General features: G+C 38.3%; 4 protein-coding genes across 8 annotated transcripts; 3 read left to right on the top strand and 1 right to left on the bottom strand.

Moving 5' to 3' along the window:
• Nucleotides 1–5,299: 5,299 nt before the first annotated feature.
• LOC139692230 (sodium channel modifier 1-like) lies at nucleotides 5,300–13,427 on the bottom strand. 2 transcript variants are annotated; one of them, XM_071590296.1, is made up of 8 exons: nucleotides 13,318–13,421; nucleotides 13,156–13,226; nucleotides 12,984–13,072; nucleotides 12,801–12,906; nucleotides 12,540–12,730; nucleotides 9,771–9,920; nucleotides 6,439–6,586; nucleotides 5,300–5,480 (listed from the first exon to the last, which is right to left on the bottom strand). In XM_071590296.1, the coding sequence occupies exons 1-8, from the start codon at nucleotides 13,366–13,368 to the stop codon at nucleotides 5,378–5,380; spliced, it is 909 nt and encodes a 302-aa protein (XP_071446397.1). In that variant the 5' UTR covers nucleotides 13,369–13,421; the 3' UTR covers nucleotides 5,300–5,377. The 2 variants fall into 2 exon arrangements, with proteins under 2 accessions (XP_071446397.1, XP_071446398.1); XM_071590297.1 differs by having other exon boundaries at nucleotides 5,301–5,480; nucleotides 13,160–13,226; nucleotides 13,318–13,427.
• A 6,222-nt stretch (nucleotides 13,428–19,649) lies between these two features.
• Fbxl4 (F box and leucine-rich-repeat gene 4) lies at nucleotides 19,650–35,918 on the top strand. The gene is made up of 12 exons (XM_071590426.1): nucleotides 19,650–20,161; nucleotides 20,249–20,342; nucleotides 20,431–20,626; nucleotides 23,902–24,076; nucleotides 25,805–25,930; nucleotides 27,327–27,452; nucleotides 27,663–27,787; nucleotides 30,770–30,879; nucleotides 31,997–32,158; nucleotides 35,013–35,178; nucleotides 35,266–35,457; nucleotides 35,675–35,918. The coding sequence occupies exons 1-12, from the start codon at nucleotides 19,967–19,969 to the stop codon at nucleotides 35,823–35,825; spliced, it is 1,818 nt and encodes a 605-aa protein (XP_071446527.1). The 5' UTR covers nucleotides 19,650–19,966; the 3' UTR covers nucleotides 35,826–35,918.
• Nucleotides 35,919–36,221: 303 nt separating this feature from the next.
• Nucleotides 36,222–62,871, top strand: LOC139692250 (uncharacterized). Of its 4 annotated transcripts, none has more exons than XM_071590324.1 (9): nucleotides 36,222–36,630; nucleotides 36,804–36,919; nucleotides 37,731–37,973; nucleotides 39,046–39,159; nucleotides 39,238–39,371; nucleotides 39,533–39,649; nucleotides 41,969–42,205; nucleotides 43,564–43,867; nucleotides 59,763–62,871. In XM_071590324.1, exons 1-9 carry the CDS (start codon nucleotides 36,549–36,551, stop codon nucleotides 62,469–62,471), a joined length of 4,056 nt encoding a protein of 1,351 aa, XP_071446425.1. In that variant the 5' UTR covers nucleotides 36,222–36,548; the 3' UTR covers nucleotides 62,472–62,871. The 4 variants fall into 4 exon arrangements, with proteins under 4 accessions (XP_071446425.1, XP_071446423.1, XP_071446427.1 ...); XM_071590322.1 differs by having other exon boundaries at nucleotides 39,452–39,649; XM_071590326.1 differs by lacking the exons at nucleotides 36,222–36,630; nucleotides 36,804–36,919; nucleotides 37,731–37,973; nucleotides 39,046–39,159 and having other exon boundaries at nucleotides 39,304–39,371; nucleotides 41,941–42,205.
• A 211-nt stretch (nucleotides 62,872–63,082) lies between these two features.
• On the top strand, nucleotides 63,083–105,447 carry LOC139692050 (protein FAM117B-like). The gene is made up of 9 exons (XM_071590068.1): nucleotides 63,083–63,476; nucleotides 64,214–64,434; nucleotides 64,756–64,850; nucleotides 74,295–74,532; nucleotides 83,267–83,515; nucleotides 98,186–98,282; nucleotides 98,385–98,489; nucleotides 102,631–102,772; nucleotides 105,186–105,447. The coding sequence occupies exons 1-9, from the start codon at nucleotides 63,176–63,178 to the stop codon at nucleotides 105,445–105,447; spliced, it is 1,710 nt and encodes a 569-aa protein (XP_071446169.1). The 5' UTR covers nucleotides 63,083–63,175.
• Nucleotides 105,448–140,946: the final 35,499 nt, after the last annotated feature.

Here is a 140,946-nt window from a genome sequence, read left to right as displayed (position 1 = left end):
TAAAGGGGGAAAATGAAGATTCTCTGAGTATTAGGGAGTTCGCATTGTAACGATTAGTATGGAGCACCTGCTGTCAACCAATTTTTGTATCTAAATACTGATGACAAGATGTTATGATTGAAATATTCCTTTAGAAAGACCATTATGGTGAGATGATCTTCATCTAGCATATCCAAATGTCACAACATATCAAAATAAGGGGTTAAAACTGTTTACACATTATTGCCACGAAAAACACTTCATGGCTCGTGGGTGATGTTGGGGTTTTGTAATAATAATCTTTATTATTCAAAGAGCAGCACTTGCCACTATTTATGATATCAAAAGGAAAACCATATAAATACATGTATTCATTATCATGGTGAAGAGATAGTATATAGGTAGTTGCCTCTCAGTAGTAATTTCACTCCTGAGAAGTCCAGTTCAAAATATTCACTCAATGAACTCAAGGGTTTGAAATCAACCAATCCTCAATTAAATTTTGGAAAACTTATGACTATTCAGTCTTGCAGTATGGGGAAGTTTGATATAGAATTTTAAGGCAAGGCTATCCAATGACTGGTTGAAGGTTCTGGGCAAACTGCATTGAGTAATGTTTAACACATATCTTGACCTTATATCATGGCTGTAAATATTACCTCTTAATACATAGTTATCTATATGATCTTTTACATGAATTAAGCTAGGGTAAATGTACAAGTATATGTTAAATACTGTCATCACTCTTAGCCTGACAAATAGTGGACAAGAGTGATCATGATGGCCAGAGCTTGTTATACTCCTAACTACTTTCTTTTGTTACATAAGCAGAGCTTTTGTGTCCCTTGCATGTCTCCAAAGCCTTAGCTCATAACTTAGATGACTTTGGAAAAAGGCAAAATAGGCAAGTCTCAAATGTTCTTCAGGAACACAGCTTTCAAGTCTACTGATGAGGAAAAAATTCTTGGATATTGTTTTGGAGATTGTAGTTACATGACTTTTCCAGGAAAGACCATTCAATAAAAACGCTAGGAGCTGAACAGAGCTTTGAGCTTTTCCAGCACTTCTAAGGTTACATATAAGATATGGTGTGTTTTCATAATTTAAAAATAGTTAATTAGCTGAGAACCAGTCACTAGCTTGTTATTGCATGTCTTTCAGTTCATCATGTACCTGTTCAGGATTTTTACATTCCTTTATAAAAGTAGCATCATCAGCATATGTTAAATCATTAATCATCAGCAGAAATAATAGACGACCAAATATAGACCCCTGAAGCACACCATTTGTTAGTCACAAAATTTTTGACTTACCGCCATATACTTTTACCATTTGTTTATGGTTTTTAAAGTATGAGGTCATGAATTTTAGTTCAAAGCACTGGACCTCATAATACTGCAGTTTTTTAATGAGGATCTACATCTACATCAATATCCTGTGACAGGGGGTGCAGCACCAGGAGGAAAGGGTAAGGGGTGAGGGGGTTAGGGTTTTTCAAATGGATGGGGAAAGGTGGGGGGAACCTGCAAAAGAACATATAAATATACTATAATAACCATGCGGAGTCCCTAACTTGCATGTTAATACTTATTGTGTCGAGCCGACTCCTGGGGGATTTTGATTACAAGCATTCTGGTCTCTTATTGTTCTTGGAAAAAATAACATTTTAACCTGTCAGTCTCGCAGTCAATCTCTCTAATCTTATATTTGTGATCCCCCTGCTCGTAATACATTGGGATTTGTATTATGTTCTTGATGTTATCGGAAAAGGACCCATCTTTAAATGTTTCAACAAGCTTAATCTAAATTGTAAACACCACTGTTTAAGGGAATCCCAGCCTAAATTTTCTAACAAAGTAGTTACACTTCTGCGTTGGTCATAACAATTTTTGACAAATCTTGCCCCCCTCCGCCGAACTTGATCCAATTCCGAAATCAAATTTATCTCTTGAGGATCCCATATACTGGCAGCATACTCTAGGTGGGGCCTGACTAGGACAAGAAAACATCGTTCCTTCACTTTTTCATCACATTTATCCAGCACTCTTTTTATAAATCCCAATTTTTATTAGCACGACCGCATATTTCTCGTATGTGCTTTCCCCAGGAGAGATCATGAGTAATTGTTACACCCAAGTATTTAAAGGAATCTACCCTCGCGATTTCTGTTTGTTTCACTTTGTAACTAAATGGTAAGGAATTACTCCTTTCCCAAAAATGTATTACTACACATTTTTTCAAATTTAATTCCAATTGCCATATATCACACCAAGTCTGAATTGCATTTAGGTCGTTAGCTAACGTGACCTCAAATGTCCCCATAAATCATTGCATCGTCAGCAAAAAGACAGAACCTGTTATTCACCATGGTACTGAGGTCATTTATGTAAATAAGGAACAAGAGGAGACCTATGACACTTCCCTGTGGTACACCCGACGTGATCTTGACAGTATCGGATGATACACCGTCCGGGACGACTGTTTGAATGCGATTTTTTAAAAATTGTCTTATCCAGCATATAACACTCCCATGTATTCCATAAGTTTCCAACTTAGTGAGTAACTTGCAATGAGAGACTTTATCAAAAGCTTTTTTAAAATCTAGGAATATCGCATCAACTGGAATATTACTTTCACCGGAATGCATTATATCATGAACAAAGAGTGCGAGTTGAGTTTCGCAGGATCTACCTTTACGGAAACCATGTTGGTTATAAATCAATAAATCTTGGCTATTCAGGTACCTCATTATGGAACTAACAATGATGTGCTCAAGAGTCTTACAGGAGATGGAGGTGAGTGATATTGGCCTATAATTACTGGGGTCCTCCCTGTCTTCGTTTTTGAATAGGGCGTTACAGAAGCTATCTTCCAGCCGCTTGGCACGCTTTCTTCTGCTAATGATTTCTTAAATATTATTTCAAGGTAAGGAGCAATTTCAGACGACAGTTCTTAGTACACACGAGCTGGTATCTTACCAGATCCCGGTGATTTGTTGGGGGTCAATGTTTTTAAGGAGTCACTCTATTCTGCGGGTGGAAAAGTCGATAGCTTGCGTTGGCTGCAGAAATGTTTTCAGAAGGTTATCTGGTATATTCTGGTAGCATGTATTGAAAACGATTATCACGCTGTAACGAAAAACAAGCAGGATTTGGTGGTATACACAATGGAATGCTGAAGGGAGGTCAAGCAATAAGAGAGATAATCACAGCCTATCTTCAAAAGTACACAGTATTTGTTTGAAGACATATTCAACTGCTTCCTCTGCAGAATTTCCACGTCCAAACTCAAATTGTGAGGTACTGAGTAAGTTCTTTCTAGATCTTCAGGTATTTGGGCTCTACCCTTAACCCTCTACCCACCTCAATGACTTTGCCAATCACAGGAATGATGGAGATGGGGCAGTAATTTTTTGGATTGTTTTCATCACCTCGCTTATAAATTGGTATTACCGGAAAGTATTTTATGATATTAGAAAAGTGTCCAGACCAGAAAGAGGAATTGAAGACCGCAGACAGTGAAAAAGGAAATTTAATGAACAATGGCCTTAATAATATCATTAGAGAGACCATCATTCTCTCTAGTTTTTGATCTTTTAAATTTAGCAACCTCTTTCACTATTTCAGATGGAGTGACCCACTTCCAGCGATAAGTTTCAGTAGGAGCAGGAGATCTATTGTCGCAATCTTAAAAATCCAAATCATAATTAAAAATTGTACAAAGAATATTGTCTCAGTAACTTGTGAAGAAGTTAAATTCAGAGGGATGTACTGTGGTATCTTTTGTTACATGAGTTGGACTTATTTTCCTGATGATTGACCGGGTGGCTTTACATTAATTTTGGGAGCAGTCAATAAAATAAATATTCTATTGGAATTGCATTTAACCAATGTTAGCTTTCTATGATAATCCCTTTTGAGCAAATTGCACATTTTAATTAAGGTTAGCATCACTTGACTTTCTTATACCATCATAATACTTCCACAGCAGATTTTCTCTTAACAGTAGACGTTCAGGTGTAAACCAGTTATTTTGTTCATTAATTGGCTTAAGCTAAATTTTGCAAGGACACCTCATCTATTTTGGCGAGAAGATGTTTGAACTTCATCAAATGGCTTGGAGTAATTGAAGTCTCAAGCAAACAGCCCCCGCTTCAACTGCCAGAAAGCCTTTTCTTCCCTGGTTATATATATTTTGTCTTGCTCTTTCACTATGCAGATAATGATGCTACAGCGCAGAGAAATGTCACACAACAACACAAATGTGTAGACAACTGTGAAGTTTTCTTTCACAATGGCTATACATTACTTCCACGGAGTAATTTTTGACCTTGTTACTCTTATTTAAATAGAACCTGTATGAATATGTTATAACTGGTGATGGTTATTCTTAATTAAATGAAGAATACAATGCATCTTTCCGCTGTCCTTAATTCACATACAACTAGTTTCAACGCGCAAGCGTCATCATCAGGTATAAATTAATCAAGTCACAGTCCAGTTATATACCATTCATGAGGGAGAGGAGTGGTGGGTGAGAGAGGGGGGAGAAGGAGGGGAAAGAAAATGGGGTTGCGATCGGCATTGGTGGGGAGGGGGGAGTTAAGCATCAGGAAAGGTGATTGGTTAGTTTACAGTGGGGTGGGGGGTTTGCTGGGTCTATCTGTGAAGGAAAGGGATATTTCCAGGATTGGGAAGAGGTATTCAAAGAATAAATCGTTCACCAAATGACCCGTTTTTAAATTCTTCCTGATTTGGAGCTCTTCCCACTTGTCCATCCTCATTCCTTTTTCCATCTGGTGTTAGAGTTCCAGGTTGAAATCGCTCCCATGATTTTCTTCCCATAGATGCTTGGCGTAGTGTGATTGCTTGAGGTCACAAGCGATCTCAAGCGACCTTCTTCATTTTATTAACATGAATTTCCACAAAGTTAAGCTGGGAACAATTGTATATGGTTATTCTTGTTTTATAGTCCGCACATTAAGAACCACCATCTATCAATTAAGACAGGGATTAACAAGCTTGTATAATGGAGCAGCGTATTCAACCAAAATTGGAGAGAATCCTTTTCTATGAAAGTTCATTTTTTCTTGTCTTCAGCATAAGTATAGCCTAGACATGAATACCAATGGTGGGAGTCTTGCACGAGGTAATTACAAAATAACACTATATTTAGGTAATTTAGAGAAATATCATCACATTGTAACATCAATCAGATAATGTGAATCCAATGGCTGATAGACAAATGTGAGATTATAACAATTAATGGGTAACAAAAATATTAGTAGAAATAAAAACATCTAAAAAATTGTTTTATGATAATAGTTTACTAAAAATATATTAATACAAATGGTTTTTACAATGAACACAATATGAAGAAAAAATTATTCATTGAGCTGTCATTCCATAGGAGGAGGTTCATCTTCATCTGAATCAAATTCAACATTTGGATCTTTGACCCATTTTCCACCTTCAACATCTTTGTCCCAAATCCAACCAGACCTAAGTGAACACAACAAAAGAGGATAAAAATGAATATAAATATAATAAAATATATTCCTGACTATATTTAAAAATGCCTGTTAAAAATCTGTAATACATTTAAAAATATCGATTCACTAGAAAATTTCAAATTTTCCACAGTTAGTTTCAGATAAGTAAAATTTCAATACTGATAGCTCCTTTGAATATTGCAACACTGTGAAAAAATGAATAAGATGTGGATCAAGAAGGACAGATGCAGGAGGGGGAGGAGGAAGAATAAGAGACCTGGGTTACTTCGAGAATAATGTTTGATTAAACAATATACTCCCACTGAAATAGCTCCTTCTCTGTTATCTACTAAATATATCACAGACTTGACACTACACAAGAGATGACCTCAAGGACTGTGAATACCAATTAAACTACAGGACTATGATCAGACAAGTGATGCATTAAATTATGCAGCATGAAACTAGATGACTCAACTTATGAAGAAACACAAGGTATATCTTATATTGTACATATACTAGAACCGGTTCATTCGGTACAGATTTTGTGAGAATATACAAGACGCTTAAATATGGACAAAAATGCATTTCCTTGAATGAGATTTCCTCTTCCGGTTCGCGAAACCTTCCCCAGACTTCTCCGAAGCATTATACTTAGCCACAATATCGTAAAGAGTTGATCTGGGGTACCAGAAGAATTGAACTATTTTGAAATATGAACGCCCAATTCGAACACTCTCGATAATAGCACCTCTTCAATTGTACTCAGCGCTTGTATGTAACATCTCGGCCATTTTGAGGTTATGACTGTTTACTAGATGCCTATAGGTTTTGAGAACAACAATGGCGACACACAGTGGAACTACGATATGGCAGGAAATAAAAATTGAAATTTGTCCGGATTTAAGTGCTGCACCCTGTACATAGTATATAAAGAATACCCATACAGAGAAAGAGACAAAACTCACATTGATAGTTTCAAATTATGTTCCATTAGAGCAGACTGGAGCATTTTCTCTTGATTTGGTTTGACATCACTTCCGGAGAGAGTAACCTTCAATCCTGATGAGGATTCTGCCATAGTGTCCCTGCTTTCCTCTGCACATGAGCTGGATGCTTTAAAAACAAGAACAGTATGATGCAAATAATTTAAATGGCCAAAATACATTAAGCAAACAATTGAAACTATAGACGATATTATGAAACTTATCAAATTTCACTATAATAAGAACCATGTCACAGAGTTATTAATTATGTGATACAACATCAGTTAACCATATTTTCTTGAATTTCAGGCATAAAAATGTACCTACTCATAAAATAAGCAGTTACCCTGTCAGAGCATAGTAATACAGGTGATAAGTAATGCTTTCACATTACTATAGTTTCAATATCAATCATTGATTTCATGAATAATGTGAATTACCTGTATTGCTATGTAGAATCTTGAATCACAAATATTAAGTAATATTCTTTCATTCTACTGGAAGAAACTTAACCTTTTTAATAAGAAAAAAATTGTTTTTACTTAATCAGGTCTGCTAGGTTTTTTGAAAGATATATTTAATGCTGAGCTTTGGTTTTCGGTTGAAAAAAGTGAGTAGGGAGAATGGGTAAAACCCTTGTGACTCATGCATGTAGCCTGGCGTAGGCCCAGTGAGTTCTCAACTAAGCCCCATAGAATTTTTACATTCCTATAATTCCACCAAGTCAACTAAATAGGCCCTGATAGTAAACCCCCTCTTTCAATACATTGCCTTAAGTTCAACATGGAAGCTGAATAATAAGATGGATTTCCTAATATTGAATGAAAATGAAGCCAGTTTCATGAAAAACGAAAAAGATAATAAAGTTGAGGCATTGAAGCTACTTGGAATATCAAGTTATTTCAAACATCAACTAAACTAGTAAATGTCGTCTGAAGGCGATTAGAACTAGTACTAAAACCAAAATGAAATTCTCAAAATTAGTGACCAGCGATTCACTAATTCTTCTTCAAATTGAATTTCAAATCAAATAAGCAGTCTTGATTGGAATGGAATCGAACATACATGATTATGCCCTAATAAGCAAATGCTCAGATAAAAGGCAAATTTATTATAAGCAAAATTTTTATTTTCTTGTTTATTTAAATAGCAGTTATCCTCAGTTATCTTATATGATATTATAAATGTAGAAAAGATGGTTCTAACGCGACACAAATTGACAAAAAGCAATTAAAAAATATATATATATATACTGTAAGAAAATAAATTTAATCAGTAAAAATGAATTTACAAATTTTGGTAACTTAAGAATGTAAATTCATGTAAATACATTATCACTTTTTAATAGAATACATAAAGGTTTTGGAAACCTATTGAAAATATAACCTATCCTTTTTAAGCATGTATTATAACAACAAATTATTATTCTTTTGAGCCAAAATCAAATTCTGCAACACATGTATGGCTGGAAATATTAAAGTTGGTCGGGTACACTCTCAACAATGAACAGCTTGTAGCTTGGATAACAAGTAAATCAATCCCCAAACTTGGATAATCTTGGTTATAAATATGAACAGAAACCTGAATGACATTTTAACAAGAATGGAAAACAATGCATCCCAGAGAATGAAATTCCCATAAATATCTAATTGGAATCAATTTTCAACTTTTGAAGTACTAGACTCAAATTCTTAGTCTAGAATTGAGGAACCAGACTTCATAAGTATCAATCAAGATTCAATTATTACATCAAGACTTAAAAAATAGGTCATTCCATGCAAAAATGGCTGAAAGGACACCATTTTTGGCATCCCTGAAAGTACCACCACATTTAAACAAATCAAAATGAATTGCTATCCTTTTCCCCAACACATTTAACTTTTGGTTATGCACTTACATTAGTTTCTATGTTTGTAGATGCCCACAGAATGTACTGTAGCACACATTTCAATGATGATATAATTATGGTCTTACACTTTTTACAAGGGAATTCCGTGCATTACGTTGGCTGCTTTTAGGCAACCTGTACATTATCCTCACCACCTTTCTATTAAAAAGGCATAGCTACTTTATATTCTCTTTTACACAAGAAAAATTGAGCAAATCTTGGCCAGGAGGAGAACTATGCCATTTGAGAGATAAAAAAGTTATATGGAGGCTGAAATTAGAAGTTTAAAACTTTTTACGGCAACATTATATAAATGTGCTTTTTGGAAAAAAATTATTTTTTGTTGTTTCACCCCCTTAACCAAAATTTTCCTTTCAATGCCTTCCAAGCAAATGTTTGCCAGGACACTATAGTACTAACTGAAAATGCCCAATGTTGTCTTCATACCAGAAATTATATTATTTATATTGTTAATTAACTAAATTTCTAAAGAAAAAAAATCGCACTTTTCAAAAATATGTAAATTTAAGACTTGTATTTATTGAAAAATATAATGGAAATGAACACCTAATACAAATGTGTAGCCATGGCCTTTCAAGAATTACTGAGCTAATCTCGAATGGGGTTACTTGAATCCCTCAAATCCCGGCGGTGTTGAATATTTTTCAGAGGTATCTCGATCCCTACTTGAGGTGCTTTGTGGAGGGCACTTTGAGTGAGTACGCCGTCCGTCGGATGGGACGTTAAACTGCGGACCCCTTGGCGCCTTTCGTAAAGAGTAGGCTAATGCCGACGCCGGGTTTCTCTCCACCCTTCATCCTTTCCTGTCCATCCCCTATGGCGCAAATGACCTTAGCTGTCGGTCGCCTCCCCTAAAAACTACTACTACTACTACCGGATGATATAAATAACTCTTCATCCACAACAACATTTAAGAGAGCACTCCACAAGTTCACTTTCCTCAGGTACATAACTTAACCAGTACACCCTCATTCTACCTATGTGTATTTATGTGTACACATGAATGTAACTGTAAGTTTAATGCCTAATATAATATGTACATGATGATGGGTGAAATGGAATAAGGAACCATTAGGTCTCAATTTTGCCCAAATAAATACCTCTATCTAGCTATCTATGTATAGGACACCAAGCAATAGCGTTGACAATACAAATGGATAATATTTTTGATCATATCTACCTACCACCTGTAATCAATTCAGAATGTCCATAAAGTCATCACGTTGACAACATAATTGTACTTAAAGGTATGCGCCCTTAACATCAACACATTAGAGAGTTTGAAATGCTCAACCCTCAATATCACTCTGTAAGATGATACTCAAGTCATCATACTCCCCAAACTCTGTACCAATAAATTACAGACTTTACACTTAACACCCAAAATTTTATCTAAGTCACAAACCTTGTTCACTGTGAGGTAGGCTATATCCCTCTTTCATTTTCTCTACCACTTTACTGAATGGCTTTTTTCTTTGAAGTCCTTTAAGGTACCTCCTAACTTCAGAATGAGCAGAAGGAGTTGGAGAAGCTTCACTATTTTCAATTACCAATGCTGCAACAAAACATTAAAATTGCATTTGTCATACATAATATGCTCAAAACATCAAGTTTCAATTGAGTTAAACCAATTTCACACACAAATAATCCATGTCACATTTTATCTGACACCTGTCAAGTATTCTCTCACCTCCAACATGTTTTACTGAAAAATGCTGACCTTCCAAAATTATAATTATATAAAACGAGGGTAGGAGGAACAGCTCCTTTCCCCATCTTTTCTTAAAAGACCTACTTGGTACCTGGAAAATTACTCAGCCAAGGTGTAGCTGAGAGTGCCTATGGGCATCACTGGGAAAAGCAGGAGGAAGATTCTTCCAGTAAGTCACATCTATTTTTATAAAATAGATTGACTCAGCTATGGAGCATGTTAATCCAGTGGGTAGAATCCTTGACTACCGACCAGGAAGCCAGAACCAAGGGCCACCTCTCAGCTTCACCCAAGTGGCATGATTTTTTGGGCACCAGATCTTCCTGGGAAACAATAGGCGAAACATAGAAGGAACTGCTATCCCTAACCTGAGAGAATTTCACACACCATTGATCTTAGTGCTAGATTAGCTAGCCTCATTGATGAAACCAATCTTAAGGTTGTGGAAGGTGGCTTTTGCATCCATCGATTTTTTATTTGCATGGTTGTTCCTTGATTCCGGTAGAGGCCGGGGATTATTCTTCCCTGAATGAATTCCAAGTGTTTCTAGAATCTATGCATCTTGTTCCATTAGACATTATCAAAGGCTTTCCCCAAGTCCACAAATGTCTCATATAATGGCTTGTTCATGGGTATCATTTCTTTGGTCAGGACCTTAATTCTCAGTATTGATTCTCTTGCTCATCAGCTTTTCCTGAATCTGAATTGAGTTTCTGTGAGGCTTCCTTCTTCTATTCTTCCACTAATTTTGGGAGTAACTATTTTTGATTAATGAGGCATCAGGCTCAATGTTTGGTGTTCTTCACATTTATCAGCTCTGAGTTCCTTGGGTATTGCAATCATTACACTCCTCTCAGAGTCCTCACACATGTTTCCACTGTTTCAATTTTCTCAGCTTCAAATTTTAATTTTCAGCAATTTTCATAACAGCTGAAAAAGGTTATTTTATTATTAGTCGGTACACTAAAAATATTTTTATTGGAAACTACCCTAGTACTGATGGAGTACTAAAGTCATTTCCCCAAATCTATACATCCAGACAGGACCACCAATTAGGAATTTGATTTGTTCTTTGAGTCTCTACTCTCTATTATTAATTCGAAATTAGTCGGTTCAGACAACATGATATCTAATTTCAATGAGCTATAATATCATGTCATCCGCAGACACCTCTGTTCAAGGTACCCGAGTATGACGCCGATGCATCAAAACTAGTTGTACCAAATAAACATTTAGTGGAAAGGTACATTGTTTTTTTTTTACTTAAGCAATAATGGATTTCCACTTAGTTAAGCCTAAAAACATCGAATATGAGTCAGAATTTTTTGACCTGTGTTAATTAATTTCTTTCTGAAAATAGCACCTTATTTTTTAATTAAAATAGTGTGAGTAGTGCCCTTACTGGCCTAACTAATGCACAGATTGAGTTGAAATTGCTGAAGGCATAGACCTTGTTTTACACATAGGTGTATTATATTTTTAACTGGTGGCCCAGGTTTGAACCCAAAACATACATGTTTTTTGATGGATTTTAATAAGAAAAAATCTTCCAGGCACAACAATTTTACTTCAATCATTTAATGTGTAATAATTCAGCTGCAAGCATGGCTCTTGAATGAAAATGCAGCAAAAAGAATACGCTTTTATTATTCTGTTGATAAATTCTTCACCACCCTCAAATGTTTGAAAATATTTCATTTAAACTCGAATTGTTTCCAATTTTCATCCACTTTCTTGAGATTAATATCAATTGATATGCATTTGTTCCCACTATTATCAAACTTGCCCATAATGAATTGGAATGATGTTGAGTTACTTTAAATGATTGATAAAGAGACTCTTCAAAGCTCCATAAGGTTTTTGATATATTTTGGCAGGAATCCACGCATGGTTTCATTAGGACGTTCTTACCCAATTACCATCCTCCTTTGGGATAGTATAATACTTCCAGATGGGCTAAGGTTCTAGAGGGCACATTTACATTAGATATAAAATTCTACTGTGCTGCAGGGTAAACGGATATGATACCATTTGGTATAGGGTTGGCCCATTGTTATAGGTGATGGGAAAAATGGGTGAGGTCAAAATTATTTATTATATTTATTTATTCAGGTCCGAAAACAGCACATTTTGGCCTTTACATCGAACTATTAACAACGATAACAATGATCACGTTTTACAAACACCCAAGCCCTAGGTAGAGAAAAACTCACCCAGGCGGGAATCGAACCCGCGACCCTTGGAATAGCAGACGAGGACGTTACCCCGCCTCCACCGGGGTCGGCATTATGGCTTACATGGGAATCCTGCATTGTGTATGAGTAGTTCATATAGCATATATCTGTTTCACCCATACTAATATGAAGAATTCTACTATCTTGATTAGGTGAATGAACTTGAAAGCATGTACATGACCTTGGGTTGTCTGTTGTACCGTAAATGCATCCCTTATCGATTAATTACCTGAGCTCAGTGGAGGGAACTTTGGTGACTCCAAAATCATCCGTCTCTGCATGGCTAGTGGGATCTTCTGCTTTCTTTTTTTCGAGCAGCTTGAATATGGGGATGATGTGAGCAGAGGGTGATACTTATGACTTCCTTTGTCTAATGATGTGGTAGCATCTCTTTCACCCACAACAGTAACCATTTCGTTTCTGATTGAATTCAACAATGTTTTACCAAAATGTTACTGAACATAGGGTATAAATAAAGTCAAATACTTACATGTTAACAGCTGACTTTCTAGAGGATGCCTTTAATTCCAGCAATTGTGATGACTTTTGCATTTTTAACTGTAATTCACGCTTATGAAGTAAGTATTTGCTCAATTCTAAGGGAAAAGTAGTAACAAAAGAACTTCAGTCGCTCTCAAGAATCACAAGCAACAAAAATTAGCGTACAACGTACCTGCTATGTGACGCCTTCCTTTACGGTGTATAGCCAGCATATTGATATTGTCGAAAATCGGTCGGTGAACACAAACGACGCAAGTAAGCCTGAAAATACACATGAATAATAACGTAATGTTTACAAATTTAAGTTATCTCAACGAGTTTAATATTTCAAAATTACTATTCACCTGCCATTGCTCAGCAAACGAGCCTCGTCTTCAGGAATTTGTTGGGCTAAAATATCGCTTACGCGCCTGAACTATAATGTAATTTCATTTGCAACATTAGGAATAGTCACTACTGTTATTATGCAGTGCTAATAACCGCGGCAAATTACGCAAAAAGTGCACCTTGAGATTTCTCAGCAAAGACGTATCCATTGTGTCTCTTTTGAACGACATTTTTGTTTCAGGTAAAGGGAAAGCAAACAGTTGACTGAACTTGGCCCACGGAGAACTAGGCCACGCCTATCAACCGGAAGTTGAAGCTCTGGATTTTTCAGTCATACCAACGTACATATTTTTGCACGAAGAAACAAAGTAGTATATATGTTGGTATGGCTGAAAAATCCAGAGCTTCACGTCTGGTAGATAGTCGTGGGCTAGCTCTCCGTGGGCCAATTTCAGTTAAGCTGTTTTCCGTCGCAATGCAAAAGTAATCATACACAAGACGGCATTTTTTATGGAATCTCGTGATGGATCATAAACGGTAGTTTGTTAATTTTATTTTTTTAAACATATTTTCTCTCGAAACAGACAATTTGATTTCCCCATTTGCGTTCATTTCTGTTTCTAATAACTTGCAATTTTCCGCGCGGGCGCTATACTTTTTTGGTTTAAAATAGAAAGTCGAATTTGGCAATTCTTACATAGTTGACCCGACACAACCCAACCCAACCTTGCCGGTTGATCTTAATGCGTTGTCAGAGTGACTTAAGTAGAAATGGTTGCAAAAATTCTTTAAGCAATATTTCAGCGCCAGTGCTAGATGATCAGTGGGATCCCTTTTCTTCGTGGGAAATTTGCACCTTAGTTCTATCTGTTCTACGTTTAATCTCTCTGATGCAATTTACTTGATCTTTTCTACCGTAGTACGATGACATAATAAAACATTTTCAACATATTCCTTGAAGAGACGTCATTTCAATTCCTGCGAGCGATTTAATCTGTAATTTAACTCCCTTCCGTGAGTGATTCCGAGCTTAGCAGCTGTAATAATTTTGATGCTCTACTCGGTTTGTCATAACAATGTCTTAGAAATCTAATTCCTATCCACGCTGCACGCGATCCAAGTCGAAAAACAATCCAACCTCGTGTGGATCCCATATACTTGCAGCATTTTTTAAATGAGACCTAACCAGCGAAAGATCACATTTCTCTTTCACCTTTTCATCGCATTAACCGAGGTCTCCTCTATTAAATTCCAATTTTTTTGTCAGCTTTCCACATATCCCTCGTTAATGTTTCACCCAGGAAACGAAGGACATTAATTCCGTAGTTAATTGGCCGATGATGTTTTGGTTTACAGAGATATCCGTAACCCTGAGGATAAAGCAGCTTAACGCCCACGGAAGCGTTTGCATTCCTAGAAAATCCATTTAAAGTAAGCTAGCAACTTACAAACATCTAACAAAAATAACCATTACATGGAAATAATACTTATCGTATTTTTTAATGTCATTTTTCCCACGGACGATAAACGATCAGAATAACGTGAGTAGTCACCACCTGTACCACACCCTAGCGGTGCCTTGCAGGGTATAATGTAACCTATCATTATTATAAATGAGTAATAGCATTGTCAATCGAAAGACCCAATTAGATTTGCCAACGTCTGCTCTTCTTTCTAAAATGACAACATATCTCACTTTGCCACTGGTTTCCGAAAGGAATTGTTACCCTATTAAGCGGTGGCTTTATCCTCAAAAGGTAAACAACTATGCGCTAGCACAAAAACCTTGGCAAATGACAAAGACATATCAAACTTAAGCAAGAAAGGGTTATGAGGAAATCCCTGAGAGAGGAGCCTGCAAAATGTGATAACCATAACGAAAACTGTCATGAATATTGGGAAATAGGGCAGTTTCATTTCTCCCGTCAGGAGTGGGAGGAAATATTTTTTCAAGGAAAATTTGTTAAAGGGAATTGGACTAATATGCTAAGTAGAAAGTTCTTTGCGATTAATTCGCGGTGTGTTCTTCTTGTCCGAGACTATCGCGTCCGAGGAGGCAATGGTAGTATTGTGATTAGGGCGTATTTTAAGCATAATGAGTGCAAGGTCTTTAATAAACGCGTTCTTTATTGCGCAGGAGTTGTTAATATAGGAAATGTAATTGTTCCCATTTTGGAGCTAATTAGCGATAGGCACAATGTCAATGTGATAGCCAACTTTCTATTTCAGTTCCGTCATTTCGCTAGCTCCGTCACAAAAGTAAATTCACCTCTATTTAATGGCATCGTGTGTGATTTCAGTTTTGCCATTATTAATTCTGTAACTTTGGTTTGGTCACGTTGCACCCTCTCCCAGTATTTGTATGATTGTTATGATATGTTGATTGTTAAGACGGATGCCAAAATTGAAGTTCCCGTATTCCTCTGTTGCGTTCATTTTATGCATTTGGTGGCGCGACATCTTGCTATATCCCAAAAAAATCAGTAAATTCTTGGCAGCTGTAATTGGCTTGATGGTTACGTCAAATTCCATGAGCGTCTTGGAAAATATTTTTAAAAATTTCTCCATTATATTGAAATGCGAGAGGCGTGGCGAGGCGGTGGATGCAGCTGTGTCTGAAATCCAAGAGATGGTTACGCAGAGCTCAGTGATTCCTTCAACCGTTATCAGGAAAGATTTTTCCGTAAAAGCAGCCTTTATAAGAGTAGTCCTTTTTATCTCCTTTTCACTGTCATTGCGGAAAATGCGAACGTTGAGTGCTGTGGGGATCCAAATCCCTTTTTCAGTCCTAAATTTTCATCTACTTTTTTGAAGCATTTCTTACCGTTTGTACCTCTTTGGTCGAACATTTTGAAGGGCAGAGATGAATTATCTTCATTTAGACCACAATATAGTAAAGCAAGCGTGGAAAGGTGGTTCGGAATCATGAAAAACACGATTCTGGATTATAATTTACATTTGCCGTGCGGTAGATTTTTGAGGGCAATCAAACCCATGTCTTTTCTCGAGCAAAGGAAATTTTTAACAAATCCCCCCCGCAAGTAAACGCCGCAAGGCCAGTAAATTTGGAAGTCTCGATAATTTTATGGCGGAGGAGCCTTGGGGAAAACGGAAACGAAGAACAGAAAAATTAAGGGTAACTTCTTTTACTGGAGAAGGGATCACTGATTTCAAAGTGTTAGACCGTGAAGCAGCCCGAAATCTTTGTAGATCAAGGGGGACCAATGGAGGAGGCAAGTGATTCCAGTTATTGGGTTAAGAACGGTGACAAGGTAGCCATAAATCATCGGCCTCTTACTTTCCACGAAAATGGCATAGTTTCCGATAATGGTTACTTCGATAACTGTTCGGTATTAGGAAGGTCATACGTTTTAGGATACGTTGGCAAAGATACCCGCGTGTACTTGGAAGACTTCCTTTCGCTGCCCCCAAAACAATGGCTTTGTAATATCATTATAGATATCTTCGCCACCGTAGTTCTTGAAAAAACAAAAGGGACATTATTTATATCCCTTGCGAAAATTCCAGTTATGCCCTACGAGGGAACTTCACGTCCGAGGGTTTAGTCGCCAAGCTTAAGTTCAAAGAGAAAATTATATTAATGCCGTTCAATAAAGATCAAAATCACTGGTGCCTATTCGTCGTAAACTTCCGGGAGTTTTTATTCAGTTATTTCGATCCATTGGGCAGCACGGATATGGATTATGCCAGGCATTACAATTTATTCACGACTTTCTTAAAGAAGCGGAATACGTTAAGTAAGGAAAAAATACGTCCCAGTAAACTTAGAGCAATAAGGGTGCCCTTCGGCAAACAGAGAGATAGCTATAACTCTGGGGTGCATACGTGTTTTTTCATAAATCAGATAGCGAAAAATATGGGAACTGAACAAAAGTTTAATGCCGACGAGTACCGGAACAAAATTAAAACAAATATATTACAGTCCCTCCGTAAAGTTAACGAAATATGCCCCTTGTGCTATCGGGGAAGTACAACGTCGGTCGCGTACGATGTGTTCCCGATGGTATCATCTTTCTTGCGTAGATAAAACTGCCACAGCTTCCGATTACGAAAATATGGCTTGGTCGTGTATACTGTGCACTAAATGGATAACATTAGATATTCAATTACTAGATATGGTAGACAGCTGATTAATTGGCCTTGTGGCTATCCCTTGGTTGTACATCGTTTTAGCTTTGAACGCACATTATAAGTTGACAGGCGATTATATTTTGTTGAATTTCCTCGAATACAAAGGTTAACCAACAGCATATACGTTAACCTATTATCACAGGCACTGAGGTGCTTTCCGTCTATCTGAAGAAGCGGGGGACGGAAAGCCTCGGAAGAGATAGCATAGGAACAATTTAAAATAGGAAAAGGGAGGCGGCAATGATGATATAGGATCTGCGGTACATTCCGTCTATCTGAAGAAGCGGGGGACGGAATGACTTGGGAAGATTAAATATGCTTATTTACATAAAGACAATTTCATGCTACTTTAATATCAACGGATTTGATAAGGGTAAAAACTAAAAACAAATGTTGAAAAAATTCCTCTATTTTACGTTTTCGGTACGGTTTCGGGAGATGCTCCCTTTTTAATTAAGGGAAAGGGCGAGCGGTTTCTCATATGCCTCCCGGGGATCTTCTTTTCGCTCGTTTCTTCTCCCAGCACAAAGAGAAACGCATCGAACGAGTAACCTCTTCGGGTGATGTGGAATAACTTGCTGATAACTAAAACCGTGATGTATTAATGAATACTACTAATAATACAAAAAAAGTTATCCATACATACCTCCTAAAAACTTTTCATCAAATCCCATCTTCGCAGCTCAAGACACCAGAGAAAGAAAATGGAGAGAAGTGAAGAATCAGGGGGAACTGCGAAAATGAGGAATCCGTGGCCGGAAAATGGTGCAAAAATGAAAAAAACACCTGTAAGTAAAAAAATCAAGAAACAGATTGCTGAAATGGTGTGTTTTTCATGAAAAATTGGTCTACTATGTGACACTGAGGAAGAAAAAAACGGTCGTATTAGAGAGAATATCGAGTACATAAAAGAACAAACTTGAAAAAACCTATCTCCATGGTCCAAGTTCAGTGTCGTGTTGTAGTCACTTTTGTGGGCCCTGGGCCCTAAACTAGGCCATGAGCATGGGGTAAGCGAAAGACTGCCGAAAGTATATGTGGTGCCTAGTGTGTATTGTAAAATTTAGAGAAAAAATGTACTGGTTTAGGAGATATTGTGAAGTACTTTGTGTTTTTTCGTGTGAGAGGACGATCGTGGTGACTTTATTGGGCCGTGGTTACTAAACTATGCCATGAGCGTGGGGTAAGCGAAAGGCAGCAGATAGAGAGTATAGTGAGTTTAATGCCAAAATGTGTTTATGCCAAATTTTTGAAAAAAATATGTTTTAGTTCAGGAGATATGGTGAAGTACTCTGTTTTTTTTTTCGTGTGAAAAGACGACGCTGGTGACGATAGTGGGCCCTGGGTCCTAAACTAGGCCATGAGCATGGGGTAAGCGAAAGGCTGAATATAGAGGAAAGAGGGGTTAGTGTTTGTGCCAAATTTGAGCAAATAATGTGTTCTGGTTTAGGAGATTTTGTGAAGTACTTTGTTTTTTGTCGTATTAATGGACGACTCTGGTGACGATTGTGGGCCCTGGGTCCTAAACTAGGCCATGAGCATGGAGTAAGCGAAAGGTTGCTGATAGAGGAAAGATGATTTAGTGTTTTTTGCAATATTTTAGAAAAAAATGTTCTAGTTTAGGAGATATTGTCAAGTACTTATTTTTTGTGTGAAAGAGCGACTCTGGTGACTGCACTGGTTCCTGGATGCTAAATTAGGCTATGGATGTGGGTTTTATGCCTACGCCGTGATAGAGTAGGGAGTACAGAGTGTTTTTGGTGATTTTTTAACAAAAGTACTTTTCTAGTTGAGCAGATATTGTCGAAAACGTTTTCGTTACGACCTCTTAGTTTTCGCTATCAAAGACGACCTCCCGCTTGGGCTAACTTCAGTGTAATGTCTTTCTAGGGCCGTATACCATATACTACATAACTCATCCCGGTCTTACAATTGCAAGTGATGACAGGGAGTATCACTGAGTATAATATGTCCGTTGTAGTGAGATTACTACAATGGTTTAGGGGATTTACTTAGTTACTTCGTGCAAAAATATTTACGCTGGTGTGACTGAAAAATTCAGAGCTCCAACGGCCGGTAGAAAGTTGTGGGCTAGTTCTTCGTGGGCCAAGTTCAGTTAACTAAAGCAATCGGCTGATATATTATCAAAATATCTGGCGTAAAACTTTTGCTCGCATTACGAACTCAGACAGCTTTCAGTAAGGTTTCTGCATGATCATCGAATAAATATGCTCCCGAATTGCTTCAAAACAACCGGCATATATAAAAATTTTCTAATAGCTACAAATTTTCTTATCGACCAAGACTACAATTGTGGATAGTATATATCTTTGTTAGTGCAATATCCCCTTCCGCGCTACCATGAAGTTATCATAAAAACAAGTGGTGGTGACATTTAAGTTTTTCATAGCGACCGTGGTCGCTCGAAAATTACGAAAAACGAAAATATGGCTACTGCTAGTACTTAGTTCAAAACGTGACACAAAGTTGCATTCTCCAACGTCGTGCTTATTTAATACAAGATTTTATTACATTTGTCAATGTCGCGATTACAGGGCCAATATCTATGGAATGGCATACGGGATTCCCATAAAAGATATTTGCAAAACTTAATTAGTTAATCAAATTAAGGATTTCGATGGGCTTCACCCAAACTGCTCATTTTGTTGCAATACAATGGCATATTCCAGTTTTGTGAATGTCAGGACTCCAGATGCTTGTGTCAGGTTTTTGGAGCAGTATGCTGACAAAGTTCTTGATTTTAGTTCACACTATGGGAGTGAGAAAAGTGTATCTTATACAGCTTATAATCTGACAGGGAAACCAAGCAAGTATCCCGATTATGGAGACTTCCCCCAAACTTTTGTGATGGTAAATATTGCAAAAATTATTTTTGGTCCGAATTGATAATATAATTAGCAGGATGAAATGTCAAATAAAATGATTGTTGTTAACCAGAGGACATATGGCCGCTGGTGGGACGAGGCACCATCGGGAACCAAGAAATTTATGCCCCAGACATATGGAAAAATCGATGGCCGTGACTTTGTTGGTATGCTTACTCTGTAAAATTTCATTTACAAAGTCACCATCTAGGATGCCGTGTATTACATTTTTACACAAATCTTGGTCAATTGCAGATCTGTTCTTCGAAGAGCCTGTATATCCATGGAATGTCCATATTTTTGAGACTTATAATCCGGGCTCTGTAGTTAGGATATGGGCTCTATCAACAGTTGGTTCTTGGCATATTTTATGGGAAGGAGAACCACAAATAGTTGGGCATACACCAAGAATATTTTCACCAATAGAAAAGGCATTTAACTTTATGACCAAGTAAGTGGTGGTTGTCTTTTATTTTCAAGTGAACTATACTGTCAGGTTTATAGTAACATTACAGAAAATGGCATATTTGACGATGCTCAGTGCATGAACAATTTCGTGTAGGGAAATATTTTCCTTTGCCCCGAACTGATGTGCATTAGTTTTGAAGTGATTACTAATTGCATTGACACAAAATTAGTGCAAATGCCCTTTTCTGTCACTTTCTATCCGGCTATGTTACAATGTTTATGCTAATTTTGTTAATAATGCTGACTTATGTACTTAGATGGATACTCATTTACTCATGATAATCAATGATTACATGTAGTTTAAAAATCAGAATTAGTTTTCATTGGACCAAAAAATATGAATGAACTCTTAAGGACACAGAATGTACATGTATGATAGACCATGGGATGAATAAATTAATAATAGCAATATCACTCGAATAACATTAATTCAGGCGATAAAATGGCACATTTAACAACCATTATAATATGGCGAAAAAGTTATTGCTTTGTTCTTAGAAGAACAAGGCTGTTTGATTTTCGGAATACCCTTGGATTAAGAAGGATATTTGGTATTGGTAATAATGATTGTAGGGGGGCAGGACACCTGCACATGCAATAAAGCTACAGTGACCTGCTTGGCTTAATTCCATTATAGTTGCATGTCAAAGTAGGGTGTACACATTTAGGATAAGAGGAATCAAATATTGACACCAAAGTAATGGTACTTTTGATTGGGAGGGGATAGTTGTAATAAGTTAAGCACTGATGGCAAAGGGAAGATGGAGAATGTTACTATGCACACTGATGGTGAGGGACTCAATATGCTAACTGCTTATAACTGAGTGGCTTAGAATGATTTTTAATGCCAACTTTCCATTCAAACAATCAAAATATCCCCATCCTCTCCCTCCCTCTGTTCAGGATTAAAAAAAAACTTTTACTTGTTTTAGCTAAGGATATGATAAAGCCTTTGTATTCCATGTAGCAAACAAATGACTGTCCAAGGAAGGAACTGGTTCACTCCCTTCTTGCTGCATTGGTATTTTATGTTATGATAAGGCTTACATTGTAATAGTACAAGGGTGAGTCAAATGATAAACTTAATATTTAATACATTTTTAACTCTTAATTTAAAGTACCCAAAAGGTTCTGGCACATCATTTTTGCGTGTATTCTCCTTGTCATTCAATTGAAGCATTTCAGTATTTTCAAACTGCACGGATACCTCTGGGAACACCAAGGATTCAACTGCTGCAAAGGTTTCTCATGTCATTACTTGGTGTGCGTGACCTGGTCAAGGAGAGTCTGTTTTAGAGGATTAATGCTTTTGAGGAGCTTTCCAGTCTTTGTACCACTTTTGGAGTGGCAAATATGGCTCACCATACTGAACTTTAATTTGTTGATGAATTTTTATTTTTCACTCACCAACTACTCAATAAACAAATGAAAGAACATTTTTCCTCTGTGGTGCATGTTGAAAGTGGAGCTGCCATGTTTAAACCACTGTTTTGGCACATTATTGCATTCTGGCATTGTACTGCCAACTGTGGGACACTCTTCAAGCTCTGGCCATCACCGCTGTGAAATAACAGGATAGTTGAACGTTGTTTTGGAATTTTGGGTACTTTTTAAGTTTTTCACTTGACTCTCCCTCCTCTGGGCGGCTGGAATGGGAGGGGAGCACATGGGATGTTCAATAACTCAAGTTTTATTCTCTCCATCTTGGGCCCTTGCTAAAACTTAAAACTTGCTAACTTATCAAAACTGTTTAATTTGTTGAAAATAGGTATTTATAGACACCATTGTAGATTCAACTAAACAATTGGTAATCGTCTCCAAATGGGGTCATTGATTGTACTTTAGGACAAGATTGCATTAAAAGGGTAAAGTATTAGACCGGCCATATTAAAAAAATGAGAGAGAAGTGCAAGTGTTGAAAGTTGAATTAAGAAATTGAATATTATTAGAATAGCTATTGAAAATCATGCCTCTTTCTGCCAACGACATAATACCATATATCAGGACAGTTGGTCACGGTAGTCCAGGGGTAGAGTGTTGAACTACTAACCAGAGGGCCTGGGTTCGATCCCCGGGCAAGCCTCTGGGCACCTGCAGCTCCACCCAAGCTATGTGATTTTTCGGGTACCAGATCTTCCTGGGAAACCATAGCCGGCACAGGGAAAGGAACTGGCGCCCCTACCCTGATGCGTGAATTTCACACGCTGGCTAGGGCTTAGTACTGGGTGAACTCTAATCCTCACCTACCAAACCGAGCTTCAGGTTGATTACTTTGTTTATGGTTTTATATCTGGACAATGTAAATCGCAGAATTATGCATTGTATTGAATAAAATGGCAAAATGCTGATTGCATGATTAGTTGTGCAGGGTTCTTAGCATCAAAAATAAACTGAAAAGAGCCATAAGGAAAGCACACAACATAATACGCATGTGATTAGTTAGGAACATACTAGTAGTAGAAGAGAAAATCTTTGAATGATCCCATGAGGATGGGAGGCAGGAGACATCCTGGACATGTGAAGATGACTATAAGAGAGAATGGAGGGTTGTAGTCAACCAATATTCTGAAATGAGACGGTCTCATCAGAAAGACCATTCATGAGAGCTGGCAATTAGAATGTGTATTCTTAGAACAAGTAAGTGTTCTCCCAAGTAGGGTTGGGAACAAATTAAAAACCAAAGGAATGTATGAAGTGGATGTGATTCTTTTAATATTTATGAACTATACCAAATGTCAAGGAATTGTGCCATGCTACATGGTTGTTGAGTGGCAAACCATATTGCTGCTTTTCCTACGTCATCTCTTTCATTAGAGTACAGAACTCTTCTTTAGCATTAGTAACATGTCTTTGATGTGAGTTTGTTGGTGGAACGGAGATTGTTAGAATGAGGCTGATGGGAAGGATTGTGCATTAAATGAGAAATGAAATGGTTGTAGGGAAAGAAAGAGGGTTACAAAGCTCACTGATGACATGGTGGAAGGGTAAGTAGGATGAAGAAAAGAGCGATCCAGGCGTGATGTTCTTGTGGCAAGGGGTGTGTGGGTTGAGGAGGATAACAATCAATGAATTTTTTGAGATCTGGGTTTAAATATGCTTTACGTGAGCCACCTCACCCTGTTTGGTTGAAATTATGTGCCTGAAAGTGTCACCTATGTAAATGCATATTTTATGAAATATACTGTCATCATTTTTTATTATTTCATGTGCAATCACTCTCCTTTATTTATATTGGTGTCTTTTGTTGAATATTTTTAGGATCATCAAATTGGAGTTTGATCAATCACATCATGACTATTATCCTGAAATTGATGCTGTCCTCTTAGTTGGAACAAGAGAACTTTTGGCACTTAGTGATGGAGTGGATGAGCTTAGTACTGGCAAGTCCCTTATGCATAAGATACTGAATTTGAAGATGAATGAGATTCCTCAGGTAAATATGATCATCCTACATCATTTTTGTGAACATGGGACAATTTTCTGAAATTTATTTAAAAGAATGAACTTTTTATTATGCGCGTGACTAATGTAAGCTATACTTATGAATTTAAAATAATAGAACCATGGGCTTTGAAAATGGCTTACTCTAGCTAGCCAAAGTTATGTACTGATTCTGAAAGTTCCTTGCATGTATTTATGAGCATTCAAATTGAATGGGAGAGAGCTTGAAGTCTGTCTTTATGAATCTGTTCTCCATTAATTGCAGTCAAACATACCTGATTCTGTTCTCGTAGCTTTTATGAAGCTAGTTGGAAGGGCACAATTTTTGGCATGATGCAGAAAAGTCTAAAACAACTAAAAAATAAAGTTCTTTTAACCCTTATAAGTCGTTTTATCTGCCATTAATTATTTGAATATGTAAAGTTTTGTAGCAAAACTATGTGCTGTGACCTGAATGTTTAGAACAAATCAATGTTTTTGAAGAAATTTATATTTTTTTATCATCCAACCACTTAACAATAAATGGATAGCCTCCTTTGTTTGTTGTGAAATATATGCCAATCTCAGTATGAAATTTTTTAATTAAAGTTTGGCAAAACACATTTCACCTTGTTTTTGGCCTCTTTGTATAATTTTATCTTGTTAAAAGTCACTGAAGTAAAATTTAAATTAATAATTTGATGCCTCATAATTATTCCATTCATTAAGTTTTAATAGACTGTATAATATGTACTTGGCTTAATGGCTGAAGGAACCAGAGAAAATCAATTTCAACTTCAGCGAGTCAACTATGTGAACCTGACTGTAATATTGGTATTAAAAACCATAAACACAGTAATCAACCTGAAAGTTGGTTTCATGGGTAATGGTAGAGTTCACCCAGTACTAAGCCCTATAGGCATGTGAAATGAACACATCAGGGTGGGGGGGGCCAGTTCCCTTCCCTGTTAAGGTTTCCCGGGAAGATCTGGTGCCCGAAAAATCACATAGCTTGGGTGGAGATGAGAGTGCCCAGAGAGGCTAGCCCAGGAATCAAACCTGTGCCCTCCAGTCAGCAGTCCAACACTCTACCCCTGGACTACTGTGATCCACAATGCATTACAAATAACAAAGACATTGTATTAAAAAGCCGTAATCATAAGTTAGCAGGCTTGTCTCATGAGTAACATGCCCACATGGAAACCTGACGGATTCAGGTCTTGTGCTATCTGTGGTGGTTAAACACCCGGGAAATCTGATGACTGGCTAAAATGGCTTATTAGTATCCTAGAGGTGAATGAGTCACCAAGGGAATTTGAGTGAATATATATTTTATTTTGCATTAGTTCGAAAACAGCAATTCGACCTTTACATTTAACTTTGGACATCAATATAACAATTTGACATTTACATACACCCAAGCCCTGGGTGAAGGGAAACATTACCTAGGTGGGATTCGAACCCGCAACCTCTGGGTTGGCAGAAGAGGACATTACCCTGCCGCCACGGAGGAATGTTTTACTATCATAGGGTTAAATCAGTGGCATTGTCATATTCATACTGTGATGTTTACTCTGATTCCTGAGACCTTTTTGAAGAATAACTAATTTTCAGGATGAGGAGTTGCAACAAAGTTACTCCCGACTTGATGATGTAAAAGACTTAATATTACGGGCTAATTTAGGGATATTACTGAAAAATTGAAATTATTAACCTAATTGTGTGAAATTTATTGCATTAGGGTGATCTGTCTTCCAACTTCTCCAGTTTTCTTCAAGATGATTTCCCCAAGATTCTTAAGGATTCTGAAGAATCTTTTTCAACCTCAAGGGTTCACATGGCAGATGATGCTTTTAGAGCTCTTCCGGTAATGTACTCGTTCTAGCATATAATGAGGCTTAATTAAAAAATAGCATGTAAGCATTTAGAATGAAGTTTTTTATTTTTATACTAAAAGCTTAAAAAATAATGATTAAGAGAATTAAAACCATTTGAACTGATCCCTTCCAGACTCAGAAATGGGACAGATGTATCCAAATGTGTTGTAATGTTTAAAGCTGCATGAAGGGAGGCAAAATGCCACCACTGATGTTAAAAATTTAAAACCCATTTGAGATTCTAGTCAAGAAGCATTTTTCTTTTTACTACAGGAAGGCATGGGAAAAGGGAGAAATTTCTATGTAAGATCAATTTCTTTCACTTAGTAAAATATGAAGGGATCGAATTACAGGTAATCACAGTTGAACCAAAATTTGAATAGAGAGGCATATTTTGTTGTTGTACTTGTCAGTTATTTCGTATAATTCAAATTGAAAGCTTTATTTTAAACGAGCACTCCGATGGGTTTATCGCCTTAATCAGTTAAGTCCTTTTTTTGGAGTGTGAAAATGTACAGAGGGGAGACTTGGGCACTCAGAAAGAGGAATGAAAAAAGTTTAGGGCCTTGGAGAGGTAAACAAAGTGATTCTCACCAGATTTCATTGGAAGGTTATGGCAATCACTGGTGACATTCACAATCACTAATTAATTCGCTTAGGTGTTTGAAAAATGATACAATTCACAGAAAATTCTGGATAATCAGTTGAAGTGTACAATAAATTGATATTTAACTTGCCAAGTTTTACAGTGAAACAAATCTTTCAATTTTTTATGTTATTTTGCTAAATAGGTACTCCGATTTTCAGACTTCATAAGCCTGTTCTTCTCACATCTACCACAGCATGTGGTGAAACATTCAATCATACTAACCAATCTTTTTTATAGGTATGCTTGTTTCAATGAATCATGGACTTAAATGTTTAACATTGTCATGTCAAAACTATAATGTAAGTCTTGTTGAGTGTCGAACAGTCTTCAGGATGGTAGTTTTTAGTTACCATCTTGTTTTGTTGTATTATGAGATATGCTTGATGACTCTCTTGTAACTGCTGTAATAAAAATAACACTTGTACAATAAGACATGAGTAGTAATTCCAATTTATTTTTTTACCATCCCTAAGAGTATTTTAAGCATTTAATAGTAATCCTATGCAATTTCACATGGTTCTGTTCAAAGAAACTGCATATTAAATATCTACAATGAATAATAATAAGTTTGATTTCAATGCCAAATTATTTGGACTAAGATTTTCATTATAATTTTTGAGAATATTTTGGTAATTTCACATGTGGTAATTTACAATAATTTTAATGCAACATGCCCCTTGAAATTGGTTTGCTATGAAGGTATTCTACAAATAAATTCTATGTAATTTCATTTTCAGCATGAAACAATGCTTAAAATATTTGGATACCTGGATTTGAAGTCATTGTGCAGATGCTCTCAAGTGAGCACCCATTTCCATAATGCTTCAATGGATCCATTTTTGTACATTGAGATAAGTTTTAAGGTAAGTGAAATTACAGTTTCAAAAAACTGTGGGAGATGCCACGACCGTAACTTTTGGACGGAGTCATCTCCTAAATGTGCATTACAATGCAGCCATTTCAGAGGGTAGAAAGGCAAATGATTTTTACACTCTGGAATTATTGCATTGAAATTAGTCTTTATCAGGTTAGGATGTATTTCTGAGTTATTAATTACTTAATTTTTATTTCAGCCGTATTGGAATTGTGTAACTGATAAAGCACTAAAATCACTCGAGAGTCGATTCCATTTGATTCAAAAATTGGACATGTCTTGGTGTGGAAATTATATGAAGATCAGTCCTGATGCATTTGTAGAGTAAGTATGGTTTTGAATGATGTGCAATGATCTTGATGTTGCAGTAAAAAATATTTTAAAAATTCATCTCATCTGAAAAGAACTCATTCAATTCTGCAAAGCATCTTCTAAAAAGTAAATTATTGCTTAGTCTAATTGAAATTTCATTGGCTATGAGTTCTGCTGTTAATAAGAATATGTAGTTCCAATAGAAATCCTTTGGGTCGATAGAATAGCTACTTATCATTATGTGTATGACATCCTATAGGTGTACCATATAATCACATATAATAATTAATTATTGACATCAGCAGTGATAGTGATAATTGAGGGTCTAATACATAATTGGAGTGAATTGTGGTTCTCAATTGTGGAAAGTGAAGCACTTTGTTACTGTTGCCATCACTTCCCTGTCCTTCAAAGCTCCCATTATGTGGCTCTGAAGTGTATCTATGTCTTCTTTGAGCTCATGAGTTTGATGCCCTAGCAGTTCAGGGTACTTGCAGTAAGAATCAGGATGCACTGTAGTGCATCCTGATTGGTTACCATAGAGGAATACTTTCATCACTGATAGATTTAATAATCAGAAATATTTTAGGTTTTCCAATTAATTTCATCTCATCTGTTATTCCTGATCCCAAAAGTTGAAGCTTTGACTAATAAAAGTATGTTCATGGATTTAGAGTTTAATACAATTTAGATAGAAGTGGTTATAATAATTTATAAGTCATAATTATTATTATTATTACTTTTTATTTGCCCAGAGATCACAATACAAAAATACCAGGTGGGTGGTGTATGTACATGATATAAGGCACGTCAATGAGGAGCAAAGACTCAGGCTCAGTTAAGATACATAAAAGAAATGATGCTCATAGTTACATAAGTGTTTGGTACAAACCCATGAACATTGGCTGTAACATGCTCATACAATATCAAATTCAGAAAAATCATTGATCACAAACATGAATCAGATCATGACCATTGCTAGAAACTAAAAGTATGAACTTACTGGTTGGGAATATTGTTGAGATATTCATCAACCGAGTAAAACATATTGCGCTGTAGATATCTTTGTAATTTATGCCTGAATGCAGCACTACCCTTTGTATCCTTGATACTTTTGGGTAGTTTGTTATATAATCTGATGCCCATTTCATTGGGTTCATAATAAGAATTTGTTGGACCAATTTTTGCTTATATACCTTTGCATTAGAATTTGTTGGATATTTGTCATGTTCTTAAAAACCATTGCCTTGGTAAAGGTAAATATCAATTGACCACAATGATAGCAGTTGCTGTATGCTATTACTACTATTTCATCTTGATTTTTTCTGTAATGGTTTATCAAAAGTTGGCATGAAAGCCAACCTTATATTTACAGTCTTGTATATAAGCCAAAGGGAAGATATCAGCTGTAATGCTACGTTACCACTGTAAAATAACAAGATGAAATAATAAAAAAATGTTGGAGGAGCAATGTCAATATGAAGTGCAATGGTAATATCGAAAAAAGGCATTCTTGCTTTTCTGATGCTATTCAACTTCAAAAGGTCTGAATACTAAAAAACAGGGTGTCTGCTAGTCCTGAGGACATCATTAGTAGGAGAAATACTAGACTGTGAATTAGAAGGGTATCTGCTCAAATCCAAGAGAACTCCTAGTGAAATGTTTTTTGCTGCTAATGTCAAACTCTACTGTTTTCCTGGGGAGCAAAAATAGTGACACCAGAAGGCACTGGTGGCACAGATTGTGAAATCTTGTCCAGCACCAAATACCTCAGCTGTTGGTGAGGGTAAAATTAATGAAGTTGGTCATAGTACTGTGACATAGGAAGGCGATAGAAAACACCAAATTATAATCAGCAGAAGATGGGCCTTGTATTTTCAAGTATGACTTCATTTCATTCTCTAGATTAAAGAATCTTTGAATAAAAAGCTCCTTGATCAGAAATTGAGCCCACTGGAAAGAGAGCCTCTGCCATAGTGGATAAATGTAGGATATGGAGGAGCATGAGATCATTGGGAGTGTGTAATTGGGGGGTTGGAAAATAAGAAAGAGATGATTTGGGATTTAGGATTAGGGAAGTGAGCCAGGGCAGTCCTTCTGGGGTGATAAATACTGAGTAATTACTATTATTTGGTAGTCTACTGTTCAACGTAAGTTTTGGATGGACACAAATTTGACACCCTTACTTTTCTTAGCCTTGCTTTGCAAGACATGACCCATAACCCCATAATAAGTTAAATCCTTCAATTCTGCCTGTGTTCTACCTTCCTTCATTCTTTTCAACGTGGCTATCCTTTCTGTCCCCCTTCCTCACTTGCCTAAGTTCTCCCCTCTTTCACAGTCTTTAATATCCCATTGTCAATCAATAATGCTCTACACCCATCCTTCACTCATCAATCACTCTCCTACCCCACTCTCCTAGGACTTTCTTGTTTGATTTTCTTTTCTGCTCATTTCACTCATTCAATATTTCTCCGCATCCCTATCTCAAAAGCCTCCAATTAATGCTTATCATCTTGCGCCAACAAACAAGTTTCCATACCATGCAAAGCCACACACTATTTCAAAGTTTTTACTAATCTTAACGTCCTTACTCAATGTCCCTGTCATCAACTGCCTCCACCTCTTGAAAGCTTTGTTTGAGAGATAGGTAGGACCGATACTTTGTGGAAATCCATTGTAAACAAAGGAAGAATCAAAAAGACTTAGTTTTAGTGTAGCACTGTTTATTAAAATTTGTCACTGGTAAAATTTTATTCTATTATGAATGTAACATGCAATACATAATTGATTGCATTTGAGCTATCAGTATTCTTCTGAGCATTGCTTAATTTATATGTAGATATGTTACCATAACATCTTCTCCATAGAGTTCATCCTTGATATTAATTACAGAATTTTTGTGGCATGTAATTAGTAACAACTGGGTACAAAGGAAATTGTTATTCATTCATGACTTGGAAATGCATGTAATTCTGGGACTTCTTTCATTAGGTTCATTGGAAATTGTGGAAGAAACTTAACTTGTCTGCGGTTAAATTGTTGCAAATTTGTCAACAATTTATGTCTGAAAAAAACTTCTGAAGTGTGTAAAAACTTAAGAGGTAAGTTTATCTTCATTTAAATAATTTATTTTCACATTTTGTTGAAATTTAATATTTTCGTGATGTAATCAGAATAGCACTGACTTTTTTGACAGATGGCAGTGACTTTTAGTAGCAAGTATGTGAATGGGCTTGACAAAAATAATGGTATAAGAAAGCAGTATAGTAATTTCATTTAAAAATATCCTGTGATAATCTTGGAAACTCATATTCATTTAATTTATAAATGCATTTGGAACTTTCAAATGTAAATTCAAGCAGTTGAAACAGTCTCGATGTAAATTTTCATTTCACTGTAAAATCAAACTTTTTGTGGGCTATTCAATAAAGATTAATCATAAAATTGGAATTGGATCAAGTTGGAGCATGTAAGTGTGCCTTTTGCAACAATGGAGATAACACTCGACAAACATTAAGTTGCATTGAAAATTTTGTTTCATCTCTGAACCAGCTGTAAACTGAGGTCTATGTTATGTTACATGAGGCTTATGGTGAGCTTGTTCTTTTCTATAGTACAGCCAGAAGAGGGATTAAATTTTTTAAATTGGGAAAACAATCAGTATCAAAGAAAGGTGGACCTGGAGCTCCAGTCATTTCTGTTTCAAATGTAAGCATTCACAACACTGCTACCTTAGTGAGAACAGAAGATAGTCGAATAGTGTTAAGAGCACTGTCAGGAAAATCAAAGTTCATTGGGTACTACCCATAATTTGGTAGCATACTAATTTCACACGAGACATGCTTCTGTGCGATGGGTTCTAAGGTTACTCATTACAAGATTGCATACTCATTGCAAGAGAATCTTTGCATGCAGGTGTGTTCTCAGGATATATTACTGGAAGATGAGGACTTTTGTTTGAAGGTTATTGCTAATATTGATATTGTACAACCATGAATTTATTTTCTCTAACTTTGTGGAGACATGGAAAACATCAACTTGAACAATGGAGAGGAATGAAATGCGTCCCTGTATTACAATTTACATTCAGTAGTTCTCGACTGGTGTCATTAACTTCTGTAATTTTTTATACTTCACTTTCAGATTCTCATTCAGTTATTAAAGTATTTGTCTCTGTCATTTAAATATATATTGACTTAATCATTTTATTCCCTGCAGAACTCAGCTTGCGGAATTGTGTTGGGATTGATGACAAGGGATTTTCTCATTTGGCATCTCTTTCAACTCTCAGCCATCTTGACTTCTATCGAAGCCCTATTCAGTTGATACCTCTGGTTGAAATCCTGAAGGCCTCTCCTCATCTGAAGCATTTGAATTTAGGTATGATTTTACATCCTTCACTTCAATCTTATACAGTGATGCTTACATTTTGTTTCAGATTGTGTAAGACATACTCTCCTTATTCCTCTCAAGTAAATTCTCAAATTTTTCACCGCCACATACCTGTATTTACATTTCACTGGAGTGGTTTTGGGAATTTGCTAAGATTAATGAATATGGTGGTCATCAGAAAGCTAAAATGCAGCAATGAAAAATGAGATAGCTGAGACCTTAAACTTGATTGGCACTAGGTTTGTCAAGAGGGGGAGGTAAAGACAAAGTTACAAGTAAGGGGAAAGATAGGGAACACACACTAGGTCACTAGGTTGTGTTTGGGAACCAATGACCCTGGTGTACCTCAATCAGACACAAAAAAGAACAATTAATAAATAATAAAATAAACTTACAACCACTCGATCACTAGGGTGTGCTAAAGGATAACAGCCACTCCCATGAATCGCATTCACACACACTCTCAGGGTTTGCAAGGATATTACCTTTGCCAGGGACCTGTTGTACTCCCACTGGAATGAAAAACAATTGAAATCAAAACGAAAAGGCCCAAGTTTACATTTGCAATCACTCAGGCATGTTAGACCTCGGCAAATCACTCTCACTCACTTGTTCAGGGTTTACAAGGATTCCTCCAATGCCATTGACCCATCAATCAAACAGATGAATGCAAAATTATAAAACGGATGTAGACATGGATTCTTTCTACTTATCTCCATGTTTTTTGTTTCTATTTGTGTGATTGATGGGTCCCTGGCATGGAACACACCCGAGTAATTGAGTGAATGAGCGAGAACTTGTTTCCATCCATTTATTTGTTTTTGTGTGATAGAGGGGTCCCTGGCATAGGCGGAATCCTTGTAAACCCTCAACAAGTGAGTGAGTGTAATTCACAAAGGTCTAACACACCTGAGTAATTGCAAATGTGAACGAGGGCCTTATCGTTTTGATTTCAATGGTTTTTCATTCTGGTGGGAGTACCACAGGTCCCTGGCATAGGTAATATCCTTGCAAATCCTGAGAGTGTGTGTGAATGCGATTCACAGGAGTGGCTGTTATCCCTTAGCACACCCTAGTGATCAAGTGGTTGTAAGTCTGTATTCTTATTTATTAATTTTTCTTTTTTGTGTGTGATTGAGTTATATGCGGGTCATTGTTTCCCAAACACACCCAAGTGACCTTGTGTGTGTTCCCTATCTTTCCCCTTGCTTGTAGCTTTGTTTTTCCATCCCCCCTTTACAAACCTAGTGCCAACCAAGTTTATGGTCTCGGCTATTTCATTTCTTCACGACGGCAGGTACATTCATTTTATAGTTACAAATGCAGTAATGTTAGGCTGATTGAAGTAGTGAGAACCTTGTTTGCCAGAGAATTCAGACAAAATGTGCAGGAACTCCGAGGAATTCTGTACTTAATGAAGTGGATGACGATTTAAAATTTCTGGATATTTCTATATATTTTTCCTAATACACCATATAATTTGAAAAGCAACAGATGAGAGAGTGCATTCAGATTGTTTTGAGATGGGGATATTGACAATGATTTTGACAGCAAATGAATTAATGAAAACTGCACAAATTGGAGGACAGTTTGCCCTTTAATATCATAATTATACCGTGAACAAAACCCAGTAAAATAATTACATGAGTGATCTCTTTTGACACCCAAAATTGTCTCGGCATAAAATTTGTAAGGCTTACTTTTATTATAAAAATCAGTAAAAGTTCAAGAAATGTTTTCCAATCATTGAAAACCAGCGATGATTTAAACATCCTTTAAATGTAAATGGATGCAGGTCTGATAAGATATTTCAGATCACTTTACTGCATTTACTGTGGCTCCTGTATATTCTCTGTACTGTTCCTTTGTAGGAAGTGTTCCTTTGTTAGTGCATTGATTGTTTAAGGTCCTGAATATCAAGTCAACTTAATTTCCTATTTCTTCAGCTTCCTTGAAACTGAAGTTGGTCTCATATTATCTAATTTTGATTTAGATATTATATTATTTACGATAAGTTTATGCACTTATATGGCAATGTCTTTCCAATTGCATTTAATAGAACCAATAAAAGTCATAAATATTTGGTCAGTGATGAATTTTTTAAGTGTTCTATCCACTTTTAATAATTTGCTTCTCATCAGATCAAGAAAGGATGACTCCCTCAAATCTGACTTTAGACTTGGAAATTCAATTACTGCAGTGAGGTTCAGTTCAATGAATGAAGTGAGGCACTGCTCCTCTCCATTCAGTAGGGAAATCACTAAAATATAAATATTAAGAAATAACATATCACATGATTTCAGGACTAATAATTAACAGTAATCCAATGCTTAATGCTACATTCTGATGAAAATTCTCTGCAGACAGATCTACTTGGGGTGACAGCAGCTATTAGGACATCAACTACTGTAGCAGAAAACTTGAATTATTTTGTTCCCATGGGGAGCATATAGTTAAGCTCCTCTTCTTCATACAATCAGTGATTCCCTCCACCAGGAAGTTTATCTGTTATCTATAAATCACTAAGGTATCCCACTCCATAAGAAGAAAAGATACATCATACTGTAATTAGCATAGAGAGTTAATTTTTTAAACTGTGTGACTATAAATTCCACAGATGTCCAATTGTAGTTTTCATCATTTCAAGTCTGCTGCTTCAGTGGCATTGAAATAATAGACTGGTACTTTTCCCTTTAGCAAGGGATTAGAAATATTTTAATGTAGTGCAGTACTTGACATGTTTTCAAATCGTGTGTGATTCGTGGGTTCCATAGGAATCCCAAAAACTATGAAATTGAGTGTTTGGAGTTCATACTAATACTGCTTTATACTTATAATTTAGGTTCCTGTGATAGCATTACAAGTATGGATGAAGTTGCTGTTGCCCTCTCCTTGCATAATAAGGAATTATCGTCAATAGATTTTTGGAAAGGTTATTCATTGACAAATTTTGGCCTGCAAGCTTTGTCAGAGTGTAAAATGCTAGAAGAAGTTGATTTTGGATGGTGGTAAGTATTGATATGGGTAAAGTGTTTTAAAATATTTTTTGAGATCTTTTGTAGTCATTAATATAATTTGAAAATTCACTCTTCCAGCTTTGGGATAGGCATGCCTGGAGAGAGCCTTCGTAATTTAGCGAGTAATTGCCCACATTTACAGAAAATATTTTTAGCAGCGGTGAGAGGAGTGTCGGACATGGACATAAACGCGTTCCTTCAAAACTGCCCAGAAATACAGCAGCTTGATTTACTTGGTGCGTGGGAAATAACGCCGGACATATGCCTACAGTAAGCACCACTTGAACTTTCCTTTACTACGGGATTATAGGAATTAAAAGTATTGAGCCAAAGAGAAGCTGTTGAGGATTTTGTATTTATGTAAGATGTTGAGATGTCGCAAAAATGCGGTAACTCAGAGTAAAATATTTTTCTGAGTACACCCTGGGGCTTTTATCTCTTGAATTAAATCAAGTAAAGTTAAAGTACCACGATGTTCTCTTTACAGGCTACTCATGCATTGCAAGAAATTGCGGTTGCTGGATGTCAGTTTCTGCGATAAAATTGAAAACTCGCATATAGATTACTGGAAAAAGAGTTTTCCCCACGTCAGCCTTAAAAAGAGTTTTCATTTACGACAACATGGACAGAATTGTTGATGAGCGCTCATGTTTAACCTTGTCAGTAATAATAAAAGCGTTTTTATTGTATTAAGAACTGCGTTATATTTTGAATAAATTTTATTTATTCAAGTTTTGAGTTTTTTTTTTACTATGTACACACCTACCTCCCGACCGTTCCGTAAATTTTGAACCCAAGCGGGAAAACTAGGAATTATTGACCTGAACGCTGTGAGAAGGCTCATTAACCACTTCTTATGGATTAGAAATTTATTACACAGCAGGATAAGAAACTTGATAAACTCTGGTTTGATTTCTATATTTTAGTTTTGTTTACATTTTAAATAGACAACGATGGAATCTCTAGTTTTGAATTCGACGCGTGGTGGCAGTTGTGTAGCCTGTACGGAATCGTGGCGGACTGAGGTGCATCAATTTGCTTCTTGGTTATTTGCATACGGTAATTGGAATTTTTGAAGTCATGAAGATAGTGTAGTGCTTCATAAATATATTGGTGTTGTTTTATCCATGAATTTTAAGGTAATTGAATACATAGATATGGATATGTTTTGTGTTAACGTGTGAGGTCATATCACAACAGTGTCATGGAAGCCATAACATTCGTTTCAAAATTGGTGACAGTTAGGTAGAACAGTGATTGCGGAAATCATGTAGTGAGTGAATATATGCTTCGAAAGACCTCAGAATGTTTTTTATGGTGGAAATTAGTTCAATAGCTTGATATTAAGAACAAATGAAGGCATGGTATCACCCTCTAAGAAAGGAAAGCTGAAGTCGAAAGTGCGAGACAGTGTAGCTGGGCAAAGCAGACCTAGTACAACAGGTGAGCTATCAAATCTTTCAATTTCCTAGCAATACTATTTAAAACTCGATTAAGAATAATAAACTGTGCATCTAAACAGAAAGCGCAAAGTCCTCTAAACAGTAGAGTGAAATGTATTTGTGGTAAGAGGATATGGTCCATTTATCTAAAATTACCGTGTTATTACCTTTTAGGTCATTGCCTGCTTAGAAGAGGATCTAAGCCTTTAGTTGGAAAGAAATTCTATTTGGATGTTAAGAACCATGTATTATCCTCGAGGTTGGAAGCAAATTTAAAATCACTTGGAGCGGTTAGTCAATGTAACAAATAGTATTAATTTTTATTGACACTATTATATTTTGTATGCTAAAATGTAAGATTTTTAAGATATTCATGCTAGGTGGTGTAAGAATTCATGATAAAAGACAGGCAGTGCATTACAGTGTTGGGGTTAATGTCTTCTATGCCTAATTGAAATTAGTAACATTTTGTGTATTTGCCGCTTTCATTATTAGTAAGTTTTGTATAACTACAGTTCCTGTTCGGATTACTGCTCGGACAGTGCAAGTTCCAATTGCAGTTAGCGTTACGTCGCCATTTGTTAAGCGACGTCCGACAACACTGCCCTCTTTTGTTTGGCCAGATAACCCTCTAATAGAATGAGCCATTTTGTGACAGAATTAAATTTATTGTCTTTGTTGGTCTGTGTACAAACAGACCGTCACAACCAACTGTGGGGCTTTCATTATTTACTAATAGCAAATTGTATGCTAATTAGAATGTGGTTATTTGCCGTATATTATTTCTTCCGAGAAAGACTGAGGTAAACAAAATAGAGTAAAGTGTATTGAATTTATATTTTCAAAACATTGTATCGAAATATGTTCAAGTGATTACTATAGTCGTGTAAACTTAATTCAATGTAATCGTAATTAATATGAGCAACAATTAGCTATGTGCCGTGACCGAGATTAGCCGTTAACAGTGTGTCATTTCACATATTGGGTGGAGCTTGAAAATATTTTGCATGCAATGGAGCTACATTTAATAGGATTAATTGGTTCATCATGAATATTTAAACTTAGTTGCAATAACTAATTTAGTATTCCGAATATTTCTAGGAAATTGAGGTTTTTCTCGTGAAGGAGGTTGATATTGTCGCAAGCGATCGACCGGAGTGGACCAAAGAAGGAAAGGCTGCGGGTTGTAGTGGGGCTGGTGGCAGTGGGATTAATGGACCTAATAGTGGATGTGGTAGCCTTACTCCGAGATTCTCTTCACTGTCTACCCCAGCTGGAGGAACAGGATCAGAGTCTCCGGCAACCGTCGATTCCCCAAGAGAGGCTCTGGGGAAGAGGCGCGTGGTAAATGCTCTTTAACATTTAACATTGTTCTTTAAAAAAATTTATATGTATTGAATTGTGTCGGGCAAAAACAATTTATACTATCAAGGGTATATTTCATGTTGACATCAATTATGGGCAATGAATTAGGGTTGTGTATGTGCACTTGTGAGTCTCTGGTCGAAGTCTCTTTGGTAAACTTTGTGAGAGGTAGATGTGTGTGATGGCTGGTCATGGGAAATTAGAGCAATAATTATAATTTTAATGTATACTGATATATACATAATCTTGTGACAAGCCAGTCCAATGCTTGTTTCCACTAGATCTTTGGAGTAGAACAAGATTGAACACTTATTATATCTATCTGGAACCAATATTAATTCTAAGTTAAGGTAATATTGCCATGGTAAAACTTTGCATAAGATTTTAATCTCCATTACAGAGTATCGAAGGTACCCTGTGAGCAAAAGTATTAAAATGCATTGCCCTATGTACATTTAAGTCAAGGAATAGTAATACTGATCCTGCTTATAATGTTGTTGTGGATTCTTATGATGTGAGTTACTAACAATAGAAGCCAGTCGACATTCTGCTTGACAATGTAATGGCTTGTATATTCTTAAATTTTGAACTATGTTCTTAATTTAAAATATGAAATTCGGTGGAATCCACTTTCTGGAAAACTTGTTTATTCGGTTTATCAAACTATTAAGTAATGACGTGAAGTGTTTCCCAATTATTTTTTTGTGCATTTAAAATCTTGAAACAGTTATTTGTATATATAAGAATTTACTTGCCTTAACATGAGACTGGGCAATATAAAAGTGGGCAACCAAATTATATCTTTTTGTTAGATACGTTGATTGTGCTGTATATGTGTTTCAAATTTTGTGCATTCAGCGTTTACTTTTGTAACTTTAAATATTATAAAGATGGGTTGTAAAGTGTTGTCATAGTGTGAAGCTTCTTATACGATCACTGAAATCAATGGCTTAAAGTATAATACTCATGTTAGTTATGTCACTCAGTGACTACATCTATATTTCATGAAATGTCATTGTCACTGTTTATATAGAAAGATATTCTTTTGTAGAAAACCAGAGCTGAGGCAATGCTTGTCAGTGCCAGACAACAGAAACAACAAACCACAATAGACCCTTTGGAAAACGCCCGATCTTGGAGGATTCCCATCTGGCCTGTTGAAAACGTACGTTTGTGCATCGACAAAATAATTTTGTATCCTTCTTGTTTTTAACAAATGGTATCACCTTAATTATTCTTTTAGGTGTTCAAGTGGATTAAAAAGATTCAAGGGAGTTTACTTCTCAAACGTCCAGAAAATAAAGCGAGACCAGGGCGACCTTCAAACAAATTCAAGGAATTGAGAACTCCTTTTGTTAAGTTTGAAACACTTGATATGTAAGTGAATTTAGAGTACTTGTGCAGTATGAGTTATGTTAAAAAAATCCAAATGCTCACTTCATCTTTTCCTCAAACAGAAAGAGTTGTCCGGTTTATAAAGAGCTTCCAGAGTGGCCTGAAATTAACCTAGACTGCCCTCCCGGGGGTTGCCCTTTCAGTGTCTCCAAGACTTCAGTTGGCAAGAAACTTCCTGTACCTCAAGAAAAAGAAGCAGAGGATAAGAAAAATGAGTCCTCCAGCAGTTCTGGGTCACTTAACAAAAAGGCACCAAAAAGGTATTGAATTTGTAGTATCACCTTCTTGGTTTTGCTTGCTTTTACTTAGTTGTGAAAAGAACTTTTCTTATTTATATTTACACTCAAATGAGGCCAGTAATTATACATCAGTAATGTAATCTGCCAATTGTGTGCCATTGGAGTTGGTTAATTTAAATTGCCGATGTATGCAATGTTTGTATGTTACTCTAGCCTTGCATTTCCTTCCGCCTTGCTGCTCATTTTGTCAATTCCAAATTATTCTCATTTATGTCACAATTTTTGTGACAATTGTCAGACCTGCCAATGTAATTACAAGGCTTAATTATATATCTAATGTTGGATGCCCTTTATATCTTTGGAATAAGTTTAATCTAATGCTGGGTCTTGGTATATCTAAAGATTCCTCCCCCCCTGGAGTCTGTAGTCTACATTGATTGAGGTTTGCCCAGATTATAATTGCATACTGCACTCTTTGCTATTACATACAGCATCATAATTAATCGAAACCATGATCTGTTCATACTATGTTCTTATCACAATATCCAAAATAATATGCACATTATCAGCAATGGTAATTCTCCTCAGCTGGCCCACATTTCTTGCATCATTTCTCTCTTTGCTTAAAAGCAGTATGGTTGCCAAGGTCCATCCCCTCGCTGTGGGTTATCTTGCCAGAGGTTACCCCGGTGGTGATGGAGGAAATAAATATATTTTGTTTACCTATGTGTAGCAGGAAATAGTAAAGGAAAGTGGTAATACCATATTTGTTTGAAGGAACTTATGTTTCTATTAATTCAGTTAAAAAAATAAGTATTACAAGATTATGCATTCTCTTATAAGTAATGAAGGTTATAATTGTTGTTATTCAAATTTAAAAGAAGTTGCTAATAATTTTGTTTGCAATTATTGTATACATTTTTATTTCCAATTCCCATTTCAAATTTGCTCAGTTAATTAAATGTATATGTACTAGTAATTAAATGATAGAATGTGATGTGCAACTGTTTAAATTATAAGGTGAAAATAGATGTACCCTACCCTTAAACTTCTAACTCAGCTTAAAAGGAACACGTACAATGCACGTGCATGCAATAGGTGTTTGTATGTAATGTGTTGAATATAACCACCTATTGTAAGTACTAGCAAAACTGCTTTTGAAAGAGCAGAGTGCTCAAGACAATTGTTTGAGTCAGAGAACCATTCATAATGTAGCATTGGTTATGCAGATGTGGAATTAAAATGATATAGAAAGAGGATTACACAATAGAATGACGTTTGTTATTTAACTCAGGCCTTAAACTAAGGAGTCCCATAAGATACGGATTTGATTTAAAATCAAGGTGGGATGGGAAACTAAGGAGCATTGATTGTGTACATCTTAGGGGTATGAGTTCCGCTGCTTTTAATTTGCTTCCAAAAAATTTTCTCTCTCCAGTAGTCATAAGGGCTGGTATTCACATTGTGCGATGTAGGTTGGTCTCACAGCAATTTTGAAATGGACCAACAGGTATTGCTGACTTCCACAAGTGTTGAATATTACTGGGAGAGTTTGGAAATTCAAATGTTTTTTAAATGTACCCATTTGCTGATAATCAATTGTATTTCTCTTTTTGTTCTTGTAAAAATGTGATGCAAAGTATTGCATGTTGGCTTCCCCTGCATAGAATGGAATGCTTAGGCATATAATCTTAAAAAATTACCCTTTTCCAAAATATGTGCTGATTTTTTGGGGAGTTGGCTTCTTTTTGGGCATATTTAGTATAAGTCTGGATAACCACCGTAACTGGGAAATTTTGAAGATAATTTCTTTGCCCACCTTGAATTATGAACAGGTTTGTTAATATTGTATTGTACCTGTACTCATTAACATATCAAACATGGCTACCTGATTTTACCTTTTATAAATTCAAAGAAAGCAGGACACCACAACTGGATTTTGTTTCTTATAATTGTGAGGTCAATTCATGTATCCTGTACACACGACAATTAGGCAGTTGCATTTGCAGGAACTTGAAATAACTAAAATTAATCTTTAGTGTAGATTAAATAATTTAAACTGTGGTGCAGCTAATTCTTTTACCTGTGGCTTGCAAAGTGATGATGAATAACCTGCGGAAGAATGCGTAGATTTGAAACACTCGGGTGGAACAAGGTGGAAAGAGTTGGAAATGGAAAGTGTGTAGCCCTGCTGATGAGCCCAATGCCATTATTAATAAATTCCGTAATTTGGCGTGTTAGGGTGCATGTGTAAATGCATGCTTGTGCTGCTTATGTTGTCAATTTCTTCTGTCATTTCTATTTAATACTAGGGCGGTACGTGAACTGTGTATCTTTTAGGATGACCCGAAAAGGAAGGCCAGTGAGGCCTCCGAAGGAGGGATTGAGGGCAGCTGGTGCACCTGGGTATTGTGAGATTTGCCGAGGAGACTACTCTGACTTGGGGAAACACCTAAAGACTGAATCCCATGCCAAATTTGCTGGAAATGAGAAGAATTTTGTTTCACTGGATAAGCTTATTAGCAAAGGACCCAATGTAGATGGTTTTCTCAAAATGAATGGTGTGAAAAATTGCAGGTTAGTTTTCTTGGTTATTAACAATAATTTTGCCTTAATTATTTTTGTTTCAAAGATGGTTTATTATTGTCGAAATGGCCATCATAATAACTGTTGATGAAACTGCATTCAGGCCACTTATATAATGCATCATGGAGGAAAAACTGAAATGAACCCTATTTAAGGCTATATACACATTGTTAGAGTGTTTTAAATAGTATTTTTCATGAAATTTTGGTAATTGTATATAAATGCTGACTGGAAGCCCAAGAATTGATTCCACAACTGATTCATCTCTGAACTGTTATGCTCTATGTACATGAAGCCTTCTTATGAATCTAGTTTGTCTTTGTGTAGACATGTAATATGCCCAAAATATTTTGATCAGGTAATTGAGAGCAGATGAGATGTGCTAAATAGAGATATTTACATACTGTGACTTTTTCTAGCCTATTGAGTCACTAGGCACTTTTTCAATATTGCAATTAAGAAGGAATAAGTACTTTAAATAAGTTCAGGGCTTATAATAATTTCCAAGACTAATAAAAGGAAACCAGACAATCTTATTTTACCATAACATTGAAAAGGGAGTTAATATTATGGATAGCAAATGTTAGAAATTTTCACTTGTTCTCCACCACTTTATGTGTTGGTTGGCCTGTTCATGCCATGTTCAATATATTGGTTCTGACATATCCAAATGCTCTGGTGGTCCATTTTTATTTGGATGAGAAATTGTTTTGTTATTCATGATACATTCATCTTATGTTGTGTCAAAATACTGCAGTCCAGAAGTGGATTATCAGTATTTCCATTTACTCTTGAAACTGGGGAGTTTGAACCCCACCCTATGCATGCACGTACTTTTATGTCATGCTTGATTCTTTTATATTGCAATTCTGGCGTGACTGGATCTCGGTTGTTGATTTGCCGTAAAATTTCCGAATAAAGTATGTACGTATTCTTTGTTGGTTTTATTTTTTCTATGATCCTGTCTTACACTAATTTGTTTTTGTTATCCGTGATAGCTGTCATAGTTTTTCATGATTTTCCCCTCCCACATCACTTACTTCTCATCGTTTACCTCACTCTTGACTGTTGCTATTTTAGATGCAAACCTATATAATTTTTAACCTGTTATAATAATAATAAAAATTATAGATTTAATTGGCCATCCTTACAGTCAATTCTATTTCACACCTTAAAGAAAGGTGTCAGTGGCATAGCAAGCCATTGGGCATTGTTTCTGAAACTCTACTTCACTAAAGTATGCAGATTTCATTGTTTGATTCAGCTTTGTATTTGATATTCATTCAAGCTTGTTTTGTTCTCTTGTAGTAAGTATATTCGATAATATTATGGTTATTATCTTTCTGCAGTGAACTTTTTGGAACAAGGAGGTCTACCCGGAGTGGGGTCAACATCCATCGTGCATGGTCAATTGATAATGCCCTTTCTATCTGGAAGCCGGATGACAAGGATGATATGCAAAACTCCAATGAAAACAAAGAAGAATGTGAGAAGGATGATGTTCCAAGAAGAATGTTGGTTCCCAATGGCCACCACAATAACATCCAGAAAAATCTTGACAATCATTTTATGCAAACTACAAAAAGGTCTCGTCTCAGACTATCTGTGGATGAAAGGATGACAAAGTATGGAAAAAAGGACCAAAATGCTGAGGTAATGATATTTCTAAGAATTTTTGTAACTATACATTATCTATTGTACAAGGGTCATTTAATTTTCATTATTCCTATCTTGTAATTTATTTCATTAACTATGAATAATTCTTCCTAAAATATTTTCTGCACGAAGTTGATTTTTGTAACAAAAATAGGACGAAGATCTTGGATATGAAGATTTATGTAAAATAACGTGTTTGGAAGAGAAACATTTTTAACTGTTAAGCAGTCGAAAACATACTTGTATGTTTGCATAGGCATCTGTCTTAGAAACCATAAATGTTTGAACATATCTCACTTTAAAGGTTCACAGTCCATCTTATCTATGTGGCCCCAACTTTCTTTATACAAAGAGAGGGTTAACTCCCTCCTCCCCATAACTGTTTCCTTCCTCAATCATTCGGGCTTGCATTTCACCATTATCAGATATGACCACTCTTCCCAACTGTTTGCTACTTTCAATAAATTAACATAGCTGAGAATCGAAGGATTTGTATTCAGTTTGGTGTGAAATTCATTATCACAGGGAAAATAAATTACGTTTGCTCTTAGGTAAATTTTTAAAGAATTTTAAAATTATTTTTTTGAAATTAACCTCCCGTCATTGAAGTGCTCCACAGGGACTACTTCTTGGGATGTGAGGAAAGAGACGGTTATTTACCTCCTCTGCCTTCTCCGGCAGAAGAGAGGGAAATGGTGTGTCAATTTTCATATTCATGGAGGTGTCGAACAGGCTCACACAATTGAGGAGTTATAGTGTATTTTCATCTTTCATAAATGAAATATATTTAAGGATTGTAATGAAATACATACTATTAGGAGCAGAATCCTGCCAATTTAGGGTAGGTTTCATTGGCCCTGGCAATATATGAGCAGTTCTTTTAATGTCTGACGATCAATGCACAAAAAACCTTCAGTCACTTTTATTTTTATTTATATATATATATATATATATATATATATATATATATATATATATATATATATATATATATATATATATATATATATATATATATATATATATATATATATATATATATATCTCGCTTAAATCCTTATCATCATCAAGTTTCTTGAAATGGGCTTAAAATGAAACCTATTAATGCAAAGACAAGATTTTTACATTTCTCTTTGCAAATACATTTATTTAATGACTTTCAACTTAGAAAATATTTTCGTAATTGTCATATTTTAAGTGTAAAATTACATTACTGTCTACGTTTGGTAATGTAATTATAGTAAAAATTGACATGGACCATTTTTATTCGAAGGTAAATAAATGTAGACCTAGCCTGATATTTTCGTCCATACTGCCATTTAGTGTCAAAAGTAGGTAACTATTAAATGCCAACAGTTGGATTCTTGCAATGAATAAAGTTTGAAGGCATTGGCATTAAAATAAATCATTTAGTTTGTCTTGTTGTCTACAACTATATTATGTGAAAAGGTTAATCTAAACTTAAATATGGAAGGATATTTTTCTCTGGGAAATGAAGTAAACCTCCTCAGCCACTTTCAGTAGCAAATTCTCGAATGAGTATTTTATCAGGAAGAATTTTGTGGAACATTCCTATTTCATCTTTTTGTGTGTTAAATGCATAGATATCCTCTTCAGATCCCTGCTCATACCTCAGAAGCCTATCAATGCATGAGTATGGCCTTCCTTATCTAAATTAGTTGGCCATGAGAACATTTGAGGTTCAACTTTTTCTTTTACTAATATATGTGGCCTCTACATTAATTATAGGCTGGGAATGTTAAACTGTAGATTAAGATATTGAGAAACAGCTCACATTAAGAACTTTATTCAGCTGGTCATCTGTGCTAACAAAATCATTCAAGAAGGGTTGATGATGTGACATCAAAAGATTGTAATTCTAATCCATCTGTGGGCAATGATGGAGCCAAACACGTACTAGAAAATAAGACTGACTGCCTCACATTTACAATAATTATTATGTAGAAACACTCTTTTAATCTTACTATATATTTCAAATAATGAATTTCAACATGGTCAGAAGTCTATACAATATCATGCATCGATTCACTCTGCAGTACTCCATGTACAAATGAGTGGTATAACAGAAACAGAGAAAATCCCTTGCAATTCCACTTTTCAGATTCTTTAATGCTGACTAGTTTCGTGTACTACCCCATTTTCAAGTTCACACTCATTTTCCAATGAGTGGAACTTCATAGCATCAGTGGAACTTTCTGTGGGTGCCGCATTTGTCCTAAAATTGAAAACCAAACAAATAACAACAAACTGAAACTTTAAAAGTACCATGTCTGCAAGAGCGATGGCTGCATGTCTCTTTCAAGGATTTTTGTCACCTTCTTGGAGAAGCATAAGCTTTTTATCAGTTTAAATTTGCCTTTCAACAATATTTTTCTCGGCAGTTGGTAATCCAGAACTTGTCTGTCTTCTAACACAAAACACTTAACTTATTCTCTGTTAAGATCTTGGCTTCATTTTCAAAACAGAAGCATATGTAATTTGAGGTATTGTTAAAAAAAATAAGATAGTATATTTGTATGTTGATATCTTGCAGTGAAACAGTAAAACGTTTGTTCTTTTCTAGAGTTCCCCAATGGTTTGTAAACTATCAGTAGATAATTTATATTGTCAGTTGTCAAGAACAGTGAATGGTAAAGAATGGAACAAGACTTAATGATTAAACAATAGGAATTTCAAATTGTATCTAGTCTGGCTGCACCCTGTACATTTGGTAGATGGCCTGGACACTGATATATACAGCAGAATTTTCCTGTTCTGAGACCTCATTTTAGCATCCAGAGCAGGAAGGTCATTCATTTTTTGGAAGAATGCTGTGTACCTAGTGGGCAACACTTTAACATATTTAACCTAGGATGCACTTATGACTCCTTGTTGAATCAACCACTTGTGGCTGACTCTTCTCACTTTCATCTGCAATTGTGAAGAAGAAGACAGTAAGTCTTGGTTGCTCACCACCTCTCCATGACATTGTTCCACTCTGAAGCATGTTGGTTTTGTTGGTAGAACATTCTATTACAACCCGGTCTCATTTGCAATGAAAACACATTGTGTTATAACCTTCAAGAAGTTTATTCAATTCTGATACCTTCCACCAAGTTGCAAGTCTCGGCGTCAACACTTCGACATTAACCGCACACAGCCTTGTATGCAAGAATGTGCCTATTTTTAAACCTATCCAACCAACCATTGGGCATTTTGAAATCTTTGATTTCCAATTTTGTGGGAATGTGCAATATGTTTTCTCTTATGATGATGTCACTCATGGGGTTAATTGATGATCTATCATGTTAACACCCCTCTTTTAGTAATTCTTCATGCTAGGAATCCTAAGAATTTTTCTTTTTACATAAGTTCCCACCCTGTTTTGCATGTTTTAGAATCGAATCGAGGTTTTTCACTATTTTATTCCGTGAAGTGGCTTGCAATCATAGATGTTTCACCAGATCGATAAAGATTCCATCATGAGAATGAACTTGTTCCAAAATTATTTTGCCCTCAATTGAAAATGTTTTTTTTTGCCTCATCTCTCCATTTTCATGCTGGATGAAATTTACTCTCCAGATTATCTAAGGAAAAAAAATGCATGAGAATCTGAGCCATCTCACCGTTCGAATATTGCAAACAGTTTTCTGACTTCAAAATTGTTTGAACAAAATAAAATTATCTTTGTTTCAGAGTAGTTGTGATGGGATAAAACAAGTAAAAACACTTTTTAAAAATTCAGGAAGCCATCACTGCTATATCCTATTGCGTCGAGGCTGTACAAATGGTTTCGGTAGACTGACCAGTTCTTCTGTTTTTCATGCTTATCATGTTTTAGTAAACGAAATTGTCATTTATCATATTTTCAACTTAGATGCGATATAAATAGTCTCCCTCAGGTGTTATTAAAATGATTAAATAATGTATCTAACTGCCAGTTATAAAATGGTTATATCTCATAGTCAAAGTTTTTTATAAAGACTTATGTTCATGAGTAATCATTTTAGGAATGAGAAATTTTTTTAAATCAGCGTAAATGCTGCAAATATTGGAAAACTGAAAATGAAATCGTGTAAATACGGTCTTCCACATACATTGAAAACATAGGAAATTGTATGGGATGTGATAAAAATTTGTAAATTGTGGGAAAACATTAATTCTGATAACATAAATACAAGATTACATTGTATTTCGTCCCCATGCATCAAATTTTGATAAATATTAATTATGTATGTTTTTCCCTCCCTAAAAACATCAGAAACTTAAATTTGGAGTTTCATTTGCTACAAAATGATTCACATTTTCCAAGTATTTTATTTTTTCTCTTTGCATGCTAAATGAAGGAAGTGGAAAATGAACGCTTAGTTAACCTTATGTGCATCATTCACTGTTCACATTTTCCATGCATAAAAATTTATTTGTTGATGCTTGCTTTCTGCTATTTTAATGTGTATATTTAAAACCAAAAGTTCTCTGGGTAATATCCATATATTATTGAACCTGGGAAGCTCTGTCATATTTATGCTTCCCTCTTTATTAATTCCCCATTTATGAAGATTACATAATTTAATATTTACATTATTAATGTTTCTGCTGATTACATAACTAGTGAAAACAATTCTTATCATTAGTGGTAATCTACCATTTAAGGTTGGGTGTGGATGGACGCTGATGATACAACAATATAACAGTATAGCCATGCACTACCTTGCCTCTCCTTGCAAATTGCAACCTCACATCTGAAACTACAATAAGCGATTCCTCAATACTTACTTTCCTGCCTCATTTGGATTTATCCCAACAACCTCCTCTCCTCCCCCACCATGTCCAGCACTTCCTTGTTTGTTTCCCTTTCTGTCCCTTTCAGCTTTTCCATCTTTCCACCCATATTTCTAAAGCTCAATCATCGAGAGATGTGGCTGAAGCATCACATTGGGTTCAGAATGAAGAGTTGTTTTGGGAATTGTTCAAACCCTATGAACACTTCCTCGGGGTTTTGGTCCGAGGAGAAATGTCAGAGCGTGTGGAGACTATGCTGGTCATCATCATTTTGCATTGTCATCAACCATTGGAAGTTATAGACTCCTTGTGGAGCATCTCTTGCTCAGTCTCCTACGTATTGACATGCATAAGGCCAAAATTATAAATTACTCCCCAAGGAATATTTTTGAGTTTGGTGCTTCAAGCCACGTATGAATTTTCTGCAGCACGGTCATGCCAAGATCTTCACTTTGCTTTTCCTTTACTGTTTTTATTACTAGTATACCATTACATAGATTGTTAATGGATTTAAGTATTCTAGGTACAGAACTAGATAAAGTTCTTGTCATCTCTTCCCTCCTCACCAAAGCTTCTCTGCCTAATGCATTTCTTCTTCTTATGTCCCTGCTACTTTGACCATTTTGGTCCAAAACACTTCCGAGGTAATGAAAGGAAACACTACGCTTTAACAGAAAACAAACAATAACTTTGTATGTGAAAAAGCAGTGTCTTTTTTTCATCATGAAGGATTATCACTCAGTCAAACCAGAAATTGTGTTATTTACTTTTGAGAGGTAAACAGTTCCATTTGCTCAAAACTATGAACTCCTATTTTAATATTTAATACAGCTTGTAATATCAGGGTTGATTTTGCTGAACTTATCCATTACAGAAAGAGAAAATGCTGCTCTGTTAATTCCAATTTGTTTTAATCGTACGCTCAGGTTTCTGTACAAAGTATCATCATCAGGTACTTATTGGAACTTCACCTTCCGTTTACTATTTACCTTTTGGTCGTGGGGTATAAGTACGGGAGCAAAAAGAGTCATTTTGGGATCAGACATTTGGAAGAGTGTCAGAGGGAAAAGGTTTTACGCATCTCATAAAATTAGAAAACATATTACATTGTCCTCTTGAGAGTTTACTTTACATTATTCTCTTGAGTGTTTACAACGAGTTTCTGGGTTATCAAATTAAAATATTGTGGCATAAACAAAGCCAAAATTTTTTTCTTTCCTTTTTCTCAAAAACCAAATAAACATTGTTTTTAATAAATGAAAAAGAAACACTTTGTTCCAATCCACCACTTTATTACAGGTACGACTAGTTTCGACGCTACGGCATCATCCTCAGGTACCTAGCGTCGTAGCGTCGAAACTAGTCGTACCTGTAATAAAGTGGTGGATTGGAACAAAGTGTTTCTTTTTCATTTACTAAAATGAACTTCCACAAAGTTGAGGCTGAAACTATTGAACTAGCTTTGCGAATATATTCTATTGTTTCAGGCTTCACTTCGTGGAAGTAATTGATATCCATTATTGAAATAGAAAGAAAGACTCGTACTTTTCCACAGATTTTATTATACGGCACGACGCGTTTCACCGACTTGCGGCATCATCAGGTACAAATTTGCAAAACAGACAGAGCAAGCATATATACCCTCAGGACAGAGTGGGGGCGGGGAGGGTTGGAAGGATTTGAGGGGGGTGGGGGCTCGCAGGTGCGTTGATGGATTGTTTTGACCATTTCCAGGCTAATTTCTCGGAGAGGAGTGGGGAGGGGTATGGGAATAATTGCTTGTACCTGATGATGCCGCAAGTCGGTGAAACGCGTCGTGCCGTATAATAAAATCTGTGGAAAAGTACGAGTCTTTCTTTCTATTTAAATAATGGCTATTGAACTAACATTGTTTTTCTTTAAATGGATCATCATTGTGTAACTATCGCACTAACTTTCCAATATGTTCAGCAACCTTGCTGACCTGCAACCTGTTGGCTGACTGGCAAACTGAAGCTCAATTATCCTCTAACCTATCTGATTTTATGAATTCTACGCTGACTTTCCTTTCCTCCCCCAGTTCTTCCCGTACATCTTTAACCTTTTATCCTCATAAATGTTGAAGTGTGCACGTGATAGTGGACTTCCTACCCCACTTACCCTTCTTCCTAACGCTGCCCTTCCTGACTCCCTCTGCCCCTCACACCAATGTACGTGGTCTGTGCAATATATGTGCGAACTGGTGCAATTTGGCGGCGGCGATTATAGCCCCGCCCACTAGCGGTGCTAGTTGCCTGAGACCCAATGTCTGTGCTTGGCAGATCCTCGAGCTGTGCGTATGGTGCCAGTTATGTTAGTTTATGTTGTCCTTGTTGTTACTGTTTCTCGAAAATGGAAATTAACGATTTCACGGAGGAACGAATCAACATGAATCGCTGTAAAAGTTATCAAGAAATTACTGAAATGTTGACGGCTGTTTACAATGATAATGCTCTGAAGAAAACATCTGTTTTCAAGTGGATTAAGGATTTTAAAGATGGCCGACAAGACGCCACGCGTTATGCAAGGTTGGAACGACCTTCAACCACCTCCTGTGTTGACGACAACATTGATCGTCGAAAAACTGTCCGATTGATAGCTGATAAACTGAATTTAGGAACATCAACAGTGCTCACTATTTGAAATGAACATGATGAATGAATCCTTCACCATGACCATGTACCTGCACATTCGGCATTGATTGAAAAGCAAGAAACGATGAGGAAACTTAAAAGCTCAACTGCCGAGGACTTCCAAGAGTGCTTTAAACAGTGGGAAAGAAGGTAGAATAAGTGCATAGCAACGAATTGAGAGTACTTAGATGAAAGGGACAAAATAGATTTAACTAAATTTTGCCAAATATTCTTTATGGCCTCAGTTCATATATTTATTGGACAGACTTCGTAGTTTAATGCAGGGTGCTGATAAGTCTATCTCTTCAGTCTATACCTATTTCTTTTTATACATTTATTAATTCTACCCCATATCATATCAAATGCCTCTTTGAAATCTATGTAACAAACAAATACATCCTGATTGAATTCAATGTGCCCCCTCCTAGTGACCCTAATACTTCTATATCATCATGCATCTCTCCCCTTCCTGAGCCCAAACTGATCATCCCCTAAGTAATCATTTTCCCTGCTCTCCATCCTCTAATTGGTAATTCTAAGAATCACTTTGGATGCGTGGAAAATTAAACTTATTGTTCTGTAGCCGAATACATGTTGCCTTTCCATTTTTAGGAATAGGAACCAACAATAGTCTGATGAAATCTTCTTGTCAAATTCTTGCATAAATGCTATGAATTGCGCCATAAAAATTCTTCCTTCCAAGTTTTCCTTGAACCTTTTGCACTTGGATGTCGAGTGTGACTCGACACGGTTAGCAACGGCAGCAGCTCGCATGTCGAGCCACACTCGACACGTAGTTTCACCTCGAGGGGAATTGGGAATTTAGTCTATTTTTCCAATAACTTTTCTTGTAATCATCTGCATGAAAGGACAAGTAAAGTAAAGCTCAATTAATAGCATGGCTTGTTTTATAAATGAATAGTATCGACCCATTATGTCGTCTTCGACATAAATGCCGTCTCCAAAGGATGTCACCTCCTACGCAGATGTTTGTTGTTATCTATTTACTGTGCTGTAAAATCTTTTTCATTTACATTGTTTGCCCTTCATTACTTGGAAGTCAGCTAAATGTAAAGCAATGTCTTTGAGAGATTATCAGTGTCTGAAAAAAGATCGCCGGAATGTAAAGTTACCTCAGTCAGCTGTTCCTTAGCTCATTGCTTTCTAGTTTGGACTCTTTCATTTCCTTTTCTTCCTAGTGTCTGCTATCTCATCAAACATTCTGCCTGCTCTTTTCCTATCTGTTGCATAGTCAGGAATCTTGAGTAGGAGGGTCCAAGATATGATCTATTATATTCATAGTAAAACACGAACCTTAGCCCTTTTCCTAGAGTCATGCTTTCTTGAGGTTGTATCATCGTTTGAGGAGTGTCCAAGACAATAGTCATTGATTCATAGTAACTTGAAACCTAGCACTTTTTCTTTGTCGTGCTTTTTTGAGGTTGCATCATCCTCCTGTGGTAAAGAACCTTCCTTATCTTAGTCTCAGAGGTTTGCTTACGTTTCTAGAAGCATAATGTGATGATGTTTTCCCTGATGACAGAGGGTTCTCTTACATCAGATGCTTTCCCTTTAGTTGGACGAATGGTTTGCCAGCTAGTAGTTGCTCATTCTGAATGATTTTCACTTCCTCGCGAAGAATAAGTATTCCAAAGAATTTGAAAGCAGCAACGAAGAATTTTACATCGAAACTGACAAATTTATCGACAAATATAATAGTGACAAATGTGAGTTGTCTGAGAATGCATTCAGAGATGATGAACCAGTCGCTGGTCCAAGTGGAACTATGGAAAGGAAAACGTCCAAAGATCAAGGTGAATGTACTGACAGTGGCAGTGATGTTGAATTCATACCGACAAAATGAAGATGCACAATTGTTAATTCAAGTGATAGTGATGGAATTATAGGTGATAACATTGTGCATTCGGGCATAAGGCCCAGTGAAAGTAGTGTTTATAGTGGAAAACCAGAAAAAGAAAAGTGGAATGCTGTATCTGTGAATGACCATGAGCCTAGTAGAATTCCCTTCTCCACTGGTCAGTAATGTGTTGGACCTCAAGTTCCTTCTGGATGTGCCACACCAATTTTTTCAGAGTTTTTCAGAGTTTTTTCAGTTGTTTTATACAGACACATTGATACAAAATATGACGGAAGAAACGAGTATGCTTGGCATAAAATTAGCCAGAAATAACTATTGCGGCGATCCACTTGGAATAATTGGAAAGATGTGACGATTGTAGAAATGAAGGCTTTTCTTGGGGTAATACTTAAAATGGGTCTATTGGAGTCTCATATGCCATTTTTTCGAGCTGTTTTCAAAAGAGAAAGGTTCTTGCAAATATTTTGGATGTTACACTTGAAAAATGATCAAAAGTCAAGCAAAGATTTGAGAACAAGAACTGAGAAGGTAAACTGCTTCTTGTCATACCTTGAAATGAAATTTAGGGAGAGATTTTGCCCTGGAAGGGAGATTTCTGTTGATGAGGCTGTTATTGGTTTCAAGGGAAAGATACACTTCATCACATATAATCCTAAGAAGCCAACAAAATGGGGTATTCGTCTATATGTCCTCTCAGATTCCAAATGTGGTTCCGTACATTCATTTGTCCCTTATTATGGTGGAATGACAATTGAAACATTGGTGAGACCTGATCTCCCTTTTACTAGCAGAATAGTTTTAGAACTGCATGAAAGATTGAAGAACTCAGTATCTGGTTCTCAAGGCTATCATTTCTTCACTGTCAGGCATTACAATAGTGTCACTCTTGCAAGGGAATTGCTAAAGGAAAAAAATACACTTGACCGGGGCAATAATGCCCAATAGGAAAGATAATCCACCTGTGATCAAACATCCAAAGCTAAAGAAAGGAGAGATAGTGGCTCACAGGGATGAAAATGTAATGCTCTTTGCATGGGAAGAGAAGAGGATAGTCACAATGCTCAGTATGTGGGACACTGCAGAGACTGAGTCCATACAAAGGAGAGTTTGTGGTGGTGGGAATGAAATAGTTTTCAAACCCTAGGTTGTGACAAACTATACCAAGTTAATGGGGGGAGTTGATATAGCGGATCATTACACAAGCACGTACTGTTTCATGAGGAAAAGTCTAAAATGGTGGCGTAAATTGTTTTTCTGGGGGCTTGAGGTCAGTGTTGTAAATTCATTTATATTGTATAAAGAATGCCAACTAAGAAAAAATAAAAACCAATCTCGCATGTGAAATTTGTTAGGAAACTAGTACACGATCTCATTGGAGAATTCCGAGATGGTACACAAACTTCCAGGGTTAGATTACCATCTACAAACATAGAGCAACGCTTAGAAGGAAAACTCCAAAAAAACACACCTCACCCTAACAATAAAGATTGTGCAGTTTGCTCTAACCGAAAAATCAAAGGTGGAAGAAGAGAGACGATATATATCTGTGAGGCATGTGAATGTGAACCAGGTCTTCATGTTGGTGAATGCTTCCAAAAATATCATTCCATGAAAAATTATAGAGTTAAAATTATGGTTTATCAATGAAGTTATCAATAATTATGTCAAAAAATCCAAATAAATAAGTTTGTATGAAAAGAAACTCCAGTTTTCCATTCTAGTGCCACGCTTAGTAAATTTTGGGTATTTAAAAAATTGAATCCCGAGTAGACTATGGCAATCGAGAAAAAAAGCACCCGAGTGCAAAGGGTTAACACATAAGTAGTTCAATAGGAATGTTGTCCAGCCTTATTGATTTCAATTCCCTCATTGCCCTTTCAATTTCGCCATGGTGTAAGTTTGGACATAAACTGTTCTCATCTGTCATTTTCTTTTTCTGTCCAAGCTTGCTGGTCAAATGTCTTTCCCATGCAGTTCCTGTATATATTCCTTCCTTCTCTCTTGAATCTTACCTAGTTGAATCGACAATTTTCCATTCTTGCCTTTTGTCGGGTATCAAACATGACTTTCATGGTTTGAATGGTTTTTCCCTTCTTTAGTCCAGGGATAGAGCATTGGACTGCTGACCGGAAGGCCCGGGTTTGATTCCCCGGGCAAGCCTCTGTGCACCCTCGGCTCCACCCAAGCCAAATGATTTTTTGGATGCTAGGTCTTCCTGGGAAACCATAACCAGCACAGAGAAAGGAACTGCCCCCCCCCCCCCACCTACCCTGATGTGTGAATTTCACACGCCGTATAGGGATTAGTACTGGGTGAACTCTATCATCACCTACCAAACCGACCTTCGGGTTGATTACTGTGTTCATGGTTTTCTTTACTCCTTGACAGTGTTTTCACTTTCCTTTTCAGCACATCGATTTCACCCTTACTTTGCAAAGGTGAAATCCACATCCTTGAACTGCATCTTCCACCATGCTTCATTCACTCCATTTGTTTCCTGCCTCAGTATATTGTTCAACTCTTTATACCTCCTTCCTAACTGTGTTTACATTCTTCAGTTTTCTTCTCTCATCTGTCTTTCGAATCATCTTGACTGTAATCCATTGTTTTCTTATAGTTTTGTTGGCAGCTTTCATTATCCCTTTTTTTATATGTTCTCATTTTTGTTCTTTTGTCCCCAGCTCCCTTTCCTCGCACATGATTTATTTCTACAGCCTGTGATACTCTATGTCATTCCAGTTAATGCTTCAACATTTCTTCACCTTTTTTGTCTTTTCTATTTCAACCTCTTGAATTAGACATTAAAACTTCATTTTTGCTAAATTATCATCTGAATCTACATATGCTCCCGAGAAACAGTGAATCAATCATGCTGTTCCCAAATTTGTGCCTGACCATAGTATACTCGTGTATATTTCTGAATCCCTGGGCATTTTGTGTGCATACCTGTGCCTCCTATGTTTAAACCAAGAGCTCATTATGATTAAGTGTGATACAATATGAGTGTATTGGTTAAATCATATTTTAAGTGTAAGTGATGGTTAATTTAAATACTGGTAGTTTTCATATATGTCCAAAAGTTCAAATAATAAACAGGTTTGTTATCATGTATCTAATGTGGTGATTTAACTAAGACCTCTCCTCTTTAAATGCTGCTTGTTGTAAATTTATTTTTCTCTCCGAATTTCTACCCATAAATTATATATTTCACAATTGCTTCTACTTTAAACTCTTTCATATAGGATTGATGATTGATTAACTAATTAAAGGTAAGAAGTCATATATTGGCCAGTTGGGTAGCATTGACGAAAATATAGGTGCATCATGAGTAATAAAATATGAGGATGTTGCTATTTATTGTGATACATTCGTTATCAAATTGTCCATCTGCCTTAGGAATTGATTTATATGTTCCTGATTAGACTGAAGTGGCATTTTACATCTTAAGTTTTATTGCAAATGGAAAAACAAAAAAATTACTTTCCTTGCAGCTGTAATCCATCACATCTTATATAAGGGGTCATCCCTTATATGTTGAATATTTACTTCACATGGCAATTTCTATTGGAATAAAAAATTGAATATTTCTGTTTGCGCCCCTAAGCTAACATTTGTGCTATGAAAGTTGGGGCAGGCAGCTGGGAGTCTATTTTCATGTATTAAGTTGACACATCTCACTCAGATTTTCAGCTCATGGAACAGAGTTAAGAAACTAAAAAAACCTGGAGGTTTTCTCTAAACATTTTTGTGGGCTCCATGATACTTTTTCTCATTTGGATTTCAACAGTGTGGCCGCTTATGGGGTAAAAGAAGAGAGATTGTAATTATCTATGTAATATCCACAAACAATATCACTATGAGGTTGTTTTTCAGTGACAGAAACAGTCTCTGGCATGTTAAACAATGAGCATGAAATGGAATAAAACCCATGATACTTGGGTCCACATTTTATCACAATTTTTTTTTCAGCGGTTGCTTGTAATTATTATGTCATGAATTATCAGTATCCGTGGCAATTTATGTAGTAATTACCGTTGTGGAATGGCATCATCACATCTCCTTTCATTTATCAGTTCCACATTGGAATGTATTTCACATTTAGTCATAGATCTTAATCTTGTCTGTACAGAAATGAGATGCTGTGAATGAAAATGTGTCATGAACTGTTTATTCTGAAATACGAGCCTCTTTTCTGGGAGAGTTTTATTGGAGTCATCTTCATACTCATGTCTTCTAGTAGACTCCAGAATACTAGACTTCTCTGAGATGAACCTATTAATTATTTTAGACCACCACTCATTTTCATTTGATTTTCCAAACGTTTATTTGGAAATATTTACAAATGTATTGAATTTGAATGAGCTGGCATAATTCTTTTACAATACAATAAGGTCTTTCCCTTGGCAAACTTGTTACTTAAAAATTATTTCAAGTAATGGGTTCATATTTCTATCAGTTAGAATTTTTCATAGAGCTGAAGATTTGTATTTGACTTGCTGAATGTATTCAGCACATCTGACAACCCTCCTGAAAAACTTCTGGGAGGAATTAGTTTACATAAAGCATGCATACTTTGAAATGAAGCCGTATATAATAGGCCCTTTTCATGAAACATCGGTAAACGCCACCTGTGTTAAACTTAGCATAGAATTCATGTTTTAATGAGAATAGTCCCTTACTTATTTCAATTGATACATGTGTAACCATTGTTATAATTGAGTAGTTTACTTTCAAAACCTGGTACGTTCAGTTTTCTAGAAAGAGTTGTTTGGTTTCACACAGTCCACATTGAACATTTCTGTTAAAATTTGTTCTCAAAAAGCATTATCCTGAAAAATTATGAAAGGAAGTGTGGAATTCAATGTGAGTTTTTCATACATCCTGAAAGTCAGCCTTTTGAATGTGTACACTTTTTTCACCTTAGAATTTTCTATTATATGAATTTTGGTGTGCATTTTTATCTTGGCTCAACTTATGGAAAACTTTAAAACTTTCTATGTTGTAAAGTTTCTCAAAACTCCTGTTTTTCCTCCAATGTTTGAGGTTTTCATTTCCGTTTAAGTAAATCCCTGATAATATCCTTGGGGAAAGGTTCAATCCTGCCATCTTCAGGATAAAATGTATTAAATTTGGGAATTGAAGTAGTGAGGTGGCTAGTTTTCTCCATGTTGTATCTAGCCTAAATTGTGAAACAAATACTGTATTCGTATGTAAATGGCATAAATTAACTTGCATGTAATTAATAATTTGTCTCCTTTATTTACGTTCCATCCTGTACACATTCCCACAGAATATCTATTGCAATAGCAATCCTAGTGGTCCAAATATTCTGTTTCCAGTAGTTATGAAAGCACTTCTTTCTTGGGAATTGGCAGTGATCATGTTATCGTTGCTGCCCATGCTACATTTTAGAATTAATTTTTTTTAAATTCATTGATTATATTATTTGGAAATAATGTATGTGTAAACTTATTATTTATCCATGTGCCATGTTAATACTGGTCTTATTTGGTACTTCATCAGATTCTGAGGAACTCTTCTTCCTTCGTTTTATCCTAAGACAGTAAGAACAACATACCAGAACACTTGACTGTGTCTGCCCTGTGGTGAATGAAATTAATGTTGGGAATCATTGCCTTTCTTTGTTTCAGTCAGTGAATGGCTTTTATTTTTTCAAAGGCAGAAGTTAATGAATATCTGGGGAGCTATGTCATTCTAATTTTAATTGCATTATGTGGAAAGTAATCTCAGTATATTTATTTCTGAGAGGGCAATGGTGATTTGCATTGAGAGTCATACTGAAACTGAATTTTCATGTGCTAAATGGAGAAAAATTATCAGAAGTACATGGAGTGTCTAGTGAGGAATTCAAATTTGCCCATTAAACCTGGCCAATGTGGTCTTCCCTTTTTTTGTAAGTGAAATATGTTTGTAATTGCCAAAGTGATCAACCTGTTTTAATTTTGACAGTTTTGAACTGACAATGTATGAGCAGTTGCTGGAAATATTTTAACAACAACCCAAGGCAACATTTTTCAAATTCAATTTGGAATGCAGAAGAGGATAATATAGTTGTTGTCAGAAGAATCCCAATTTATGTCAGAAAACTGTTTCAAAAGAGAATTGTTGTAAGCCTTTCAGTCTATACCTATCATGCCCATAAAAGATGAATGGAATTTGTTATTATTTAGAAACGGTTTAGGTAGGTTTTAAAATTTTTTAGAAACCACACCACCCATTTTTGACTTGGATAACTCACAAAATAATGCCAAGTGTTACATTTACCTGAGGTGAGAGAATTTATGCTTTGTCAATCAGTTTTAGATTGATTTTTTAGTGTCACCTCATCCGTGAGTGTCTAGAGGCTGTTGACTGGGCTATATGCTTTTTTTTACACTAATATGCTTCAATAGACAGAGGACTAGTTTGCCTGAATAACCTCTTCTAACTTTGAATTTTTTACGAGTGTATGTTGAAATTAATTCACCATATCAATATGAAATTGGTATTATAAGTAACATCTCATTTTATTGATTTGACTCATTATGTAATTATGTTATGCTTTTCTGTTTCATTTTAGGTTGTCTGTAATGGTTTCCCTGAGAGTCTGCCACTTTCTCCAGTATTAAAACCGAGTTTAAAGACCGAACCAGATTCGAGTGTCAGGAAAACCCCACCAAACTCGAAAGATTCCCCTTCTTGTCAACAAAGCAAGGACACTGGTCATCATCTAAGATCCCGTCTTGTCCCAACTTCTGAAGACAATGCTAATTCTCTTGAACTTCAGTCTCGCAACCGACGGTGCCGGAGTCAAGCAGAAGAGAATGCAGACTTGGCTGACTTACCATTAAGTCTTGTCCATAAGGATACTGTTGAAAATATGAGAAGTAGTGGGAAACTGTGCGTAGATAGTGGTTGCCAGTTGGCATCTTCACCTCTTGTGGGGAACAGTAAAGTTGGTGTAGTGGTTAGGCGTAAGCGTCTCTCAGTGGAAGAGAGACTTTTGGAGGACAATAAAGGTCAGTATGGCAAGGAGCTTATTCCTGCTAAACTTCGTTCAAGTGGTTATTATACTATTAAGAAAGAGACTCAAGAAAATGAAAGTGCATCAGCGTCATCTCTAACTTTACCAGGTGTTGTGGATGCCTCTGAATCCAAGGATGCCCCTGGTTGGAATGGAACAGTGCCTGAAACTGAAAACATTGTAGTTAAACCAAGAAGAACAAAGAGGACAGAGCTTAGTCTGTTAAGTGTAGAAGCGGAGAGTTTTATGTTTGGTGAAATAGCGTCAAAAGATGCAGAAAATTGTGTGCCTGGTGAGGTGGTAAAGTCTGAACGTATGGGACTAATAACGGAATTGAGGGATAACAGACTTGTAAATAGGATATCAAAGGGAGAGGCATTAAATCAAAATTTTAAGACTGGCACTGCCAAAGAAAGGAAAGAACCAGATTCACTGATAGACCTAGGTTTTAAGTGTGATGTGGCACATTGTGATGAAAGTTCTTTGGCTAGTGATGGTACTGATGGAGAGAAAATTGATGGTGATTGTATGCACAGGAGAAAAAGACGAACTCACGCAGAGGTGTTTATTCATGACAATCTTGACTATTATAAATTTGAAATTTCAGATCAGCGTTTGCGGTTTGGAGAAAGTATAGATGAAAAGGAGGGTGATATTGAGCAAGGTGTAGCCGATCTTCCCGTTGTTGAGGGTAATAGCATGGAAGTGGGCAATTTACCTATTGTACAGGGTGATAATTGTGGTGGTCATTCAGTGCATGAATCAGAGGAAATTAATAAGTCTTTAGTTGATCCTGAATATAATAATGTCAAGTTCTCATTTGAAAGTATTCCCTTTAGTGAGCCATGGTATCAGACATACCAGCGGCAGGATGAAGGGGAGGAAATTCATTTTACATCATTTAGTGAATCTTCTGCTTTTAGACCTTTTTTACTGCCTTATGAGTCTCATGTTGATACATTTAGCAAATTTGGATTCAAAAGATCTGGCTATCAGAGAAAAAGATTTCCTGGTGGAAAAAATGCCAGGAAGTCACCCCGGTGCCATGCTTCTACGTTAGCAATCATGTCGAGTTTGATGGCCAAAAGACGAAAGGAGAGTAAAGTGCAGAAAGCCCCAACCACTGAAAAATCTCCTGTCGTTCGTATTCCTGCACCACCTAGTTCAAATTCAGATTTCAAGTCAGAATCCGATAAGGAGCTGCGGGACATTGCCAAAAGCATTGATGTGATGCTTAATGTGAATAGCAAGGAAGATGAACAAGTGGAGGATTCAAACCCTGTGAAAGCACAGCCTGAAAAGGCCGTGCAAGTTCAGTTTGAGGATGTAGAAATAGAGTTGAAGCATTTAATATGTGAGGATGAGGTGATGAATTATGCCGTGAATGATTCAGTACCTGATGTAGTCTCTCTCCTTGATAGTTTTCCAGACTGTGAATGTGTTGACATTTCTGAAGAAGAAAGGGATGCTATTAATGAGGCGTATGAAAGAGGTATACAAGAAATGAATGAGAAAAGTGCATTAGCTGTGGTCACTAAAGTTAAAGGTTCCCCGGGGAGGCCTCGTAAGCAACGCATAGTTGAGGAGGTAGAAGATGTTATGGACAATTTGGACTGTGACTCAGCATCTGAGTCCGTGTCAACGTGTGGGACTGTATCTGAGGTAGGCAGTCATAGTTGTAAGATATCGAGGAAGAAAAAGAGGAGGAATCGAACAGGGTGGCCACGGCAACTCCCCAAAAGAAGGAAAGTAGAATTTGCTCTGGGAGGTGAGCTTTCAGATCCCCCAATTGTTCCTGTTAAAATACCAGGACGACGAGGAAGACCACGAAAATATCCACCCAAAGAGGATTCAGCTTCTTCCACCAAACCTGTAATAACTACTGTAATTACTACTGCAATTGTTAATAATGAAAAGGATAAGTGCATTAAAAAATCCACAAGGCAATCAAATAAGGATTTGGTGTTACCATGTACCTCCAGCTGTGAAAAATTAAGTGAAGGACTTACTGTAACAAACAATTGTAAGACATCAGTGGTTGAAAACCTTATTAGGCCGAACAGTTCCCCTAACTATTCCTTGAAAAGTGAGAGTGTTAATAATGACAGACTAACTATGTCGAGCCCTGAAGGTGGAGTGAAAAAATTTTCTCCTTTAGGAAGGCGTTCTAAAATTATCAATCCAAATAGAAGAGAATCTCCCCGTAAGGTTAAACCTCAACCTGGAACAAAATGGGATGTCTGGTCAATTCGTAAGAGAAGATGATAATTTTGTTGTTTCATTCATGTGGGTTCCTTTATTTTATTGAAACCATTGACAATATTTAAATAATTCCAAAGTAAGGGTGCCTGTACATATATTTTAAAGTGTATTCAAAGTTCGTCCATGTTCATTTATTTACTATTTGTGTTTGTATTTAAATTTTCATCCTTTTATCAATTGTAAGGATATTCCTTCTAAATGTTAACTGGCTTGTGTTCCTGATCAGATTTGTTATATTTTTACACTGTATAATATTACATGAGTCTGACTTTTGTACAAAGTTAATTTCCAAATACTGCCACAGGAATACAAGTGTACCATCCAGTATACTAGACACATTTCTATGTATCTAGTTTGCAACTAGCCTTAAATTAAAAAATAATAAATGAAATATTTGTACTTTTACCAGAGTTTTATTTGTTATGGATTTCTCTGCCGGCGATTAAACTTAGTGGGGTCGAAAATTGTAATAGACGATCATTGGTGAACGGGGGCTACATAAATGCTTCGATTAAATGAATCCATTATATGATTTGCATCGAGATAGTGGAGGAGCCAATGAATGAAGCAGAATATGGTCACATGACCCGGCTAAAGACAGCAGAAGATCGCAAGTGACAGGACGTGAAATTGTCCTCGGAGTAGAGTAGTTGCGCAGGAGGGGCAGCACAAGTGGTGAACGTCAATGGATGTTTGGTTGTGTTTGAATGTGTCAAATTAACAACATATCATTATCTTGCGTAAATTGTAGTAAAAATTTCTATCATCTACATGCCAAAATGTCCGGGCAGGGAGCGCAGCGGGTTAGAAAATCTTCACCATGTTCGTCAAAGCAAGGGCCATTGAGAGCTACACTGCCCATGTCTTCGTTAATGAGACAAGGAAGCAATTTAAGAAAAAGTAAAAGTAACAGTCCTACGTTGTCGCCAACATCATCATGGAAAACTAGAATTTCACCAGATTCGGTATTATCTGGTCAAAGGAGTCCTGGATCTTTGAGTTACAGAGGTATGATTGGCGTTTCTCAAATTTTTTCGCCGTGTCCCAGATTTATTTACTTCAGGGTAGCTTCTGAAAGACACGTTTTTCGTAGATCAGCGTGCGCAGTAGAAAAATGTTGTTTGTTCCTCCTTGCGTTTCCTATTACTGCGTATTAGAATGCAGAGTAACCCAAATATACAATGGAGGTGGATCTTTTGTCATGGAATCGTGTATTTCTAAAGTGCATTAATGCCAATTTTCCTCGAACGATCGTGTACCCATCAAGTGTCTGCATGCAAATTCTAATATATCTTATTTCTCATTTTTCACGCGTTTGTGCTAAACGCTTTTGGGCTGAAGTCTGAATGTATATTCCGTCCCCCTTTGATTTAAACAGTATCTGTTTTAGAGCAAATTCTTGGTTTGGTGCCGATTGTTTTAGGATAATATTGATTGACATACCGGGATATATGTCACTTTCCTATGCATCTCTAAATGTTGTTGTAATTGTCGAAATTTGTGCGGACGACTGACATTTTTATAAGGCGCCGGTATTGAAGGTAATTAGGTCCGCTGTTGAGTGTATACTATACCAAAGTCATGAATCGCTCTCATTTGTTAAAATATCCCATGTTTTCTATTAAATTTACGATAATTATTATGAGTTGTTGGTGTAGGTTGTAACACTATTTGTGAGATGTTAGTAATCATAAGTTTCTTGTGGTGATGATTTGATCATTGGAAGATGCTTGATTTTATTCCAGGCAAATCTAAAACTTTGAACAGTCGTACAGGAAATGGATATAACAGTGGGAGCAGCAGTGGTGGGGGATCAAGCTGTGTGGGTGTGATTTCTGCAGGAGGAAGTACTGGGTGTATAATTAGAAGAACTGCTTCCCTTGATACAATTTACCTGAAGGGACAGTGGCCCAGAGATAGTTTCTACATGTATTGTGGCCATTTACTTGTCGATAAAGCAACACAGGTGCTTGTATTTTCCTGTTGATATTAATATCCATTTTCATGTTTACTTCATGAATGACATATATTTATAGAATGCATCTGATTAGCGAGAACTATTTCTATAGCCTGTGATTGTATTAGCCAAAATTATAACCCATATAAGTGCATTGCTTACCCTAGGTTTTCTTTGAGAGCATGTGTGCAAAGGAATATTGCCTTGCATTTAATAAGTAAGCATTCTCGAGTGAAAGTCGATTTTTTTCAAGAAATCCACCAAATTCTGAAATTGTCTACAATGAAAGAGCTTTTATGACATTGTCAGTAATATTCCATTTACTTGCAGACCACAGAAGAGTGGAGTAATGAACAGAGGAAAACTCACAGATATTTGGACTCATGTGGCAATGAAGATAAGCTTGAAAAATATTTCAGGCATAGGTAAATATTCATTTCACTTTTTATAGTTGTATGAACTATCCTTAAAGTTAGTAGTCTGCTAAGTTTTCAATAAGGCATGGTTGACTGCTAATTGAGAAGATTTGGGAGGGAGTCCGAATAGCTAAAAAGACATTAAGGAATACACTTACATGCACACTTTTGTAATCAGTTTTGTGTTATTAATTAATCAAAATGTGCTCATATGTCAATTTCCATTGACATACTTTGCTAAAAAGGATTTCTGCTGTCATATACAACTATTTCTCCATTAATGACCCTATTATAATGAGCATTATAAGCAAATGACCCTCGGCTCATGGCATGAAAGGTTAGGAGAATGGTAAAGGATTGGGTTTGGAACTCATGTTTCAGAGGTGGTGCAATTAAATGGCTAATTATATGCTGCATTTTGGAATATTCTGCATCCTGCCTTTCCCATAACTACCCCTCCCCCAATTGTTTGCTATTATGGCCCAGTCTCTTGCCTCTCCTGGTTAATCAGGCTGGAAAATATTTTTTGCTGTTACTATTCAATGGAATAGTTTTAACGTATCACTCAGATGAGAAAATGTAGTGTAAATACAGGAAGGGTATGATATTATCATAACTTAAAAATCTAACTCTCCTTAAATTATGTGGCTTTTACCAATGAAAAGGAATGTTATTTTTACATAATCGGAAATTTGTTAATGTTTCATTATGATTTCTATCACCATCTGGTGTTCATTTCGTAAAATAATATCATTCATAAACACTTGTCCTTTCCTCAGCCGAAGCATTATAATGTTAATGAATGTGTTCCAACCCACCGAACAGGGATTAAGTGGCTTATAATGATTTAGGTAGACTTTTTTGACTTTTCATGGTGAACCTAAAATGGCATTTTACTTTGAGAAATCGATCCATGTTCTTGCTACATTGATCTTATTTCTAGTGTATTCCATTTTCATTTTCTCTCTAATTCAAATGAATGTATTTGATACTTGAATTTATTTGATCTATAATATATTTCTTAATTTTTGATAAAAGGACATAATAACTTTTTCGCTTGCTTGCCTGTTAAGGCCATGACCCACCGAGGCCAGATAGATCAAAGATTAGGAGTCAAAGGGAAGGTAGTCTGTGCAGTGTCCACTTCTCAGTGAGGCTACTGCAGAGACATCTGACCCCAGTGGGGCAGCCATTTGAGTGATGGTGTTGCATCAAATATACTGTTGAGAAAGGCAATGGGAAATGCCTTGATTATTTATCCCACAAAACAATGGCAAGCATATATCTGAGCTCTGGCAACTAAGGGACTTGGCTTGCTGGGCCGTATATCATGCCTGAGAGCCAGAGAGGCAAGATTTCTGCGGATATTATTATATGAAAATCAGCATAGAAGAAGATAAAGAAGAGGAATGAATCAGTTAGAATAGGAACTTAGAATGACAGGATGATGTTGAGGACTGGGAAATTAGAAAATGTTAAATGGGAAATGGAGAGAAGAAATTAGATATTTTAGGGGTGTACGAGGTGAGATGGAAGAGTAGTAGACATTAGTGGAGTGATAATAACAGAAATATGCTGTGGAGGGAAGAGAGGGAGCAAGGGGTAGCAATAATGATGAACAAGAAGGTGAAAAGGAGTATAGTGAACATAGAGCAGGTGAATAATAGTGTTATTGGTTGAAGTAAAAGCTAAACCAACAAAACTTGGTCATTGTTCAGGTCAACAGGTGACTAAGCAATCTTAAGAAGGAAGAAGTCGATAGGGCATCCAATCAATTCGAGCAAGGAATTGGATGTACCGAAAAGGGAACCTTTTATACAGATGATACAGTTTCATGCATAACAAGGGGAAAATCCTTCATGATGAAAGGAGACACATTGCTTATCCACGTAGAATTTTTTTATTATGACCTAGGTTTCATTAGTGTAAAAGTCTTCAGGTAAATTGTAAATTTTTGAACACAATTATGTATAAAAAATCCATAAAGTAATCAACCCAAAGGTTTGTTTTGGTAGGTTATGGTAGAGTTCACTCCTTAACCTTTTCATTCCATCCCCATCCCAGCCTCTTTTTCTCCCCACTCTCCTCCAATTAGCCTTTGGTTGTTCTTTCCTCTTCCCCTCCCCTCTTTCCCAGTATTTGGGTATATATATGATGCATGTGTGTGTTCAAAAATTTCCAATTTACCTGAAGATATTACGCTGTGACGAAACCTAGGTTGTAATAAAAAATTCTATGAGGTAAAGCAAAGTGTCTTCTTTCATGATTTTATAGAGGTGGCGATCGAAACGGAATCTTGACAAAGGAAGAGACTGTAGCAAGGCAGGAGACTACATGTTAGGTATAATGAATGAATGAATGCAGGAGAAAGTTTAATAATAGCAGGCACTTGCTTCAAATGCCACAATAAGTATATGTATGCATGGAAAATGCCCCGGGATTCAGAAAGATTTTAGATTATATAATGATTAGGCACAGATTTGGAAACAACATGGTTATTTTTCACAGTTTCCCTGGAGTATATGTGGTTTCAGATAATAATTTAGTACTAATGATTTGTAAAATCTAATTCAAGTGGTTAAAACAGGGAGAAAATTAAATTGAGAGGCATTGACTGGAACAAAAAGAAAGGAGTATCAGCAGGCTGTAGCGAAAATCATGAGTGAGGAAAGGGAGCTGGATACTATTGAAGAAAAATGGGAACGTGCAAACAAAAAGACAAACAAAAAAGGATAATGGAAGTCACAAACGAAACTCTAGGAAAATGACAAGAAAACGATTGATTACAGGCAAGATGATTAGGAAGAGAGATGAGAGAAGGAAATTGAAGAATGTAAACACAAGATTCAAAGTTAAAAGAGTTGAATAATAAACTGAGATGAGAAACAAATTGGAGGAATGAATCATGCTGGAAGATGCAATGCAAGGATGTTTAAAATTTACAAAATAAGGGTGAAATTGGTGAGCCGAAATGGAATGTGAAAGCACTCTCAGAAAGTAAGAAGTAAAAATTTGTGTGAAGAATAAAATATAAGCCAGGAAAATTATTATTGAAAACAGGAAAGACTCAAGACAGATAGAAGGAATATGTAACTAGTTGAGTATCTATAAGATAAAGACATTGGGCCGGCAACCTTAGATGCAGAAAGAGAATATGATTTAGTTGGGAATGGGATAGGCCCAGGCTCAGTCATTGGTGAAATAGAAAGGGCATCAAAGGAATTCAAATCGAATAAGGCCCTGGGGTAGATGGCATTCCCGTGGAACCACTTGGTTTAGGATATTGTGGGAGAAAGAGTTTTTATAGAGGAATTCACAGCATTTATGGAGGAATTTAATCAGACCTGTATTAGATCCTATTCCAAAAAATGGGAAGGCAGCCATATTTGAGGACTACAAAACAATAAATTTGATTTTCCTCGCATCTGAAGTGGTTCTCAGAATCATCAATTAGAGAGTAGGGCAAATGATTACTTAGGGGATGATCAGTTTGTGTTTAGGAAGGGTAGAGAGACGAGTGGTGACATTGCAGTAATGGGGTCAATAGGAGGGAGGTAATTGAATTCATTCAGGATGTATTTGTTTGTTTCATAGATTTCAAGAAGGCATTTGATATGGCATTGGGTAGTATTAATAAATGCACTGTGGAAAATAGGCATAGACTGGAGGGATATGAGACTTATCTGCACCCTGCACGTGTCTCAAACTAATTTGGTGCGAGGGGCAGAGAGAGAGAGTTGGGATGGGCAGTGTTAGGAAGAAGGGTAAGTGGGGTAGGAAGTCTACTATCACTGCACGCTTCAATATATATGTGGAACAATGGTTAAAGATGTACGGGAAGAACTGGGGGAGGAAAGGAAAGTCAGCGTAGAATTCATAAAATCAGATAGGTTAGAGAATGATTGAGCTTTAGTTCGTCAGTCAGCCAACAAGTTGCAAGCATTGCTGAGCATATTGGAAAGTCAGTACTTTAGGTATAGGATGAAAATAAATGTAAAAAAAAGCAAAGGTTATGTGGAGGAGGCCATTGATGGCTGGGACTTTAAGTCAGGATGTAAAGAACAGTCTTGTAAAAACTTTGATGTAGTGCATGGTTTGGTATGGCATGGAAACAGGTTTGTTGAAGCAAGATGGCAAATGTAGATGGATAAGGCATGGTGGGGTAGGGAAGGTGATTGTTGGAAAGAGAATCCAAAGGAAGCAGGAATGATGGGTGCAGAGCTTGTTGAAGACTGTGATAGAGGGAAGAACTTCAGGCAAGCAAGGAAGGCATAGGGATAATATGGGCATGTTCCACCGAATGAAAGAGGGAGGAAATATGGAGAAGAAGTGTTTATAGAAGTGTCAGATTGTCTTCAGAGATTGTCTTTAGGTGGTAGAGGCCAGGAAATGTATCATATGACCAATGTATTGTCTATGAGTGAGTCTGTAAATCATAAATGTTAGAATATCAATAATAGTAATTGTATATCTTTTGGAAACATGTCAATCTCATGGCACTAAGTTTAAAAACTTACCATCGTAAGACTGCAAGGGAAAATTTATTGTATCTGCTTTTACGTTGGGCTATTTGATTCTCCAAGTATATTTCCAAAACAAAATACACAAATTTTGATTTATGGCCAAAAGAATAACTAAACTAAAACAAACGGTATCCAAAGAAGTTATTAATAATGATTTTATCCCTCGTATTTTTCTTATTTAATGATGTTGGGAAGGGTTCATGTTTTAAGGCATATACTTGGTATGTAATTGTTCAGATTATTTTACATTCAGCATGGTGACTTTGACTTCTAAGATATTTCTCTCACTCTGATATATTTGCATGTAGAACTATTCAATAGTCTGTACAGTCAAATTTTGATAAATGATATTTCAAACCAATATGTAATGTCGACAAAACAACTCCTTTGATAGTAACATCCTTCATGATGTGATCAATGCACATGGTTTTAAATTATTCAATTAAATGATTGTATCCAGTCCCTGCTTTGAGATTACATGGGCATAATAAACTAATGGTGCTCTAGTGAGTATAACCAAAATATTAGGGTAATCGCACAACAAAACCTGTCCTTCATTTACGTAGTTTTTTCATTGATTCGTCATTTTTTGGAACTTCCATGTGAGGGTTCACCTCTCTCCATCAATATTTTATATTTTCCATTAACATGATATTTCAATGAAATTGATGATTCAGTAATAGCAACCATACGACAGTTTAAATGGTCTGAATATACTATATCTCCTTTCGGGGATCGAGACAGTGCGGGGGCTATTGTACTGGCTTCTCACCGAGAAGGCCCGGGTTCAAATCCCAGCAGTGTTGAATATTTTTCAGAGGTATCTCGATCCCTACTTGAGGTGCTTTGTAAAGGGCACTTTGAGTGGGTACGCCGTCCGTCGGATGGGACGTTAAACCGCGGACCCCTTGGCACCTTTCATAAAGAGTAGGCTAATGGCGACGCCGGGTTTCTCTCCACCCTTCATCCTTTCCTGTCCATCCCCTATGGTGCAAATGACCTCAGCTGTCGGTCGCCTCCCCTAAATACTACTACTGCTGCTGCATCTCCTGTCAATCACTTTCCCCAAGGAAATGAGGTAATGACTCATGAGCATGTTTATGACAACATCCTGGCCTATAAACGAAACCCTTTGTTTCAGTCATCAGACCTCTGGGACACAGAAGGGCAAATTTCAGATCCTTTGATAGCGCATCCTTTTCCATGTTTCGATATAAACATCCATGCATGATTTTATCAGCGTGAGCAAGGTTTTCTGTTCAGATCTTCATCCTTATTTTGAGTTGGAGGACATTCCCCCTAAGCTGTAGCATGGAAGTGTTGCTTACATTTATACATTTATGGGGTCCAAAACTGATACCGAGTCCATCCGGTACCCTATTTGACACCTGAAGTAGAATCACTCTGCTCATGAACTCTCCTGGTATTTCGTGGGTGCAAAATGAAGTATGCCCTGTGAAATATACTTGGAGTAATCTGAATAAAAGAGAGAGTTGACATTTTGCTACCTCTGATATGGAGCATCACAAATGAGTGGTGCTTCCTCCTCCCACTTATCAACTTGAGCAATGGAGGGAGGTACAGGGCAAGGGAGGGCTCAAGCCATCACCTAAGGGGGTGGTTACTTATTTTCCATGAAGAAATAGATGTTGAGATGGATTTTATCAACTTTGTTGTGGTAATAAGTAGCTCCTAGAAAGTCTTTTTGCACCACCAGAGTTGACACAACACCCTTGCCCAAGGTGGGACTCAAAACTCACGACCGTGTGAATTGAGTTGATTTACCCACCTGGCTGATCCATCTGTCATGGTTACCAATGCTTTGCTCTAGATCACCCTTGCAATTGATGTGCTGGCTTGGATTGCCCAGCATCCTGACAAATACACCCTCAATTAGAATATTGTCCTTGCATTCTATGGTGCCCCTCGTTGATTCCATTTACTTGTTCATCTCCTCCCATCCTGCCTGGACAGGTTGGAGGACAGAGCCATTCAAGATTGATGTGAATGCCTTGCATAAAAAGCAGGATGTAGGGTGGTAGTTCCTTGGATTGGGCAAGTGTCCCTTTTTTGGACTGAGATTTGTGCCTCCCTCAGTTAGACAAGATGGCATATGTTCTCTGGCTGTGAGAAAGGTTGTGAAGATTCCGATATGGTGAAAGTGTTGTCTGTGTGGAAATGAATTTCTTTCACTTGAAGTTATTTTTGGTATCCATTCCAAGACCTGAGTAATTCTCGCCAAAAAAATGCCTCCTTCAAATCATTTCCAACGAATTGCGTTCTTCTAAATGATTAACTTGAAATTCTAAATGCTCTCCAAAAAGAGCTGGACCAGGAGTTCCTGGTAAATGACTTTGAGGTCTCAGAGATAGCCTTCCAGTATCATTTAACCTCTTGGTAGATGGTGAGGTTTCAATTTCATGTGGAGGGGGACAGAAGAGATGGAATGAGGTGGCTTTTCCCCCCAGGCACTTGCCTGTTTGATCAGTTTCTTTCCTGCCATCATTGACTGTACTCTTATCATTTCATGCTGCTTAATTATGAGCAGAACATGTCCATTTGTAGTATAATGCAGGTACATCATAGCATGAGCTATGCACTGTACATTGCATGTGAATCAATGGCCATGTACGTATTCTATCGCGCACAGGATTCTACATAGATACCTGATACCTGGCCTATTGTATCAACCTGGTCTCCAGCTTGAAAAGGTAATTTGCTGACCTGTCCTCCCACGAGGTGGTTTAATGGGAGGAGGTCAGTATTTTGCCATCGGTAAGGACCACAAAACCATTCAGTTGAGAATTGTGCCTTTCCTTAGAAGAAACTTTCTGGTGTAAATTTCTCTCTCTGTATTGTCTCATCATAAGTCATGGTGATTATGAACCATGTTCTTTAGTCAAGAGTTGGTCTGCTTATCTCCATAGTTCTTGTTTGGTTTTTCGCAATGGGAATTGACCAGCTACATTAACAGTAACCTCATTTAGAGGAAGGAATTTCTGACATTTTTGGGGAAGGAAGTTTGACTGCTGTTGTACACCCCTGGATTTGTGGTAATTCGAGTGTTGCCTTATCATGTAATTTTTTGTTGTAAAATTGTGGATTCTGTTGTGAGAGATGGGAGCATGCCTGGTGCAATTCACACCACAAAAAGTCATGCATCCTCACCAAATACCCACTGCAATCAGACTCACTTTGCAGCATAGAATGCGACTAGCCTTCCCTTTTGAAGACTCTATCTATTGTATTCAAGCTCCCTTCTTGGATATTTTATTTATTGTGCCATTTTCAACTCCACCTGGCTCCCGTTATTGTGGGTGACTTTACTTTTCTTAATTTGTCTTGAACCAAGTTTAAGTACATATCAGGCTAACCTGGTTAGCCGGGCAAAATTGTTAACAGGCATACCACCATATAATAATTATTAAATATTGGTGTGAATTTCCTCCAGCATGAACTCTTATCTGGTTCAAATGTATTTCTTCTTCAGCTGATCATACTTTATACCATTCTGTGTGCTGTTGAAAATGTCTATTTCCTGTTTCCTTCATGAGAAGATTCTCCTTTCTATCACAGCCTTTAACATCCTGACTTCTCTCATTATTTTCTCTGTTTGCTTTTTTATCTTATTGTTCATTTTACAACATCTCTGCTTTTCCTTCTTAGCTCTAACTCTGTTGTTTGTGTTCTTCTCTATTCAAAATTTTCTCCATTCTTTATCTATTCCCAGATCTAAAAAGCCACTCACATACACTCATCCTCTTGCTTTGGGAAGATATCAGAGTCATTGAGCCTACACTGTGTGTATACTCATCTTGCTATATTATATCTGCCATCAATTTTTCCTTTTTGACATTACTTTCATCTATACAGTTCTTCTCCTGATGTATCTAATACTAGACACATTTTCTCAAAGTCCTACCATCCTGGATGAGTTGCTTCGTCCCAGCAGCCCACGAGATTGAAAGTGGTGGAAGCAATTGGTTTTCCGTAGCTTTTCATAATTCTTGCCTTTTTGCCTACTTTAATTGATGCTTTAAAAATTGTGACTGGGTGTTCATTAATATGGAAAACGGAGGGAATTTCTTTCTTCAAAAAATCTTTTTTATTAAGATTTTAATAAAGCATGATCCCTGTAGATAATCTAGAGGTTAATGATAGTTTGCTCGAAATCTTCCAGGTGGCAAAGGAACAATACAATAACAGTGCTGCTGTACTTTTATTTGCTGACCTAATGTTATTATTGGCTTGTATAAGATACTCAAATTGCATTCCCTTTGAGGGAATGTGTTGTTGTGTTCCTGGGCCTCAGTTGACGTAAAATGATTTACATTTTCTTGTTAGAGATTTTTTGCATTTTCTGTTGATTACCGATTGATAATACTGATGAATAATTTTTTTCATTTAAATTTTTCTTCAATGGGTTTTTCTGAATCATGTTTAATATAATTTATTCCAGTAATATCTTTGGCTGATGCATCTCCAGTTTTGAGGTTATTTGATTAGAGTTGATCAGATGGTTACTCAATCATGAAAACCACTAATCAACTTTCAATATTGTATACAAACTCGTATTTTGACCAGGTATTTGTTGGTAAAGTATTATGGCACTTGAAAAGAGGTTAACTCATTGTTTCAACTTGCAATTTTCGTGGAAGTGTACATTGTAAACATTTGAGGTATAATTGTTAAATTTATGCATATTTCTGCGAAGAAGTTAATTTGTGGTAGTCTTTTGAGTAGATAATTCAGCTACTTAATGGTTCCCTGTGATTACTTCATGCAGCATTCATCAAGTGCTTGTTGAATTCAGGAAAGGAGTACAAGTCAGGGTTGTGTTGTTACATAATTAAGTAGCTATTGGAAGACAAATGTCATTAATTTTTCTTTGAAGCTTTGGAACTTTCATTTTATCACTTTTCCTTTGCAGGTTACAGCGTACAACTAACAAAGAGGGCATGGCGGGGGGGACAGGCGGCGGAAGCGCAGGCGGTGCAGGCATGAGCGGTGGAAGTGGTGGGAGGGAAAGATCAAATAATCCTGTGCATGGTGATCACTCGGTTCTGTCTTCAACTCAAATCTCATCCCTGTGTGGTGGTGTGCCGTTGGGTACCACAAACTCTTCACCTGCTGCCTCCATTGTGCCTATGCTTCAACAACACACAAAGGTGTGCCATTTGTTGAAAGATGCTGCAATATTAGTTTTTGCTTTGTTTTCAGTTCTATGTAGTTTTAGAATCGTCTCCTTATTCTCTCCCTGGTAAAGTAATTTTTAACGAACAGATAGTACAACTCTTGCATGAACTTATATACAAATGCCCATTAGACTCGAGCTGTACCTAATGAACTAATTGTAAATGTTGCTGTTACTGTATTTATAATTTTTAATGGAATGTGAAGCATTCAATATGCCATTTAAGTTTTGTGTGCAGAATGTGATGTTGAAAAAGCTTTTTGATCTTTTTTTTCACGTTCAGAGGATCCATGCAGCGACATGGTCTCTGCGCCTGTGTTAGACTGCATAAAGCAGCCTTTCCAGGTGTATATCAAGTATAACTTATATGTAAAAACACATTTGTGATGCCAAATTCCAGTTTTAGCCATTAGTTTGAGGAGCAGATTGTTTACGGAGAAAGTGATGACAATGTATGCCATTTCTCTCCATACCTGATGAACAAGAAATTCTGTTAGAGACATTACATTGAAATCTGATATTGACGGTTGATAAAATGGGGGTTGGCATCTCCATTGCCATACTCTTGGGAAATGGAGGGGTGTGGACACGAAATCTCATTTTGACCATCATCAAACTATATATCAAAATCTAGCTGGATTATGAAATAAAATGAAAAATGAGAATTGAAAGAATACAATTTGAATAGTCTAGTGTTACGATCCTACCCAATTGACAGTTCTATGAAACATAAGTGTGGTCAAAACACGAACGTTCCCTCCTCGGCTCTCAATAAATTAAAAGATAATCCATGCACAGTGAAAACTCTGATTAATATTTTTGAGGGAACAAGTGGTAAAATAATACATTTCACATCCCATAAGACATACGGTCTCATCCCATACCCTGAATATTGATTTTATACTGTTCTTGGAAATGATTGTAACCCCTTGGCTGACTGGTAAACTAAAACTTGGTCATCTGCAAACCTAACTGAATCTATGGATTCCTGGGGATCGGGATGATGTGATGGCTAATGCACTGGCTCTCCACACAGAGGGCCTCGGGTTTGAATCCCAGAGGTGGCAGATATTTTTCAGTGGTATTTCCCTACTTGAGGTGCTTTGTGGAGAGCACTTGGAGTGAGTACACCATCCGTTGGATGGGGCATTAAGCTGCAGACCCCTTTATGCCTTTCGTTAAGAGTGGGTTAATGCCGACACTGTGTTTCTCTCCACCCTTCATCCTTTCCTGTCCATTCACCTAATAGTGCAAATGACCTCAGCTGTTGGTGGCCTCCCATAAAACTACTACTACTGTGTTTTCCTCACCAACTATCTCCAGTTCTTTGCATGCATGTTTTACCATTTCCTCCATATATGCATTGAAAATCACAAGTGATAATGGGTACCCCTGTCTTATTTCTTCTCCTGACACTGCCCTCTGTACATCTATGCTTATTATTACCCAGTTTACTTTATTGAATTGTCATAAGTATTTCAACATTAAGTTGATTTACTGACAGCCTTCCATTTTTCTCTATTCTGTTTTAATTTCTTCACTCCCTGATAGATTTTTTGTTTGTACTTCTATTTGTCTTCCTCGCAGGATCTGCCCTTCAATTTTTCCTTTTATTGTGTTTCTAATTAATCCATTGTGCTTCATGGTGAGTCCAATCCATCTAGCTCTTCTTTGCTATGAGACCATATGGACCTATGCACTTATGTTCTTCTATATACTTTCTCATTTCTCACTTTATCTGTCCATTTAATCTTCAGCAGTCTCCTCCAGGAACATGTTTCAAAGGTTTCTGTTGTTCACTAGTTTTGTTTTCCAGTTTAGCACATCTCTCATTAGTGGACGGCTATGCTCCTTGCAGATACTTTGATAATGTTTCCTTGGTTGCAGTCCCAGGTTCCTTGGACACAGGAGTAATCTCATTCATGAATGCCTTCTTAGCTTGAGCTATTCTTTGCTCAATGTCGGTCAAACTTCTTCCGCCCAAAGCTATACTGCTTCCCAGGTAGATGAAGGTACTATACCAGCTCTAGTTTCTCTTTGAATTGTGATATCTGTCTTCAGCTTCTCTCTTCCTCGTACAAGAATTTTAGTTTTCTTCTTTTTGATGCTTATATTGTATTCCCATAGTATTTGCTCCATTGCATTCAGAGTTGCTAGCAGGTCCTCTCATGTTTTGGCAACTACTACGATGTTGTGTGTGAACTTAAGTAAGATAATTTGTTTGCCATTCTCCTTCACTCCTTTTATTATGGTTTGGCTTGTTTATATGTAACAATTTTTTGGCTGGCTCCCTCAAGCTGAGTATTCCCCTCTTATTCCTAGGTATTTTTTTAGAATCAGCGTTTTATTTTGTAAGGTTGTCTTCTATTTCTCATTCTATTCTTCAGCTAATTATCCAAGGAAGTATTTTTGAGGTATGAGACATCAGGCTCAAAGTTGTGTTCTTCAAATTTAGCTGTCATTGTTTCTTCAGCACTGCTGTAATCACACTCTTCTCAAAGCCCTCTGGTATTTTTCCTCCCTCTTAGCTATCTTCGATTATTCCATAGAGGGAATTCCTTAGTTTTTTCCAAGAATGCCTTGATAATTTCTCTGTGTATTTTGTCAACTCCTGGTGCCTTATTGCTCTTCAGTTCACAGCTCTATCAAATTTGTCTCTCAGTTTTTCCAGGCCGTGTTCATTTTTTCAATCAAGATTCTTATGTAACTAAATCCTTATTGAAATCCATTCTTGAATTAAATGAAATAAACAAATCCGTACAGATTTTATTCCATTTATCTTTGTCAGTTAATAACCTCATGACTACTTGGCACAAAGTATCTCTCCCATTCTTGAAACCAAACTGACCATCACCCCAGTAACCATATGCCCTCCTCTTCATCCCCACCATCTTATGTAACACCACCTTGGCTGCATGCCAAATTAAATTTATCATTCTATATGCTTCACGAACGGCTGTGTATACGTTTTTTGGAATGGGAACAAACTCAGATCTAATGGAATCTTCCAGCCAAATTCCTCCCTCATAATTACTACTATTTAACCCATAAAAACACTTTCTTTCATGTTTTCCTAACCCTTAACCCTTTCCGTAAGTAATTCCATGTGAATTTCAGCCTAAATTGATTTCAATTCTGTTAATGCCCTTTTCATATGTCCTTTCCAAGTATATTTATATTAAGCTATCTCCATCTGCGTCATATTCCCTATCAATGTTTAAACTTGCTGGTCTAATATCATGACCAAATAGATCCTTTATGCATCATTTCCATCTTTTGAATATTTTGTTGTTCAATAAATAATTTTCCTTCTGTATCTCTGTTAATGTGCACAGATTTTTACTTCTTACTCAATTCTTTCATCTTTTTGTGTAGTGCATCTGTTTCTCCTTCTATTTGACAACTCTTGACTGCAACTTCCATCATCATGTTTTTTTGCCCTATTAATCTTCCACCCCCCTACCCGGACTACAACCTTGACGTGGTGGAAGGGCTTGTGCGTTCCGATGACCCCTAGAGCAACCCTGGCGGGAGTAATAATAAATGCACCTGCTTGGGTCACCCATGTCAGATAGGTTGAAGGTTAGGAGCCAGACGAAAGGTAGTCCACGCAGCGTCTGTTCCTCAGTGAGGCGGCTGCAATGGCGTCTGACCCCAGTGGGGCGGCCAGTAAGTGATGGTGTCACGTTAAAAACACTATTGAGGAAGGCAACGGGAAACCACCTCAATTATCATTCCCAAGAAAAATATGATGGACAATAGAGATATTTTGAGTACTGGCAACCACGGGGCTCGGCCCAATCGGCCGTGTGTCGTGCCCGGCAGCGGGAAGGCAAGGCTTCCGCGGTCGTCATCCCACGAAACCCTTGCAAGGGAAAACCAGCAGCAGCAGGACAGAAGACGCAGGAGAAGAAGACCAAATTAGTTAGAATAGGAACGTGGAATGTTAGGACAATGATGAGGACAGGGAAATTGGAGAATGTTAAGCGAGAGATGGAAAGGGGAAATATAGATATTTTAGGTCTATGCGAGGTGAGATAGAAGGATAGCAGGGATTACTGGAGTGATAATTATAGAATAATATACAGCGGTGGGGACGAGAGCCAACGAGGGGTTGCCATAGTATTAAATGAAGAGGTAGGAAGAAGCATAGTCAACATAGAGCAGTTAACGGATAGAATACTACTAGTGGAGATAAAAGCAGAACCGACGAACTGGATTATTATTCAGGTATACATGCCACCGAGCAACCATAAGGAAGAAGAGGTCGATAGGATATGCGATCAGCTAGAGGACATAATCGCGTGTGTTCCCACAGGGAAACATTTAATAGTGATGGGGGACTCGAATGTGATGGTAGGCGAAGGAAGAGATGGTAATGAGGTGGGGGACTACGGTTTAGGAACGAGGAATGACCGTGGGGAGAAAGCAGTTGAGTTCTGCAGGAGACAGGGCTTAGTCATCACCAACACTTGGTTTAGACACCACAAAAGACGCAGGTACACATGGAAAATGCCAGGTGACTCAGAAAGGTATCAGCTAGATTATATTCTGGTTAGATGATAAATTCGCACAGCTTCCCAGGAGCGGATGCGGACTCTCACCACAATTTAGTTGTTATGAAATGTAGAGTCCATTTCAAAAAGATAAGGCAGGGGCGGCAAGTTAGAAAATGGAATGTAGAAGCATGAAATGGTTTGAAAAGGAAGGAATACTAACAGGCGTTGGAGGAAATCATGGAGGATGGTAAAGAGCCAAGTACTATCGAAGAAAAATGGGAAAGTATCAAGAAAGGGTTATCGAAAGCCGCAAAAGACACTATTGGAACCAATAACGCAAAAAGGACTAGGAAACCATGGATCACGGATGAGATGATTACAAAGATGGATGAGCAGAGGAAATGGAAGAATGTAAACACAGAGTTAGGCAAACTGAAGTACGAAGAATTAAACAATAAATTTAGGCGGGCAACAAATAAAGCAAAAGAAGCATGGTGGAAGACGCAGTGCGAGGATATAGAAAGTCTGCAGAGGAAGGGTGAAATCAGTGCGCTGTACAGCAAAGTTAAATCTTTATCGGGAAGTAAGAAAGGAAGATCTGTGATAGCAGTTAGAGATGAGGCAGGTAAAATAATAGTTGATGCAGGAAAGATCCAAGAGAGATGGAAGGAATATATAGAAGAACTGTATAGTAAAGAGCTTAGATCAACAAAGTTAGACATAGAAAAGGAACATGACGTAGAGGAAGATAGGTTAGGTCCAGGCATAATAGACAAGGAGATAGAAAGGGCTTTAAGGGAGATGAAACTAAATAAGGCCGTGGGGGTGGATAACATTCCAGCGGAACTGCTGAAAGGTTTAGGAAAATCTGGCAGGAAGAGGCTATATGGGCTGATTCATAGTATCTACGAGGAAGGGATCTGGCCGGAAGACTTTGTGAGATCAGTTTTAGTTCCTATTCCGAAAAAGGTAAAGGCTACATCATGTGAGGACTACAGGACAATAAGTTTGATATCCCACGCAGCTAAAGTTGTTCTCAGGATCATAAACAAAAGGATAGAGAGTAGGGCAAATGATTACTAAGGGGATGATCAGTTTGGGTTTAGGAAGGGGAGAGGTACATGTGATGCCATTGCGGTAATGAGATAATTAATCGAGAGGAATATAGCATACAAACAGGACCTATTTGCTTGTTTCGTAGATTTCGAAAATGTGTTTGATAGAGTGAATTGGGGAAAACTAATGAGTATATTGCAGAAAATAGGAATAGATTGGAGGGATAGGAGGCTAATCCACAACCTGTACATCTCTCAGACTGCTCAGGTGCGAGTGGGGAATGGGGAGTCCGGATGGGCTGAGTTAGGAAGAGGTGTAAGGCAGGGTTGCCCATTATCACCGTTGCTGTTCAACCTGTATGCAGAGGAAATGATTAAAGAGGCATGGGAAGAACTGGAGGTAGGAATGAAAGTGGGCGGGTAATTCCGTAAAATCAGTTAGGCTTGCTGATGACCAAGCTTTAGTTAGTAAGTCAGCCAAGGGGTTGAAAGCATTGCTGAGTGAATTGGAAATTCAGTGTGACAGGTATGGGATGAGAATCAATATTAATAAAACATAGGATATGCGATTTTCTAGAAAGAAAAAGGCTAAGCTAAACATTGAAATAGGAGGGCAAAAACTAGAGCAGGTAGAACAGTATACGTATCTCGGTAGTGTTTTGGACCAACACGGTCAAAGTAGAAGGGACGTAAGGAGAAGAATTGTGCCTGGCAAAGAGGCTTTCACAAGGAGGAGGGATTTAATGAGAGGGACATTGAGTAAGGACATTAAGAAAAGACTCATAAAAACTTTAATATGGAGCGTAGCTATGTACGGTGCGGAAACGTGGTCATTGAAGCAGGAGGATAGACGTAGATTGGAGGCTCTTGAAATGTGGGTGTGGAGAAGAATGGAGAAGGTGAAATGGACAGAGAGGAAAACAAGTGAGGAAGTACTTGTTATGGTGGGCGAGGACAGGGGTTTGTTGAGAGAAATCCAATGGAGGCAGGAAAAGTGGATGAAGGTGGTATTGACAGGCAGTGGGATGTTGAAGACTGTAATAGAGGGGAGAATGTTAGGCAAACGAAGAAAGGGTTGTAGTAGGATAGGGATACTGGACGGGATGAAGGGAGGAAGAAGGTACTCAGAGATGAAGAGGGACTTGATGTAGAGTAGGATGCTGGATGTTGTGTTTTGCTAGGAGGCACAAAATATTTATTTAATTAGGAGCTGTGTTCATCCAAAAACCTACCTTAACCAGTAGATTACCTTATAATAATAATAATAATCTTCCACCCCAATTCATTATTTATTTATTTGTATTTCCTTCTCCATATTTGTATGTTTACTTTTTTCATATCTTTCCTTTTTCTGCCCTCACGATTATCTCATTCGTCATCCATGGTCCTTTTTTCCTTTCCAATTGGCTTCCCACAATTTTTTTGCAGCTTTTGATGTCTCGTTTTTGTTGTGTTCTCAGTTTTCGTCTATTGTACTCGTATCCCTATCCTTACTCATAATTTCCTCCACAGCCTGCATGTCTCCCTTCTTATTGTCCTGGTCGATGCTTCTACATTCCATTTCCTCCAATCTCTTCCCTGTGTTATCCTCTTGAATCAGGTGTTACACTTCAATAGTATTTACTTTTGATGTGAATATGCATCCACTCATGGGAGACGGTGCGAATTGATTACACTGCTCTTTAATTTGTGCCTAACTATATAAGTTGACTGCCATCTCTCTGAATCTCCCGGCATTCTTCATGTATACCCACATCTATTGTGGCATTTTAAGAGTTTGTTATGAGCAAGCAATGTCTCCTGCAGTATTCTATTTCTTTCTCCCCCCAATCATTCCTTGATGCAAAATTGTAGTTCACGTATTCACTCCATCTCTCCCTGCACTGCATTCCAATCCTCATTAACCATCAAATGTTTCCTTTCAGGTATACCTGCAATTATTATGTATAATTGACAGTAGACAATGTCTGTTCCTTCTTCCCCATGTGTACTTTTTGACATGTTGACCTGAATAATGACTGTGAAGTTTTTTGCTTCAGCTTTAATTTTTACTGAAAGAATTCTGTCTCTCACCTGATGTTTACTATGCTTCTTTCTACCTTTTTGTTCAATACTACTGCCAACCATCTCTGGCTCTTTTCCCTTCCAGTGTATATTACTGCATAATTATCATGCCAATAATCTCCACTATCCTCTCATATAGTCTATCACAACTCTGAAATACTCATTTGTACTATCTCCATGTCCGGTTTATTTTCTAATTTCCCTGTCCTCAATGTCATCCTAACATTCCAAGTCACTATAACTCTTCTGAGTCATCTTCTCTGCGGCTGAAGTGGATTTCACTCTTCAAGGATGTTGAATGATAAAATTGTGGAAGCCTAGGCATTCTTGTTTCTAGGCACATGGCCTGTGGGTCAAGTTACATATTTCCCAGGACTCATTTTTATGCTTGAGTCCATCATAATTAATGGGATAAATTATTGAGGTGGTTTCCTGTTGCCTTTATTAGTAGTGATTTTAATGTTACATCATCACTCAGTGGCTACCCCGATAAAGCATGTAAATTTTGAGAACTTCAAGGTTTCTCTGTCTATGAATGCTATTTCGTACATTTTATGGGCAGAACCTTCCCTAAGAGCCCTGGAGTTCGAACTTTTGACCTATACAAAGGAAGTTTTCACATTCTCAGTTCTTGTTAAATTACACATTATGGTTTCTTTTTAACTCTGTTTTCAAAGAAATCATAATTGCTTAAAAATTATTATTTCGAGTAATGGCCATGAATTATATACAATACATATGTTTATCATTAAATGAAAAATTAATTATATATGATCATTAAGTGAAGTTAAGTGTTGGGAAGATGTACATGAGGTTAACATTTGGGCAGTTTTTCCAATAGCTGCACCTCTATTACGTGCTAGAAAGAGATGAAATGAAATACATGGTTTAAATACCATTTGGGTGCAGTTAAAACATGTTTACTAATGAATATTTAGGAAGAAGCCTCTTTATACCTTGAGAAATGTCTTCTATTCATACCTTACGGTTTTTGCAAATGTTTTGGAACATTTTATTGCTGATTGTTATGTTTGGGAATGATGTGTGATAGCATTCCTCCCATTTTTGAATGAACTCTCTTCTACTGCAGGGCATTCCTATTCCAAGCATTTCGAAGCCATTGGTGCCACGTATGAGGAATTCCATCGAGGGCCTTAATCAGGAAATTGAGAGGCTGGTTCTGAAGGGCATGGGCAGTGGGGGCAGTGGAAGTGGGCGGGTGGGGAGCAGTGGTGGTTCGAGTGGCATGGGGTTAGCTGGCGGTGGGGGTGGGACCGGGGGCAGCGGTGGCCATGGGGGATGCTCATCTTCACACGAGCTTGAGCGGGACGAGGACAAGGTGAGTGCCAGATTGATCAGCTGAGCTGCCCATCTCTTTGGCATCTATCTCATGCCCTGCTGATGCAAATCTGGAATAATTAGAAAAGGCTTGTCATTCTCAAATCACCCGTTGTAACAATGGAGGCTTGAATTGAAAATTGAAAACTCATTTCAAGTTAGCCATCCTGTAGAGATGTGGAAAAGGACAGAGAAAAGTGATATTCCTGTGTTGTTGAAAGTATATTCGCAATTCGGTCTGCAAAATGAACTTTATGAAATTCCAAAGACATTAGCAAGAGGTGTTGTGCCTGATTCTTTGGCTATGTGATCATATCATTTTACTCATACCCAATCATTATGTGCATTTATTCTTACCACTGAGGTAGCTCCCAGGTCAAAAACAGCCAGCGTAGGAACCTACTTTAACTTGAATATCATATTATCATGCTTTGGGGATTTAACCTTCAATAAATGTAGGATTAGGACGTGGAGTTTCATGTCCCTAGGAGCTATTAGCACGATGGGAAATGCAAAGATAGAAATGGATATATTAGGAATCAATCGAACAAAATGGGGTAGGGAAGATGACTTATGGAATGACAGATGCTTTGTTATATTCAGGGAATGACTAGCAGACTATACTCAGGAAATGGCTTGAGAAAAGCCGTAGTGGGGATCATTCTAAAGAAGGAATGGGAAGAAGAATGAATTTATGTTGGCAATTTAATGAGAGGATTCTGGTGATCAAGTTAGAAGAAATCCTATGGTTACAGTGGTAGTGCACATTTAAATGCAAACATCCAACCACACAAGAGAAAAGAGAAGTATACAAATGGCTGGAAAAAACTCTGCCAGGTAAGGGAAAAGAGAACCTAATCATAATGGGCAAATAGAAGCAGCATAGGACAGGGAAAATGACATGCCATAGGGGAGAAACTAGTAGTTTTCTGTTGACAGAAGGATATGATAGTGGTAAATATACTCTTTGAACTGAATAGCTACAGTAGATAGACATAAGATGCTTGGGAACAGAGCCAGATATCAAGTCAAGTGCATCCTGATCTGAGAGAGATGAAAATGAAGTGAATTAGTACAAGAGCTACTCTGGCATTGATGTCATCAGTGCTCATAGCCTAGTGTTCATGGAAAATCATCTGCAATACAAAAATAAAAAGAGAATAAAACATGAAATGAGATGGGAAACAGAAACCTAGAAAAAAACTTAGAGAAAATTCAGCATGGCTTTTGACAAAAATCTGAGAGAAGAAAAGAAAACAGTATAGACGGAATGATCTGAAGATGGCAAGTGCATAAGTGGCTGAAAAGAAACTCCCTTGTAAGCGAACTGAAACCTAGAAAGCTCTCTGGAAAATATGTGGAACCTGGTCAATTGATAGTCTAAGAAGGTTAAGGAAGAGAGAAGTGAAAACTGCTGCAAAGAAATCAATGATGTAAGTGAGATCAATGAGTAATCAGTCAACGGATGTAACAAAGTTGAAGACAACTCTTGGGGAAACCAGTCTGGACAGAGGAGGAAAAGGGATATGGGGTTGACTATGCTTGTTGGACTTAGGATTCTGTCATTGGTGGTTTCCACCATAACTTCAAGGAATTGATTTATATTAAATTAGATGTTATACCATATTTTATTTAGGTATGACCTAGGTTTCAGCGTTAAATGGCACCTAAAGATGGTACTGAGCATTAAAATCCTTGTTGTATCTAAATAAAATATTGTGGAATCACAATTCAAAATTTTTCATTTGAGGATTCTGGTTGAGAAAATGATAATGCCAACAAACTAATGTACATTGCATTCACAGACTTGGTTAATGCCTTTGATAATATCTAGTGAAATAAGATGTTCAAGCTGCTGGGAAAAAACTTGAAATGGAAAACGACGACAGAAAAATAACCTATCAACTCTGGAAGAACCCAAGTGGCCATGGTGAAAATGAGAGAGTGGTGAAAAAGAAATGGTAAAAGAAATAAGGGGATTAAAAGAGGATGCTATCTCTGGCTTTATTTATGTAAATATTCAGAGTAATATATTGAGCATGACAAGGAATCTGCATCTAAGGAATTAGCATAAATGGAAATAAATTAACATCTTTGAGTTTTGGATGATGTCGCAGTTATAGCAGAGAATCAAGAAGACCTGCAAGCATCCATGGACACAATGGATGATAAAGTATTGAGTGAATATAACATGAAAATATGAACCATAAACACTGCAATCAACCTAAAGGATGGTTTACTAGGTAATGGTAAAGAATACCCACCACTAAACCCAGCAGTGTCTGCGATTCACACATCAGGGTAGGAGAGCCAGCTCCTTTCCCTGTGCCAGCTATAGTTTCCCGAGAAGGTCTGGTACCCGAAAAATCACACAGCTTTGGTGGAGCTGAGTTTGCTCTGGATGCATGTCCAGGAATCAAATCTGGACCCTCCAGTCATTCGTACGGCCCTAGACTACTGTGTGTCCAGAAAATGTAGAGGAAGAAATGAAAAAAATTCTAATTTGCAGAAGAGAAAGGCTTAATGCTTATATGGTGGCAGGAGAGAAATAAGAAGAAGTGGAAGCATTCACCTACCTTGGAAGCCCCATGACATGGGTTGGAAGAAGTTAAATGGATGTTAGGTGCAGAATAGCTCAAGCTAAGAAGACTTTTAATTTGGAAATGCAACTCACATACTCAAAGGAGATATGACTATGAACAAGAAAGCAGTTTCTGAAAACACTCTTGTGGAGTGTAGCATTGTATGGGTGAGGGGGACATGAACAGTTAGAAAACAAGACTAAATGGACAGACAAAGTAAGAAATGAATAAGTACTAGGGTAATGTGAAAAGTTCTCAGAATGGAATAGAAATAAACGACATACCTTAGTGAAACTTTTTTATTTTTCCATGTAGTCTCCCTGTGGAGTAATTCATTTGGTCCAGTGATGTTCCAATGTCTTGATCGCATATTAAAAATTACATTCCTTCTGGGCTGCAAAAGACTCGTGTACTTAAACTGTTTGTTCTTTGTTTGAAGAGAATCTCCATCCATCAAGGAAAATTTTGGCTTGGGTGTCGTGTGGTTGGTAGCCATAACATCGTCGGTGGGAGCGTAGCGCAGAATGAGAGAGTCGTATTTGGTTTATGAGTCTTGTATTTAACCCTTCTCTAGCTATGGGGTTCAGGCACCGGGGAGTAGGGACAAGCTAGGCTGGGCATCTCTGGTGTGGTGGTAAGCTCGACCGACGGACACAGAGGCATGTTATCGGGTGAGGAATGGGGAAGGGATTGGGTCCCTGCTCCAGGATCGCCTCGCCTTATAAGGCATTGCGCCTTCGGGGGGAGGGATGACTTCAAAATAGCTGCATAGTGGCTACATTGTAGCAACAAGAGAATTGCGTAGCGAACATTGTCTTGTCTTGCTTTCTGAGAAACCCGCACTACATCACCATACATTGTCTGGTATGCTTGGGGGCACTCCTTGGGAGAGTCAACCGATGGTGGGGGTTTCCGAGAAACCCACACTATATCACCCTCGCAGCAAAATAGGCCCGGGTTTGGGGTGTGCGTGCCATGCCATATTATGTCACCATCAAGCGAGAATACAGAAATAAAGTAGATGGTGGTTTGGTACCTTACCCTAAACATAAATGTACACTTTTTTTGATATTTAATTGGAAAAAGTAATGAACGAAAATCATATAAAAAATAGCAATAAAAAACATTCACCTTCACCGTGTTCACTTGTTTTCACTTGTGAAATGCATAACACTATATTAATGCGGTAATTTCGACGTTTTCTTAGCCTGATTGTTCGTGGAACAAGTCATAAAATTACAGCAAACATTAGAATATAAGTGCGTGTCACTAAGATTAAAATGGAGAAGCACTCCGTCTTTGGTGATGTTTCACAAAACGGCACTTGAAATTAATTGAGAGGTCAGTGACATTTTTAGTCGTATTAAGTCTTTTTCATGTGGCACCACCTTTGCGCCTGGGAAATTTGTTACTCGTACGCCATCTTCTCTTCTTTCGAAGCTTGCACTAATATTCACGTGAGCACTATACAAACTGTCTGGAATAGATCGAGGAACATGCAGAGTCCGCTTGTCCTCCACGAACCACGTTAACTCCTCGTAGAAGGAGGTCAGCAAGTTAGGTCTGGTACACTTGTGAGAAAGTGATAGGCACTTCTAGATTTTGGCTTTCCGGTTGGTGTTTGCGGCCCTTCTCCTGTGATTGTGCTTGCGGTGGGCGTGGCAGAGAGGTTTTCTGGCTCTCGGGGTGTTTCTTTGGTGGCTAGGGAGTGCGGCAAGGGACCTTTGAAGGTACCAAGGGACGTTGGAATCGGAGATAAAATGGTGTCCCATGGCATATTAAGTTCTCAACCGTGCATTAAGTAAGCTGGAGAGAATCCCGTGAGAATCGCCATTACGATAAATGAGCAATGCAAAGCCCAGTTGTTCGTCCCAATCAAAGAGGTCTTGGGCTACATAATGGGAAATCACGGAAGCTAAGAAATGGTGTCCACGCTCTAGACGACCATTTGAGGCGGGGTTATATGGAGATGTGAAGATAGATTTTATTTTCAGTTTCCTGCAAACGTTTTTCATTCGTCCCGAAGTGAAGTTCACACCTCTATCTGTTAGTAAATATTTAGGCACACCGTGACGGCAAAAGACGTGCTCGACAAAATATCCTGCTACTGTTTTGGCCAATTGATCTGGGATCGCAAAGGCCTCAGGATATCTTTGTGAAATAATCTTGGCAAGTTAAATTACATCGATTACCTCGGGAGGATAGCGGTAGTGGTCCAACAACATCCAAAGCTAATTTTTCAATTGGGTAGGTGGCTTCAACCACTGGCTGTAATGGAATCTTATTCGGGCGTAATTTGCTCCTTTGGCATTTGATGCAACGCTGAACATACAGGAGGGTGTCCGAATAACAGCGTTTCCAGTTGGTGTCACTGGGCGATTTCCAGCGTTTTCTCGATTCCGTGATGTCCTGATATGGGATTATCGTGGCAATGAGTCAAAATGAATTTCCAACTATTTTTGGGTGTGCACATGGTAAATTTTGGTTCAATCTCCGAAGTTTTGACTTAAAATAACACATTCTCCTCGTCGTAAAAGTAGAGCGGAAAAAGTAGGCCGTTAGGTGGAAGGCACTCGGGAGAGTGCATCTGCATGTGACATTTTTGGCCCAGGTTTGTGCTCGATGGTGAATGTATATTCGCTAAGTTCCGTGATCCACCTTGCGAGCCTGGGCTTAGGTTCCTTGAGGGTAAGTAGCCATTTCAAGGGTTTATGGTCGGTGCACAAAACAAATGGGTGCCCTAAAAGGTAAACACTGAATTTTTTCGTCATCTCTACCACGGCTAGCTCCTTAGCTGAGTAGGATTTTTCGGCTTTCCTTAACTGTCGACTGGCACAGGCAATTGGATGTTCACCATCGTCACATTTTTGGTCAAGAACACCATCTTCAGCTACCAGTGATGCATCTGTCGAAAGGATGAACGGTCTCGTAAAATCTGGGAATTTTAGTACAGGTTGTGTCATTAGACAAAGCTGTAGGTCTTCAAATGATTTCTTCTGCTCCGCTTTCCAAACGAATTCTGTTTCCTTTTTTGTCAACTGTGTGAGCCCGCTTGCCTTCATTGCAAATTTTGGAATAAATCTTCTATAATACCCAACCAACCCAATAAACGACTGCACAGACTTTACATTCCCAGACGGTGGAAAGTACTTAATAGCAGCCACCTTTCCTTTGTCCGGACTAATGCCCTTTGCTGTAACAAGGTGTCCCAAAAACTTAACTTGTTGTTGCAAAAAACTGCATTTCTGTGGTTTTAACCGTAGTTTCTAAGTCTAGAAAAAATCTCGAGAAGACCCAAAATGTGACCATTAAGTGTGGCATCATACCGAAGGATGTCGTCTAAATAACATACGCAACCATGGTGAATCAATCCATCTAACACCTTCGACATCAGGCGCATAAAAGTGGAGGGAGCGTTTGCCAAGCCAAAAGCCATTCGGTTGCACTGGAAATGGGCATCTGTAGTGCTGAAGGCTGTGTATTCTCGGCTTACGTCATCCATCTGGACCTGCCAATAGCCACTACAGGGATCCATGGATGAGAAATAGCGAGCACCACCAAGCTCATCTAATATTTCGTCTATATCAGTCACGTTATTTAAGGCACGGTAGTTGATACAAGGGCAATATTCTGGAGGTCCGCCGTCTGTGGACTTCTTCCTGACTGGTATTAGCGGTGCCGACCAAGGGCTTGTTGACGGAGATGTTATTCCTGCCTCCAGCATTTCTTTGATGGCTCTATCGAGAAAGGCTCTCTGTGAGAAAGGGATGCGATATGGTCGTTTTTTTGTCGGCTTGGCGTCACAAACATTTATCGTGTGCCTGAATAGATTATTTCAGCCTAATGAAGTGGGTCCATGAACAAATATATCTGAGAATTCAATTAATAAACCCTGTAAGGATGTTAGTGCTTCCAACGGCACGTCTTCGAAAGTAAATAGAGACAACAGGTCACTTTGCGGACATTTTTTGGGCCATAAGTCTACCTCTTCGACCAAATTTTCATTTACAGTTTCAAATATACACTTTCCTTTCGTTCCTACTGGTATTTGTGTTTCTTTCTTAACCAACTACTCGCCTTTACCCGTAATAAATGGCAAGAGAGGAATCGTTCCGTCTTCTTCAACTCGTGTTAACACACCAAAACATTCCCATCTTCCCATTCTATCACCACGTCTTTACCTGCCAAATCTTTCTTACAAGCGTCTGCCATGACGTACGAGAGCGGAGGAATCTTTACTTCTCTCTTGATGCACACACAACTCTCACTGAGTTCCTCACCTTTACTCTCTTCCTTACGTACAGGCTCTAAGATCTGGTCCATTCCTTCATTACTCTCATTTATAGCACCTAGGAGATCGTCGGGTTTGCCTTGGTTCACGAAGCCATTCAGGTTATTGGATGCAAGCAATGTTTTCACCAGCATCTCCGCGTCCTCGCTCCAAGCTAACCCGAACTCATGGGAAGTCCTTAAACCCGTCCCATCGCTATTCTCCACGAAGTCATTAAGTCATCATGAAGGCTCTTAGCAGGGTCCTAACGGGGGAATCTCAAACTAAATGAAATCTACTTCCTCGCCTTTACTGCATACAGATTCTACAGACATCATGAGATCAGTTTCAAATTTAATGGTGTTGTTCTCGAAAAAAATCTTGCTATGATACTTTATCATAAAATCGAAGCCAATTATGCCCTCAGTGTCCCCTAGATTTATTACTAAAGCATTAGGAGGGTAAACACGATTGTCCAAACAGAAAGGTACGCGACTCTGACCATTAGTCACCAGTGCATGACCTGAGGCGCTTCTCACTACGCGGTCCTATGGGGCTATTCCTAATTTATCAAAAGGGAACACTCTTTCGTGAATTATTGTGGCCTGTGTCTACAAGGAAGTGATGCAATTTTCCTAGAATCTGCAGGCTAATCGTCATGCCTTTCAATGGTGTGATGGCTAAGATGAAGTCTTCCCCGACCCGCCGGTCGGGGTCATCCCGTTTCCCGAGCCCGTTTGGTTTGAGCGCTCTGGACAATTAATTGGAAGGTGGCCAACTTCCTTACATATTCCGCAGCACAGCAGGGGACAGTCTCGGGAAATATGTTTCATTGCTCCGCAGTTAAAACAAGCTCGAGTTTTAGAGCGACAATCGCGAGCTATGTGGCCCGCGCGCCCACAGGAAAAGCATTTTGCGGCGTATCTGGTATTTGTGGTGTTAGCTCTAGTCTCCGGCCGCATGGGAGCTGCGAACGAGGCGGGGGTTCACCACCCGCAGAGTTATTTTGGGGCAAAAAGCAAGTGCTCCTTGAGTTCTGCACTGTAGTAACGTAGCCATCCTGCGGTGGACGTGTGTTGAAGCCAGTGCATGGTGTCCTACCGGAGAATTCAGAGGAAGAATACCAAGGCTGCTGAGAATCCATTTGCATTGAAGAAATGTTAGTCGCCTTACTGGCGTTATTTCTAACATTGGATTCCTCTTCTAACGCATGCTCTTCCGCCTCGAGTAAGCTTTTGGGATTGCGAACCAGCACGAAACAACCGATTTCCTCTCTTAATCCCAAAAGAAACTGATGCAGAACTCCATGTTCTATCATTAACTTGACAGCCTCTGAATTTGTTTCTTTTATAGATTCTTGCAACTGGCACACGATTTTTCTTAATCTAGTAGAGAAGGTCGACACAGATTCAAGAGGTAGTTGAACGCAATTTGAAAACATCCGTTCGAGGGAGAGGAGGGATACATGAGCTGTGAACCTCTTACACAGGTTCTTGGAAAAACTTTCGAAACTCTCTAAGATGTGAGGATTGGCAAAAGCATATTCTGCCGCCGGCCCATGCAGGCGTAAACGGGCTACGCAAAGAGTTTCAGTTTCATTCCAAGAGATAAGGTGGCTCGTAATTTTTAAGCATTCTAAAATTATCTCAACCTTCAAATCATCGTCACGGCTAAAATTTGGAATGAAATAGACATGGTTCCCCAAAGTGTTGCTTGTGAATGGATTATTCCCTGGAGGAGGGGCTGAGGTGGCAGGCTCAATTGAGTGCACAAAAGGATCGAAAACATCTAGATTAGTGGAACCCCTTAGGGAAGGCGACTCAAAATGGGGAGAGAAAGGGTTGAACAGGGAATAACTAGGCCAAGCAATGACAGTAAACAGTAGCACGGGACACCGAAATATGAAAATGAATAAGGGTTAAACTAGTTTAGCCAGAGCAATAGGTTCAAACTACGTACACAAAAGTGAAAAACAAAATTATCGGTAGATAAGATTCCAGCATTCTGATGAGGAATTGAAAAATTATCTTGGAATGTCAGTGGACCACTTGGGGAATTAAGTTTTACATTATGGGTTCAAGACTCAAAATTTCTTGTATTTAACCCTTATCAAGCTATGGGGTTCAGGCACCAGGGAGTAGGAACAAGTGAGCGGGGCAAGGCTGGGCATCTCTGGTGTGGTCGTATGCTCGACCGACGGACACAGAGGCATGGTATCGGTTGAGGAATGGGGAAGGGATTGGGTCCCTGCTCCAGGATCGCCTCGCTTTATAAGGTATCGCGCCTTCGGGGGGAGGGACGAGTTCAAAGTAGCTGCATAGTGGCTACATTGTGTTGACAAGGGAATTGGGTAGCAGACATTGTCTTGTCTTGGTCTCCAAGAAACCCGGACTACATCACCATACATTGTCTGGTATGCTGGAGGGCACTCCTTGGGAGAGTCAACCAATAGTGGGGGCTTCCGAGAAACCCGCGCTACATGGGGAAGAGATGGAAATCTGATTGAGCCAAATCAGGTGAACAAGGTGGTCTTGCGTTGTCTTAATGAAAGATTACTTTCTTCCTCGCTAAACCTGGCCTTTTTTCATGTATCTTTTGCTGTAGTTGGTCCAGGAGGTTAGCATAGTGTTGTCCAGTAATTGTTAGACCAGTTGAAAGATAATATATCAGCAGATTCCCTATCACATCACAGAAAACTGAAACCATCACCTTTCAGGTTGACCGTATTGCTTTTGATTTCTTTGGTGGTAATGAATCAACATGTTTCCACTGCTTTGACTGCTTTTTTGTCTCAACATAACACAACCCAACATCCTACTCTATAAGTCCCTCTTCAGCTCTGTGTAATCCCTTCCACTCCTCATCCCGTCAAACATCCCTATCCTACTACTACCCTTTCCTCGTTTGCCTAACATTCTCCCCTCTTTTCCTGCCTCCATAGGATTTCTCTCAACAAACCCCTGTCCTCGCCCACCATACCAAATACTTCCTCATTTGTTTTCCTTTCGGTCCATTTCACTTTCTCCATTCTTCTACACACCCACATTTCAAAAGACTTCAATCTAGGTCTACTCTCCTGCTTAAGCCACCATGTTTCCGTGCTGTACATAACTGCACTCCATATTCAAGTTTTGATGAGCCTTTTCTTAACATCCTTGCTCAGTGTCCCAGTCATCAACTCCCTCCTCCTTGTGAAGTCCTCTTTGCCTAATGCAATTCTTCTCCTTATGTCCGTACTAATTTGACCGTGTTGCTCCAAAACACTTCCGAGATACATCAATTGTTCTACCTGCTCTAGTTTCTGCCCTCATATTTTAATGTTTAGCTTAGCCTTTTGCTTTCTGGAAAATCTCATTTACTTTGTTTTATTTATATTGATTCTCATCCCATATCTATCTCACTGAATTTCCATTTCACTCAGCAATGCTTACAACCCCTTGGCTGACTTGCTATTATTATTATTATTATTATTATTACTTTTTATTTGCCCAGAGATCACAATACAAAAATACCAGGTGGGTGGTGTATGTACATGATATAAGGCACGTCAATGAGGAGCAAAGACTCAGGCTCAGTTAAGATACATAAAAGAAATGATGCTCATAGTTACATAAGTGTTTGGTACAAACCCATGAACATTGGCTGTAACATGCACATGCAATATCAAATTCAGAAAAATCATTGATCACTAACATGAATCAGATGATGACCAGTGCTAGAAACTAAAAGTATGAACTTACTGGTTGGGAATATTGTTGAGATATTCATCAACCGAGTAAAACATATTGCGCTGTAGATATCTTTTTAATTTATGCCTGAATGCAGCAGTACCCTTTGTATCCTTGATACTTTTGGGTAGTTTGTTATATAATCTGATGCCCATTTCATTGGGTCCTAATTTCAATGCTTTAGTTCTTATATTCCCATAATGGAAGTCATTTCTGCCTCTGGTGTAATGATGATGATAGGCAGAGTTAAGAGAATAGTTGCCAATGTTATTTTTTATATGTAGAATTGAAAACATAATGTAGATGCATGGGAGTGGTAGCAAATTTAAATCACAGAAAATAGGCCTTGATGGAGCATTTTGAGGTTTCCTGGTGATGATTCTAATAGCTTTCTTTTGCATTTTAAAGATGGTTTGAGAAATAGCAGCTGATCCCCATAATATTATACTGTAGGTTATATTTGAATACATTTCCCCATAGTACAAATTGAGTAGTACAGTTTTACTTGTAGTTTCATACAGGTGTCTTAATAAGTAGCAAGTTGAACTGAGCTTGTGTTGAAGGGCTTTTACATGAGTATCCCAAGAAATATTTGCACATAGAGAAATACCTAGAAATTTGCATTCTGTCACATGCTCAATTGATTGGTCATTGATTTTTACCAGCAGATCATCTGACACGTTCTTATTGCGTGTAAAGTATACTATTTTACTTTTATTTACATTTAAGTCTAGAAGGTTGTCTGTACAAAGAAGGTTGTCTACTAACTAGAGTTTGGTCATCAGCAAACCAAACTGATTTTTTTGAATTTCCCTCCAACTTTCATTCCTACCTCCAATTCTTCCCATGCCTCTTTAATCATTTCCTCTGCATACAGGTTGAACAGCAGCGGTGATAATGGGCAACCCTGCCTTACACTTCTTCCTAACACTGCCCAACTGGACTCCCCGTTCCCCACTCGTACCTGAGCAGTCTGAGACATGTACAGGTTGCGGATTAGCCTCCTTTCCCTCCAATCTATTCCTATTTTCTGCAATATACTCATTAGTTTTTCCCATTTCACTCCATCAAATGCTTTTTCAAAATCTACGAAACAGGCAAATACTTCCTGATTGTATTCTATAGTCCTCTCGATTAGTGATCTTATTACTGCCCACACAGCCGATTGGGCCGAGCCTGATGATGATGTAATACATCGAAACCCTGTCGTAAAATTAAAAAAAAAATGTTATCAAGTGGAAAAGTACTTCGATCAGTTATTCATTATGTTCGACTTCCACCACATCATGCCTGAAGCTACTCAATTTGATCTCAAAGCATGGTTTGGAGTCTGATGATTACACACTCGTTAGAGCCCACTTGTATGGTGGGGACCTAGCGATCCTGTCAAAAAAAGAGCAGGGCGGAGGATTTTGTGCTGCCACCAGTAAGGGTGATGCAGAATTTCTATTGATGTTAGGCCATGCAAAACGGGTTAAATCAATGAAAGAAAAAGGAAGAAATATTGAGTTTTTGGTCCTTGGAATGGTAATGTGGTGGTTTCCCAGTATCTTTCACTCATCAGTACTGCAGTTTAATTGATTTTTACATTGTTTGGGGTGAGATGAGTGTCGCTGTACCAATCACTTGTGGTCTCCACTTTTACTCGTATAAATGAGAGTTGCTATCCTCTCTTCGGAGTAATTGGAAGCCTTCTATTAGGAGGTAGCAACTTGTCAAGTCACTGCACCTTCATTCGATTTCATTGAATTTTTAGTCCTTTTTATCCAAGGATAGTGTTCTGCTTTCTCCGAATGCCTGGGGCAGTTATCCTTGACTGCTTAGTCATTGATTGAACTTGATTATTTCACAGCTAATCTCAATATCTAGAGGTTGGCTGGCCATTTGCAATCCATTGGTTGCACTCAATACGAGGGTAATATACCTGACCCAACAAAGAAAACACACAAATTTTGGAAGAAAATGTATGTATTTTTTCAACATAATCTCCTTTCAGCTCTATACACTTTTCCCAGTGATGTTCAGTAAGTTCAATAACCTTTTTATAATAAGAACTGTCTTGCTCCTCAAAATAGCCATTAACTTCTGGCATCACTTCTTCACGGTTGGAAAATCTTTGACCCCTGAGCCATTTTTTTGAGTTTGCAAACAGAAAATAATCCGAGGGGGCTAAATCTGGTGAATAGGGTGCATGAGGTAGCAGTTCCAACTTTAATTCATGAATTTTGGCCATTGTCATAACGGATTTGTGAGCTGTTGCATTGTCTTGATGAAACGACACTTTCTTCTTAGTCAAATGCATCCGCTTTTGCTTCATTTCTTGGCTCAAACCATACCAATAAGTTTGCATAATATTCGCCATTGATAGTTTCTCCTTTTTCAAGATATTCAATGAAAATAATCCCACGCATATCCTGAAACACTGATGCCATGACCTTGCCTGTAGATTAAACAGTCTTCGCATTCTTTGGAGCTGGTTCTCCCTGTTGAATCCATTGTTTTGATTGTTCTTTTGTCTCGGTTGTGAAGTAATGGACCCATGGATCATCCTTGGTTATGAGACAGCACAAAAATTCTGCTTAGTTGCTGTGAAACTTTGCTAAACACAAAACAATTGAAACATCTTCACGACACTGGTTTTGCTCAAGTGTGAGCACCCATCTTGCACACAGCTTTCTCATGTCCAACTTTTCAGTTAAAATGCAATGTACCGCACTTTTTGAAATGCCTTCTATGTCTACTAGCTCATGCACTTTCAGTCGATGATCATCAAGTATTACTTTGTGGATTTTCTTCATCGTTTCTGTAGTCGTTATCTCATTTGGTCGACCAATGCGTTGCTCGTCTTGACAGCTTGTACAGCCGCGTTTAAACTCTGCTACCCCATATTTTACTGCTGTAAACAAAGGAGCAGATTCACCCAGACTAGATTCCTGTTCAACTCTAATATTGGTCAGGCTGAGGCCTTTCAAATAAAAGTATTGTATCACATAATGATGACCAACTTTCTCCAGTTTCACAATTTCACTGAAAACGTTCAATATTGATGTCCGCCAAACACTACAATACTAAACAATGTAGCATCTTCAAACTTGAAACATATGCTATATAGATTGCATACTTTGTAATACAGTGATAAGTTTCAAACAACTACCGTCATCTCTAGGTCAGGTGGGGTACTTCTGGGCCCTCCCATGTAGCTTAAAGGTCAGCCAGAAGATAAACAATTTTACAATGATTGAAAGAAAGCAAGTGAGTATTGGTCTTCGGGCATAGCTCTATTGTTTGGATGAAGTAAAACATGGAGTTAGTAATAAAATCGACAGATAAATTGTCCACAGTTTTGGGATTCTATTATCATCTCCATGAATTATCTTTGGGAATCACTACAAGTAAAATCAATTGACCATGTTGAAATGTGTGAGGCAAAAATCTAAGAATTAATTTGGAAGTGTTTATGTATAATAAAATCTGATACGAACTGTTCGATCAATTTTGACAAATCTGGTAGTGGCATTTAACCTTAAAATAGAGTTCTAGGGCTTATATTGGGGATACAACTAAGAAACAAGGGTTCAAAATAATAGTGGGGAAATATTGGAAAAAGTTGAGGAGAGGTGTTACGGCATATTAAGTAGACCTTAACTTGAATGTGTGTGTGTGACCTTTTGTGGGAGGATTTTATTTCAGAGTCAAACATAATACAAAGAAAAGCTGCCCTTATCATGAAAATCTTCATGAATGGGCAGAATGAATACGCTGCATTATTATTGTGTAGAATGGGTTGGGAGGCATTGAGAACACCAATTATATGCACAACTTAAACATTTAAAGAGAAATGCAAATCAGCCGAGTTCAATACTGAAGCAGAAGCAGCAATGAGTGTTATAATAAATTACCAGGCAAGGCCCCAGAATCGAGAATTTAAGGGAAGTGGACTGATGAACCAATTGATGTAAGAAATAATTCTTTCTCCTAATTCTCAGTCCTCTGAGAATCAAACAACGAGTGGTTGGTGCTGGAATATGGACAAATGTGATGTCATACAGTGACTTCCATGTTTAAATCTGGGTAATAATTTTATATTTCAGTATGCCCACTGCCATGCGCCAACACCGGAAGGTCATCGAGCACCACTTGCAGATTTGCTTCGGTCCACCACGCGCTCGGTAAACACTCAGACCCCTGGTGGGAGAGAGTATGTGAGCTGTGTGATGGGCAGTGGCAGTGGGAGTGGGGGTGGCAGCGGTGGTGGTCTTGGGGGCAGCACGGAGGGGGTGGCCGGAGGAGGAGGGGGCAGCTCCCAGTCGTCAGGCCCTCCATCAAGAGACTCGGTGTCCCCCCTCATCCCTGGGCACCTTGACATCTCAAGGCCCCCAAGTATTGATCATGCAGGTTAGTTCCAGGCATTGCATTGTGCAGTATTCCTTGATTTTTCTGGAATATTATGAGCGAGTAGTGTAATTGCATGAAGACTTAATGCGGTAAACTCTCAATTGTCAGCTTGTGGATTATCCATTTGGCAGATTCTTAGTGGTATTCTCTCTTTCTGGAACTCTTAAATAAAATTACAATAGCGAAGACAATTAAATGTTTTGGAACTTCGTTAAACTTTAAGAAAATACAAGTTTGAAATACCTCGGCTTTCTTAAAATTTTTATTACTAAATCGGAAGTTGTCACTAGTATTCAATTCCATAGAATTAGAATTCCATATTCTCCTTTAAGGCAAGCAAATATATAGTTTTATTCTGCAACAAATAAGTCATTAACCATCAAGAGTGAATAATTTTAATAGGTATCAAATGACTAATATGAATCTGTATCGGCGATTCTTTGTCAATATTTGTCCTTCGCCAATCGTTTGGTTTTTCCTGGCGATGCAATTGGTTTAGTTTACTGACAATGCATTCTGCTATTTACTTGATGATAGTCTGTGTTCTTGTGAAACTATAATTTCATCCTTATAGAAATGGCTGAGATATTGGAAAATAATTGTAGAGTTAAATTGCCAAACAATTTGAATTGATCCCAAGGAATGAAAAAGGGAAGTTAATTTTTTTCTCAATCGCAGTAATTTTTTCTTTTTTTGCAATTTTGATTCATATAAATAGAATTTGTTTGTATCATAGCCATATATTTTCCATCTATTTTGGTTATCCGTGTTTTTCAATTATATGTGCTTCATGATGAGTCCATTAGCATGGATAATCGAGAATTTACTGTAGTATAATCTCCTGAGTATAGCTCCAAACTCATGCCATTGAAAAAAAATGCAATCCTTTAGGACAGGGGTTTGTTGAGAGAAATCCTACAGAGGCAGGAGAAGTGGATGAAGGGGGTATTGACCGGCAGCGGGATGCTGAAGACTGTAATAGAGGGGAGAATGTTAGGCCGACGAGGAAAGGGAAGGAACAGGATAGGGATGCTGGACGGGATGAAGGGAGGAAGAAGGTACTCGGAGATGAAGAGGGACCTGATGTATAGTAGGATGCCGGATGTTATGTTTTCCTAGGAGTCACAAAATATTTATTTAATTAGGAGCTGTGTCCATCCAAAATCCTACCTTAACCGGTAGATTACCATATAATAATAATTCAAAACATTTTACAAAATTATGTTGTTATAATGGTTGCATATAAATTGAAGTTATAACTTTTAAAGCAATGATTTTCTTCATAAGCAATGAAAGGTTGATGAAAGTCATTATTGTTTCTTGCAGATTTGAGCCGATGTTTTCTAATCCAAGCCTGAGAAATCTTGAGCTTCTAATTACAAATTGGAAGGGGAATACCCTTGAATTTTGGTTATTTTACGTAAGGGACCTGCTAATCAAGGTTACATTTGCCCACTTAAATTAGTGTTCAGCAATTTGACGAAGTTAATGTTGGCACAATATTTATTTTCTTATGTTTCAATAGCATTAAAGTTATCTCAAAGTACCCTTAGAATAGCTATAGATTATGGTGTCAACTTGGAACAAATTAATCAATAAAAATGCATAATGTTATCAAATAAATTTAATTTTTAGTAGAATTTTTAAGAAATAAGTTTAATGTTTCACTAAGTCAACGAAATAAATGAAATAGGTACACATTTGTAAATGCAGTTCATAAAAATATTGGAAATGTTTTAAAAACCCTTGTAATAACTTCACCTATCCTTTTTAAGTAAATATTATTACAGTGAATCAGTGTTTTTTTGTGCACAAATAAAAGTTTCTACATCATGTCTGAAAATATTAAAAACTGTGTTAGTCAGCCATTGAGTCAACTCTTTGATGAACCATTTTTGGCTTGGATAGCAATTGAATGAAGTGCTACTTTTGCCAATAGTAGAAATGTCTCCCTATGATTACTGTGATTTAAAACATTTTCTTCAGGTCCCTAGATTTCCTGTATCCTTGTAATCCATCTCACTGTTTTAACGAACTTATTTTGAAATATGGCTCTATTTACAATAATTGACATGAATAATCACATTGGTGGCTGGCTAACTTTACACCTAGCGAATGACAAACGAGGTTGTGGTTGTGTGGATAGTATATGAACTTAAACATGAAATAGTATGGATGTTTTATTTTATTTCTCAAATGACGCATTTCTTTGTTTGATGGTAGTGCGCCATGCCTCTGTCGTGGCATGAAAATATGTATGCCAAAGGTTTTAATGATTGCGCTTTTCATTGTTTTAAAATGTAGCAGTGTTAGAATGGCAAATGCACACTTAAAATGTATCAGATACGTCAAAGATAATTTATTAGATGTTGATTGGCCCTGCTTTGATGTCAGAAAAGTAATGATGTTAAAACTGCTTTTAATTTTTTGTGCTTTTTACTTAGCAGTGATTTTTCTCATTTCTTACTTCTTATATTTCACACAATTTTGTTTTATAACTTACATATTTAGTAAATTCACTTTTTGTTTTTTTTAAGACTAAAGTTACTTATGACAATAGTGAGAAAAGTAATTTAATGGCAAGCAAAAGGGTGAAAAACTCAATGGAAGATAAAGTCAATACTTAATAAAAAGTTGACTTGCATTGACATTTATGTCTCCCTGGCCAAGGAAATTGATAAATCAAATTCAACGTTGAATGTAGTAATAAAATCCAGAAATATTGTAGATAAAAGCTGCAACAAATGCTCTAGCGTTATAAGGGATAAGCAGATCATACGTGGGTCCTTCAATAATTCCTTATGTTTTTCTGGGATGCATGTGGAATCATCTTCACCAGTTATTTGCAGAAAGGACAAACAATAAATGGAGATTATAATATTTAGTGTTATATTGCACCGGTTGAGCAAAGAAATCAAGAGAGAATGCCTTCATTTGGCAAAGAAGAAAATCCTCTTCCATCAAGACTAAACATGGGTGCACTCCTGGACAGCTTCTATGGCAAAAATTATGGAATTAAAGCTCAAATTATTACAACGGCCGCTGTATTCACCAGATTTCACCCCTCAGTGACTTCTGTTATTTCCAGACTCGTAAAAATGGCTCGGCAGAAAACAAGTTGCTCAAACGAGACGGTCATCGCTAATACAAGTGCCTATTTTGTGGATGTTCCAAAATCATACTTTTTGGATGGTTTAAAGGAGATAATGTTGAAAAATAAAAAAGTCGACCCAAAATAATTTGTTTTTCTGTTTTCTCCCAAGGACCGTTTGAATGACCCACTTATACTTAAAATATAATGCACTTGAAGAAATATTTAGGATGTGATTTCTAAAGCTGCTAGCATACTGTTTTTTTTAGAATGACACCACTCGTTTCAGCATGATTAGACATTGATGGCTTCAAAGCATCAAATGGCCAGATGCACTGTTTTGATATCATGTGTCTATAAAACCATCTGTGGGGAATATTCAAGTATAGATTCGGAAACAGTTTCTCTCTGGAAGTACAGCGCTCTGCATTAGCATGTTGATAGCTCTACTCTTTCATTATATTTTTCCATTGTTTTATATTTTATTAATATGGTAGGTATGCTCTCACTTTTTTATACATATTTTTCTTTCAACAACAATTCTATATGCTCAAATTATGAAAACTATGACATATAAGTACATGCATGGCTTATTTGCTCGAAGAATGTATTTATACAGGTATTTCTGGTAGCATTTGCGGCTTTTTACTGTAATTATTGGCTTTTGTTTAATCATATACATCTTTCACTATTCAAAGGTCCATCAGGCCTTTATTTAAGTATATGAAATAAAATAATGTAGCATTTAGCTTATGATTTTTCTGATTTACATTTACCTGGTATTAACACTTTTCCTTTGTTCCCCTCGATAGTCTAAAAGGGGGTTTTGCTGATTATGCAGGAAGTGTGTGTGTATTTTTTTTTTTAATTGCCAGATTACGCAGGAGTAAAAATTTGTATTTTAAATTTATCTGGTCACAGGTAGTTTGACATAGTCACATAGCTACTATATCTACCTGTTTTGTGATTATGTTAGCCCTATATGCATCTTTATAGTTTTCACAAATCCTTTGGCTTTATAATAGCAGTTTATTTTTTCATTTTTCCCAGGGTTAAGAGGTGGTAGCCGAGGTTCCAGTCCAGATCAAGAAACTGGAAAATTGGGCACATCACCTCACATAAATAAATTTCTGGCAAGAGAACCTCCAGATGGATGCGAAAAAGTCAACCTAAAATTCGTCGAAGATACCAGGTGCTTGAAAACTGTTATGTTTTTGATAATTTATGACCGATCAAATGTAAGTTTTAGTTTGCAACTTGATCTGGAGAATTTTTGTGTAAAATGGGTTATTTACTACTATGATTTTAGCTGTATAGGGATTGCATGAGTGATTTTCATGTTTATCTACTTAAAAGAGTTGCTCAAGTGAGTAATGCAAGGATGTGTAGTAACTATGGTACAGTCCTGTTAAGGGAGACCAGGCATTTATATTATCAAACTTATAACTACTGAATCATGCATATTGATTCTTGAATCACACAGCAACCAAACTGGCAATGTTACCAAATGTTTTATGTGAATGTGATCTGTAGGGTGTTAGATGACCTCCTCAACTCTTGTTTCCCATCATCCCTTAAAACTGAATCATCACAGATATTAAAAATGTATTTGCTAATAAGCGCTATCTATGAGTATGATCATATTTTTGGAATGGCGAACATAGTAACTAAAATTGCTACTGTGTGATAGTCTCCTGTACTCACTATATTTCACTCTAACACGACTATATTTCCAATTCTCATCTAAACTGACCTGACAAGGCAATAAACCCTTTAACAATTCTGCATGCATTTTCCTCCCATTATTCCATCCAACATACCTATCAGTTTAACCCCCCTACATCACTCGCCAATTGTTCTCCCCTCTATCACAGTCCTCACCATCCCATTGCCAATCAATAATGATCTCTTATCATTTATCTTTCCTGTTTTGTTTGGATTTTTCTCAACAACCCTCAAACCTTCACCACCTTAATGTGAATAAAAGAAATGTAAATGTGCCCAACAATGATTGTAACCCCTTAGCTGAATGGCCGACAATAGCTTGATCACCTGCAATTGCTTGATCACCTGGTGATTTTATGAATTCCCCCTCAACATTAAGTTCTTCTCATGCCTTTTTTTTTTACCATTTATTCAATGTATAAGTTGAAGAGCACAGGTAATAATGGACTTCCTAGCCCTCTTCCCAACATTACCCTTTCCGACTCTTTCATCTACCACGTACACCTGAGCAGTCTGAGACATTCACAGGTTGTAATTAGTCGCCAATTCCTTGAATCTATTTCTATCTTCTATAATATATCCATCAATTCTAGTCAGTTAATTCGTCTCAAACACCTTCAAAATATCCTGATTGGTTTCCATGCTCCTGTCTATTATTGGTGTCCTCATTGCTGCTATACACCAATGCATACCTCTCCCCTTAGTGAATACAACTTGAGCATCCCCTTAGTAATTATTTACCCTTTTCTCCATCATTTTAATAATAATCCTGAATACCACCTTACCTGCATGCTTAATCAAACTTAATTGGTTTGTAATTCTCACAAATGGCAATTGGCTTTCTCTTTTTTGCAATGGAATTGAACACTGAACCATGTTAACATTTTTAAGTGTTCCTCTTTAACAGTAATAATTCAACGGAAATCATCTTTGTCTTCTAAAGGCAGAGCCTTGTTGCTGCAGCCATTGATCTCTCCACAGTGTCTCGTTCTATTAGTTAATTCCATGTTGCTACTCTCCTATAGTACTTTTTACATCAACTATAAATTTCTTTCTTGGCCTTTCTCTTTCTTTTTTTGTATTGTTATTTTTCCCCCATTATATTTTCTAGGAAGTTGTTATGTCTGAGAACAGGTCCAAACAAATTTGATTTTCCTTTCCTCCATCTCTTTTATGGGACTCCTTTCCTCATTAATTTCTCTGAATACTTCTATTTTGATTTTCTTGTCTGTCCCTATTGTACCTGTTATCCTTCTCCAAATCCACAGTTTCATTCTCCCATCCGAGCCTTTTCCCTCTTTCCCAATGTCCAAGTTTCACATCCATATAATAATGTACTCCAAATAAACATTTTTCCTAAGGCTTGTCTAATTTCCAATCATATGTTTGTTTCCAAAAAGATTCTTTTTATTTTCATATGCCTTCTTCGCCAAGACTATCCTTTTTTTCACTGAAGAGGTTCATCTCTTTTCCCTTGTAATTACACTCCCAAGGTAGCAGAACTCTTATACTTGACATGTCCTTGTTTCCCCTATCATTGAATTTACAGGGGTTATATCCTGTTTCTAGAAACTATCATAGCTTTGGTTTTCTTCACATTTATTTTCAATTTCCATTTTTTCAAAGCTGTGGACAGGATTGTTGAGTCTTGTTTGCTCAACAGAACTAGCAGCTCTTTTTTTTTGTTATTTTATTGGATCAATATGTTAGAAGTAAGCTCTAATTAGTTTAACTTATGATTGAAAATGTATCAACATTTTTAGTACAAAATATTTATTGCTACAGTTAACAGCGCTTGTGCCCCCTTGCACCCCAGCCTGCCTGCCCTATATTGAGGTTTATTTCATTGCTGTTAGTGACTCTCTCCATCTACATTTCAGGAGGCCAATGATTGACCTGAGCAAGATGGACTACTGCCCCCTCAAGCCCTGCGTCACATTTCAACTCAAGCCAAGCCTTGGATCGGCCTTCCATCCCCTCTCTTCCACTTCTTCCTCCTCCTCCCTGCACACGCCGTCTTCCAGTGGCCCCTCGACATCTTCTGCTTGCACAAGGGAGGGCGACGACCGGGGTGGCGACGAGGTGGAGGAGGCGGAGGGCGAGATGGAGTCCTCTGGTGGGATCGTGGAGCCGGGAGTGTGATTGATTCGGTTGTCTCCCCCTTAACGTCGTCGTCCTCCTCCACCCCCCCCAACCTCCCCTCCCCCTCCCCCACCCCCCTCATGCCCCCTACCCTTAGCTCTCCCCCCACACTCTCTCCTCCCCCTACAGTCGCAAGGATGCAAAATGAATGTGTTCTGGATGTGTGTCTGGAATCATTTTGAGTGTGATGATTTAGTGTGCGTGGTTTGATATGACTGGGTGTTTGTGATTGAGTTTTTGTTGGAATGGAAGTGAGAAAGGCACTGGAAGCCTAATTGTTTTAATTTCGTATGCGTCGTTGTATGATCTCTCCCCCACCATTATTTCCTTGCTACAAATCACATAATGATATATCCCTTTGATCTCTGAATCACCTTCTCAGAGATCATCTGCATTTAATTTCCTTCATATACTAGGGGTGCATTTACTTTCTGAGAATGATTATATTCACGTATAAGTAATAGATTTTAGTTTGTTTAAAAACAATTTTAACAGCTCAATCTAAAGGAAAGAATGAGGATTTACATGTGATGCATGTGTAACATCCCAATATTATAAACTTGGTTATGAGGAAATTATTTTTAGAAATAATATTTCTTGAGTGTTGATGATTTCCATAGTGTGATAAATATATGGAATTTATTTCCTTTCTTGCAAACTGCAAGCTTTTAACATTAAGCATCCATTTATTTCTTGTGATAATTTCTAACTATCCTTCCAAAGGAAGACAAAAAATGCATATTGATTGTAATTTTAATTTTAAAATGGTTGAAATAGACCTGGAATAGAATTTTTTATATATTATTTTCTTATTCTATTATGTGTTGACATGCTACTGTGAAGTACTAGCGGCTTCAGAATGTGAATATTTGTGACGTTTCCTCAGCAACCAAGTCTGTATTGTTTTTCAGGGTAACATGAACTTTTTCATTGTAAAGGAATTGTATAAGCTTTGAAGGAGAGGCATTTTTGTATGCAAGTGTGTGTATGCACATGGTGGAAAGGCAGGAACCCTGAGAAATGTGAAAGTGGCTTTTTTTATAGCAAAGGAATCATATTTTTTGCATAAGTTTGGGAACTAAATGAAAAAGGAAAAGTAAAAAAATATTTTAATACAGAACCCATGCTAAACTTATGCAAAAAGGAATTGTTTGTGTAATCAGTTGCCAACTTTTGAGTGAACGGTGGTACTTTTAGCAGAGGAGGTTGATTATTAGCTTAATAGCATGTGGCCCCAGTTACTGGCCATTAAAGCAGCTGGACCTTGAACCAATTCCCCTCTCCTTTTTACACCTGGACATACAAAAAGTCAAATCTTACGCTTGATCTGTGTTGATGGAAAAAATTTGTATTAACAACGATTATACAATGATTCTGTATAGTGAAATGCTACAAAGAAAACAAAATCCCTTTTAGAGACACATCGGAGGAAATGCTTGTGTCTTTACTCTCTGGAAGAAAGTTTTTAGTTGAAACTTTAATTTGTGATAAGGACTAAGCACTATGGAATGATATCTTTTGCAAATATTACAAAACCACAGTGTGTTTCAATGTTTCAACAATTTCTTACTTAGTATCGGCACAAGAAGTGTTTTTGGAGGACAAGAAAAATTTTTCACACCCTGTTACCACATATTGTGTGTTTGCCTTTTGGGTGAAATGGGTAAATCATATCCACTGCATTTAGCTCATGTGTGAAAAAGCCATAGGAACTAATATTGAAGTATACCAAAGTATCAGGATTTATATAGCAGAGCAGAGCGCTATAACAATAAGTTGGTAGAATTTTACCGGACAAGTAGATATCTTCAGTTTTTTGCCTTTTTGGTGGCATCCTCTTTATCTTTGGACCAGAATTATAGTGCTCCACATGATTTACAACTCAGCGGAGCATCTACACAAGATGGATGTTGTTCCTGCTCGAGAAGTGTTCCGTAATATGTTTAATTCTGTATGTTGAGGCATGAATCATGTACTTCTGAAGTCACCACTGGCAAATAGTGCACCTTGTACAATTTTGTTTTTGTACAATTCAAGTTTGTGACACACTGAAAGTTTCACATAAACTGAATTTCAAAATTATGGCTCAACTCTATTGATATTAATTTCTCATTGTGGAAATTCACCAATTGGAGACTGTGAGCTGGGGAAAGGGATGTTGCTTTGTCCTATGGTCAAAGCTCTCCCGATAATCTTTTTCCAGGTTTTAAATATAAGTAATGCCAATGGAGCCATAACAAATTTGAAGTGTACCTTGATTTTACAATTGGGAAACCACAAAGTTTTTATTTTTCACATCTTACCTGAACTCTTTGTCACCCAATCATGGAACCCCTCTTCCGTCCCTAAAAAAAAAAAAAACTGTTGGGTGTGTCATAAGAGAATTGTGCAAGGAAGGAGGATATTTGACCAATATAGTGAGTTCTCCATGTGTGACTGCCTTTTTGTAATTCCTGAGAAGGAGTTGGGTTCATGACATTTGGAAGTGGTTGGGAAACTGATCTGAGTTCTTATATGGTAAGGAAATGGAAATTGTAGTAGAACTGATTGGTGCAGCAGACATTTGTCTTCACCAATATGACTGTATTACAATTGTGTCTTTGTACTGATATATTTGGTGAGCTATTGAGTTTATAATGCTAGGGAAAAGGTCGAAATTAAGATAAAAAATAAAGATCTCGGATTTGTATGTACAACGTATGGAATTTTGCAATTAAAAAGAAAGACTTTTTGTGTGAGTATGACTAAAATGTTTGTGGAGAATGACAATACTAGTTACCTGTCTAACTCAGATGGGTATAATTTCTCCTCTGCATAATGGGGATCCTATTCTCAGCATGATAATATACCTGTGTTTTTTGTATTCCCTGAATAAATGCAATAATAATTGACAATGGTAGAATTATTCTTATCCTTCTTAACTATGACTGGGTTTTTATTTTATTTCGACCAATATTTCAGCTAGCTCATAAAACTCCAGGTTATTTACATCAGACAGTTGCACATGTAGGTACAGGAATGCTTGTTCAATGAGGTATTTTAATTCTCCCAATGACTTTGTTGCTTCCATCAAGATCATTTTGATTAGAATTTAAAAGCAGGCATTTTTTACAAGGTATTACTATCCATAGAACCTAAGCTAATATGTATAACATTATGTGGTCACCCGATTAATGTGACTTGATTGGGTGTAAAGTACCTAAATGACCTGATTACATGGATTCCCATCTTCTTGTTGTATACCTTATACTTGCCTTCCTTCACCTATGCCTTTACTTTTTACTATCTCACCCTTCAACCTCAAATATCCCAGATGTTCTGTTTGATCTCCATTAATTAGGCATTCAATTATATTTTCTACTTAATAAGATTCCTTCTATTGATATGTTGAAGTGGGAAATAATTGGTGTGAAAGACCCATGGTGGAAGATGCAAGTTGAGGATAGGGCATCTACAGAGGAAGGTTGAATTGCTATCCAGGACATTTAGGATACTATCTTGTAGTGGGAAGGGAATAGCTATATTCGCTATTAAAGATTTGTCCAGAATATTGATAAATGGACCAGGAAAGACTCAGGAGATGTGGAAAGAATAAGGAGAGGACCTCTATGGAAAGGATATAAGACCAACAAGGCAATGAGTTCATGGACCAATGGCACCATGGATTATGGACAAGATGATTAGAAAGGTAGACAATAGAAGAAAATGGAAGAATGTCAACACACAGTTTGAAGGAAATGTAAAGAGTTGAATAATAAACTGGGAAACAAACACCGAAAGAAATACCATCCCATCTGGGATGTAGACGGGGTTATACTGATAAAAGGTGAAGATATTGGCAATAGATGGAAGCAATACACGAAAGAACTCTATCGAGGTCCAAGGCTGCTGGAAGAAAACCTGGTGAAGGGCAAAAGTGAAATGGATGAAGAAAACCAGGGCTCATACATACTGAGGAGCAAATTCGATAGAGCAGTAAGAAAACAAAGCTCCTGGAGAAGACAAAAATTGAGACATCATCAAGGCACTGGGAAACAAACCCAAGGACAATCTGTGTGGAATAATCAAAAATAGCTGCAATGACGGAAGTCTTCCTGAAGACTTTCAAAGGAGTATGATAATCCCGATACCAAAGAAGACAAAGGCAGAGAAATGTGAGGAACACCGAACCTTGAGTCTTGTGCTACAAGCATAAAAAAATACTTGCACGAATAATAAGTCAAAGGATGGAAACGAAAATAGGAGATAACCTATGGGAAAACCAATTTGGCTTAAGGAAGAACGGAAGAACCAGGGAAGCTGTACTGAGAATCATGATAGAGAAAACAAAACATGTGAACAAGCAACTATGTGGCATTCGTGGACTTGGATAAAGCCTTCGACAATGTGGAATGGAACAAGATGTTTGGACTACTGGAAAGACTCAGAATAGATTACAATGACAGAAAAATAATCTATATCTATCAGCTATACAAAAAGCAAGTAGCCCCAATGTGAATGAGAAATGGAAGGCATATAGTGGCTAAAATTAACAAAAGAGTTAGACAAGAATGCAACCTCTCACCTGCATTGTTCAACATGTACCTGGAGTAGGCAATAAGAGAAGCACAAGGCATCGGATTAAACAGAATAAGGATCAATGGAGAATAGATAAACATGCCACACTTCACCGACGATATTACAATGATAGCAGAAAACCAGGAGGATCTTCAAAGGTCACTAAACGTAATGGATCAAGTTCTACATAGATACAACATGAACATAAACGAGACGAAGACTATAATTCTAGTATGTGGAAGAGAGAAGATCCTAAGTCAGACTGAAAGGACAAAAACATTTGAGCAAGTGGATTCCTTCACCCATCTCGGAAGTACCATCACGTGGGACGGAAGAAGTACTGCAGACATCAAGTGGAGAATAGCTCAAGGTAAGAGAGCATTCACAATGAAAAGACAACTGCTGTGTTCGAAGAGGATAGAACTGCAGACGAGGAAACAATGCGTGGAAACATTCGTTTGGAGCATGGCACTCTATGGATCAAAAGCATGGACCATCGGAAAAGTAGGCCAGAAAACACTAGAACTACTAGCCTTCAAAACTTGGTGCTGGAGGAGTATGCTTAAGATCAAATACAGGGATAAAATAAGAAATGAAGAAGTACACTTCAGATAGATGAAAAACGGCCCTTATGGAATACCGTAGAGAGAAGAAGAACCAGAGGCAAAATGGATTTATGAAGAATATAATAGAAGGAAAAGTCCAAAGAGGAAGGCCAAGGGATAAATGCATGGGACAAATAAAGAAGAAAGTACATTGCAAAAAATACCAGGAAGTAAGCCAAGTAGCATCAGATGGGGTTGGATGGAGGGCTGCAGTCAACCAATCTTGGGATTGAACACCCAATGATGAGGATGGTGCAGACTGTGATAGAGGGGACAATGTTAAGCATGTGAAATGTGAGGGAAGAATGGTATGTAGGATGGAATGGTAGAATTTATGTAGATTGAAGAATGCTTTATTTTATGTGAAGTGTGTCAGGTTGTTTTGGAATAAGTGATGCTAAGAAATAGCAGGGTGTTCATTTGGCCTGTGTCCATCCTATGTCTACATTATGTGATAGACTGACAAAAAACTTCTCCTGGTTGAGGTATTCACCTTTTCCCGATGAAAATAACTCTTTCCCTTTGCTTAGGATTTTATTACTTGAGTCCTAGACTAATGTATGCTTCTTTTTAGTATAATGTCTCTTTTATATGTAGTAGGTCTCTCTGATTCTATGACAATTTTATGCTCTAAATATATGCGTATATTTTGGCTCCCTCCTTATGGACCTTGATGTGGCGGAGGGACTTGTACGTTTTGATAACCCCTAGAGCTGTGCTGTTGGGAGCAATGTTAATTGCTCCTGGTAGGGTCACCCATGTCAGATAGGTCAAAGAGTAGGACCCAGACAAAAGGTAGTTAGCGCAGCATCTGTTTCTCAGTGAGGAGGCTGCAAAGTCATCAGACCCCAGTGGGGCAACCATTTAAAGATTGTGTCCAATTAAAAACACTATAGAGGACGGCAACGAGAAACCACCACAATTATGATGGACAGGATAGAAAAAATGAGTTTTGTCAACTATGGGTCTGTGCCATGTGTGGTGTCTGGCAGTGGGGGTGCTGAGGCCTCTAAGGTCATTATCTTACAAAATCCTTGAAAAGCAAAAACAGCAGCAGCAGCTGTACAAACGAATTCGGAAAAGGGCTGAAGTAGTTAGCATAGGAATGTGTAATGTTAGGACAATAATGAGGACAGGGAAACTGGAGAATATTAAGCGAGAGATGGAAAGGGGAAAAATAGATATTTTAGGTCTATGCGAGGTGAGATGGAAGGATAGCGGGGATTACTGGAGTGATAATTATAGAATAATATACAGCGGCGGGGATGAGAGCCAACAAAGGGTTGCCATAGTATTAAATAAAGTGGTAGGAATAAGTGTAGTCAACTTAGAACAAGCAATGAATAGAATATTACTAGTAGAGATAAAAGTAGAACCGAGGAACTTGGTCATTTTTCAGGTATATGTACATGCTGCCGAGCAACCATCCAGAGGAAGTAGAGAGTGCGTATGATCAGTTAGAGGATATAATCATAGGTGTAAATGGAAGGAAACATTTGATAGTAATGGGAGATTGGAACACAGCAATGGGCAAAGGATGAGGTGGGTGACTGCAGTTTAGGCACGAGGAATGACAGCGGGGAGAAAGCAATTGAGTTCTGCAGGAGACAGGGATTAGTCATCACCAACACTTGGTTTAGACACCACAAAAGGCATAGGTATACATGGGAAATGCCATGTGACTCAGAAAGGTATGAGTTAGATTATATTATGGTTAGGCTCAGGTTAGGAAGTGTGATCAATTCGCACAGCTTCCCGAGAGCAGATGTGGACTCCAATTACAATTTAGTAATTATGAAGTGTGGTGTCTGATTAAAAAAAAAACTGGGAAGATGGTTTGGGAAATTGAGTATGGAAGCAATGACTGAATTGACTAAGGAGCATTAGCAGGCAGTGGAGCAAATTGTGAGTGAGGGAAGGGGGCTGGGTACTATAGGGGAACATACTAAAAAACGGTTTCGAAAGCCTGAAGAGAAACTATAGGATTAGTAAATAGGAAAAGGATAAGAAACCATAGGTTACATAGGTAGTATTTAAAAAGATAGAAATGAGGAGGAAGTGGAGGGATATAAATACAAGAGTGAGGTGGAAAGAAGTATAAAGAGTTCAATAATAAATTGAGGTGGAAAACAAATAGGGCAAAAGAAGCTTGGTAGAAGACAGTTTGAGGATATGGAAAGTTCACAGAGAAATGATGAAAATGGTATCCTCTACAGGAAGGTGAAAGCACTGCTAGGAAGTAAAAAGGAAATGTCAATGCAAATAATCAAAGGTAAGTTAGGAAAAATATTAATTGAATAAGGAAAGATTTAATAAAGATGGGAGAGATATATAGAGGAACTATACAACAAAGACGTTAGGCCAACAAGCTTATGCTTAGAAAGAGAATGTGACTTAGATGAGGAAAGCTTAAGTCCGGACTTACTTGGTGACGAGTTGGAAAGGGTATGAACAGAATTGAAATCAAATAAGACTGATCAGTTTTAGTTCCTATCCCAAAAAGGGAAAGGTAGCGCTATATGTCGATGAGGAATGCAGAATAATAAGTTTGATTTTACACACAGCTAAAATGGTTTTCAGGATCATCAACAAGATGATGGAGAGCACGGGAAATGATTACTTGTGTGATGATCAGTTTGGGTAAAGGAAGAGGAGAGCCACATATAACAGTAACTAGGCCACTAATAGAGAATATATATGGAATACAATCAGAATGGGTAAAGTGAAAAGTCCTCGGCCTGACAATGAATGAATGAAATTAGTCTGGAGTGTATTCACCCACTGCCACACACCTTAGCAGTGGCTTGCAGCGTACTAATATAAGAAATAAAAAAATATTCCTTCAATTTCTCCGCGAGGGTGAGGTGAAAATTCTCAGCCTGATAATGAAAGATGGATTTTCATTCAAAAATTATTTATTTTTTTACATATTCGCCTTTGACTTCAACACACACTTGGTCCATCATTTCTCCAACATCAGCATTCCTTCCCATAAGTGACAGTCTGGAAGGCTGTGAAAATATCCATCAACGGCCCTCGACTTCTTCATTTGACGCAAGGAGCTGCCCAGAAACAAATTTCTTCAAGTTTGGGAACAGATGGAAGTCTGAGAGTGCTCCTGTATTTTTCCGATTGCCAACGCACCTTTGTGAGCAGGTGACAGCAGTTTGTTCTTGTTTGATTATTTATTTCTTCTTCAAGACATGCCTCTTCTCACAAATTTTGGCATCGAGCTGGTCAATGAGGTTGGAGTAATATTCGCCTGGAATAGTTCTGCCTTTTTCAAAGTAATCAATTATCAGAATCCCTTTCGTATCCCATAACACACTGGCCATTACCTTTTCAGTAGATGCGATCGACTTTGCTTTCTTTGGCGCTGAACTACTAGCTTCCACCCATTGCTTTGACTGCTGTTTCGTTTCTGGGGAGTAGTGGTGGACCCATGTCTCACCCAGGATGACAAATCGCTGCACAAAATTGGTCGGTTCCCTCTTTAATCGGTCCAAATATTGGTGCGAAAATCACTTTTGCATTTCCTTTTGATCAGCATTCAGTAAATGCGGCACCAACCTTGCGCAGAGCTTTTGCATCCCTAATTCCTTGTGCAAGATGTTTCGCACCCTATCCTCTGATATCCCCACAGCCTTAGATATCTCACTCGCATAGCATCCAACACGATATCATGCACCTTTTCGATGGTTTCCTGTGTGGTTGCAGCTTTTGGCCGTCCTTCACCTGGGTCATCCTCGAAGGATGTTCGACCATGTTTAAATTCAGCTGCCCACTTTTTAATGGTGGAAAATGAAGGAGCAGAGTCCCCGCAGTTTTTAGTGTATCATTACATTTCAAAAATCGAGATGGGGTGGTGGCTATCATACTGGCTTCCTATCCAGAGGGCCCGGGTTCAAATCCCGGCGGCGTCGAATACTTTTCAGTGGTACTTTTCTCGATCCCTGCTTGAGGTGATTTGTGGAGGGCACTTGAGTGAGTGAGTGAGTACGCCGTCCGTCGGATGGGACGTTAAGCTGCGGACCCCTTGGTGCCTTTCGTTAAGAGTAGGCTAATGGCGACGCCGGGTTTCTCTCCACCCTTCATCCTTTCCTGTCCATCCCCTATGGCGCAAATGACCTCAGCTGTCGGTCGCCTCCCATTAAAACTACTGCAACTCCAAAAGTTGCGAAGCTTTGATTGATAAATTTGAAATAGATTGAATTGATAACTTCTTAACAGGTCGCGAGCAAATAGTCGTAATAGATGGGGTATCATCGACAAAAGTAAGCGTAATATTGGGTGTCCCACGAGGAAGTGTTTTCGGTCCATTATTGTTCCTTTTGATAAAATCGGGGCTCTGGTTCCCAGTAACCTTCGTCTAGTTGTTGACGATGAAGTGATAAATCTCGTCATGGAGATAGAGTATCATTCGCTAACGACCTAAATACAATTCAAAATTGGTGCGAGACATGGGAGCTAGAATTAAAGTTGAATAAATGTATTTCAATAAATTTTTGGAGGAAAAGTATTTCACCCGAACACACACTATACAGAGTACCAGCATGGCACACGCAGAGTCAGTAAAATACCTAGGGTGTAACGATAACTAATGTTATATCCTGGGGAAAACACATTAGTGAGATTTAAGGAATAGCTAATAAAAATTTAGGATTCATAAAAATAATACTTTGGAATTGTAATGATAGGGTCAAGGAGCTTTGCTATTTCACGTTAGTTAGGCCCCACCTTGAGTGTGCTGCAAGTGTATGGGATCCTCATGAAGTAGGCTTAATTTTGGAATTAGATCAAGTGCAACGTAGAGCAGCTAGGTTTTTAAAAAGCTGCCATAGAACAAGGTAATAGTGTCACGACGCTACTGGAAGAATTAGGATGGGAGCCCGTAGTTTACCGTAGGCTTTAATATAGGTTAAATTTACTGCGGACATTTGAGGCATGTTACTAATCTGAGGATGTTGAGGACATATTACAGGCCCCCACTTACTATGGTAGAAGAGATCACCAACATTAAATCAGGGAGATTTATCGTAGAACGGATAGATTGAAAATGTAGTTTTTTTCTCGGACTATTAGAGATAAAAATAGATATAATAGCAACCACGTAAAAGATAATTAGAATTGGCAGTGTATATATTTTGTCGCTGGCCTGCATGTTCTTTTTATTTGATAGACCCATCTTTTTAACAGTTCTACAATATGATTTGAATGTACTTATCCTGTTGGTGAACATGTTGTATGGAAGTACTTTCTTTCGTAAGATTAAAATTTTTCGAGGGCATGATCAAACTAATATTTGTGTAGAGATTACATCATTGCAACAGTGCATGCATGGCTGATGACCTAACACCCCCCGCTACACGTCCCTGCGGCGACTTGCGGGGTATTTTGTAGATATAGATTCCCTGCTCAGCCTCTTCCTTAGACATCGACAATCATGTTTAAGGAATGTGCGAAGCTTTTCCAGACACTTCCATCGCCACGTGACTTCTTTTCCTCCTGTCCTTCGCGATCGCATCCTTCTCCTTTTGGAGCAAAGCAACGAAACACACAAACAACGGATCACAGGCAAGAAAATTATGGCATTTTGACATTCTGTGAGAAATACAGGAATTACTTCCCTCAGAAATGACCGGTGGCAAGAAAAGAGAAATCCACAGGTCGTTTTCCTGGCCCTGTAAACGTTGCCGTGCGTCATTTGACGCCATTACAATGGAATCTTGGCATGACGTTTTCTGAATGCATTTTCAATTTTCAAATCGATGGTAAAAATGTTTGAATTATAACATTGGTGTGGGTTCGAATATTTCTCGTTTTAAAATCCCACTAATTCGAAAAACTTCAATTCGGCCGCCTGTGGCGTGACGAAATTTGGCTCAATCGCCCACTGGTTCGTCTCCGTATCACTTTGTTTTTCTGGTTCTCACGATTGGGCTTGATTTCTATTAGTTTTAATATACACATTAGCATTAAAATTTGAATAAAAGGGATGTGGAGGCAAGCTACGAATGTGAAGAATCCTGAAAAGAGTGTTTTCACTTACCGAAAATGGTGAAATAATGGATAATTTCAAAACTGTCATCGAGGACTGGATGCGAATGCAGTGTACACGATTAGTTCTGCGGACGCGCGAACTGACCGCTAAATGCCGGTTAGACCGCTTCGTTCATGAGCGGGCAGCGGGTATTTTGTTGCATGCGTGGACCATACATTGAATCGAATGGAATGTGTGTTTTCTTGTTTGACGCATTGAAACCTGAAGGAATAGAGAAGCTGGGTGAAATTGTAAATGCATGAGGTTCCTCTTACAAAATATAAAGTTGTATGGTATTAAAAACATCGGACTAACAAACAAGAAATGGGGTGAAATAGGTTCATGTTTGAAATTAAAGGTGGGAAACTTGAAAGCTGTGAGTAGATATCACTTAACGTTTGGCTCCAAGTGATTGAAGTGATGTGATACTTTGAATCTTTCGATTCTGCTTGTGTATACGGGTGAATGACGTCAAGAAAGTCAGAGGAAAAAAGCTGCTTTGACGGACCAAAAGCCCCGCAACGAGGGGGTATTTGGGAGGGGGGGGGATTTGGCAATCCGTTAAGTCACACGTTTCCATTTCACGAAAAGACGGGGGATATGCAAAAAAAACTTCTATTTAGCAACTTTAACTATTGGAAAATATACACTGGTATCTACAGAATGTATAAAGACCGTTATTAGGAGGACATTACGTGTCTATGCCTAATTAGAGAATGTAAAGTCTAAGAGTTGAGCGCATCGAATTCGCAGCACGTGACCCACGGGAGAAAGTTTATTTTAAACTCACACAGTTTTCTTAATAATCGACTAATTTTTATTTTTCAGCATGAATTATTATTCTAAAACAATTTTCAATTACGTTTTCTGTTCAAAACTGCTTTAAATAATTGAGTGGAATACTAAAAAATTATTAAAAAAAGATGAAATTCTTTTAAAAGCGATCTAAAATACAAATTTAAAAATGCCGTCAATAAATGCTTTATAAGATCCTATGGATTTGTTATTTAATTATTATTTATTACACTACTCTTTAAATTGCAGCATTACATATAAGCATTCAAATATACATAAATTACATGCCTACATTCAAACACGTAATCCCGCCATCAGGTGAAAAAATATTCACATGGATATACTATAGATATAAGAAAAACGTTTAAAAACACATATAAAGGACGACCATAGGAGGGGTGGGGAAGGCGGAATTAAGCAGATCACAAGTGCAAAAATGTTTCCTAGACCGGGAATGAACTATATATATAATATATATATATATAATATATATAATATATATATATATATATATATAAATAAATATATATATATATATATATAAATATATATATATATATATATATATATATATATATATATATATATATATATATATATATATATATATATATTGCTGGGTGAATTGGAAATTCAGTGCGACAGGTATGGGATGAGAATCAATATTAATAAAACAAAGGTTATGCGATTTTCTAGAAAGAAAAGGGCTAAGCTTAACATTAAATTAGGAGGGCAAAAACTAGAGCAGGTAGAACAGTTTACGTATCTCGGTAGTGTTTTGGACCAACACGGTCAAAGTAGTAGGGACGTAAGGAGAAGAATTGCGCTAGGCAAAGAGGCTTTCACAAGGAGGAGGGAGTTGATGACAGGGACGTTGAGTAAGGATATTAAGAAAAGACTCGTAAAAACTTTGATATGGAGCGTAGCTATGTACGGCGCGGAAACGTGGTCATTGAAGCAGGAGGATAGACGTAGATTGGAGGCTTTTGAAATGTGGGTGTGGAGAAGAATGGAGAAGGTGAAATGGACAGAGAAGAAAACAAATGAGGAAGTACTTGGTATGGTGGGCGAAGAGAGGGGTTTGTTGGGAGAAATCCTATGGAGGCAGGAAAAGAATGTAGAAATGGAAATATAGAAAATGGAATGTAGAAGCATTAAATGGATTGAAAAGGAAGGAGTACCAACAGGTTGTAGAGGGAATCATGGAGGATGGTTAAGAGCTAAGTACTATCAAAGAAAAATGGGAAAGTATTAAGAAAGGGTTGTCTAAAGCCGCAAAAGACACTATTGGAACCCTAAACGCAAAAAGGCCTTTGAAACCATGGATCACGGATGAGATGATTACAAAGATGGATGAGAGGAGAAAATGGAAGAATGTAAATACAGAGCTAGGCAAAATGAAGTACAAAGAATTAAACAATAAACTGAGGTGGGCAACCAATAAAGCAGAAGAAGCATGGTGGAAGACGCAGTGCGAGGATATGGAAAGTCTGCAGAGGAAGGATGAAATTGGTGCGCTGTATAGCAAAGTTAAATCTTTATCGGGAAGTAAGAAAGGAAGATCTATGCTAACAGTTAGAGATAAGGCGGGTAAGATAATAGTTGACGCAGGAAAGATCCAAGAGAGATGGAAGGAGTATATAGAAGAACTGTATAGTAAAAAACTTAGACCAACAACGTTAGACATAGAAAAGGAACATGACGTAGAGGAAGATAGCTTAGGTCCAGGCATACTCGATGATATAGAAAGGGCATTAAGGGAGATGAAATTAAATAAGGCCGTGGGGGTGGATAATATTCCTGCGGAACTACTGAAAGGTTTAGGAAAATCTGGGAGGAAGAGACTACATGGGCTGATTCGTAGTATATATAAGGAAGGAATAAGGCCGGAAGACTCTGTGAGATCGTTTTCAGTTCCTATTCCGAAAAAGGTAAAGGACACGTCATGTGAGGACTACAGGACAATAAGTTTGATACCCCACGCAGCTTAAGTTGTTCTCAGGATCATAAACAAAAGTATAGAGAGTAGGGCAAATGATTACTTAGGGGATGATCATTTTGGGTTTAGGAAGGGGAGAGGTGCGCGTGGTGCCATTGCAGTAATGAGATTATTAATCGAGAGGAATATAGAACACAACCAGTGGTATTTGCCTGTTTCGTAGATTTCGGAAAAGCGTTTGATAGAGTGAATTGGGAAAACTAATGAGTATATTGAGGAAAATAGGAAGAGATTGGAGGGAAAGGAGGCTAATCCGCCACCTGTACATGTCTTAGACTGCTCAGGTGACCAAGCTTTAGTTTGTCAGTCAGCCAAGGGGTTGAAAGCATCGCTGAGTGAACTGGAAATTCAGTGCGACAGGTATGGGATGAGAATCAATATTAATAAAACAAAGGTTATGCGATTTTCTAGAGAGAAAAAGGCTAAGCTAAACATTGAAATAGGAGGGCAGAAACTAGAGCAGGTAGAACAGTTTACGTATCTCGGAAGTCTCGTAAAAACTTTGATATGGAGCGTAACTATGCACTGCGCGGAAACGCCGTCATTGAAGCAGGAGGATAGACGTCGACTGGAGGCTTTTGAAATGTGGATGTGGAGAAGAATGGAGAAGGTGAAATGGACCGAGAAGAAAACAAATGAGGAAGTACTTGGTATGGTGGGCGAAGAGAGGGGTTTGTTGGGAGAAATCCTATGGAGGCAGGAAAAGTGGATGAAGGGGGTATTGACCGGCAGTGGGATGTTGAAGACTGTGATAGAGGGGAGAATGTTGGGCAAAAGAGGAAAGGGATGGAACAGGATAGCGATGTTGGACGGAATGAAGGGAGGAAGAAAGTACTCAGAGATGAAGAGGGACCTGATATAGAGTATGATGATGGATTTTTTGTTTTGTTAGGAATAATAAAATGTTTGTTTGGTAGTTGTGTCCATCCAAAAACCTACCTTAACCGGTAGATAACCTTAAAATAAAAGGTCTTCATGGGAAACCATAACCGGCACAGGGAAAGGGACTGGCCCCCCTAGCCTGATGTGTGAATTTCACACGCCGTTGGGCTTAGCACCTACCAAACCGACCTTAGGGTTGATTACTGTGTTTATGGTTTACAATGATAAATAATTATTATTAGGTAATCTGCCGGTTAAGGTAGGTTTTTGGATGGGCACAGCTATCAAATAAAACATTTTGTGACTCCGACCAAAACAAAAAATCCAGCATCCTACTCTACATCAGGTCCCTCTTCATCTCTTGGTAATTTCTTCCTCCCTTCATCCCGTCCAACATCCCTATCTTGTTCCTTCCCGTTCCTCGTTTGCCTAACATTCTCCCCTCAATTACAGTCTTCGACATCACACTCCCTTCATCCACATTTCCTGCCTCCATATGATTTCTCCCAACAAACCCCTCTCTTCGCCCACCATACCAAGCACTTCCTCATTTGTTTTCTCCTCTGTCCATTTCACCTTCTCCATTCTTCTCCACACCCACATTTCAAAAGCCTCCAATTTACGTCTATCCTCCTGCTTCAATGACCACGTTTCCGCGCCGTACATAGCTACGCTCCATATCAAAGTTTTTGCGAGTCTTTTCTTAATATCCTTACTCAACGCCCCTGTCATCAACTCCCTCCTCCTTGTGAAAGCCTCTTTCCCTAGCGCAATTCCAGAAAGACCTAGTACCCGAAGATCACATAGCTTGGGTGGAGCTGCAGGTGCCCAGAGTGACTTGCCCGGGAATCGAACCCGGGATCCTCCGGTCAGCAGTCCAACGCTCTACTCCCTAGACTACCACGACCCACTTATATATATATATATATATATATATATATATATATATATATATATATATATGGCGGGAGTAATAAAAATTGCTCCTGGTAGGGTCACCCATGCCAGATAGGTCGAAGGTTAGGAGCCAGACGAAAGGTAGTCCACGCAGCGTCTGTTCCTCAGTGAGGCGGCTGCAATGGCGTCTGACCCCAGTGGGGCGGCCAGTAAGTGATGGTGTCACGTTAAAAACACTATTGAGGAAGGCAACGGGAAACCACCTCAATTATCATTCCCAAGAACAATGTGATGGACAATAGAGATATTTTGAGTCCTGGCAACCACGGGGCTCGGCCCAATCGGCCGTGTGTCGTGCCCGGCAGCGGGGGAGGCAAGGCTTCCGCGGTCGTCATCCCACGAAACCCTTGCAAGGGAAAACCAGCAGCAGCAGGACAGAAGACGCAGGAGAAGAAGACCAAATTAGTTAGAATAGGAACGTGGAATGTTAGGACAATGATGAGGACGGGGAAATTGGAGAATGTTAAGCGAGAGATGGAAAGGGGAAATATAGATATTTTAGGTCTATGCGAGGTGAGATGGAAAGATAGCGGGGATTACTGGAGTGATAAGTAAAGAATAATATACAGCGGTGGGGACGAGAGCCAACGAGGGGTCGCCATAGTATTAAATGAAGAGGTAGGAAGAAGCGTAGTCAACATAGAGCAGGTAACGGATAGAATACTACTAGTGGAGATAAAAGCAGAACCGACGAACTTAGTTATTATCCAGGTATACATGCCACCGAGCAACCATAAGGAAGAAGAGGTCGATAGGATATACGATCAGTTAGAGGACATGATTGCATGTGTTCCTGCAGGGAAACATTTGATAGTGATGGGGGATTGGAATGCGACAGTAGGCGAAGGAAGAGATGGTGATGAGGTGGGGGACTACGGTTTAGGCACGAGGAATGACCGCGGGGAGAAAGCAGTTGAGTTCTGCAGGAGACAGGGGTTAGTTATCACCAACACTTGGTTCAGACACCACAAAAGACGCAGATATACATGGAAAATGCCAGGTGACTCGGGAAGATATCAGCTAGATTATATCCTGGTTAGACACAGGTTTAGGAACAGTGTGGTAAATTCCCACAGCTTCCCGGGAGCGGATGCGGACTCAGACCACAATTTAGTTGTTATGAAATGTAGCGTACGTTTTAAAAAGATAAGGCAGGGGCGGCGAGTTAGAAAATGGAATGTAGAAGCATTAAATGGGTTGAAAAGAAAGGAATACAAACAGGCGATAGAGAAAATCATGGAGGACGGTAAAGACCTACGTACTATTGAAGAAAAATGGGAATGTATCAAAAAAGGGTTGTCTAAAGCGGCAAAAGACACTATTGGAACCGTTAACGCTAAAAGGACTCGTAAACCATGGATCACGGATGAGATGATTACAAAAATGGATGAGCGGCGAAAATGGAAGAATATAAATACAGAATTAGGCAAAATGAAGTACAAAGAATTGAACAATAAATTGAGGCGGGCAACAAATAAAGCAAAGGAAGCATGGTGGAAGACGCAGTGCGAGAATATGGAAAGTCTGCAGAGGAAGGGGGAAATCGGTGCGCTTTACAGCATAGTTAAATCTTTATCGGGAAGTAAGAAAGGGAGATCAACGATAGCAGTTAGAGATAAGGCCGGTAAGGTAATAGTTGACGCAGGAAAGATCCAAGAGAGATGGAAGGAATATGTAGAAGACCTGTATAGTAAAGAGCTTAGACCAACAAAGTTAGACATTGAAAAGGAACATGACGTAGAGGAAGATAGCTTAGGTCCAGGCATACTAGACAATGAGATAGAAAGGGCATTAAGGGAGATGAAACTAAATAAGGCCGTGGGGGTAGATAACATTCCCGTGGAACTTTTGAAATGCTTGGGAAAATGTGGGAGGAAGAGGCTATATGGGCTGATCCGTAGTATTTATGAGGAGGGAATCTGGCCGGAAGACTTTGTGAGATCAGTTTTAGTTCCTATTCCGAAAAAGGTAAAGGCCACGTCATGTGAGGACTATAGGACAATTAGTTTGATATCCCACGCAGCTAAGGTTGTTCTCAGGATCATAAACAAAAGGATAGAGAGTAGGGCAAATGATTACTTAGGGGATGATCAGTTTGGGTTTAGGAAGGGGAGAGGTACGCGTGATGCCATTGCAGTAATGAGATTATTAATCGAGAGGAATATAGAACACAACCAGGAGGTATTTGCCTGTTTCGTAGATTTCGAAAAAGCGTTTGATAGAGTAAATTGGGAAAAACTAATGAGTATATTGCAGAAAATAGGAATAGATTGGAGGGAAAGGAGGCTAATCCGCAATCTGTACATGTCTCAGACTGCCCAGGTGAGGGTGGGAAACGGGGAGTCAGGATGGGCAGTGTTAGGAAGGGGTGTAAGGCAGGGTTGCCCATTATCACCGTTGCTGTTCAACCTGTACGCAGAAGAAATGATCAAAGAGGCATGGGAAGGACTCGAGGTAGGAATGAAAGTGGGCGGGGAAGTCGTAAAATCAGTTAGGTTTGCTGATGACCAAGCTTTAGTTTGTCAGTCAGCCAAGGGGCTGCAAGCATTGCTTAGTGAATTGGAAATTCAGTGCGACAGGTATGGGATGAGAATCAATATTAATAAAACAAAGGTTATGCGATTTTCTAGAAAGAAAAGGGCTAAGCTTAACATTAAATTAGGAGGGCAAAAACTAGAGCAGGTAGAACAGTTTACGTATCTCGGTAGTGTTTTGGACCAACACGGTCAAAGTAGTAGGGACGTAAGGAGAAGAATTGTGCTAGGCAAAGAGGCTTTCACAAGGAGGAGGGAGTTGATGACAGGGACTTTGAGTAAGGATGTTAAGAAAAGACTCGTAAAAACTTTGATATGGAGCGTAGCTATGTACGGAGCGGAAACGTGGTCATTGAAGCAGGAGGATAGACGTAGATTGGAGGCTTTTGAAATGTGGGTGTGGAGAAGAATGGAGAAGGTGAAATGGACAGAGAAGAAAACAAATGAGGAAGTACTTGGTATGGTGGGCGAAGAGAGGGGTTTGTTGGGAGCAATCCTATGGAGGCAGGAAAAGTGGATGAAGGGGGTGTTGACCGGCAGTGGGATGTTGAAGACTGTGATAGAGGGTAGAATGTTGGGCAAAAGAGGAAAGGGAAGGAACAGGATAGGGTTGTTGGACGGGATGAAGGGAGGAAGGAAGTACTCAGAGATGAAGAGGGACCTGATATAGAGTAGGATGATTGATTTTGTGTTTTGTTAGGAGTAATAAAATATTTGTTTGGTAGTTGTGTCAGTCCAAAAACCTACCTTAACCGGTAGATTACTTAAAAAAATATATATATATATATATATATATATATATATATATATATATATATATATATATATATATATATATATATATATATATATATATATAAAATTATGAATATGTACACATGTATATATATATAACATTTGGATGGCACAATAAAATAGATAGCATGTAAAAGGATACTCATATTGTAGATTAATTGAGCTTTTTGCTTTCTCTGAGACCTTTTAGAGGCCATACTCAGTCTTTTAGTATTTTTATATATTTGTGCGTCGCTGAACAGCGTTCTATTTTGTAGATGTACGTACATATATTCCCCGTTTATTGTAAAGAAATAGTTCAGTAATTCAGTTGTTAAGTTTCAGTGATCAATTTATTATATTATTCCTTGCTTTTGAAACGTAAAATGTTATAGGCTGCTTATATTGATTGAAATTTAGAGATGTGCAAATTCCGGCTTAATCTGTTTGAAATCTGTAAACAAATAATATTTGCAACAGAAAAGAATTAGCAAATAATGTGAAGGACTAAAATGAATACATCTATGCCGTGTTATAAATTTTGTCTCCAAGATTCTTAGTTTAGAGTGTGTCTTATATTTCTTTATGCAGATATGCCATCTTTCAAGTCTTCCTCTCGAGCAAGTGGTAGGAGTAGTCGCCTACAGTTGGCGGTAGGCGCCGGAAAAGAGCCATTTGCGTATAACTCCCAACAGATGGCCACTCCGTCGTTGTGGGTGATATACCTCGAGCCGAGCGGCGCTCCGGCAGGCATATCCTCAGTATATCCGCAGCGAGGGATGAGGCAATGTGCCGTTGTTGACTCTTGAGCTGTTGGATTGCTCACCATGGTGATTCTCAATCTGAGACCGTCTCACTAACCTCCTCTGCGCGGGATGGTCAAAAGTATTCGAGATTTGAAAAATTCTGTGCCCATCGGATGAATACTCTGTGAAGTCATCGCTGTAAGTGAGGAAATTGTGTTGCTTTTGACGGGCAGTGACCGATTCTTTCTTCATTTGATCGTGCAGTCTTGTTTTAACAACCTTGTCCAGCTTCATCCACCTCTGTTTGATTTTGTTTTGGCTCCCGATCCCTCTTCAGGCCGTCTTGAATAGTTCCTCACCGCGACTGATTTCGCGGGAAACGTGATTCGTGACGGTATTTACTGTGTTTCGTGAGTGAAAAGTGCAGTATTGAAATTACACATAGAAAAGCAGCAGTAAAGGATACATATAATTATAATCAAAAACATCACCGTTGAAAGTGGCAAGGAAGACATGAAAATATATACTTGGTGGTGATTAAGTGTTTTGTGTTGAGTGCCCGGGAGAAGCAAAGGTGGTTAGTGAGAAGACGTCAAATTTATAAGGTAGGAAAATTAACATAGGTCAAAGGAATTTTGGAGAAGTTTCAGGAATGGCATTTTGTATGTATATATTTACGTTTTACGGTTGTTTTGTTGTTCGATGAAATCATTTTTTTAAAGCAGGAAGCATAGCGTTCTTCTTAATTATAATGTTTCTCTCTGAATTGTTAACGGAATAGAATATATGCAAAATCAGAGTGGATAGTGATTGATTTCGTTGATCATAACTCAGCATAACTCGTAGCATTAATGGCATGTGCTTTACCGTAGACAGAGAAAGCAGCCAACGTTGGTGTGATTAGCTTTGAGTGCCACAAGGTATAGGACCGAATGGAAAAGGGATGGAAAAAATGTTTCATGGGAGAATTGTACTTGGTGACAGAAGCGCCGATCATTTTTAACACTGTACAGAGTTAAGCTGCCGTGACATGCTGTGCTGATTCACAATGCTTATTGAAGTCTTAAGAACGCAAATATATGGTTTATCCTTGGTTTCAACTAACGACATTTCCGGGGTCTATAGAACTATGCAGTTCCTTCTTGAATCGGAGGTTTCCCCATTTCACGATATACCACTTTGATTTCCAGGGTGGCCGGCGATGAATTGCTCGCTCATCACATAATCTGATATTCTGACGAAATGAAGAAAGTGTTTCTGAATAGGTTAGAAGTGAAGGTTTAATGTATTTGAAGGGGTGGTATTAGAAGTGAAGGTTTATGGTGAAGGGATTATATTTCTGATTGAAACGAAGAAGTGAAGTCTGAGGGCGTAATTAATTTTACGAACAGTGGATTTTATGTTGGCGTACTTCAAATGGGAAGTAATATTATAATGCTTTGAAGTAGGGCGAGGAACACATTCTCTCTGCTCGGGATATCACTCGTCCGCCATGCGCGAATTATTTGTAGTGAATTTGTTGTATCGGTCTTCTCGCATTCCATAATATTGGTGAGTTGTACCTCCTCGAGATGACAATCTATATATTTCCAGTTTCATTTTCCTATTAAATATCTTAACTTGTCAGCGACTGCTTTGCTCATAATTGTAAAAAGTGCGGTTCGAAATAGGTCATTAATTTCCATCTTATATGCTTTCCAGAAATAAATCAGGCCTCATTAACTCCAGTGAGGCATACGCAAGGAAATTGTACTTTTTGGGAACAATATTTTCTCGTGTGCTTGTCAGGAATTTCCAACACTCTTAAGGTAGATAACTTTTATGAATGCCCAGAACTTCGATCGAAATTCATTTACCTCCTCCATCGTTTCATGAACAAGAAGGCGAGGTTTTCGACTCTCGTCTGGCAGCGATTCATATGCCTTCTGAGCGCGGGAACTGCTAGTAAATCGTCTCGGATAGAATTCTGAATGGAAACGTTCTTTGTAATATGTTAAAGTAAATATTCAAATCATTAATGCCCTCTAGGATTTAATAATGACGCCGGCATTCCTGCTCGGGAGTCGTAGGACCGCACATCAGATTTGAGGGTTTCCATTAGTTTGGTCTGGCGCCTCAAATTTCATTTCTTTCCCTCTCGATTGGCACCTGGTGGCTGGATGTGTGCTCCCGCATTTTCGCTGCAATTTATTCGGGGTGTTGTGCAGGCAGGGGGTCCTCGCCCCTCGTTCGCTCACGCAATATGAAGAAAAAGGAGGACCAAGGGGTGAGGAGAGAATTATCAAAGGCATTTGCCGCAGGGGCGGCATCGTATCATGATCACAGCGCGCGAATCTCTTCTTCATGCCGAATGGATGACCTTGGGGAACAGGCTGGTGTATGCAGGGGAGGGGGTAGGGAGGTAGTGAAGTGGGGAAGGTGGGGGAGGTGAGGGTTGTGTGGGGAAGAGGAAGCAAGGCGATGAGAACAAAAGGTGTTGAAGAGGAAGGATTACTCCGGAATGAACTTCCTTCCGGAAAACGCCGATTGTGTTCGGAGGGAAGGCTTCCTCTACCTATTATCTTCAGAAAATTAACCTTCGTCAATTATGGTCGATCCTTCAAGTAACGGAAGTACTCGCAAGCATCTCAAGGTGTGCGAGTCTTCAGAAATGTCGATGCGTGGAAGGATTGAGAAAATGAACTGTATGCAGAGTATGCCTTAATGAAGAGGGGTATATACTATATGATTTATGAAGAGAGAGAACACCCATCGAAGATAAAAAAAAAGCTGCTTGAAGGATGTACGTGCGCACATGATGCCCAGCAAATTACCGCCGGGGTGTGTGCCAGGGGGCGATTTACACACCAAATTACATTTAAAACAAAATACTTTGCCGCCCTAGCGCTGTCGGACAACGTTATTCTAATCCCTTATCCTTCGTGGGAAAAATGACATCTTAACCTCTCTGTTCTACATTCTGCATGCACTGAGAGTAGTAGACACGTGTTGTTTTGATAGAGGAAAGAATGCCAGGCAAGCTGGGATGATGAAAGAAACGGGGATTTTTCACGGCGAATTGGGAGTACAAACTTATGAGGAACCGAAGAAAGAAATATTTTTGAACAAAGGGTTTTTACGTTGTAGTGACGCACTTCAAAAGCTTAAAACGATGTTCCGGGTCCACTCAACTCCCATTTCCACACGGTAGACTGCCCATAATAATAACAATAATATGTAACAGGAAACAAAGCGGGCAGATATTTTCATCTCGGTTCGGGGAGTCACTTCGAGGTTGGTTTCCCTTTGTTCTTTTCCCTCATCGTTGCCCTCTCCTTGATCACGAGGCGGACAAATGAGCGGTGGTACGAAATACACCCCACGCAGCCATCCCCCTTCATACTTCTTCCCCATGCAGTCGACTTCAATCCAGCACCCTCCCTACCCCTTCCCAAACAAAAATAACTTGGTTCCTTCTCCCCCCGACACAGCAGTGCACGGTCGGTCCCCGAAGTCTGTTTCTCCCAACAAACCCGGAGGGTTCCCTTTCATTGATCCGGAGAGCGGGGAGGGGGGCGTTGGCGGTGGGACTGAGAGGGGAGGAGGCGGTCGGGGAACGGTGAGGGGGGGGTCTCCGCAGGACGTAGAGGAGGGGTAGTCGGACAGGGGAAAGGGTTAGGGACGTTGCGGGAGGTGGCCAGGGTTTTGGTCTGTCGGGGCAAAGTGATGTGATAGGGTGCATTTATATCACGGATGATAGGAGTGAGGGGCTGAGAAGAGTTACGAGCGTCCTCGGGCGACTTCCTTCGGGCCTTCTTAAACCCCTTTCCCGCCCCCCAAAGACTCCGCCGCCCTCGTCTTCCGCACTCGTGTTCGATTGCCTCTCTGTCTGCCCAACAACCCGCATCGCTTTCCTCGGGTTTTAGCGGGCTTTCAGAAGATTCCCGTCGAGCGTTCTTCGTGCTGATCTTGTGCTGCAAAAGTCGTTCGGTAGTTTTTAGTTTTCTTTCATTTGGCGCCAAAGACGGATGATGTGGTAGAGGGATTTTCGAGGCATGCGGGATGGGTGTGGAGAAATCCAGCGTTGAGATTGGGCCAATGCGATAGGCGCCGAGGGTCGATTGTGGACCCTGTCGTTAATGTGCTCAAGGATCCACTGTTTAACGTCCCACCCAACGGAATTTGAAGAAGTGCTCTCCTCACTGAGACTGCCGGTAGGGATCGAGGTACTAGTGAAAAATTCGGCCAACTCAGGGATTCGAATCCGACGGCACAGCGAAAAACCAAGCGCGGTGCTGGATATTTCTTTAGAAATATACCTTCGATGTTTTTCAACATTTTCAAACGGTCCGTTTATAATAAGCTTCCGGTCACATGGAATTATTATATCTTCCCTAAGCTAATGGATTGTTCACTGAAGGAAAAATACCAACGTATTTCCCTGAAGTAAAAATATCAATTTGTGTCTTTCCGTTGAAGTTTTATTCGGTACAACTAATTGCGATGCATCGGCGTCATCTTGAGGTACCTGAGGATGACGCCAATGCGCCGAAACTAGCTGTACCGAATAAAATATTTAGTGGAAAGACACAAATTGATTTTTTTACTTCAGTGATAATGGATTTCCACGAAGTTAAGCACATCGAATGTACTAATGAATTGGGTTGTGAATAAAACCGATCGAAATATTTACGACCTTGTCATCCTTGAACAGTGGAAAGCGGCTCATTATCCTGATATTCCTTTCTCTCCGTGTTATTGTATTAGGTAATTAACGTTTGAAAGACAACCCGAATCGAAACGACCCTGGGCGTAAAATGTTAAATGATTTCAGAGTTATTTTAAGTGCTCAGACAAAATACGAGAATACTATAAAGTGCAGAGAAATGATTAAAAAATACTTTTGTAGAAGAGTAAGAATTGCATTTCTTTCAAGTTACGGCTTTGATAATGATCTGGAAATAAATTATACTTATTCTGTACCTGAAGCTGATGTAGGACATCGAAACCTGGTCGATAATATTCATCTGGTGGAAAAGTTGTACTATTAGGTCAGCGAGTACATGGAAAATGCAAATAGTCATCTGCCAGGGCAGTAATCACCAGGGTCATAATCGGCAAAGTTAGAAGTGAATTGATGGAGCTTGTCAGAGTAACAACTTTCATCGCATCAGATGCAGTAAGTCGAACATTCTGGTGTCCCCTCCATCACAAGTGGGCTGTCGGTTGTGTGCCACCACGTCCAATTGCACGAGGATCTTCCTCGTGCAATTCGATGTGGTGGAGTCCAATCGTCGAGTCAAAATATCTCCATCAGTTCCTGTATTGTTTGATTGGCATACTTTACTCAAGGGTTGAGACACGCATCCATGAGTGCATTGCGTTTTTTAAAAGGGGGTCCAAAAGACTATCGGGGCCCCCTGCTTGATGGACTGTCAATGATCCAACTACCCATAAATTCAGTTGACCTAAAGTATTATTTCCATTATAGCTACGTGGAAATGTATGACAGTTTTGACGGGATCACTCATATAAAATGTAATATGAAGAATAATATTACGATCGAAATGGATGAAATCAATGCGTGCATCAGTAAATGCTTTACTTTTGCTATTTTCATATTGTGATCCTTCGCGAAACCTCTCACGATAAAAATAAACCAAACCGGGAGATGAGAGAGGAGCCAGTTATGGCTACGCACAGGAGGATTGTGGCGCTGTTAACTAAGTCGATCATGTCGAATGGTAGGGTTGAGTCGATTGTTTCTGGTCAGTAGTCTCGGAGCCGCCGCTATTCCGGGAGTTATCGAGTCTCCTGTAGTAACTGAGGGGATATCTATCGCCCCTAATTCCATATTTCGCCCATAATTACAATCGCCCGAAGAAATTCAAATGAAAGTTCTTCCTAGTTCTTCCAAGAAGTTAAAAAAAGAAGAGAAAATTGCATATATTCGGGTAACTTACTTTCACGATCATATGCTTAAGTACACCTTATGTTAATATGAGCTGATGGGGTTTCATTTCATCTGTCGACCTAAGCGCACCAATCTTGCGAGGAGGTTCCCGGTGTCTGAATGGTGCTGACCGGCACCAACTTTACGCTCGCATTTATCACCATCTTTGCATGCACTTATTATCACACGGATTTATTCACGAATAATGAGCATATTTGTGAAAGGAGATTTATTCATGGAAAAATGAAAGTGAAAAATTGAAGTTTCACCCATTTCAACTGCCTAAAGAATAATTTCGGAAGTACTGATTTGATTAACTACGCTCAATAATCTATGAAAACCTCGAATTAAATAGTATATTATTAAGGAACCTATGGAATAAAATGATATTAAATAAATAATTTTTCGTTCATTTATTTTCTCAAGTCCCCGAAGTCTTTCGACGTCCAATCCTCTTGTAATTCCATCAAGGAGGATGACTAAGCCGTAGCGAAAGTTTGCCAGTGGAGAAACAGGATTGATGGTTATTATGTGGTCACCAATTACCGTCACTCTCGCCGGAACATTGCGGGAGTGCCGACGACTCAGGCCGCATCCCCCCGACGGTGCAGTGGGCCGCAACGGCGGACGGACTTGTGCCATTTCAGCGATGCGCTCCTGAACTTCGGGTGTAGGGTGACCAGCAACCGCATAATGACCATCCTCAGCGATCTCTGGGACGATTTTACCCATGGGCTATTGTCCTGTCCAGTAATGACCGCAATACCTGAGTATTCCCTCGTCGGGATTTCTTTATGTAGTCGAAGCAACATCAGAAATTATTGGAAAGAGATTCTCTATCCTCCAAGGTTCACGGATAGCTCGCACAAATACCTACTGCTCTTAGCAATCCTCCTTCGCGTTGGCCCCACTCCAAGAAATATTGACCCACGATTTCAGAAATATCATCACGCCCCACTTATCAGGTGGCATAGCAGCCCTGCGGTGGGTGGAGCTTTCTTTACTGGAGGGACCAGGTTCCAATTTCGGGAGATGTCTTCGGATCGCTCCAGTAACAAAATCTAATCGGTAATACGAGAGTAGTCTGAAAACTAATGGACACATGCTTGTAGACGACAAACAAAATGACCTTCAGAAGCACTCCTGGTTGGCATGTGGAAGTAACATTCCCCCTCAAAACGCATGCGCAGGTTTGAGGTCGTTTCATTCATCCAGTGTATGGCGAGAAGCGGAAGTATGGAGAAGTGTTCTAGTGCTATGTCGACACGAGTAAAACAGCGTGCTGTTATCGAATTTTTAGCTGCTGAAAAAGTGACTCCTACTGAGATGCGTCGTCGTTTAAAGGCTGTTAATGATATTTTTAGGATAACAGAACTTTATGGGAAAACCACAGGGGGTACAGGAAAATAAACTGACCCCTCCCCACCCTCGCAGGGGCGTGTGAATTTCTCGTGCAGTAGGACTTAGCCTTAATAAGGGTCGGGCCTTAAACGGCAACACCAAACCTCGGGTTCATCAGATTGGCATCACTCTAGGACAAAATAATCATGTGGATTTTTAAATTAAAAATATTCACATCACTCTTCATCTAGTACAATTAAAAAAAAGAAAACATGACTGTAATGAACTCTTCCACTGGGGCGATGGGTGCAAGAGGGTCCGAATCAGGTTAGTCAACGTTACTGGGTGTGTCGGACCCCATGCAGACTAAGTGTCCAGTGAACGGAATACTTCCGTAAAATGTTTAATCCGTGATGGCGGGATGGTTAGAATGGTGACGCTATTTTTATCACCCTATTCTGGTAACAATTTTCATATATTCGTATATCACACCCATTATTACTGAGAGAGTCCTATGGGGGCTCATGTTTTTCGTTTTTTAATGTAGAATCACGTGACACAAATATTTTTTCTTCAAATTTTATGGGATGAGAGAACTTTTTTTATATATAGCGTTATTTTCAACCGCTCTGGGGTGTTTTTCACCCCAGTTACCGTTCAAGGGTTAAGGTTCATTGCGGAGCAGTTTGATTCCTTGAAATGGTTGTGATAAGGCTATAAACGCCCCTGCGAAAGCACCCTGATCTGTGTTTGGAAGAGACGATGGTCACCTGTCCCTCAGTTCGCACGATAGTATTTTGAGTTTTCGGGGTCAATGGATTACGAGTCGATTGGCGAGTCTGACCGCGTCAACGGTTAGTCTAATAACTAGTCAAGAATGCTAGCTCCGAAGAAATACGACCACACTGGCTAATAAATTAGCGGATAGAATACACCCGTGCAAATTATCGTGATATATATTTCTTTCAGTCACGGTAGGAATTAACGCACTTGTGTTCTAGTTATTGCTGAATTGTTTATAATTAGCATTTTAGATATTTATATGCATAATTTGGCACCGCGATGGATGTTTGCCATAGTTGATACTATATCACCATATACCATACATTTTTTGTATTTATATTATTCTTATTTTTATAGCTGTATGAATTTTATTTTAGTTCATCGTCGCAGCGGCGAAAGAAGTAGTCGATGTCGGTTTGGCGTAGAGATGGAAGAAACGTTGCCGGCTATTTTCGTAACCCAGTTTCTATTTGTCGATCGAATCTCGTATGTAAAAATAGCAAGGTTGTTGAAAGCCATTTTTAAAACTTCCCATCTCCCACAGGACGTGTTCACGTCTTCCAATCCATTGGAAATGTATTTAGGACGTATTGTCCCTTAAAAATAATTAATTGCAGGTATTCGATCTCCTGATACATAATCCTCTGTAGACCAACTTGTTTAATATACATTTATGAATGCATATTTCGCCTTCCAATAAAAGTTGCCACATGCAATAATATGGAGGAAGGATTCTTTGATTTCTATCCCTCGCGTATGTGGAAATAGCTCAGCAGTGTGAATCTAGAGGAATCGGGGTGCCTTAAGAAAATGGCGCTCTATGAAGCGGTAAGTGACCTCTTGATCGACGTAATTAGGGACTGTAATGATCATTTACTAACGTTTTCTTCTGCGAGTTGTTCTGCCGGCTATGCTATTTATCCATGTGCAACAATTTAAATCATGACCAATACTAATATTGTATGCGAATCAAATAATCATTCGAATGTCCCAAATTGAGGATTACGTGAAAGTCCTTGCACAGCTGTATTTATTTAATTTTATGATAGTGCTTACCCTGATCAATAATTTCGAGAATATGTCCAATTCCCATTGAATTTGAATTCGCCCTCGAGCAATTTAAAGGCCATCGATTTTTGAATGCGTTATTTTTACTACATGTGTGTAAAATTTTTCATCGATTTAGAGAGAGACCATCAGTGCTCTTAAGAAAGCGTCGCCTGGCGCCGTTCTCACGAATCAATGACCTAACATTCTCTCTCGTTAGTCGTGTTTGAATGCTACACAGACTGATTCAGTTCGTTATTATTGGGCAATTATCCAACGGGATATATGTATATGGATTTCGATGGATTACTCATACTCCATAAGGGTGTAATTTGAAAAGCACGGAATTTATAGGTATAAAACGAAAGATTTTCTGAGAGGTAAATAATAGCTCTCTATATAATAATGGCCAGCTATTCTTTTAGGCAAATTTCGGACGGTTACCTTTGTTATATTATTTAGAAAGGCGAAATATACTTGCGGTGAAATATTTTGAGTATTAAAACTAATTAAATAAGCGTTCGTTTATCTCTAAAGAAAATTCTTGATTAATCGAGGAATATAATGGGTCTCGCTGATAATGGCAGTCCCTTGGATTACCTCTATTTACATAAATATTAAGAGTTATTAAAATTACATTTTAAAATAACATTTATAAATATACTAACGCGGTATTGATTAAACAGGTAAATTGTAAATATTATTATATCTGTAAATAGATGTGTATCTGCTGGGTGCCATTGCACATTTTATTCTTAGACATCTCGTATGTTTTTATTCAGAGACCTCAGTTGTACTTTCATTGCATCAATTTTAGTTTAACTGGCAGAAACCCTCGATATTGGCAATTAAAACCCTATGTGTGTTGCAATCGGTTGGTTATCTTAAGTCCAAGATCTCAAATGACATCAGTGAATTATGCTATGGAATAAAATATCCTAACATACATTATTCACCAAACACGAAAGGTTTTCATTTACCTTTGCGATAGTAAGGAAAATAGAATGGTTACAATAGCGTCAAATATCCCTGAATACTATATATCTTGTGGGACAAACTCAGATTGTGAGGTTATTGTTATCGAATAGCCATCTAATCGAAGTTATACACATACCGAGAGCTATTCAATGAACTATTGCTAACGGTTGTTGTCAATTAAGGTCCATATTTTCGTGGATATATTTGGATAGCAGGATAGTTTTGATTTTTGACCTCACTTCCGATTTTTCCTTTATTCTTAATTTTAAATCATTGCGTAGACGTGCATAGACTCTGATTTTTAATTAAACTTGGAGAGTCAGGATTCGTAGATAGTGCTTTCCTAATGTCACACCTCTTCGCAGTGAGAGCATTTAAAATGCTAGAGTTATCACATCTAACGATGCTATTAAGACTCTCGTTAATCAGAAGTGTGCTAAGGAGGCTTAAATAATGTTCCGTTTCCTACGTTTTCCGAAGGCGTATTAACGAACTCCATCCTTAGATCCCTAATTACGACGGCGAAGGCGAATTGCATGGATTTCCTCCTGTTGATGCTATCACTTTCAATTTTGCAGACTTCCGCTTGACTAGCACGACTCTAGAGCGGCTTTTGACTTCACCTCTGAAGGAACGAGAAACGATGGCCGCCTCAAAAACTCTATTGCTTGTTAAGGGCTTCCGCCTCTCCTCCCGTCCAATCTTATTATTTCTTCGCATCCGTTAATTGCTACGTTGAGAGGATCGCCATTTTTTTAAATCTCGATAGGAATAGGGGAAGATTGGCTAACATTTTCCTTCGTAGATTTTTATCTCAAATGTAATTTGGATCCTGGTTGCAGCTGGGCAAGAAAAAAAAACTTTGTTTCTGTCATATCCGAGGGATTCAATGAATTTATTTTATCAGTTTAGAAATGGCTTGCGTTGAAGTTTTGAAAGAAGTGTAAAGCAGCTGGGTTGGAGGCACGAGGGGCTTTTCGCAGCCGTATTCTGAGGTTCATGCGCTGGGTTTCGTAAGTTTGATCGTAAAAAGTTATGGTTGAATCAATCGAAATTTTCTCTTTAGACAGATTTATTCTTGATGATTACTCAGTAGATGCATCTAGGCAACGATGAGGCGCATGGAAAATTTACAATTGAATATTTATTTCAATTTTGAGAACGGAAGTAAGTAAGTAGCTTTCGTCACGAAACAGGTATTCGCCCATACTTCAATGCCCTCCGTGTTCCTTAGCCGTGGTTGTATGAAGTTTAGCACGAGCAACCGAGAAATGTTTTAATTTTGACGATCTTACCTCACAAGTGTTGGCTGGCGTGGTGGACTAGCGGGGTGGGCATTTGTGTATTGACCGGAGCACTCTTTTGAGTGTCAGTTCGGGTGGTGCTTCCGGATACTACCGGAAAAAAGCCAAGAGGAGTGATTTTATGTTCACCGGAACGGAGCGGGAAGCTGCAGGTGGTGCAGGGAAAGGAAAATGGGCCCCTTTGCCCTGAATGCATAAATAATATATGCCACAGGAGTTGTTACGAGTTGAACTTCACCTCGCCTGTCAAAGCAAACGTTAGGATTGATCACCGGGAAGAAGAAGAAGAAGAGAACATTCTTTCAGGAAGAAGAGACGTGGAAGGACTGTGATCAAGATATTAGGCCAGTATGCGTAATGTGAACGAGAGGTTGGTATTGGTGGATATCTCTTTGGTCTACGAATACCCTAATATCAGAGAAAACTCACGTGTGAACAGAGGGCCGTGCCATCATTTTTCAGCGTCGCCTTTAAATGAATTTTAGTGCTAGTACTGAATCATTTGTAACTAATGGCAATGTGGTATATTCAGAGATATTGATAATATGAATCAGAGTTAGTGGAAGACGACAGCATAAATTAGACGATCGGTGGATATTGTATTGACACTTGAATTCATATTAATATGATTCATAATTACACGTTTAAATATTTATCTATCATTATTGTACAACTTATAGGTGCTGACCCTTGTAGGATGACATCGATTTTATTTTGCTAAACAATAAGGTTAATTGAATGAATGTAAAACTCCGATAGCCGTAAACAGTTTACCTTTCTAAGCAAAGTACAAATGAAATTAGTTGGCTAGCGCCACAAGTCAAGGAGGGGTAAAAGGTAAAAAGGAGATGATAAGAAAGGTGAATACGAATACGCGTATTTCGGCCACAAAGTAGCCCTCTTCAGCGTACTGAAGGGTAATCGTCACGACAACACAATTCGAAGTGAGAAAGGGTAAGGGCAATCCGAAGAATATATAGTCTTGTCTATTGGCTCTTGTCTTTTCACACCCCTCCCCCCCACATGTAACACTATATATTCTTCGGATTGCCCTTACCCTTTCTCACTTCGACTTGTGTTGTCGTGACGATTACCCTTCAGTACGCTGAAGAGGGCTACTTTGTGGCCGAAATACGCGTATTCGTATTCACCTTTCTTATCATCTCCTTTTTACCTTTTACCCCTTCTTGACTTGTGGCGCTAGCCAACTAATTTCATTTGTACTTTGTTTAGAAAGGTAAACTGTTTACGGCTATCGGAGTTATACATTCATCCAATATTACTAGCCGTAAGAGCTCATTTCTATCAATAATAAGGTTAATCTCCTGTTGAAGTAAGTCAAAATATTCATGCGTTATACATAAAGCTGCATACTTTATTTTAAAACCTTTCCTTATGTGACTTAGGACTTAGAAGTCAATGGCTTTGGAAAACCTTTGCTATTACTGAGAAGAAGCAGTGTGTAAATAATAAATTTGCGGCATTCGTTTGGTGGATAGGTTTCTCACCAGTTTCAAAATTAGTTTTCAGAATTGAGTACCCCAAGACAATGAACAGAAAAACATGTTGTCGCGGGCCCACTTGATTAGCGTCTTACGGGGTGACGTCGATTATTGAGCTGAAGATGCCTATGTACCTACTCAACGAGGGGATCGTTGAGGCGACAGATCACTAGCCTCGACCACTCGAGATTACCCGATAAGTGGAGGACGACAATGGCTTTCGGAAGAGATTTGCCTCCCTTATCTGCTCGCTCGTACCGGACGGGATCGATGTGCCTGGGAAAATGCTTTGGTTCCGTTGCCACTTCCATCCCAGGTGGTTTTTCCCCAAGCGTACCAGGAGCTATGATAGTCGTAGTGTTTTATTGACCACGATGGGATAGAAAGATAGCAGCGTTGATCGTTGGCGGAGGACTCTTGCTTCTGCATTGGATCAGTGTGAAGTACAGTCTCTATCTGACATTGGCATCGGAATGGGTGATTAAGAAAAAGCTGCAAACTATGCCTCATTAGCGGTAACAAAAATATGGGATCGGGATGGTTGATGTAATGTTGCATGGGAAATAGGAAAACCGATGCTTGGGGCAAATAATGATTACTCTGCAATGAGTCCGGCTTTATTGTGGGGGATCATTTAGGTTGGTAGGTTAGTACCACTCTTTTTTGTCGCTTATCTGCAATTACAAGTTAAACCGCCGAAGGGGTGCTCCCGCTATTAAAGCGATAATATCATAAATATAAAATATAGGGATCAGTTTTAATGTCTGTAAACCATTTACTAGTCCTCAGTGAATATAAGACAAATTATCAACAACTGTTGTTTTAGAAAAATTACTTTTATAGAGCTCATTAGAGAAAATTTTCCCCAGGAGGGTGGATTATGCATGCATATTTTAACTCTTAATTACTAAAATGAAAATGTGAAGTAATATTGTGATATAAGGTTTAAGTATTCGGTGAAACGTTTGTGGCGATTGCAGGGCATTTTATCGGTGTGGTTTTGAAAGAGGCCTTTTCCTCGGCGTTATTGTGGTGTCAGTCAGTTGACATCATCGTTTATTCCTCCAGTCGGCGAAGAAAAAATTCTCGCTACCCGATTTATATGTCAATTGGGGAAGTTAATTGCGCTCGATCGTATCTTGGAGATCCGAAGAACTGCGACACAAACAACTAATTATCCGATGGACATTCATCTCACTGGATATTGCGAGTGGCAGTGATTGTTGATAAAGATTCAAACGTTGATCAGATGAGAATCCTTGAAAAGATGTAATATCTATATTTATCCTTTATAGATATCGTTTTGCGATGAACAGATATGAATGCAATGGACTAGGAGGAGAAGAATGGAATATTTCCAGACATGCTTTGTGATGTAAATTACATATTCAGGTGTGATGTGGTGGAACTGTTCCATGATAACCGAGACGAAAAGTTCCATTTATTAAGTGGAAACTTGCGAGTGTTTTCATCTCTGTTACCAGATAAGCTTATCCTGAAATTTCAATTTGCAGATATTTGTGAGCAGTTAATTTTTAATTTTTTTTAATTTAATACTCGTACATAGGGGACACCCTGTGGTTTTTCCCCTTTTTTCATAACAGTTTTTTTTTTTCAATTGTCTCTTTGTGCTTCAGTTTTCCTGTTGTCATCTCCCTCCTTGAACTCCCTCCAGTCACCGCCATCCGCTGCCTATCTCCAAACACCGCACTCCCTCAAATCACGGCCCTCCGCTGTCTCCCTCCGGTCTCCGCCCTCCGCCGTCTCCCACTGCTGCCGCCCGCCTGTCGCCGCCCTCCGCTGCCTCCCTCCATTCACTGCCATCCGCTGTCTCCCTCCGGTCTCCACATAATAGGCGACTTATTGGTCCAAGATAAAATTCATTATTATTGCCATTTACTTTTTGCCGCCTGCCGAAATCAATTTGATAAGATAGCAGTTAGATAACAATTATAAAGAAATTAATATGATTACTTGATATATCCATAGCTAGTAAAGTTTTAAAATTAACATTAGTAATGAATTTAATAATGTATTTTAAATTGGAAACCAGTAGACATCACGAATTGGAGAAAAGGCCCCTCAACACACTCTTCCGGATCCGAGATCAGGTTGTCGGCGAGAGAGGATTCACGGGAGCATTATTCTAGGCGTCGTTTTATTTATTTATTTTGCATTAGTTTGAAAACAGCACTTAACATCGGACGGACTTAGAACATTGATATAACGTCCTGACAACTACATACACCCAAGCCCTGGGTGGAGGATAACATTACCTAGGCGGGATTCGAAGCCGCGACCTCTGGGTTGGGAGACGAGGGCGTTACCCCTCCGCCACCGGTGCCGGCAAGTTCGTTCAAGTTAGGCAAGTTTTAACTTCGTTCACCTGCAAGTGACACACCCAGTGACCTTCACAAGGTTGACCTAGTTGAGCGTCGACTAGACCAGGAGGAAGCGGATAGGGATGGAAACGGTAGTTAGCGTAAGAAGGGAGGAGCCCCGTCGCTAGCTTTAACTCATTTTTAGCCAAAGCCAACCAACCATTAGTCAATCTACAGTTAAAGCTTCCAATTCGGCGGGCTCAGCCTTAATGGTGCTTTCCTTACGCTATCTAATAAGGGATCTGAGTTTTCTCTAAACAATATGCTTTGAGCTCGAATCCCTGGCGTACTCTGTACTCCGCCTAATTGTTTTTTTGGTTGGCATGGGAGTCAGCTGTCAGA

This window comes from Hetaerina americana, unplaced genomic scaffold, assembly GCF_022747635.1.
Source record: "Hetaerina americana unplaced genomic scaffold, ioHetAmer1.1.p SCAF_4, whole genome shotgun sequence".
NCBI lineage: Eukaryota > Metazoa > Arthropoda > Insecta > Odonata > Calopterygidae > Hetaerina > Hetaerina americana.
Note: the sequence above shows the minus strand (reverse complement) of the source record. Positions and strands in the feature narration are given on the sequence as shown.

What these genes read in the sequence shown, in the direction of transcription:
- LOC139692230 (XM_071590296.1), bottom strand. Translation starts at nt 13,368, where the DNA reads ATGTCGTTCAAAAGAGACACAATGGATACGTCTTTGCTGAGAAATCTC. An exon ending in CTTTGCTGAGAAATCTCAAG is followed by an intron (nt 13,227 to 13,317) that starts GTGCACTTTTTG and finishes ATTACATTATAG; the next exon opens with TTCAGGCGCGTAAGCGATAT. An exon ending in CCTACCTCACAGTGAACAAG is followed by an intron (nt 6,587 to 9,770) that starts GTTTGTGACTTA and finishes TTGTTTTTAAAG; the next exon opens with CATCCAGCTCATGTGCAGAG.
- Fbxl4 (XM_071590426.1), top strand. Translation starts at nt 19,967, where the DNA reads ATGGCATATTCCAGTTTTGTGAATGTCAGGACTCCAGATGCTTGTGTC. An exon ending in AGATGAATGAGATTCCTCAG is followed by an intron (nt 24,077 to 25,804) that starts GTAAATATGATC and finishes TTATTGCATTAG; the next exon opens with GGTGATCTGTCTTCCAACTT. An exon ending in TCTGAAGCATTTGAATTTAG is followed by an intron (nt 32,159 to 35,012) that starts GTATGATTTTAC and finishes CTTATAATTTAG; the next exon opens with GTTCCTGTGATAGCATTACA.
- LOC139692250 (XM_071590322.1), top strand. Translation starts at nt 36,549, where the DNA reads ATGGTATCACCCTCTAAGAAAGGAAAGCTGAAGTCGAAAGTGCGAGAC. An exon ending in CTCTGGGGAAGAGGCGCGTG is followed by an intron (nt 37,974 to 39,045) that starts GTAAATGCTCTT and finishes ATTCTTTTGTAG; the next exon opens with AAAACCAGAGCTGAGGCAAT. An exon ending in AAGTTTGAAACACTTGATAT is followed by an intron (nt 39,372 to 39,451) that starts GTAAGTGAATTT and finishes TTCCTCAAACAG; the next exon opens with AAAGAGTTGTCCGGTTTATA.
- LOC139692050 (XM_071590068.1), top strand. Translation starts at nt 63,176, where the DNA reads ATGTGTCAAATTAACAACATATCATTATCTTGCGTAAATTGTAGTAAA. An exon ending in GAAAAATATTTCAGGCATAG is followed by an intron (nt 64,851 to 74,294) that starts GTAAATATTCAT and finishes TTTCCTTTGCAG; the next exon opens with GTTACAGCGTACAACTAACA. An exon ending in AAATTCGTCGAAGATACCAG is followed by an intron (nt 102,773 to 105,185) that starts GTGCTTGAAAAC and finishes TCTACATTTCAG; the next exon opens with GAGGCCAATGATTGACCTGA.